The sequence below is a fragment of the Pseudonaja textilis genome, chromosome 1 (assembly GCF_049901715.1).
Source record: "Pseudonaja textilis isolate UNSWEBS1 chromosome 1, rPseTex1.2, whole genome shotgun sequence".
Lineage (NCBI taxonomy): Eukaryota > Metazoa > Chordata > Lepidosauria > Squamata > Elapidae > Pseudonaja > Pseudonaja textilis.
The window spans coordinates 71,526,752-71,663,552 of record NC_141990.1 but is presented as its reverse complement, the minus strand read 5'-3'; the positions used below and the strand labels follow the sequence as shown (position 1 = coordinate 71,663,552).

At 39.1% G+C, this 136,801-nt stretch overlaps 1 protein-coding gene across 1 annotated transcript; it reads left to right on the top strand.

Moving 5' to 3' along the window:
* The first annotated feature begins 36,148 nt into the window (after window positions 1-36,148).
* Window positions 36,149-131,974, top strand: PGBD5 (piggyBac transposable element derived 5). The gene is made up of 7 exons (XM_026705171.2): window positions 36,149-38,052; window positions 94,282-94,709; window positions 102,020-102,154; window positions 109,513-109,693; window positions 117,759-117,956; window positions 118,912-119,017; window positions 123,916-131,974. The coding sequence occupies exons 1-7, from the start codon at window positions 37,362-37,364 to the stop codon at window positions 124,109-124,111; spliced, it is 1,935 nt and encodes a 644-aa protein (XP_026560956.1). The 5' UTR covers window positions 36,149-37,361; the 3' UTR covers window positions 124,112-131,974.
* The last annotated feature ends 4,827 nt before the right edge of the window (window positions 131,975-136,801 follow it).

Genomic DNA, 136,801 nt, shown 5'->3' with positions numbered 1-136,801 from the left:
GATGGGGAGGAACATCCCCCCACCCCAAATGAAATACCAACACCATCCCCCCGGGTGCAAACCAGAACAAAGGCAATTGGGATTGGCAATAAGGAAAGCAGAACCTTTGATCAGTTTTCTGTGGATTTACAGTAAGGAGGACAGCTGTAACTGAGCAGTGTGGAAGAATGCTAAAAAGATATTACAATTTTTCCGAAATAAATAAGCCAGAAGAATTCCTGACCGTTTCCAAAAACAAGTTTAGAATTAGTTTAGATTTTGCCATATAATTAACTCAGAGAGTTGGGCTAACTGTATGAAATGGTGGTGGAATCACATGAGAAAAACAAATCTAAACTGTCACATTATCTTTTTTGCGTATGTGACAAGTACAGCAGTTTTATTTCTTTGGGTGGCTGAATCACCACACACGAATAGAATTTGTTTAGCTTGTTAGTGTTGGGGACAAACCCCCAAGCAGAATGTGCAGCAGCAGTCAAGCCAGGCAGCCAAATGAGAGAGGCTGGGCCCAAGAGTATACACACACTGGAGACAAAAACTGTTTGTTGTTTTAAATAGTTGTTTAATCCATTCAGAGTATAAGCATTGTCAATCAGTCCATATGTCATTCACAAATATATCCAGTCAGTAACTTAGTCCATTTTACTAGTCAGTACTATGTCCTTATCTGCTTGTAAATCTTCTCCTCCCGATACCTTTCTCTCGAAGACAACGCTGAGTATTCACAGGATATCAGCTCACCAAGGTAATAGTCCTTTCATTCAGCAGAAACGGTATCCAGCACAGTAGCCAGCAAACAGTATCAAGCAGACGTCTCAAACAGGAGTAAGCAGCAGGCAGAGCAGAGAGCAGAGCAGACCAGGTACCAGAGCCAGGCTGTTACGTTTCTCTCACTGCCTTTTATTGCTGCTTGTAACCGCACCCTTAATTATCTAATTACATTGCAGTTTGGTGCTTAAAGCTACAAACACTTAAACCTTGGTTCATATATTTATTCACCCAAACCTAGTTGGTGTATCAATATACCCAACATAGCTCATAAAAACATTTTCCCATGCTTTTGATAGAAACTCACATGCAATATTGTTATTTTGTTTGTCATGATTGTTGTATATAGACATTTGCATACTCGTAATACTGCGTTCTGATTGGATGACTACTGCTGTCAAGCGATTGGTAGTTAAACAACTGTTGCGATTGGTCCGCCAAACAGTGGGAGGTTTAAAACAATGCCGTTGGCCGTGAGCCGCGAACAGCCGCTATAAAAGAGGCTGCCGCGGCTTGAGTTTAGTTGAAGTTACTGACATTTAATAAAGAACTGAATTCAACTCCAGTCTCCAGTCCGTCTTTGTTCCACAACAGAACAATGATCATTATAAAGTAATCTATCTTCCCCTCTGAGCCTAACCTCAGGATATGTACTGACTTAGATAGTCATCCAGTTCCAGAGTTTATATAATTCTGTTCACACTGAGAGAATATACATTTCATCATATACTTCATTTTCCACAATGTTCTCCAAGAGACATGCAAAAAAGGACACATAGAAATAAAAAAAAAAACTCATTTGCTTGTTTCTCAAGGGTAGTGTTTATGAAGCTTGGCAGAATTAAGATATGTGGATTTCAATTTCCAGAATTTCCCAGCCATCAGGCATTTCTGGTATTTGAAGTCCACACATCTTAAATCCTACCTAGTATCAAGACTCTTAATATAACATATCTCTTCCAAAGAACTGCTGGTTGACAAAATGCTCACCATTATTCTTCATGATTGGCATTCACATTAATTTCTTTAAAAAAAAACACAGCAAGAACAACTCAGTGTACCTTACTAATATCAGGGAGTTTGTACCTTTCTCTCTTTCCAACAAGATCTCATGACAGTTTGGTGGATGAAACCCATATGCATTACTGATGAAAACAATTCATTAATTTTTAATAAGGTGGTTGAGAAAAGTTCTTGCAATTAAGTTGTATTTATTTTTTAAAATCTCTCCAGGGATTCAATTATTATCTTCCCCAGCAGCATCTTGTCAATACCGTCATATCAAAGACAAACTACTGCATAAAAACAGAGTTTCTCTGTCCCCACCATAGGATACTCGCCAAATGCTGAACTATTGCTATTCTACCATAAGGAAATGATAGTGAAACAAAAGTCCAAAAAGGGAAATGTTAAACATAAACATCTACCATACATTCTTCACTTTGCTTGTTCAAAAGGGAATAAATCAGTTTAGTTGGGAAAAAGATACTTTAAACAATGAGGGACCCAAAGGCTTGCAAAATATGGAATTGTAGCAGATATAAACCTAGTTCTCAAGAAAAGTTAAAACGGGGGGAGGATATGTTCACATGTGAAAACATTGGAAGAAAAAGCCTCCTTGGATCAAATTAATATCACTGAAACAAGTAGAAAAGAACAATCAAGCTTCCTAATATGAACTGAGGGAGTAGATATCTTAACAACTGTTTGTGGAGATTCTCAATCATCCAGATCATGGTTGTTACACAGGTGCTATTTGGCAACTGGACTTTCTTGTTTTTTTCTTTGAAGATGTTTCACTTCTCATCCAAGAAGCTCATCCACCAGCCATGAGTTTGACAGCCTTGTTTTAGACAGCTGTTGAGACCACTTCGTGGTTTGTCTATGTCCTTAGGGTCACTTGAGTAGTGCAAATGGGTGTGGAGCCTTCTTGGAACTGCTGAACGGACTGTGTGTGGAGCATTGTTTTCTGTAGGATGTTTCTGCCTTGTGTTCCTTCTTTCTGTTAGGGACGAGTCTGTGTTGTCTCCATCTCAAACTAAAGTGCAAGTGGCTCCTGCAGTCTGCAAATTTTTTTCTGAAAATCTGTTCATGAAAAACACCTTTGGATTACCCTAACAACAAAATATTAATGCTTATCTACAAAATATATTATGGTGTATCTTCTGAAAAGCCTTTCCAACAATTGTTCCAACAGAACAATTTATGAGATGCAAATCTGTTTGAATAGAGTGACACAGATTATGCCAATGTTGTGCTGAATGGGGATAGAAATGATGATTGGACAAGAGAAAGATGTCAGGAGGATTCAGCCTTGTCATACAGGTCCTATTTTTAAAGATGAGAAACCAGCAAAGAAAAAAGATGAGTCATTAACATCTAGCAATATATTTAGGGGCATAAAAGATTTGGGATTGGAGCCAAACTTCTAATGTGGTGTTTCTTAACCCTTGCAGTTTGAAGATGTGTGGACTTTAATTCCTAGAATTCCTCACTCAGTAAGCTGGTTGGGGTATTCTGGGAATTCAAGTCCATACATTTTCAAGCTGCCAAAGTTGAGAGATGCTGCTCTAATGATTTTAAAAACAGACTGATTTCCATGGGAATGGGAAAGCACCATAATTTTCTATTCCACATGGTAGTTTTTTATGTATTTAAAATATTTATAGGGTTACTTCTCTTAAAACCATGACCCTAGGCAGCTCACAATGGTAGGATGAAACAATACCATAAAAAAAGTAGCAAGAAAATCCTAGACAGAAAAACCTGACAGCACTATCCAACTCCCAAATGTGAATTCACAATACTCTCCTCCAGCCCTGACTTCATCCTAATCCAATATCTGGGTATAATTCATCTTTATATCAGAAAGCGTTTGGTTTTTCATATTTCTTTTAGCTCAGATCAGCTACCAGTCTTCGCACACATAATATCCAGCATTGGTTACAACCATGTGATACTGTGTGTTTAAAAAGCCTCAGTTTTATTTATAGCTCCTCTAAAATGAGCATCAGCTCATCATTTCAGCACAGAATAGAATATTTGATCACCGAAGCTAATTTCAAATTTTCCACTTAGTTTCAATCTTCCTTGGAATTACATTGAACTATCAGACACAGTCACAAACATATACAGATTCCAAACGAAGGGTTTTTAAATCCTCCTTGCCATAATTTAATACAGACTTTTATATTTCACCCTTGGCTTTAAAAAAAAAAAACCAGACAAACAAACCCTTAGATATAAAGTTAAGGAAGTGTTATGTGCGTAGCTTATATCATACTATCAATTCATGAAGTGGAACTAAGTGTTATTTCCAGTGGTGGGATTCCATTTTTTCCCCACTACCGGTTCTGTGGGCGTGGCTTGGTGGGCATGGCAGGAAGGATATTGTAAAATATCCAGTCAGAGGTGGCATTTGCCAGTTCTCTGAACCAATTTCCGCTACCGGTTCTCCAGAACTGGTCAGAGCCTGCTGAACGCTGCTTCTGGTTATTTCCCATATTGTGCCACCTGGTTTAATGCAATGTTTCTCAGTCCTGGCAGTTTTCACTTCCCAGAATTCCCTATTCAGTATACTAGCATTTGAAATCCACGTATTTTAATATTGCTAAGGTTAGGAAACATTGGTTTAATGTAAAGCATTGTTACAATTTGTTGGGTTAGATATTCTGGCTGCATGACTGCAAAACTAATGGATTGAAGGCACAAGGGTCTTGCAGTGGGGAGAAATGGGGTAATGAGTGGTCTTGAATTAATTATACTATTTTATAATTTTATTTATTACTATTTTATAATTTCTTTATAAACACAGACTGATTTATTATGTACCATCAAGTTGCTGTGGACTTTCAGCCACTCCATAATATTTCTTTTTGAGGGTTTGTTCCCTTTACTACTATAATTGTAACTATCCATCTTACTGCTGGTTGCCTTCTTCTTTTCTTGACTTCCAAGATCCAGATGTAGTACTGCATATATTGTACGCTTTTAGTTGTATTTTTCTGTTAGTTCCTTTAAGTATGGAAACTTGCCTGTTGATGATTAGGTAATTTATACCTTGAGTAGATTTAAGAATCTACATTTCTGTGCTTCCTTATCTTTGCTTCATCCCAGGGTTAGTTTATTTCAATAACAGAGTCATTGTAAACAGAGTCAACAGACCCTCTTATATTAAAACTGTTATGTTGTATTCAAAGAATGCATCTGTAATATCTTTATATGATGAATCATATACATTTATTTTAGAATTATCTTGTATTCTTATTGCTTGTAAATCTTTCTCTGTTGAGCTTGCCTAATCCCTATAACCTGTTAGCTTTGGAAAATAAAATGATTGTTTGGATCCTCTCCAAATGTTGGCATGGATTGAGTGAATTTTTTTTTAAAAAATCAAATGGTCTTAAGACAAAGAATTTGCTCCCTGGCAAGGAACCTGACCAGAAGCAGAGCCGTTTCTTTGGGTGAGGGCCCAGTTTAAGGCAATCTCTCATATTAGATGTCCACTTACAGCTTGTTTCAACCTTACCATAACTGCTACTATCTCTATTACTGCCTTGAAAGTCCCCAGTTTTGCAGGATTCCTTCTCTTTCCATCTCTATCTTCAACAATAGCAACAGCATTTAGCCTTATATACTGCTTTAGAGTGCTTTGCAGCCCTCTCTAAGTGGTTTACAGAGTCAGCATATTGCCCCCATTTTACCCACCTCGGAAAGATTGAAGGCTGAGTTAACCTTGAGCCTGGTGAGATTTGAACTGCCAAATTGCAGCCAGCCAGCAGAAGTAGCCTGCAGTACTGCATTCTATCCACTGTGCCACCTCTAAATGTTACAAATCACAAAAGCTATTGCCATTGCCAATAGCTCTCTAATCGTAGACTGTGAGAATTAGTGTCAGAGATGCTGCAACTATCAGGCAATGTTCCAAAACACCACTGATGATGTCACTTATGAAACACCTACAAGAAAACAACCAAGCTCAGAGAGCAACCAAGGACCCCTCTTAGAAGATTTTTCTTCTTAGTCTCTTCGTTCATGAAACATGCTCATGCTGTAGCGTTCAGCTTAGAAAACATGCAAAATCTATCCCTATAAACAATAGCATTAGAAATAAAACTTCTGGCTTTCTAAAGGGGTTAAAAAAACATACCTGCTCTAAAAAAAAAACCCCAATCTGGAATGTTACAAACTAAAAATAAAAGTTTAAACTAAAAGAATTAAAAAATAAATAAAAGGAGCTTTTAAGGCATACAGCCAACTGACTACATTTATTTCCTTGAAATATTGTTATCAGGATACCCGTATATCCAAGGAAACCTGGAACATGAGCTTCTCAAAAAGACATTTCTCATAACAAGGACATTTTTACAATTTTACCACTGGAATGGGGGTGGGGGGGGAGAGAAATAGAGAGAAGAAAATGTAGCTGCTACATAATAATAAGAGCACACACCTTGACTTCCAAAGGAGACTAGAAAGAAATCAAGGAAGGAAGGAAGAATGGAAGGAAAGAAGGAAGGAAAGAAGGAAGGAAAGAAGAAAATTCCTTTGGAAATAACAAGGAAATAATGAGAATAATTGCAGGGCAGGTTTCAATACTGGGAATCCCATCCAAATGGGGAATTAATCCTGCTGGCATCTGGCCCTAATTTAGTCAAAAGGCATTCTGAAGCAGTTTTCCTTCTCAACAGAAATTTTCCAAACTTCTTTTTTCCCATTTATTTATAACCTGCTTTTATTATTTTTAAAAATAACTCAAGGCAATGAATATGCCTAAAATTCCTTCCTCCTCCTATTTTCCCCACAAGAACCACCTTGTGAGGTGGGTGTAGGCTGAGGCAAAATGATTGGCCCCAGGAAGAAACGGTGGGGAAAGAAATGAGAACTTTGCAAGGAGCATATCAGTGTCTGAACCCCTCATACAGTTTAATGCATAAGGCTGGATGACTGGATAATAAAACTCATCCTGGAACCATTCTGTCTCACTAAAGGCATGACTTTAGCTTTATATCGGAGTCAGGAGTTCGGGAGCCCAAAGTTTCCCTTTGCTATTAAGAGAGACATAAATGTTCTTGTCAAGATTCTTTAAAGAGAGTGACACAATATGATAAATGAGAGCTAATTACTTACATCTTTATCCCACCAACCATTTGAACTAAGAATCTGTGTGTATGACCCTGCTCATAAGGCTGTAAGCCATTAAATACAATTGCTGTTTCAAGAAATGAACTTACAGGAAAGTAGCTTCTGCACTTTGGCCACAACATCTGAAAAGTGTCATCCTCTTTTTCTTAATGGAGGGAATTTTAAGAGTAGACTGTATGCTAAATGCCATTTCAAAGATTATGATGTTCAACAAGAAATATGACTGGGGAAAAGAATGTTAGTTCCATGCATTTACTTTTATTCATCTTCTTACGTGCTGAAAGCAAACCAGCCTTTTTTTTTTTTTTTTTTTTAGTGGTCAGGGCACAAATACAATTTATTCAGCTCATAAAAGCTAAAGTGGATTCTTGTGTTGTGTATGGAAGCTAAATCATTGCTCTTATTTCCTTGGCATAAAAGCGTGACACATTTCTGTGCTTTTGCTTAGATGCCTGTCCCCAGAGGCTATTGATGATGACTCAGTTGGTCAACCCATACTGTGGACTTCACACTGCCACTTTCAAACCCTGAGCAAATATATCGAATCTCATGCTTTATCGGCTGTTTCTCCATCAGGTAAAAAGGTCTTGGCGTGAGAGACAGGAGGTATAAAGCCCTCCCAATATCTTCATATTTCAATCTCACAATCTGAGCTTTAGATTTAAGTGGGAATTACTTTGCCAACGTTGACTTCTATTTAGCTAAGGGCAAGCAGGTATATGATTGATTGGAAAAAACACAGTTCAACCTGTGCCAAGTAGCAAGTGACTTTAAAAAACGTGGCTTGTGCCTTAAACCCAAAGAAAGCATTTGAGCAATTAAATATTAAGTGGGTTATTATTAAATATTATAACCCTCAACCCTGAAAGTCTGAAACGCGTACCTGAGTGTTTTGTTATCATTTGTATTGCACTCACATGAAATTCTGAGCAAATTGGGTTTTAATAACACAAAGTTAGATGCTGGGGGAGTTTGCAGAAGGTTCCGACATGCACAGTCTTATGCCTCTTAGATATCTTGTTCACTCAGTGCTTGAGGACAAAATGCATCTATTGAATTAAAGCCATTCTCAAGATTTCAGACTCAGAGGGGGAAAAAACTATACTTACAAAGAGGTATCATCCTAAAATATGTAAAGCATATAAATAATAGTAGTACAAATATTTAATTGCCAAAGATTTTCAGTCATTGAAAAGGAAGTAACACGAGTATACACATTATACAGGAGAACATGTGTTTTGCTAAATCTGCTCAGCTGAATCTATATTGTCTTGCTTTAAAGATCTTTTAGAAGTTAGAACATTCTTCCAAGTTATTATATTAATGCAATGAGTATAAATAAGATATTTAGAGAAGGCAGGGGACAAATATGCAGATGTATCTCAAGATGTTTCACTGTGTGATACAAGAAGCAATATGGCATTCCAGTATATTCCATGCAAAGAAGCAAATGGGTGGTTGAATTTTACTTTGACCCTGATTATGGAGTAGTATCACCCATGCTACTTGAGGGTTGTAAATGAATGTGAGGTTACAGGACAAGCTCTGGAGCTTATCTTGCACCGTCCTTCAACCATGGGAAATTGCCAGGAGATTCAGAATGATTGGAAAGAGAGTTGCCACTCTCTGTGCAGCATATGTTGTCTAACATAGCTGGTAGGCCCAAGCCCATTCGATTATATCTAAAAATGTCACATATCTTTTAGAGGAGAAGCCACTCCTGCTGAATCCAATCACTCCTGCTCTATGCACCGAGATCTCCCAGAGAAGATTTGAACACACGAGCCTGCTAGTGATACAACTGAGCTGCAGGAACCCAGCAAATGCCCATTGACATCAATGTGAATGGGCATCCAAACAACAAGCCCAGTACTACTAAGCGTATTTTATTTATTGATTTGATTTGATTTGTCAATCGCTTACAAGACAATAGGTATAAGTATAAATATAGTTATGAATACATGAAATGGATACATATAAGAAAAATAAAAAGAAACAATAGGACAGGGACGGTAGGCACATTGGTGCGCCTATGCACGCCCCCTACAGACCTCTTAGGAAAGGGGTGAGGTCAATAGTAGACAGTCTAAGGTTAAAGTTTTTGGGGTTTGGGGAAGAAACCACAGAGTTAGGTAGAGTATTCCAGACATTGACCACTCTGTTGCTGAACTCGTATTTCCTGCAATCAAGTTTGGTGCGGTTAACCTTGAGTTTGTATCTATTGTGTGCTCTTGTATTGTTATAGTTGAAGCTGAAGTATTCATTGACAGGTAGGACATTGCAATGTATGATTTTATATACTATACTTAGATCGGACCATAGGCAACGTAGTTCTAGGTATGAGTAGTATGAGTATGGTGTTGTAATAGGACCCTGGCTTCCTCACAATAATGGCTAATGATTGTCTTTTTGATTCAGTAGACTTAAATAGGATGTGAAGGACTGCAGTTGCTTCAACAAGGAGCTCTCCAGCAGAATATAAAGCTATTCTGTTAATTTGCAGCTAATAAAATTGTGAAGCAAAAGAGAAAACAAGACTTGTTTCGCTGAATTCTAAAGGCAATAATCTCATCATCTAGGAAAGGAAATGATCCCGTCTCTCTCCTCATTATAACACCTATTACTACATAAAATAACCCCCCCCAAATATCTTTCTGCAATAGCTGTGAAACATAAACACTATTTCAACCAGCCAGTCCCCGCCCCCAGTTAAAATTTTAAATCCCAGGAAAAGAGAGAAAGGCTTTTGTCTGCCACCAAAACAAATAAAGTGTGAAGCCAATCATACTGCTCATGGAGAAGGACAGCAATTCTGAACTCACACTGAGGTTGTTAAACTTCTCAGTTTAACTTAATCCCTTCAGAATCACCAGAGGCCCCAGTTCTGTCAAACCATTTACACACACAGAAGGCGTTACACAATTTTCCAGCTAGCTTTGTGATTTTCAGTTAGCTGAAAGGTACATTTCATATCCATGGAACAAATTTTTATGTTATTCCAGATGTGAACTTTGAAATATCATAGAGGGATGAAATGCTCAAAGGAACGCATGGCACACCAGGAGTCTCTTAAACCATGAAATTACAGTTGCTTAAACATGGCGCATGCACACTTATATTGCTATCCTGCACTCTAGCCAAGGGACTGAGGAAGACAGGAATGTTTTATATATGACAGTTACATGTACAAGTTGGGTTTCTTCTGACCAGTCCACTAGGAAGTTTTCCTGTTAACCTTTTCCAGCTGCATTTGTCAGTGTTCATCAAATGTCAACTCACCTGTCTTTTCATTGACCTATTAACCAGTTAACATTCCTATCTCAGGTTGCTATTTCAAAATTGGCTTCTTTATTTTTTTTAGGTTGCTTACTCTAATACAGGTATGCATTTTTCTCTAGGGTCATTTTTTTTGTCCATTCTGCTCTCCCAACATTTTAGCTATTGCCACAACATGTTCTTCATAGATCTGAAGGCAGCATCCAGCTAAATTCCTAGATGTAGGCTGTTGAAGAAATTGACTGCTTCACTATTGACCAGTGTCTATTATGAAGTAACATCAGGATAGATAACATCACACAAGGTCAGTTTTGTACCTCAGGGTACTCTATATTCCCTTCCACTATATTAGTCCCCAAAGGGGTAAAGCAAAGATGCATCATGGCCCAAACTTTACTCAAATTTCTACATTTTTCCCTTGGTGATAAAAGGAACATCACCCATTTATGATGGTTAACAGACTTCAAATATTATAAGGGTAGCATTGCCATCTTTTTTCAAATGGGGACAAGGTGATCCTCCAAGAACACACATTGTAATGTAAGTTAATATGATCTTTTAAAAAAATTACATTATTTTCAAGAGATTGCATCATGCCTGGAAAATTGAGGGCACCAGCATCAAACATACCAGGCTAGTTAAACATTTCAGAATCCCTTTCTGAGCCTCAATGGCCTGGTCCAAACAGCTGAGATCTATGTCTCTGCAAGACAACTTTTAATGACTGACATCTGCTTGACTGTTCACAGAGGCAATGGGCACATGCTGAGTGCATTCAAAGTCTTCAGGGTTAATGTATTGTCTGATTTATGATGTGCTGATTTGTGGTTATTGCAATGTGCACCCCATGGAAATTGTTCAAAGTTCCTAAGATCTCTGCTCTTCTCTCTCAGATGTGTCTCCAATTCCTAGAAGCTGGCCTGATGTCATGAGAAGCCTAATTGCATTGGTCTTGCCCAAAATACTGATTTCAAGCAATAAACTAGTTTCTCTAAAGCTTTTTGGGCTCCTAAGCATTGTAGGATAACTTAAGGGCTAATTGAAATAAATTCTGAAGCAAGATTCTGCAGATGTTTTGCACAATATTTGATCTCAGTTCTGTGAGAGGCAAACAGCAGATCTAAGCTCTGTTCAGTTTAGACATGTTAGAACTTTTTTTTTTCTCAGCAGCCTCACTAATACCTTATGCCCAAACCAGAAAGCTTTCTATAAGCCATACTTGATATCTTGCTCTTTTGAAGGAGAGATTTAATAACACATTGAAGCAAGGATGCCTATGTCCATGCCCACGGGAGAAGCAAATCAATGGCATACATTCTCCTTTGTTGCCTATTTTAATTCAATTGGCTCAAAGATTTAATTACATCTTTTTTTTAAAATACCAGGCACAGCTGAAGTGACGGTAATCTCGTTCCTTCTCCTTTTAGTGGAAACCTCAGGCATGATCTCCACTCCAGGGAAGCTTGATTGCAATTACTCTCTGATCTGTAATGCATTTCCTGATAACAATTGCATTAAACTGTAAGTATTTTAAAACCTTCATATTTTACCAACTCGGTTCTCTCTTGCTTAACAGTTCTAGAAAATTAGTAAATTATTTCTGTGTTCTTTAAAGAGCTTTTACAGTAATAACTAATTTTATTTATACAGTATTAATTAAATGTTACACAATATTTTAGCTTATTTTATTCCATTTGGTTTATAATATTATACATAAAGATAATAAATGTAATAAAGATAATGAAAACTAATTTTCCATCAGAATAAAAATGTCTTGTTTGTCTTTTATACATAACAAATGGAAATAAGAGAAAAAAAATAACCTCTCCTGGTGAACTTCATGCATGGCTATGTTGATAATGGAAAAGGTGCGCCTGCAACTCTTAAACTATTGGGAATATAAAAGTAGGAATAAGACTAGATTAGGAAGTTGAAAAAACATACTAGAAAATGGCAATGGCAAACCATTTCTATAGTGTTGCCAAGAAAACAACAGAAGAACAGAGTTGAGAGGGACCTTAGATGTCTTCTAGTCCAGGGGTCTCCAACCTTGGTAACTTTAAGACTTCCAGAGTTCAGCTCTTTTCCAGTCCTCTAATGGTTCCTCAGTGCTCCAGGATCTATGAATTATATGGTTGTGTTCATGTAAAACCAGTAATAAAGCTGACCTCAAGGACACCTTTTACCTTAGAAATGCCTTGAAATTAAAGTTTGTAGCTCCACTGGTTTTGTGCCAGTGGAACTTATTTAATAATGATATGGCTCCACTAGAATTTTGTTATAGTACTGTTGGAAGAAATATCCTTCTGGATTCAGTTCCAATTGGGGAAAAAGACACTGGAAACATGAAGGCTGTTTGGAAAGATGGTTTAATGGTGGACAGGATCACATGGCTTGGAGCTCCAAAGTGAGAAGAATGATCACATGCTTCAAGATGTTGGGTGAAGGAAAAGAAGGGAGGGCTGAGATGCTGAGAGTCCCTTATATGCCCTCTGTTGGGATTTGAATTTGAGCTTGTATTCTGATTGGAGCCATGCAGGGGCAACTCTATAGGCTGTCCTAAGTGCCAGGCTTGGTTGATCCTTGCTGGATGATGATGTAATGAAAGGGTTTTGGGCAATTCCTATTACAGCTCTACCTGGAGATCTTTGTTATGTAAAATATTCTGGCCCAGGCCTTCATGGCCCACCCATTAACAAAGGTGTGGGTGAGCTTCTGCTTCTGAGGTGAGTTTCTGCTTCTGAGTTTCTACTCTTTTTAGGGGAAATATTCTGCCTTTTTAATATTTCCTAGGATATTTCATTTTTCTAGGAGAGGGGTGGGTGATAACTTCCTACAGTGCATACGATGTCTTTCACCATGTACGGAGGGAGACTTCATGCTGGTGAGAGAAAATGATGTCGATATGGCCCAATAGCAGGTAAATGTAATTTAGTTTCAATTTTATATATTCTAACATACATTTTACATGTGCTATACTTCTGTGACCTATGTTATATCTATTTTATTCACTCTGTGTTGAATGTCTGTACTTTGTATGTGTTTCTAACACAAAGAACCAGAATTTTAGCACTAGAATTCTGTAATAATTGGAACTTCTCAACCGTTTTTAAGTCTGGCACCATGTTTATGGCGTGACAGAAATCTGACCAGGAAAGGGGTCAGAAATTGGATCTCTTTGGGAGGTTAACTCTGTTCAGGAAAATAACTAGTATCATTGAATCTGTAATTGCAACTTGGATTCAAGCTGTTCCTCTGCTCCTTTAGGAGGAGTACAATCCCATCTAAACCAGGAGCAAGATGCCATCATATATTAAAGAAGTTGGTGACAAGTTATTGGCACCTTGATAAAGAATGAAAGCCCAAGACATTTGCTGATTATGGGAAAGCAAATTTAGAATTCCCTTCATGTACAGTAATCTACAAGATTCAATAGCATCAGTTATTAAGTTTGAGCTTGGCCTGCTCTCCGCTATATAGTATCCGGATATTTCTTCACTACTGCTGCATCCTTGCAGACAGCCAGGCAAACTCTGTAGTCTCTATGGATGACTGTTCCATTTGTTTCTTGAAGACAGAATTGTGTTTGATTGTAGTGAATGCTTTCCAGAACTAATGTCCACTTATTGGTTTTAATTGTTTCTCTTAGTTCATGAGTTGCATCATGCTCAAGCAAGAGAATTTTCCCCCCATTCTTCTTTGCAGGGCAGCCAAGTGCAAACCTATAATAACAGTGTAGTAAGGTTCCCTAAGGAGGAGACCAGCAGTTACTAAAGGTAGAATACATTTTTCCCTTGAGTTCTCAGATTATATTGTAGGTCTCTTTTTAGCGTTCCCCATGTACTTTTCTTTCCATAAAAGCAGCTGTGTTTGGATTTAACAAAATTAATTCTGCAAAGCTGGTAATCATGCAGTGTCAGTTTGCTCAATTTATGCATGCTACAGAACATAGCTCTTTGTGGAACAGAATTTTTATTACCCAGGGATTATTTTTTTTCTCTTGATAATTTATAAAATGCAGAAAACACTAAGCTCTGCTGACAATTAACCATATTTTTAACAGAAAGTAACCATATTTATAATTAAGAAAATAGATCAATTATAGATACAGTTGTAGCTATAGAGAAATGACTCTTATAGTAAGAGTGGAGAAGCCTTGAATGAATGTCTAGTATGGAAGTAGAAAACAATCAAGTGATCAGTTTTGAGGAGGTAAGCTTCTCCAACCTTAACTTCTCAAATTTTTGCAATAGTGAGAACCGTCTTTTTCAAGAGAATGTCAGGCTCTTTTTCACAGTTTTGTGGAGTTTAAAAGTAGGAATGGGAGAAGTTTGCTCCAAAGGCTTTCCATTCCCATTTTTAATTTCAAAAAATAAAAATACGGCTGAACTTTAATAATGAGAACCCAGTGCCGGGATTCATACAAACAAAAGGCTGGATATAATTCTAAAAAGAAATAAATGAAATTTGGAAAGTTTAAAGGGCCACACAGCTAAGAAATTCTTGGCCTGATTCTTTCTGGGAGTTAAAAGCACTAACATCTGTATTCATATACTTAATTTTCACCAGATTGCAAAAAATACTGGGTGTTTATTCCTAGAAATGACAGCTATATTTGTTATAGCTCATTTCTCCGTTAGTGACTTAGAACAGGGGTCTCCACCCTCTGGTCTGTGGACCAGCACTGGGCCACAGCATGCCAGGAATCAGGCCGCTCAAACAAGCTGTGCCTAAAGTGTAAAGCCTGTCCCCATTCCTGACACAACAACGCTTGGATGACTGTAGAAAAAACAACAACAAACTGCTAGTGGGGAAATAATCACAGGTAATTTCACACTCTGACCTGAATGTCTTTTTCCTTGGGTGGTGGATGGTTGTTTTGATGGTAATTTGTATACTTCAAAATGTGACAAGCCTTTTTGCTGGATGTGGGAACTCTGCTGCTACATAATGTGCAGGATTTCACCCCAACGTCAGGGGCCAAAGCTTTTTAAAACTACTTATCTGCATTTTCCTCAAGTTGAAACAGGAGCTGATAGCAATGCAAAAGTCCTTCTTTCCTCCTCCCTTTCATTCGATATAATTTGCTTCTGTCTTTTGTTATGAAGTCATATGTGTCCTAGCTCCAGCTGCTTCATTCCAGTTTAATAATGCAGCCAGGCAGCATTTTGGCTTATATTCAATTTAATCACTATAATTCCTTCAGCTTCCGATACAGGTCATGTCGTGTCTGATTCAAAGTCTTTATTAATCTGATACGATATTAATCCATTTTGTTTACTTTAATGCACCTCTGCTATTCTGTTTGTTTTAAATACTGGTGCTTATTGAATTGAATTTCTAGTAAACATCAAATGTTTATGTCACAGAGCTGCTTTATGAAAAAGCTCCCTATTGACTTGGCCATAATTGGAGCCAAATAGATGCCTTTTCATATTTGAGCCATTAGTTAGCTGAACAATGGCCCATCCTGGCTGTCTGCTCAGGTGGCCCCGTGGAAGACCTAAGAATTTCAGAGGAAATGCAGAAGGACTGATGTACTTCATTTCCTGTCATTCAGTCCAACCTCCAAAACTATAATATAGAGAGAATACATTGCTATGAATTAGAAGTATCATTCTGGATTGCAAACCTCCCAGCAATTGCATGCTGACAGCAACAATTACCCAGAAGTTTTTGCTACCAACTACTAGCTAACCAGGTTTTAGCATTTAGTATGCATTCGTAAACTGAAGTCAGAAATCTGATGAGGCCTGGTACATATGCATGATTCTGACTTCTATATTTGGTTATTGTCCATATGAGTCCTTTTAGATTCCCCCCCACAAATAAAAAGAAGGTAGGAGAATTATGCCTGCTGCCCCTGTTTTTAATCTTCTACATGTTTATGTGGAGGTTGAAATATAGATATGGATAGATATAGAGATATACAGTATTCAGATGCCATCTGGATATATTGAAGATTTTTCTGATTTTTCAGGATTTCAGATTTTATGAAGAGAACACTACATAATGCACAAATAGTATTGGCAATTCCATGGCTGAATTCAAGGAGGTTAAGATCAAAGATCTTAAGGTTAAGATCTTCTCCTTTCTTCTCCCGACTCTACCCCACCTCCTGAAAATGAAATCATTTTAAAAGTATGAAAGCGGAATGACAATATTGCATTTAACTTAAGTAGCCTTTCATATCACCTGAGCTTGAAATAACTAAGAAAGGAAGACTGTTTACTTTGCTAGCTACATTTTAATCTCAAAGAGGAAACGAAATATAGGATGGGTTTCACTGCTCTCCTTCTTTACAGACTATTGAATCCTTTGCAAAAGATACACGGTCAGCAATCCAATTAGTATAACTATATATGCTGAACATTTCCATTATGAAAGGTCAATCAATAGGAATATTTTAGCAAATGTGGTTTCTACCAGATTTGGATCTTGAAATAACTCTGAGCGACTGTCACATTTAGTGCTAATGGAGGAAAACCAGAATGCATTGTCGATGGAAGTTTATGAAGATGATAAGATAGATGTCAATATTCAGTGTTGAGTCTTTGAATCCCAAAGGTTTTAACCAATGTAACAAATGAGAGATGGCAGTTTGGCCCCAGCCATGTTGGTATTTGAAAAACTGAAGACTAATCAGGCACAAGGATCTGGATGTGTGTGTTGTCAATATTGTTCCTTTGCCAGCCAGCAGATCGCAAAAAGCACGAACATTGTCTCATGCAAATTGCAACAATTCATAATACATACCCCCTCAGTTGGAAAAATCGTGATCATCATCATGATCATTGTGATCATGATCATCGTGATCATGATCATCATCATGATCATCATCATGATGATGATCATGATCATGATCATCATCATCATCATCATCATCATCATCATCATTTTTAGCCATTGTCTATCCACTGCAGGACGAAGACCTCTTCCGCATGTTTCCAACCAATACAGTCCTGAGTTTTCTTTTGCCGACAGAGCCCGGAGTACTTGCTGATGTTGTTGATCCATCTTGTTTTAGGTCTCTTTCATGGATGCTTTTTATCAGATGGCATCCATTCTATGACTGCCTTGGACCACCTACCATCAGTTCTTCTTGCTATGTGACCAGCCCATTTCCATTTCAATTCTTTTTTTTTTCGCTTGCAGGTCTTTCTATCTTGTCTTGTAATGCTGAGCATGTATCTTTCCATGGCTCTTTGCACCATTTGTAGCTTTTGTATTGATTTTGCGAGGTTAGTGTCCATTTTTCACCAGCACATGTTAGAGCAGGTAACGCACACTAATCGAAAACTTTTTTCTTCAGGCATAGGGAGAGGTTGTACATGAAAATTATGCTTAGTTTGCCAAATGCCTGCCTTAGTTTGACAAATGCCTTAACACGCCATTCAATTTCCTTTATTGTATCACCTTCCATTGAGATCTGTTGGCCAAGGTATATGTAGTAGTCTACTATGTCTAGTTCTTCTCTCTCTCTCTCTCTCTCTCTCTCTCCCTCCCTCCCTCCCTCCCTCTCTCTCCCCCCTCTCCATATATACACATACATACATACATACATACATACATACATACATACATATATCTTAAGTTTTCATGGGTATTTATATGTATGGTATTCAGCTTTGTTCAGGTATTTTCCCATGTCATTATAGTGCTTTTAAAGTTGTAGCAACGTTTCGGCAGAATCTCATCTGCCATCTGCCAAAACTGAAACAACTGTAAAAGTCTGACTCACAGACGAACACAATACAGAAGCCTGATGATGGCAGATGAGATTAAGAGAAAACTTAAGAAAACATATATATATATTCGTAGATATATATAGATATATAGATTCATAGATATATAGATTCGTAGATATTCGTAGATAGATAAGAAAACAAATATTGGAAAAATATACTTTATTATACCATAGAGTCAGATGCCCCAATTCTTCCCTTTACTGAAGGAAGGGAAAAAAAAGTAATTTTAATCAAGTAACAAGATTGAGGGAGGCACAGAGCTAACAGTGTTCCCCAGCAGCCTCAGATTAAAGCCTGGCATTTACAGGAAAAAGAGAGGAAGGTCAGAAAGCAGAAAGACTTTGTTTGAAGATTATTCTACTTGAATAAAGTGACATATGCACTTATTAGTTTTATTTCTCTTGCATGTTCAGGAATTATATGTCCTTCAGCCTTTTAATCATATCTCAAACATGTCCATGTAGATATTATTTTTTATTGTAATATTCTGTTTGTTTTAATTTGGAATCTGTTCACCAGACGTCTTCCAGATGTCCAGCTGGGATTGCTCCATTTATAGTAAAGAGTAATCATCTTATGATGTGCCTGGAGCATTTTCTTTTGTAATTTTCTCTTGCCACATGATCATCATGACTATCTCTGCTTCAATATCATTGTGCCCAAAACCTGGCTGACCTAAAGCAACCAAATAACTCTGAAGATGTAATATACTTTTAATTTGCATGAATGTGCTAAGGGGCCCAGTTTCCTGCTTTGTTCTTAAATGGCCAAGTACATAGACTACTGTGTATGTTTATTTTAGATGTTTTTTATGTTTTATATTTTAAAATGTTTTTATTGTTTTAATTGTATCTATTTTTTGTCATATCTATTTTTTTTTAATTACAAGCCACCCAGAGTCATTAATGGATATGGGTGGCTATAGAAATTGAATAAATAAATAAAAATAAAGTGCACACAATACTATTTACAAACATTATTTATACACTATTAACATTTAAAATAAACATTTGAAGTTCAATATTTGGGGTTTTATGTTTTTCTTGTTTTTTAAAAAATACAATTTGATTTTGTTTACCTCTTGTGAGATTACTTTATTTAGCCATAAGCCCATAAACCGTATGCCCATACTGTGGTGCTATTGAAACTATTTAACTTTTTGCACATTTTTTATCCCTTTTATCATCTAAAAGGCGTATTTACTATGCTACGCTAGTCTTCCAATCATCCCTAATGTGTGTGTGAGTGAGTGAAAAAAATAAAATGGATGACTACAACAAGATTGCTGGGTAATGAGTAATCGCTGTGCATCCTATCTTTCCATTGCTATTAGATAGCAGTTGAACAAATAAAAAAGGCAATGTTTCTCATCTAGTTTTTTTAAAAATAAAGATTAAAGTACAGGGGAATGGAATAGAGAGCAATAAGATGAACAAAGTCTCTCTTTTTCTCTTTTGTGTTGTATAACACTAACAAAGTAAGTAGTTTTACCTCAGATTATTTGCATTTATTGATTTGCATTGCACGGCCTTTTCTCAAATGTATCTCTTAGGGTCCCTGTAGAATTTAAAAATAAAACAATGGAACTGTTAGCACTTCACCTGATGGACCATGTGGCCTTTCCCCCCCTGGATATGGAGTGCGACTCTAAACCTGCCAGAGCTGTCTGGGTGCCATGGGAAATTAATGTAACAATTGTCTGAGTGGATGCTTCCCTTTCAGCTGACCCTGATGAACACTCTCTCACTCTATAACAAAGCAACATGCTGATGTAATTTCCTATATGGATGAGTTTCATTTGTTCTGTGATCTGTTGGCTGGATAATACCTTTCCGTGGCATTTGTCTGCTTTCACTGGAAAGCTCATCCATATAAAATACAAAAAGCCTATCCTCTTGTCTCCACTTCCAAATATCAAAATTATGTATTTCTAAAATAGTACTTCCAGGCATCCGTGCAACTTCTAAATTCCACCAGGAAGACATTACTGAAGCAAGCAGTTTAAATAAATTGGTGAGAACTGGGATTCTAACTGCCAGAAAATCAAAAACAAAGATTTTGATTGATGTTTCCTCAGAACATTGATTCTTGGAGCAGAATCACTGAAAGGGGAAGCCTTTGTAAGGCTTAGTTGTTCAGTCACTAAGCCGTGTCTGACTCTTCATGACCCAATGACCATAGCATGCCAGCCCCTCCTATCATCCACTGTTCATGTTCATTGCATTGATGACACTGTCTAACTATCTCATCCTCGGCCGTCCCCTTCTCCTTTTGCCTTCAATCTTTGCCAACATCAGGGCCTTTTCCAATGAGTCTTCCTGGCCAAAGTATTTGAGTTCAAATTTACTGTAAAGGTAGGTCCCCTTAACACCATGTCATCAATCAGAAGAGATCAGAAATAGCTAAATATAAATACTTTACTTAAACTGGTAAAAGCACAAAAATTAGAGTTCTTCAGATAAAGATTTGAAATTGGTGTGAAACGACCCAGAATTTTAGTGCAGGCAAAATCATCTCTAACCTGTATAGAATCTGTGTTGGAAACTCTTTTCATTTCTTCACACAGATTTCAACATTATTAGCACAATAACTTTTTCCTAAGATTTACTGGGTAAAATTCTCCACTATATTCTCTCTCCCTCGCCCCTTCTCCCCCCCGCCCCTCCAAGCATGCACATTTTTAATTCATTCTTAACTCCTGATGACTGCCTGGACAAATCTCTGCAGTTTTCATGGCAAGATTTGGGAAGTGGTTTGCCATTCCCTGCTTCCTAGGGCTGAGAAAGTGTGACTGGCACAAGGTCAGTCAACTGGCTTTTTGCCTAAGTCTCACAATCTCCTGGTTTCTAGCCTGGTATCTTTAACTACTACACCAAATTGACTATGTAGTCTAATGTCAATGTATAATGGAAGATGGAATAAGAGTTTGATCTGTTGATAATGGTTAGATGTGACCATTTGCTATGATTAAACAATTCAATAATGTATGGAAATTGTATCTGGTTAGTACTTGAATTATTCTTCAAAGAGATCTAGAAAAAAACAATACACTGAAGGAGAGGTGCAGTTAAGATCCTAGATTGTGGAGTAGGTATGTTGTATGGATCATGAAATAAATAAGATCCAGCAGTGACAAGATCAGCCTGAATATACATTGGCTGCCATACATATTGGGAAAGAAAGGCTATCATTTGCAGCCAACATAGTCTATCAATGGTTCTCAACCTGTGGTGTGTGGACCCCTGAGGGGCCCACAGCGGGTCTGCAAGGGCTTGAAGAAATGTCATAATTTAAAGCTTGAGTTAAGTCTTAGTGGTTCATCAGCACAAAAGGTATTTAAAAGGAGATCATGGTGAAGAAAAGGTTGAAAACCAATGGTCTACTCTAGACCAAGGGTCACCAACCTTTTGGACCTCAGGGACCACCAAACTCATAATTTTAAATCCCATGGACCAGAGACCCTGGGAAAATCCCCCAAAAAGTCTGCAGGAAAATTCCCCACCTCATTTTCCTATCAATCAATCATTCTTTATTTGGGATTGCAGGATACTGTCTCCAGCTCCGTTCTCGGGGGAGAGAAAAAGAGAGAGAGAGAGAGACTTTTGGCTTCATGCAAGGAAAACAGAAGCAGCAGAAGTCTTTCTTTCTCTCCCCCTCAACTCCACCAGAAATTAATCTTTGTGAGACTTGTCGCACCAGCACAGATTCTTGGAGCAGGATGCCTTGCAGGGTCCCAAAGACTCATTTCTGGCAGAATTTGGGGGAGAGAAAGAAAGACTTTTGCTGCTTTCCTTGCATGCAGCCAAAAGCAGAAGAAATAAGAAGCAGAAAGAAACAGCCCAGTGGCCAGGCCAGGTGCATGGGGCAAATGAGGCAAGTTCCCCCACTCTGCCCTTTTCCCCCTCCCCTCACTACCTCATGTTGTTCATAATGCAAGCAATGCAAATCTTGTGTTCCCACGGGCCGTGTGGGTGGTGTAGCCTTGTGTTCCCGTGTAGCCTGGATTAATTGCTTTGGGGGGTGCTTTGGGGTTGACATTTCTCTGCAGACCACCAAAATTTTCTCATGGTCAACCAGTAGTCCCTGGCCCACTGGTTGGTGACCACTGCTCTTGATTGACCAAAATTGGCATAGAATGTTAGGTTTTGACTGGGGAGATTTAGGTTCTGTAGGTTCCTTCTCTTCAGCAAATTCACACATGGTCAAGAGAGAAACTGTGATAGGACTTTTCTTTCTGTAAATGTATTTATCAACAGTTCTCTAAGGAACTTTTTCCTCCTCAGATAAGTAGGGCAACAAGGTATTTTCATTTATTTGCTGCCTTTAGTTGTCCTTCTCCAGGGTGGAATCAATGACAGTTTGTTTAGAGCTAACGTTCTCTATGCTGCATTGAACAGTTCAAGAAGCTTTGCAAGTTTTTAAATCTTGAAAGAAATACATCTGAGAAGACATTTTGAAGAGTGTCATTTTATAAGAGGATTTTTTTTGCTTTCCACATTTGTGTGTATTTTAAGAAAGAGGAATTATTGGATCTGAATTTTGTGAACTGTCAAAAAAGGGAGGATTATTATTCTAGGCAATATAAAGAAATCTGAATATTATTCATTCTCACATAATAACAATTCTGGGAAGACTTAATTCAGAAATACATTTTAATAAAATGTATTGTATCTGATAATTAAAAAGTGACTGGAAATAAAATAAAATATAATAAGAGGTTCAGAAGGAAGTCAAACAGACTAATTATATCAAATTAATATGTAAGGGGGAAATTAGCTTGCTGTTAATATGCTTAAAAGCTATTTGCAAGCATGTTAACCGTTCCAAGTGAAAGGTAATTCAGACATTATTCTTTTCATAGAGGCAAGTGTGATTAGATCTGGGTATATTTCCCCCTAAAATATCACTGTAATGTTTTTTTTTAAAGGCAATGGATTTAATGATGTTATAGAACCCAAGATTCAGGAAGAGCACAAAAGGGATGCTAAATATAAACTTTCTCCCCAGTGTTTGGAGGAAGCATGAAAGTGTTTAGCGTACACTGCAGCAAACAGTCATTTGCATAATGCAGGGACCTCTAAACCTGCCAACGTTAAGATTTGTGGACTTCAACTCCCAGAATTCCTCAGCCAGCCATGCTGACTGAGGAATTCTGAGAATTGAAGTCCACAAGTCTTAAAGTTGCCAAGTTTGGTGACCGCAGGTGTAATGCATTGAGTGACACTTCCAGATACATTAGGAACCTGCCTATATTAGGTCAAGCTTCCGCCCCACTCTATCAAGCCTAGTGTTTGCTTTCAGCAGCACTCCTAGGACTCATATCTGGCCATAAATGGAATGTGCGCCCCCGTCTTTTAAAATAAATAAATCCAGGGCTCCATTCCTTGGGATAGCCAGTGGTAAAGTGACAAGTAACTGTATGTGGCTTAGTGGTCTGGGTCAGAACTTCTTAATGTTTGGCTGGGAAACTTCCAGGATAAACAGAACAGAAGGACAGTTCTGATCTGAAGGGATGGGACCCAGAAAATGATGGCAAACCACTTCCAAATTGCTGAGATTTTAAAAATGCACCAGCATGCCCATGAATTCATCAGAGAGTTTAATCCAGAGAAGTTGTATATTTCAGCGACAGGTGGAGCTTAGGTTAATAAATCCAATAGTGGAAGAGACTTCCCCATTCTTCCTGCCTTGGCCCTTTTGTTTATTTCCCTCTGGCCTTCTTTTCTCTCTGCTCATATAGCACAGAATGCCAGAACAGAGTATTCATGGGAGACACCTAAGTGGACATGCTGCAATTAAGGATGATTTGCAAGGACAAAATAATATGGGGAGATATAATGAATGGGCTTGATATAAACCAGATTTAGCTACAGTATATTCCCTTTCCCCACTTTTAAAATCTTAGGTCTTTATTTTGCTTACTGTTTCTTACTTCTTTTCTGTACTTTAAGGTAGTGCTTACCCAAAAAGAGAATAGGCTGATGGCTCTCTCTCTGCCTGTGTGCATATATATCCAATAGAAGAAAGGCAAGGGAGTATATAATTCAAGGACATAAAATGTTGCATGATGCAAACAAAGCAGAGAGGACAATTGCTTTCCTTAAAATACTATATGCCCTAAGATTTGTGAGGGAGAAAAAAAAGTACCACTTTATGCAGTGTTTAAGTAATTTTTGGAATTTTACAGCACAAGATTAGTGAGGGCCATCAAACTACATGGCTGTCATAGGAGATTAGTCAAATTCATGGAGAATATGGCTATTAATAGCTATTATTATGCATGATGGTTGCATGTCGTCTTGAGCAGAGGTCTCCAACCTTGGCGACTTTAAGACTTGTGGACTTCAACTCCCAGAATTCTCCAGCCAGCTATGCTGGGAGTTAAAAGTCCACAAGTCTTAAAGTTGCCAAGGTTGGAGCCTCTGAACTTGAGCAAGATAGGCAATATCCAGACCATCCTTCTTTAAACCAGGGATCTCCAACCTTGACAACTTTAAGACTTGTGGATCAAGCAAAGCTGGCTGAGGAACTCTGAGAGTTGAAGTCCACAAATCTTAAAGTTGCCAAGGTTGGAGACACCTACTTTAAACTGGCTTGAGATTCAGCTGCGTTTTTTTTCCTTTCAAAACTGCGTACAGACAACTATCAGCCAATTAGTGCTTGCTTGCCATCCTTTGGCCTGGTCTGTGCCAAAAGAAACACCTCTTTTCTCCTCTTCCCAAAAAGGAAACAAAAGAATCAAAAAATTTTAAAAAATGTCCCACCCCTTCCGCATATCTTCTGTACACCAGTTGCAAATATTTGTCTATTATTTTGCAAATAAAATAAAAAATTGGAAGGAGAAGCTGTAGAACAGTAAAATTGAAATTACTCTTTTGGCTCCCCATAATGGAAGTTGTTGATTTCAGGGAAGTAAGAAGGGACTCACTGGGTTCCTGTCTTTATGGGCAAATAACTATAAAGCTATAAAGACAGAAATCCAGGTAATCCTTGCTCACTTGCTAGCATTTTGTGTACTGACCACTGATGGTATTCTACCAGTTCGGGCCAGTTCTGCCGAGCCAATAGTGGTGATGAGCAGTTGAGACTGAACCGGTTCTCTCCACTGTGGGGCCCCCCATCCGGGCTCCCCTACTCACCTTTATCCTCTGCTTTTGAAGTGCAGCTGCTTTGCGTGGCACAGCAGACTGCCGCATGGCAGCTGCTGAAGCGACCGGGAGAGTGCAGGCTTACAAGAGGTGAGTTGGAATGCGCCTGCGCAAAGTGCACATTTGGCGTGTGTGTGTGTGCACAAAATGTGTGCACGTGCGCAAAGGGTGCCCACCAAGTTACACCCACCGAACCAGTGGTAAAAATTTTTGAATCCGCCACTGGTACTGGCCATGTAATTGCCTTTCCATGTCTCTTTTCTATTCTTCATTTGGTCAGCCTTGTAAGCCAGTTTGGTCTCTCTGATATTCAATAATCCTTCACAGTGTACAAGATTGCATCGTCTTCATTGTCCTTCAGATATTCTTCCAATTCTCTCCCCTCCCCCCCCTCTTTTTTTAAACTCCTAAGTGTACCTGTAACATTTCGTACACACCTGTGCTCCTTAATAAGTAGTTGGTCAATGTGACTGTGTGAATGAAGGCCATGATTCATTGTCATTATTTTTCTCATTTTCCTAGTCAGGGCTTTTAGTTCTGCTTGGGTCCAGTCCATTCTTTCAGCTGTGTATCTAATGACTGAAATCGAATGATATTTACTCCATTAAGTTTGGAGTTTGAGATCTCCTTCACTCCCGCGATGAATTCATTCCTAACCATTTTCTTGGCTTTAGTATGTTTGATCTTGCCAGCTTGAAAAATGTCCAGGTATTTGTACTGATCTTCTTCATCCAGATGTTGTTGTTATTTCCATAGGTCATTTTGATTCCTACAGTTCTTACTGCTTTCCCATGTAGATGGTAAGGTTGCCTGTGTCCAGTCCAATCTCCCTTGTAACATCTTGGCTAGCGCTGATATATGTTTGGCCACTGTTGAAGAGGGATTCTATTTCAGATGTATTTCTCACAGTTTCAGATGTATGTAAAAGGAGGTGGGATAGCAAGTATGCTTTTGATGTGGGGATAGCCATGGCTTGACTTGGACAGTAATGTTGACATAAGAATCAGTGCAATGACATACAGTAATGGTAATAGTGATTTCATTGATATTAACCTCTCCCAGTCTATCACCATTGACTAGCAACTGTTTCTTCCATCGTGCCACTGATGTTCTGATGTTTCTACTGACTGCTGTTATTTCTAGACACTGGATTATTCAATCATGTAGCAGGAAATCAAATGCTTTCTTGTAATCAACTTAAGCTTTTTCAAGTTCATCTTGTTTTTCTTTCGCAGTTTTCCAAAATCATGTTTTCAGTTAGGAGCTGATTTTTTTTTTATGCTTCTGCTGTTTGGGTGGTTTCCGTTCTGCTTAGAAGGAAAGAGTTTGTTTTGAACTAGATGCTGTTGAATTGCATTGGCTACCAGTTGGCAAGTGAAAGATGTTGGTAAGCAGGTAATGGGCTCATAGTTGCATGATGTTGCCCCTTTTGTTGGGTTTTTCATTATCAGGCAAACATTACCAGATTTTTACCAATCTTCAATTTCACCACCCTGCAATATATGGTTAAATTGCTTGGCAATGAGTAGTTGTAGATGGTTCAAACAAAAGCCATGCAATTCATCTTCATCTGGTGCTCAACAATTCTTGATCTTCCTTGTCCTTTTCTCCATCATTTCTGCTTTTACGACAAGTTCTTTCAGTTCAGTTTCTTTTTTAATTTCTTATCCACCTCCTTTATCCAGGCTGCATTCTTGTTGTATTTTGTTGAGTTACCCCATAGCTGCACCTAGAATTGTGCTGTTTTAGATCCCCACAGGTTTATTTCAAAATTGAATTTATTTTATTCCTAAAAATATTTTTTTTAAAAAAAAATTTTTTTAAAAAAGAGAAAGAGCAATTTAGGACAGGGAGCCTGCTAGAAGGTGTCTATGGAATATTGAGGCTTGTCAGCATCACATTCTTTGCCTGGGAATCATGTGATGGACGTGTGAAAGTTCTATGATTAATTATTGTGTGATGAGAGATAATCTGTAGCATAATCAGAGCCAAACCTGGAAGTGACCTAATTTGGCCATCATCACCAAGCTCAGAAAAATGACATGGTAAGTCAAAGTATAAGGAGCCAAGTCTCAGTTCAAAAGAGGAGCTGGCAGTGATAACATTCTGCCTGTTCTCTGAGGTGACCTCCAGATATACTGTTATTACAGCCCCTGGGACTCAGCATAGCCCCCCCTCCCAATTCTCCTGCTTCTTTGAGAAATAATCATTTTGTTTTCCAAATCAACCGTAGTTGATCCTTAAAAGCAATGTCAGCACTGAGTAGTTATTGCTTCAATGAGAGGCACCAGGGATTCCCAAGACTCTAATTTAGGGCTGGGAAATTGAGAAAAAAAACATCTGGTGCCTAATCAACAGTGACTGAGTTCAAAAAGCTAAACAGGGTCAGGTCTAAGAAGGCTCTGAAAACCCTTTCTGTATAGAAGTCAGTGCCCATGTGATCACCAGGAGTCCAACTTAAGGGAGTATTTATATTTACCTGCTTTCCAAATTGTTCTTTAGACCAGGTGTCCCTAAACCCTGGTCTGCAGAAGTGAGTGAAGCTCCTTCCGGGCACATGTGGGATCCAAACAAAATGTGATTCCCCCGCTGCCCCTGCCACCCACAATGATCTGTGGAAAAATCACCCTCCATGGAACTGGTCCCTGGTGCCCATAAGGTTGGAGGCTGCTGCTTTAGATAGCTTCTGAGGTAAATCAGGATGAACCCTATTATCTGGGTTCCCACAAAGCATTACAGATAATGGGGCATTAGGTCGAGGTATATTGATGATCTTAGCATTTCCCAATTACTTTCTTAGCTCAGGTGTGTATGTTAAAATTTAGGTCTCTCAGTTCTAGGTTGAAATCCAAGACTCACCTTCTATTGAATTGATTAAAGTAGCAATTTTCATTATACTGGCTTCCATCTAAATCTTTTTATACCACTCACACACTACATAAAGAGCAATCTGGTGACAGAGTCACTTCCCATTCTTCTAAATGCAGCTGCTCTTACTCAAGTGCTTTTGATTGCTGCCTGTGTAACCCTTCCTCCCTCCCTCTCTTCCTTCCTGAGATGGTAATCTAAAAATGTGAATCTATGTAAACAGGAAGCAGAAGTAGATCCTTCAGATCTGCTGCTAATTCTTTTCAAGAATGAATAGATATTAGAATCCTTGAAAATAGTTTGGTTTGCACCACACTGCATTTTTTTTCCCTACCCAGGGTTTTCAGATAATTTTGGAAAGCATATATGTTATTGACTTGATTATTTAAATTGTATTTTTATCCCTTCTTTCATTGTGGGAGGTTACCAGAGTTACAATGAAAAGAAAGCATAACTTTTAGAGAAGATGTTGAAATTCTAGAAAGAGTGCAGAGAAGAGCAACAAAAATGATTAGGGGACTGGAGGCTAAAACACATAAAGAATAGTTGCTGGAATTAGGTATGTCTAGTTTGATGAAAAGAAGGATTGGGGTGACATGATAGCAGTGTTCCAATATCTCAGGGGCTGCCACAAAGAAGTGGGGGTCAAGCTATTCTCCAAAGCATCTGAGGGTAGGACAAGAAGCAATGGATGGAAACTAATCAAGGAGAGAAGCAACCTAGAACTAAGGAGAAATGTCCTGACAGAACAATTAATCAGTGGAACAATTTGCCTTCAGAAGTTGTAAATGTTCCAACACTGGAAGTTTTAAAGAAGAAATTAGACAGCCAATTATTTGAAGTGTTGTAAGGTCCCTTTCAATTCTGTTATTCTATGTCAGGGGTCTCCAAACCTGACAGCTTTAAGACTTGTGGACTTCAACTCCCAGAATTCCTCCTCCAGTCATGTTAGCTCAGGAATTCTGGGAGTTGAAGTCCACAAGTCTCAAACTTGCTAAGTTTGAAGACTCTTGTTCTACATTCTATATTATAAATAAATAAATAAATAAACAAACAAACAAATTCCATCTCTCTTGTGTAGGCTTCCAATCTCTTCTTGTTTTGATGAGATGAAGTACTAGAACCAGTTTTGCCTGCATATTTTAAGATTGATATTAACAACATTGAGTGTGTTCTGAAAAAGATGTATAATATGGTGAATAATTCATACTAAGCAGGGTTCTAGGCAGGGGTAGGATTCAAAAACCCCAGCTTCCAGTTTGCTGCCCAGTTGCTGGGTGGATATGGCCATGGTGAGTGTGGCCTATCAGAATTTCTGGGTCGTTTTTTGCCTTCCCAAGGGTCCGGAGGCTTCCTTTGGGTCTCTGGGAGGGCGAAAACAGCCTCCACCAGGGTCTGGAGCAGGGGTGGGATTCAAATTTTTTAACAACTGGTTCTGTGGGCATGGCTTAGTTGGTGGGTGTGGCTTGGTGGTCATGTGCCTGAGTGGACGTGGCCAACTCAATATCACTCACATCGAGGCACGCATCTCCTCACCTGGCCTCTCATGACTGTGGGGATGCTGCAACAGTCGTAAGTGTGAAAAATGGTCATAAGTCACTTTTTTCAGTGCCATTGTAACTTTGAATGGTCACTCCACACAAGCAAAGTACCAGCAAAGGAGGAGGAAAAAACTCCAGAGACGTTCCTGAGACAGGAAGTCTAGTCCTACCAAGAGGGTTAACTGAGAGGCAGTTTCTGTAAGCAACACCAGAATGTTTCCTTTCTGCCTTCCTTACAGGATTAGGCCAGTAATTTCTTCTAACAACCGATTCTCTGAACTGCTTAGAATGTTAACACCCGGTTCTAGCGAATAGGTGCAAACTGTTGGAATCCCACCCCTGGTCTGGAGGTCCTCCAGAAGCCAGAAACAGGTCCATTTCTGGACTTCTGGAACTTCCAGGATGGCCATTTTCCACCTTTCCCAGGGACTGGAGGCTTCTCTTGGGCATCTGGGAAGACAAAAACAACCTCCCCCAGGATCTGGAGGCCATCCAGAAGCTGGGAACAGGCCTGTTTCCAGATTTCCAGAAGGCCCATTTTTTGCTCTCCCAGAGCCTCTGCGCAGACCCTACACTTACCTGCATCCAAAACGGGCCACGTGGAGACTCCTGGGGGGGAGGGGTGGGCGGGGCCTGCCAGCCGGTTCAACTACCGGTCCGGCAAACTAGATGTAAATTTAGCATTCGGTTTGCCCAAACCAGTCCAAACTAGCTGAATCTCATCCCTGATTCTAGGGAAAAAACCTGGATAGGATGACTGCATGACTGAAGATCCATATCAGTTATGCATATTTTTAAAAAGGGGAGGCTTCAATCTTAAAGTTGCAGCTGCTAGTTTGATATATATATATATATATATATATATATATATATATATATATATATATATATATATATATATATATATATATATATATATATATATATATTTTGCACCCTCTTGCCCTTGGATAGCCCGGGGCAGAACATGGCTAACAGGCAGAAAAGGGACTTGAGGGAAACTAAAGAAGCTGTCATCAAGGGCTGCTACAGAACAGAAAGTTGTTCTTCCTTGCTTCAAAGTACAGGAATAGAAGAATTGAAAGGGTGCAGATTTCAGTGATGGGGTGGAAGGAGCTCAAAAAGCTAGAAACAATGGTAATACCTGCTAGAATATCAGGGAAGCAGAATAAATCTCTTTGCTTTGACAGGTGAATGAGATGATAGCAAGCCTTTGCCGTCGTTAAATTGTAACGCTTTTCTGGAAAAGTGTTTGGAAGTGTACTTAAAAATGAAAGGTTGCATTTTGGCTGGCAAATGTTATATTGTTAAAATTCAGGGTGTTCCAAACTTTTGACAGGCAATTGTTCAGAGTTCAAACACTTAGTGATTCAAAGAGTTCAATGGCAGTTTTTTTCAGTGAAGGATACAGAGAACCAAAATCATATCCTATAAAATTTAAGTGAAACTTTATTATTGTCTGTTTCTATTGGGTGCCTGCACCGTTATGCTTTTTTTAAACCAAAGTCCTTTTTTGAACATAAATAATAGAAAAACAGCTTAGGAAGAGAATCATAGAGCATCCTTGCCTCCAAATATTCATCCAGAGTTTGAGCAATGAATACACATCATTTGCCCTCTTTACAAACTTGATTGGCTGCATTGTATGGCACATTGTTGCATTCACTATGTTGATGTATTGGAATAAAATAGGAAGAACTAAAAGCTACATGCTGAATCAGCAGGAAAGCTAGCTTGTAAGAAGCATGAAAAAAAGCAATTTGTCACAAAGATAAAGTTAATCCACTAACAGGATTAATAAAACTCTGCAAGAAGGAGCGTGCATGCTCCCACTATCAACCTAGCAGATTACTTAGATTTACACAGGGACGTTTTAGTATCTCTCTATCACATACACACTACTATCTGAATCACTACTATCTTCCATCATCATAGACATGGAAGATCAGAGGACTATTTCTGAAACTTTTGTTGTGTTCTCATCCCATGATTTTAACTGGTGTCATTTAGAATCAACCTTTCTCCAAGCTATCTTGATTGACAGTGAATCAAGGTCTAAGACATCATACTTACTTTTTACACCTTCATCTTTCTTGGGTGAATTATTTCATTCATATTTCGCTTTTCTATTCAATCAACTACTAACAAGGTCTAACAATATAAAATTATAGAATGCAAGGGTGGGACGGAATCTTGGAGATCATCTGATTCAACCCCCTGCCCAGTGCAACAACCCAATTATTCTAGCACAACTGACAGGTGGCCAATCCAGACTCTAAATACTTCTTCCACTACTTCCCAAGGTGTCTGTTTCACTTGAACGGTTCTTGTCATTGCCATTTGTTTTCTTGACGTGGACCTAAAACTTACAATATTCCCTTTTAGTTTAAATCCATTCTTTCTTGTCTTGCTTTCTGAAACAACTCTGAGTAATTCTATCTTCTACAAGACAGCCTTCTAATATATGTTGATAGTTATGTCCCACCATAGTCTTATTTTCTCAAGAATAAGCAAACCTGGTGGTTCCACTCATTGCTCAGATCGTGTTCCTTCCAAGCCCTAATTGCTATACTTTGCACATGCTCCACTAGTGAGATGCTTAGAAGTGGCTGCAGTATTCGAAATGCAATCTAACCGATGTCCAGTAAAGAGGAAAAATGACTCTTGATCCTGAAAACACACTTTGCTCATGCCAGCTGGGATTGTATTTGTTGGTTCACTTGTTTTTATAGGTCTATCTTACTGTTGGTTCCAGAGGTGATATTCAGCAGGTTCTGACCAGTTCTGGAGAACCGGTAGTGGAAATTATGAGTAGTTCAGAGAACCAGCAAATACCACCTCTGACTGGAGATTTTACAGTATCCTTCCCCTGCCACTCCCACCAAGCCACACCCACAGAACCGGTAGTTAAAAAACTTGAATCCCACCACTGGTTGGTTCATGTACAACTTGACCCACCAAGACATCTTGATCCTTTCCACGATTTTGTATTTGTTCTTTTTTAAATGCATCTTACTATTTTGTCCATTGGTTTAGCCTAGCAAGTTCCTCCTGAATCTTCGAAGATGTTCACTCTTTCCTCCTCTTTCTTTGTGTCATTTGCAGATTTGATAATAGTATATTAACCCCTTGTTCAAATGATTTATCAATATGTTGAACTGAACTAGGCCTAGAATGGAAATTTCTGGTACGCCACTCAATATTTCCTTCTTTATGTACAATGATGATTAATGCACACTCAAATTCAAAGATTTTCAAGAAAAATATTATAAAACATACATAAAATCAATACTGAAATTAATAATTAAGCATATATAAATAGGAATTTTCAATATAGGAAGTTTTCTTGTTTTGTTTTAATTTAAGATATGTTTGTTTGCAGAAATGGAAAGTTATAGTTTAACATATCTTTAGTTCCAAAAAAATCAGTCTGAAATTCTGTTCAAAGAAGAGAAAAAATAAAGGGGAGGCAAATGTTTTATATTCTGGGGAAATTAGAGGCTAAGTTTGGATTGTCAAAGATATAATTATGAATTTACTGTTTTAATTTTGTGTAAAAATTATAATTTGATATCACTAAATTGAGATCAGAGTTGGTCATATGCACAAATATTTTACAACTCTCCTCCCTGTTTTTTGTGATAATCTGTAAGTCTTCCATGGATATTCCAATAATCTTTATTCATCCCTCTTATCTTCTTCCTCTTCTTTAATTTCCCCAAGAGTTGCTTGGCATGGTTGTTTTTCTTGTCCGTAATCTGCTTGCATCATATGCCCTGAGTGCATGGGTTTTTTTCTTGTTGATCCACATCCCAAGGGAGCAATCAATGTTTTACTAATTGTGGTTGTGGTTTATCCCTAGTATCATTCAGGCTCTTTTGACCTTTTCAGAAAATGAATAGAATACAATAGAATAACAAAGTTGGAAGGGACCTTGGAGGTCTTCTAGTCCAGCCCCCAGCTTAGGCAGGAAACCCTATACTAGTGGTGGCTAACCTTTTTGGGCTTCTGTGCCAAAAATTGTGTGCGCGCTGGCGCTCACATGCCAGCACCCAGAACGCAATGCACGTCCCCCCATGCCCCCTGCGCATGCGTGCGCAATCCCCCCGCCTCCCACCCACCCCCTTACCTGTACTGCACCTCACAGCTGATTTTTGGCTGTTTTGGGGGCTTTTTGGTCTCCCAGAGGCTTGAAAAAAGCCTCTGCAGGCCAAATAGGCCCGTTTCATCACTTCTGGTATTACAGGAAGTGACAAAATGGGCCTGTTCGGCCTGCAGAGGCTTTTTTCAAGCCTCTGAGAGGCCAAAAAAGGCCTCAATACAGCTGATAATGAGCTGTGAGGTGCGCGCATGCACAGTGAGATAAGTTTGCCTGTGGCTCATAGGTTCGCCATAACGACCCTATACCATTTCAATCAAATGTTTGTCCAATTTCTTCTTAAGAGCTTCCAGTGTTGGATCATTCACAATTTCTGGAGGCATGTTGTTCCACTGATTGCTCTGTCAGGAAATGTCTCCCTAGTTCTAGGTTGCATCTCTCCTTGATTAGTTTCTACCCATTGCTTCTTGCTCTGCCCTCAGGTGCTTTGGAGAATAGCTTGACTCCTCTTCTTTGTGGAAGCCCCTGAGATATTGGAACACTGTCTCATGTCACCCCTAATTCTTCTTTTAATTAAACTAGTCATACCAAATTCCAGCAGTCGTTCTTTATATATGTTTTAGCCTTCAGTCCCCTAATCATTTTTGTTGCTCTTCTCTGCATTCTTTCTAGAATTTTAACATTTTTTTTACATTATGGCAACCAAAACTGAATGCAGTATTCCAAGTATGGCCTATATCAGGAATTCCTGCTACCACCTACATTGCTGTTAGTGTTGCTGAAGGTCTGAGTCTTCCCATTGCATCACAGTTGTAATTAAAATATAGGCATAATTATTAGGGATAATAATGAGGGTGCAATCATCTATTTGTCTGAGAGAGATCTCGATTTAACTCAATTGCACTAAGGAACTTATCTAATTTTCAAGTTATTTAAACTTTAAATTAACTATTTTGCTTATCCATTTTTTTTAATGACTTAAAGTTTAAGTTAATTAAATTTCAATTGTATGTTCTGCAATACGGCTCAACAATAAATTGCATGTGGGAGGTATATACATGTATATATTTCTTACAAAGCAAGAGAAATGCACAGTTGGAAAGCGATAACCAATTTATATATATGTCAGTATATGCCAGTACACACAGACTTGTGCAACCTTAACAAATGAACTCATAATCCAAAACAAATTAGGTTTGTTTCAAACAAATTAACGTACAAATGTTTGTCCTGGTCTGACCAAAAGAATATTCAAATAGTCTTTGATTTGCTTTAAAAATACTGAAGAATTAACACATTAAAAATACTGAAGAGCATCTTTAATTTTATAACAGAGCACTATTAAACATTCTAATCAAATATACAATAAAATAATTAAACTTCTAATATTAAAAGTAAGACATACATAAAATAAATAAGATTGAGTTTGAGAGATCCATAAAAGGTCTGAATTGTTCCTAAACAGTATATAAATGTGGAGCTGCAATAGATGAACCTATCTCTTAGGTTTGTTTCATAACATACTTGGAAAAGATTTTGTCTATGAATATAAAGTACAGACTAACTAATATAAGTAAATATATCAGTCAAGTCTGATATAAAAGTCTGCATGCCCCTTTAAATGAATGGAGATATACCTCCATATCTAGTACCAATATGTTTTAACTTAGGGGTGTCAGATTCAGTTTTATTGAGGGCCGCATCAGGGTTGTGTTTGAGCTTGGGGGGGCTGGGGTGGGTGTGGCCAGCTCAACATCACTTGGGGGGTGGCCAGGGTGGGGGTGGCCAGCTCAACATCACTCATGTTGGGGTGCTCTGCCAGCAAAAACAGGTTCCCGAGTTCCATTTTCGGCTGCGACGGCTTCCTGCAACCTTCTGCCAATAAAAACAGAGTGCAGGAAGGCTGCCCATGGCCCTCCTAAGCTACGTTTTCACTGGCAAAGGCACCTTGGGCCAGTCCTTCACTATTGCCAAGGCAGCCCTACGCGCCAGATCTAAGCACCCTGCAGACCAGATCCGGCCCATGGGCCTTGAGTTTGATACCCCTGGTTTAGGTTGTTCCTATTCCCCTCCCCCACTCATGACTGTATATAGTAAGATCAGATCTTATTTCAGCCTATAATGGCTAGAGACAACACATGTTGTTGTAATTATTAACATGGTTGGTTACACAGGCAGTAAGATGTTTACACTGGATTTGACATTTTCGTCCACCTATCGAGTCCTTCCCAAGGACCTGGGATAGTAAGATGTTGTTGTTTAATGGTGTTAAATGTATTGTCATAGCATGTAAGCTGTTCCAAGTAAAACTGCCTTTTGCAATTGACTGGTGGTGACTTTGTCAATGGCGATGGTGTTCAAGTGGTGCTCCAGATGTTTGGGGATTGCCTATCACTATTGGTACTATTGTTGCTCTCTTTTGCCACAGTCTTCCTATGTGCAAGCCCTTTGTATTTTGTAATTTTCTCCAATTCTTTCTCTTCCATTCTGATGTCACCAGGAGCCACAACATTAACTATCCAGATTTTGCATTGATTTGTAGACCAGATCCGTAGTCTGGACCTTCAGTTATTTCTAAGTAAAAATAAAAATAGAAGTTTGAAAATATTTGAGAATTATTCAGTATCTGTACTACTGAAGCAACTTCAGAAGGAACATAGTCATTCCCTATAAAATGCTTCTTTAACATCCCATATTTTAATTTTATACATTTATTGTGTAGTTACCATGTAGTAACTGAGAGTTGCATGTCATTTTCAGGGAATCTTTAATGCAGAATAATTTTTGTAGGAAAATTCAAAGCAATTTGCAATGGGAGCTCTCTGATTCATTGCAGGCAAATAGCTGTATCTGTTCCAAAGATCTGGGCTGCCTTCATTGTGGCCACTAGCACTGTGTTTCCAAAGTACAGACCAATATATGATACGGTCATTGCCATTCTTGAATATATTGCTACTTTGCAATCTTTTTGTTGTTGCTGCTGCTTTAAAATATGCTCTGCTCTCTTTGTCACGATGGTAAATTAGTGACACTCCTATTTACACCACTACTAAAGTAACTCGAAGAGCCTAAATCATAGCTGAGTGCAGCGTATCTGCTTATAGATGCTTTTTTCCCCCGAGGAAGTGGAGGTGACAGGATGGTTATTATTGCCAGGCACGTGTCTTACGCTGCTGTTTATGCAGAAGAGCATGCCATTTTTCTAATTCCGTTCTGGCTCCAGGCATGCCTCCTGCTGAGTCCTGCTGCTTGCCGTCTTCCTACCTGAACATGTGCCAAATCTTTAATAACCAGTGGTGATCTCAACCTCTCCTTATAATAGTTACTGCAGTTACCGCCTTAATTCGTAATCTCAAGGGTCTTGCGGTGGGACTCCAGGAGTTGTGGTCTTTCAGCACCCGAGCGGAGGACAGCTCCTTCCAGTAGGGTAAAAGAGACACGAGAGACGCGAAGCGATCTTTTTCTTCCCAGGACAGATTCCCACGGAGATCCGGGAAACGGGCTGCGTGGAGAAAGGCATCAAGCAGCTTTAGCGCATGACTCGGAGTTAATTAGCCACTTGCAAACTTCTCGCGTTGGATCCATAGACTTTCGCGCAGCCTCTCGTCTTTTTTCTCAAAACCAACTCTGTGATTTTAAACGGCGGAGATCCTCCCACTTAAAGGCGGGGAATGGGGTGGTCTCAGGACATCGGGAGCGCTCATAAAACCCCACCTCTCGTTTTTAGGACTGCAGCTGTCATTGGCTAGATGAGGAGGTACTGGAAGAGATGTTAAGCTGGCTGCTTCCACCCATGGCTCTGCACACACACAGGGGCGGGTTGTGCCGGGGAGAGCGGGAGGCTGGGCTCCGAGGTGGCGGAGGCGGTGGAGGAGGAGAAAGCGGTGGCGGAACCGATGTTTCCCCAGCCTGCTTGCCTACTTCGGTGACCGAGCCGCTCCTGCTGCTGGGTTGCTGCCTGCGGCCGGAGGATCCGTCCGAGCGAGGGCGGCTGCTGACGCCGCCGGTGGAGATGATGGCGGAGGGCGGCGGCGGCGGCGGCGGCGGGCAGCGGCTCAAGGCGCTGTCCCTGTTAGAGGCAGCCCGCTGCCGCTATGAAAGCCTGCAGATTTCCGACGATGTCTTCGGAGAATCGGGCCAGGACAGCAGCGGCAACCCATTTTACAGCACCACCGCGGAGTCCCGCTCTGCCTCCGAGGAGGACGACGACGAGGCGGAGGAGGGCGAAAGCCCCGAGGGAGGACGCAGCCATCGGGGCAGGACTGGTGGACGCCAAGGCTCCAAGGCGTCGGCAGCGGCAGAGCAGGAGGAAAAGCAGCAGCAAGTGCAGCGTGGCTTGGAGGCGAGTTTCCTGAGTCCCGCGGAGCAGCGGCAGCGGCAGGAGGAGGAAGAGGAAGGCGAGAGGGGCTGGAGCCAGAGCCTGCGGAACACCCCGACCCCTTCCTTCAAGGATAGCAGCGGTAAATCGGCTCGCGTCTCCTGAATGACTTGGCCGGTGACTCAGGATGTGTGGGGTCTCTGTGCGTGCTTGCTGCAGAAGTAGGGCTCCTGTTCTGGAGGAGTGTGGGAGAAAGTGGGGTTGACGAAACGAGGCAGTGAAAGGTCGCCCGACTACCCCCTCCCCCAATTCGAGACTTCAAAAGCATCCCGGAACTCCACCTTGGGGGGAGAATCTTTGGGTTAGGAAAGACGCCCGAATTCAATGCTGGGAGAGACTGTTTCTCCCCGTTGGGTTGTTTAGAAGCAGCCCTTTCCTTAAATCAGTTCCCCTTACTCCCGTGCCTTCCAAATGCTTTGGACTCTAACTACCAGCACTCTTGGCTCGGTGATCAATAGTCATGGTGGCACATGGTAAGAGCTCAGCTCAGCTGGAGGGGGAGGGGGGAATTGGCTGCCTGAAAGGGTTGCATTCACTTTGTTTCCAGAGAAGTGTAGCTAGTTCTGTTGACCCTCTGTTGCATTGGAGCGATTGTGTCGCCTCTGCTCTTTTTCTGCAAGAGGAAAGAGTCAAGACGGGGTTTTGTGGAAAAACACAGGCTCCTCAATTGTAGTCCTTGTCAGACTACATTGTAGGAATCAGGACAAGACTCCTTTGTGGTAGGAAATTGTGCAAATGCAAGGAGGAGGCAGATCTCCAGCCAATGCCAGTCACTGAAATTTTATTATTGAAATTTCAAGTCAAAGTGAATATAATTCAGTGATATAAAATGGGAAAGTAGGAAATTATGCATCCAAATCTATTTGGAGGGCAGATCCTCAAAGTAATTACAAATATATAATGGGTTGCATAGATTCTGAAATGCAAAAATCCTGGACTACTGAGCTTAAAAAGGTGCCTTGGAATGTGACACTCTAGGTAAAGGGACAGTTGTCTACCATAACTCCCCTCAATCTGTTATATACATATGTTGGGGCTGTTGGCAATTCTGCTAGCTGTCCTCCAAAATATATTTCAAATAATCTGCATCTTCCAAGTAATATGAACTGTTGTGGTAGATCACTTTCTTACTGCAAGTACCTGGGTATTCAGCTGCTGAGCCCTGCCAGCTAATTGTAAAGAATTGGGCACTAACTAACCCATAAACATCTGAATATCTTTTGGGCATCTGTAAAGAATTTTGGATCTCCAGGATAATGGTGACAGCCTAGCTCTGAATGCACTCTAGCTTACTGAACAAATTGTTATTAACCCTTTGAGAGCTGGGGTCAGAAAAACAACTGCAAGTGGCTTTTTAGCTTCGGTTTTCTTTGGTTTCATTTTTAATATTGTCAAGAATTTGGAAAGGTTTGCCTTTGGAAAACAATGTCAGAAATTGACAAGTGAATCACTTTTCCTTAATATAGTCAGCCTGCAAGTAAAGCCGAGATATGTTTGAGAGTAAGGAATTCTTGCTCGTTGCTTTTGACAATTAGGGGTTAAATTCTGCAATTCAATGTTCCTTATTTGGTTGCCAGGAAGATACAAGATGGTCATATAATATATAGCACAGAGCCAGCTTTTTAAATCTTCCTATCATGATCTGGTTTTCCTCCAAAACAAGCACATAATGCCAAGAGTCATTGAATAATGAACTATGAGTTATAAACATTCATGCATGAATCAGCCATAAGGATGATTATAAAAAGTAGAACACATGATGCAGGATTCTGGCATTTTGCAATATTGCACAAATTGTAGATCTTAGTTGCTTTCACCTTGGCTGTATGTAAAAAACAAAAAGGCATTGAATTAATGTATGTAGCTTGTTGATTGTCTACATCAGCTGAGACTTCCAAAGATACAAGTTACGAAAGTCAAAGTTAGACCAGAAACCTATGCACAATTCTTAATAGGGTCCAACAAATATGGCATCTTACAATATATGCAAGACCAGATGTCTTTGGAAGGTGATAGTGAGGATGAGCGACATGTTTATTGTTGTGTTTTTCCATTTGCATAATGCAGTATCTCAATTATGTTGAACATTCATTCTGCTTAGTTATAGTGAAGACTTTTGGACCATAGAAGGTGATAAAAACAAGTAAAATAAAGCTTCTTTTGATGATTTCATGGACACATCTGTGGTTTCCTAGCCAACTAAGTGATTCACTACTGCTTTCATTTGAAAGTTTTTCAAAATTATAAATCTAGCCAATATATCTGGAAGACTTTGACAGTCTGTTTTATCCTAGTACTAGCCAGGCTCCAATTTGCTTAGCTTCCATGCCCAGACGAGTTTAACCGGGTACTGCCACCTGCTGAGATACATTAGACCATAGATCTTTAGAAATAAGCCTCTTTAGAACTGGTCTAGCATTTATTAGAATTCTGAAGAGGAATAATGCTTTGTTTTCAGAAAATTATTTTCTAGCCTGTACTATTTTGCTCTGCTATTTTTAGAATAAAATGTACAAGTGTGGGCAATGGCCTCTCCAAATTTGGAGGAAAAAAAAAGCAAAGCTGGCCAACAACACAGAAAACATATACATACACTCCACAAAGGGCTCCAGCTACCCTAGCCCGGGTCTGGGAGAACAGTCAGGTTTTTAAGCATCTAGAACACCATCCAGGTAGAAATCATCAAGATCTCAGAAAAGCTCTAATTCCAGAAGGCAGATATCATGACCTGCTTCCTGGTTCCTGAAAGGTAACTTAATTTAACTGAAAGCATTTGGAATGTGCAACCCTATTGGTTCATACTGACTGCAGTTACATGGTCCCTCAAATAATTGGCCCCTGTGTCATGCAGGGCTTTATAGGTCACAACCAGTTCCTTGAAATCACAACTGGTAGCAAATTTGAAATCAATGCAACTCATGGACCACATTATCACTTGGGCACACTGAAGCATGCCCCTCATTGTCTGTGCTTTTGCATTCTGGACCAGTTGAAGCTTTTGAGGGATCTTCAAGAGCAGCCCCATTGAAGTAATTGAGAAGGAAGAATTACTCCCTGTCTGAAGGGCCTACTGATTCAGGAAAGAGTACAACTGGAAGTGTGCAAAGGCTGTTTTGCCCATAGTTGTCACCGACTTTTCAAGCATGAGCTTTAAGTCTGTGAAGATAATCCTCCTCCAGACTGTGTACCACTCTTGAATAGATAAGTGATACCCTATCCAGGTTTAAAATGGAGTTTCCCTGGATCTAGATGACACTAGCAACAACTACTTTGGTCTTGACTGAGCCGAGTATATTTTTTCCATATCCAAGCATTGGGACAGAGCTTTCTCAGCTTCACTTGGCTGGCCTGGGGTTGAAACATATAATTGGGCCTCTTTAGCATACTGCTTATTGTTGTTGTTAGTTGCGAAGTCATATCCGACCCATTGTGACCCCATGGACAACATTCCTCCAGGCCTTCCTGTCCTCTACCATCCCCCAGAGTCCATTTAAGCTCACACCGACTGCTTCAGTGACTTCCATCCAACTATCTCATTCTCTGCCGTCCCGTTCTTCTTTTTCCCTCAGTCGTTCCCAGCATTAGGCTCTTCTCCAGTCCTTCCTTCTCATTAGGTGGCCAAAGTATTTGAGTTTCATCTTCAGGATCTGGCCTTCTAAAGAGCAGTCAGGGTTGATCTCCTCTAGGACTGACCGGTTTCTCCAGCACCATAGTTCAAAGGCCTCAATTCTTTGGTGCTCAGCCTTCCTTATGGTCCAACTTTCACAGCCATATATTGCAACTGGGAAAACCATACATGCTTTTGTAAGCAGGGTGATGTCTCTGCTTTTTTGTAGGTGGTCTAGATTTGCCATAGCTTTCCTCCCTAGGAGCAAGCGTCTTTTAATTTCTTGGCTGTAGTTCCCATCTGCAGTGATCTTGGAGCCCAGGAAAATAAAATATGTAGCAAACCCCAAATCTCTCCCCCCGCCCCATATCATGTAGATGGTGAATGAGGAGGGAGGGTCAAGTCCTGAAATACCCCCAAAAGAAGAAATCTAAGGAGCAACATCTCCCTATCCCTTTAACTGGAAGTGACTGTGAATAGAGGAAAAGAACTGCAGTAAAGCAATTTCAAGGTCCCTGGAGCTTAGCCAGAAGGACACCATGGTTGATGGAGAGAGAAAGGAGCATAAGGATGGATGTACCACCCCCATCCTGGCTCTGGCACAGATCATCAGCAAGTACACTTTATTTATTAATTTTATTAATTTTATTTTGTCAAGCGATTATAAGATAACAGGTATAAGCATGGTTATGAATACATGAAATGGATACATATAAGAAAAAGAAAGAAACAATAGGACAGGGACGGAAACTGGTCTAGATAAACTGCTTCCTCAGATTTCTTGATGGCTGCAGCCTGACATCCTTTTCAATAACCTTCCCTTTTGCATCTATTTTGTATTAAGAGGCATTGGACAAAAAACCATTTTTTTATGCTTCAAGGAATGTCATATTTATTTCCCCCTAAATGTGGGACATAGCTCAAGAAATATACTGTGAATATTGTTTATCTATGCTTGAGAAGGCTAACTCAGAGAAGATGAAGCTTATGCAGGCTAACCTTATATCTACAAGTTTTCCCTATTGCCGTTAGGATTGGCCGGAGTCCAATCAAAGTATATATCAAGATGGGAATCTGTCTAGACATTTTGGGAAGGTTTCTTTAACTCAGCCAGGCAAAATCAGCAGTTACATAATGTGGCCGTGATTGCAACAAGGCTGTAGATAGAGCAACAGATAAGGAACTGTACAGTCCTATGAAAAGCCAGCCTTTCATTGGAGGTAGTAACTTGAGGCTCTCCGGATGTTTCTGAAGCGTAGCTCCTAGCATTCCTCACAATTAGCCTGCAAGATATTGCTGTTTCAGCAATATCAAAAGTGCCACAAGCTTCCTAGCCCCACAGGTCTTGGAGGGCTTTGTGTGTGTTGTGCTTTCATGTCTTAGAGCATGAATAAGCCAATAGAAACATAACCCAATTTAGTTATAGCCCACCCCTTGTGAAATATTAAAAGTTGCCCTTTGAACCTCAGTATGTTCAGAAAAAAATATAACCTATTGATTTTAATTACGCTTACTTCTATTCTTCCTGAGGTAAAACCATGGAGTTAGTAAAATTGAGAACTGGAAAACATTCCAGATTGTATGAATTTAAGATAAATTTTATATTGCTTTTGTCTGAAAAATACTTTGGAATTGAGTTAGGTACCTCTTGAGTCATACAGTTTTCTTCTCTCTTCAATTGCCTCACTGAATGGCAAAATGGTGTTTATGCTCAACTAATATTTTCCATCTTTATGTTTATTTGTTTATGAAACATATATGGCCAATGTAAGCATTTGTACCTCATGTTGAAAGCCAGTTTGTTGAAAGGGCTAAAGGCCAGAAACTGGGAGTCTTTAAGTCCTACCTTAGGCACAAATGCAGTGAGGTATCCTTGGGCTGGTCTGTCTTTACATTTTTCCCAAACCAGGAAAAATACAGATTTGTTCATGTGGAGGACAGGAGTCAAAACTGATTCAAAGGCAGCTCCACCTGCAACTTTTTGTTAGCTCTCCATGAGCCAGTTAAGCATGCTGTGTAAATTGGCCTATTGACTAAATTCACCTATTATGTTTAACTACAGAAGAGGGGGAAGAGAAAGAGAGAGACCAAGATAGTAGGCGTGAAAACCCAATTGAAACTGCACCCCTTTGTACATGAATGTTATGTGGATGCATAGACAAAGGGGTAGGGGGCTTTGACCATGTGGTCATGTTTGCTGCCCAAGCCTCTTACCCCACCCCAACTATAGTCACCCCTGCTTTATTATGAATTGTTAACTGTAGTTTTATTGAATAAATCAAAATAGGCTTAGATTGCAGAATAGACCAAGTCAAAGCTAAACAAAACATGTTTTGACGTGGTATGGATATAAATCCAGTTTCTGCTCCTTGATAATAAAATGAAAAAGAGCACTCTACTGCTTATTCCAGCTAGTTGAATCTTCAAAAGTGAATAGGAATACATGAAATACAAAGAATTGAGGCCTTGCTGTCTTGTAATGACTAAAAATCTGTGTATACCCTTAAGGAAAGTGAAATCTCGGTAGACCAGAGTTAAAGGAGAAAATGTACTAAGTACCTTCAGACAACTTCACTTTAACACACTTGTTACCATTTGCTTTGTTTTGCATTGTAGCATTTTGTGCATTTAAAAGTATTACATTAGTAATAGACGTATACATTAACAAGCTTCCGCAAAAGATACATTATCATCAAAAAAGTTCATTGAAGCAGTTACCTATGGAGTCATTTATTCCATGATAATGTTATTAGTCATTCTCTCACTAGAAAAATGTTTAAAATGAACTGCTAATTTTATCTTAGAAAGGTCTAAAAGGATTTTAAAACTGAGCCCCATGACTCCAGGTGGCTTCAATGAAGTTTTTTTTCACCCTTTTATACAATTGCAAATTTAATGCTCCTATATTTTAGGAAAGGAAGCAAATGTCTTATTTAAATCAGTATCAATGTATAGTATATACAGTAATAAATATATATGATATGTATACAATAAATAAGGTATGCAGTGTTTTATATCTAACGGTGAATTCATGCTGAAAAAATTGTTTTTTTTATTCAATAGGGAGTAGTGTGAACAAACAAGGAGGACATACATTATGGTTGGTTTTCTTCTCTCATAGGAGTGGTGCAGTGCTCAGTGGTTAAAACACTAGGCTTGTTGGCTGGAAAGCTGGCAGCCTGGGTTCGAGACCTGAGCACTATGCAACAGGGTGAGTTTCCATCCTTGCCTCATCTCCTGCCAACCTAGCAGTTCGAAAGGATGCAAATGAGATCAGATAAATAGGTACCACTTAGGTGGGAAGATAACCTTGATGCCATACTGGACACATGACCATGGCTCAATGGCCTTGAAACAGAGATGAGCACTGATCCTTTATAGTCAGCAGCAATTAGCAGAATAAAATCCACAGGGACTCTTTTGCCTTCTCTCATTAGGCTCCTCCCACTGCATTTCTTCAGATCCACTCCATATAATAGATGACTTTCCAGAAGAGTGCCAGAGGTGGCATAAAGGACTACAGGTGACAGCAGGAAAGGTAGAAGAAGGAATCAGTGAAATTCATCTTCCCCCCCACTTTTTATAACACTTTTGTGGGATTAAACAGCTTTCTGTTTAATCTTTTTAAAGGACAGTTACTATGTAAAACTAGATTGTTCAGACAAATGAAGTTATTGGGATTAGATGGAATGTGAAATGGATAATCTTCAAATTGATATCTACAAATTGTCGCTCAACCAAATCTTGCTAGAAGACTGGAAAAAGCCTATTTTTCAAGAAACAATTCTTTGCAGGCAGGAAGATGTCATGAAACGAAAGAACAAGCTTCCTCTGACAAAAGTTATCTTAACATTTCAAGAAGAATTGGGCTTCTTGTGCAATCCCAACTTCTACCATTTCTTTGAATATTCACAAACCTGTGAAGAAAGATAGTGATAGAATAGACATTAAATATTTGGGGTGTTGTTAAGCCTTCTAGGTTGTCCAGACAAGGACAACAGTGAATACTAGCTCTGTCTAGGGAAGGTTCCTTCTGAATAATTTCCCATGATCCCTCTGGTTCTGTGGACCAAGATACCTTTTGCATGACAATTTTCTAATCTGTAGGCTCTTCCTCCAACTACCCAAGGACATACCCGCATACTGTACCATTACAGGGTCCCAAGATCTGCTCTTACTTAAAGCAACTAGGTAAGAGAATGTGTTCTTTTCGATCCAATAAGTGATTAATAGAAAAGGCCCTAGATAGAAATGATAATTTCCACAAAGAAGTAATGGGAACTAAGTATGAGGCTGCCAGACTGTTTATATGCCAATGGTGAAGACCACAGGAATCACGAGTGTGTTTCACTATTGTTCCAAGGCCTCACTTGGAAGTTCTGCCAACCAAATTTGCATGATTTTGTGCATGCAAATGGATAAAACTTTGGTCAGGCAAGAGGTGAAGTGACATGGCTGGTTTTAGAGGTAAAATGTGTGTGGTGGATGTTCCTTCTCCAAAATGATTCAAAGGTGTACATACCAGAGGTGGTATTCAGCAGGTTCTGACCAGTTCTGGAGAACCGGTAGTGGAAATTTTGTGTAGTTCGGAGAACCAGCAAATACCACCTCTGACTGGCCCCACCCCCATCTATTCTCTGCCTCCCGAGTCCCAGCTGATCGACTGGGTCTTCTTTTGTTGCCCTGCACAGGAGAACAGAGCTGGAAAGCAGGTTAGTGGGGTGGGGGGGAATGGGGATTTTGCAATAACCTTCCCCTGCCACACCCACCAAGCCATGCCTCCAAAACTAGTAGTAAAAAAAAATTGAATCCCACCACAGGTACACACCTTAATTGAAAAGAGGCATCTCCTTTACACATAGCCCTAGCAAAGGCATTGGAGTTTTGGCTGCTGAAAGTCAAGTAAAGGTTCAAAAGGGATGAAAAGATAACAAAGGTGGCAGATAAAATTCAATGTAAGAAGGATACACTTTCCTAATGCAATAACCATTGGACAAAGCATTATCAACAGACTGTATGTAAATATGGTTGAAATAATATGTAAATAATAATATCAGATGTAAATAAAGTCACTGAAGCCAGTAATGTAAAATATTCTGTGGCTTTGTCAGGGCGAGGACTTACGAGATTATTAAACCTAGGTGAATTCTAAAACAAACACTGAAGGGATAACAGTAGAGCTCTGGGCTATGACAAGATTGGAGTCTACCCATCCAGTGAGGACATTAAGTTGAAAGTCCTGTCTCTTTCTCTCTGAAACGAGGAAGGAGAGGAGGAAGTGACAGATGGCTCCCCACCCTCACCCCACCCTGGATTGTAAAGCTGCCTCTTTTATGCATGGAAACATGGACTGTATTTTAAAAACTTTTAAAATTTGCTGCTGGGAGGATACTCATCAAAAAATTATTCCTCATCTTGGTGCCACCCGTGCAAAAGTCCCATCTCTTATTCTACCACTCGCTCTACATTTCCATATTATTCATTTACAAATTCAGTCACAATAAGAAGAACCAGGGAATTAAATTGTTTCATGGGAACCGGTTTGTCTAGTTTGAGAGTGACATTCAATGTTCTTTGGCAACATATGCATAAATACAAAACCACTGCAGTTTAGTCTCATTAAACAGAACGAAAGTGGTATGTAGCACTGGAAAGTAGAAAGTTTAAGTGGACCTTGACAAAGCAACCATCCTTCCATAATGTTGGGATCCCCCCAAAATAATAAATTGATTTAGAAAAGAAAAATACGCTATACATCACAATTAAGGACATTTGGGTTCATTATTTTGACTTCCATCAGCAGAAAGTATGTCGTGAGGAGAAACTGCAGAATATCTAGCCACATTTGTTTCTCTAGTTGTCCTTTTGGTATCTACAGTAGATGTACAATTTTACTGCAAAAATAAGCAAGATTCATTCATTCACTCAATTTTGATGCAGCTTGACTTCAATGACTCTGGGTGACTCATGAAATAAAGAATAATATAAAAACAAGTAAATAGGCATAGATTAAAAATTAATCCAGCATAATAGGCAGTAAGAAAAATCCTGAGAAACAAGAAGAAGAGCTGCAACCGAGAGAATTATCACTTAAGAAGAATTTGAATCTAAGGCAGAAGCAAAGCCACAGGAAATAGATGATGCCCACAGCCCTCGGCCATGTAAGACTTTCTAGGTGATGATCAACTATACTGGGAACTACCCTGGCAACCAGCTCAGATCATGAAGCAAAGTTGTCAAATGTGAACATGCCGAGCTCAGTCCATCGCAACTACTATGCTACATTCTGGATCTATTGGACACCCCCAATAGATCCCAATAGAGAGGTCATTGCAATAGTCAAACTGCAAGATGACAAAGTCATAGAACATAGAATAATAGAGTTGGCAGAGGCCTTGCAAGTTTTCTAGTCTGGCCCCTATGCCATCCCAGACAAATGGCTGTCCAGTCTCTTCTTGAAAACCTCCAGTGATGAAGCATGTGCAACTTCCAGAGGTAAGCCATTCCACTGATTAATTCTCACTGTCAGAAAATTTCTTCTTAGTTCTAGGTTCCAAAAGGCAAGGCAAGAACCAATGGATGAAAAGTAATGAAGGAGAGAAGCAAGCTAGAACTAAGGAGAAATTTTCTGACAGTGAGAACAATTAACCAGTGGGATGGCTTGCCTTCAGAAGTTGTGGGTGCTCTAACACTGAAGACTTTTAAGAAAAGATTGCACAGTCAATTGTCTGAAATGATATAGGGTCTCCTGCTTGAGCAGGGGGTTGGACTAGAAGACCTCCAAGGTTCCTTCTAAAGCTATTATTCTGTTAGGTTAGACCTCTCTTTCGTGATCTTCCACTTGTTGAACTGCTCTTAGGTGCTTTGAAGAATAGGTTGACCCGCTTCTTCTCTGTGACAGCCCCTCAAGTCCTGGAAGATTGCTAACACACCATCCCTAGTTATTCTCTTTGTTATACTAGATATGCCCAGTTCCCTCAATCATTCATTGTATGGTTTAACCTCCATATCCCTTATCACCATCACTTCATTCTTTCTAAGGTCTTAGCATCTTTTTTTTTATATCCTGGTGACCAGAATTGGACACAATATTCCAAATGTGGTCTCACCAGTGCAGTATAAAATGGTACTACCACTTCCTGTGATTTGTCTGCAAGGGTGCCTGATCCAAAAAAAAGGTACTACTGGTATACCAAATGGAGCTCTTTCCATAAGTTACCTGCTCTTCTGAACTTTCTGAGATAGTTGCTTCTAATCTATTCATTTAAAATTATGCTAAATAATACTGAGGATATATAATTATATGCTGAATAATCACAAAATAATCTGTTTATGGTAAAGGGTCTGTCTGCTTATTTAATTCAGGGAATATCTGTCTCCTGTAGTTTCTGCTCATCCTGCAGGATCAGACAGAGTTGGCATGCTTTAGGTCCCATCAATTAAACAATAGCAATAGCAATAGCAACAGCACTTAGACTTATATACTGCTTCACAGTGCTTTCCAGCCTTCTCTAAGCAGCTTACAGAGTCAGCATATTGCCCCCAACAATCTGGCTCCTCATTTTATCAACCTTGGAAGGATGGAAGGCTGAATTAACCTTGAGCTGGTGAGACCCGAACTGCCAAACTGCTGGGAGCGGTTGATCAGCAGAAGTAGCCTGCAGTACTGCATTCTATCCACTGTGCCACCGCGGCTCAATGTCATCTTATAAGGTCCAGAAAGTGGGCTTTCTCTTCTCATGGTTGCCCTCTGGAACAACATACCTCAAGAGGTCTATATATGATCTCTACCCTGACCTTGTTTAGATGGGTCCCAAAAAATGGCTTTTCCACTGGGTCTCTTAAAGGAATGTTTCAAACTCAGGGCTGTATTTTTTTATTGCTGTTTGGGGACTTGTTATTTGTTATATTGTTGTGGATGTATTTTTTTTATGTTGTATGCTGCATGCAGTCATTACAGAGTTGAGCAGCCTTAGAAATGTGACACATTTTGCCCTATAGAGGTATATGAAAAAATTTAAAGGAAGATTATTTGAGAAGATCATCTAAGACTTTGCAACATTCAGAAGTGGTTCAGAGTCAGAAACAAGTCCCCTTCCTCTTGGGACAAGTCTGCAGACAGGTACAGATCAATGTCTTGAAAAATGTGTATTTACATGCAAAGAGTGAAAGAAGTTTCTAACATGGTGGATTTTTATACAGGGTGAGAAATTACATATTTCTAAGCAGAAGTAATGTAGTATATAATAATAATAATAATATAATAATAGGTTTATATAATTAATGAGAGACAGAAACCAAAAACTGAGGACTCATCATAGCCCAAAATCTCTCCTCTGTCTAAATTTATTAACAACTTTTCCCCAAATTTACCTAAGGCAGCCCTAGGTACATACAAGTGGTTGGATTCAAATTTTATGACATCGGTTCTGTGGGCATGTCTTGGTAAGTGTGGCAGGGGAAGGATACTGTAAAATCTTCAGTCAGAGGTGGTATTGGCTGGTTCTCTGAATTACTCAAAATTTCCACTACTGGTTCTCCAGAACTGGTCAGAACCTGCTGAATACCACCTCTGGTACATGCTGTTTTTTATTATTTTTATTGGGAAAATTTGAGTGGTGTCACATGAAGATGAATGAAGGGGATGCATTGTTTGCTGCAACAAATCTTTTGCCAATTACTGGGAGATTATATGCCCAGTCAACATGACTGTGTGATAAATGGGCTTGGCTTACAGGTTCTTCCTTCATATGCAATAGCTCTCAAAAGTGGAGAGAAAAGAAGAAACGTTGGTTCATACTTGACCTTTGGAAATGGAGGTGTCACATTATTTCATCAGTACCGATTAATTTTGTCCTGTTTCACTTTCTGTGTTTAGGATTCCAGCTGAACAGAACTAACAAAGCCAGGATTCTCAGAAAATATTACAAGTCCACAAGGACTCATTTTAACATGCCAATTTCATATATGTATAATGACAGGTAGTCCTTGATTTAGAGGAACATTCATTATTTGACCATTCAAAGTTGCAATGGCATTGAAAAAAGAGACTGATGACCATTTTTTATGCAATTGTTGCAGCCTCCCCATGGCCACATGATGAAAATTCAGCCACTTGGCAACTGGCGTGTATTTATGACAGTTGCAGTGTATCTGGGTCATGGGATCACCTTTTGTGACCTTCTGACAAGCAAAGTCAATAGAGAAGTCAGATTCACTTAACAGTGTTACTAACTTAACAACTGCAATGATTCACTTAATAACTATGGCAAGGAAAGTTGTAAAATGGAGCCAAACTCACTTAACAACAGTCTTGCTTACAATGGCATTTTTGGGTTCAACTGTGGTTGTAAGACGAGGTTTACCCTGTATGTTTCAAAGCAGTTAGCTGAATGCATGGAAAAATTGTATCAGAGACACAATGGTCTTTTTCCAACTTGGAGGAAATAAGAGCAGTTTGCTAAACCTCTGAAGCAAGCAGGGACAGCACCATTTAACTCTGCTGCAGGGAGAAACTGTTCAGCTTGAACATTGCTGGGAGCTTTAACCACATTTTTAGCTCGGGAATACTTAAAAGTTGTTTCCAAAAAAGGCCCTTTGTCCTAGTCTGCCTTGTAAGTTTCAGTAAAGGCAGTAAATCCTTCAGAAAGATTTTGTGCAGAGCCTTCCAACTGACTCTTATTCAGGAGTCCAAGTCCTTATTGATATAAGCCAATTGCTCAAAAAGCAAAATAACTATTTGAGCTTGCTAAACAGTAAGAGGAAGCATTGCCTGCCCATAAAAAGCCTTTCCCACTTTCTCTTTTTGCATAGTCTTAGGAGCCCTGGTGGTGCAGTGGTTAAGTGCAGTACTGCAGGCTACTTCGGCTGCCTGCCAGCTGCCTGCAATTTGGCAGTTCAAATCTCACCAGGCTCCAGGTTGACTCAGCCTTCCATCTTTCCGAGGTGGGTAAAATGAGGGCCCAGATTGTTGGGGGCAATAGGCTGACTCTGTAAACCTCTTAGAGAGGGCCATAAAGCTCAATATCTCTATTGCTATTGCTAATGCTTGCTTCAATAGGTATAAAATAGAAGGTGAAATAGAGAGGTGGCAGAGCAAATGAAGAAACTAGGAGGGAATTAGTTCACTTGCAGTAGGTAGATCATATTTTAAGTAAGCCAGGACCTCTAACAGATGTTGGTTTTCTATTTTGTTTGAAAGGTCCCATTCAAGCACTCCAGTGATAGAAACAGTGGTAGAGGTAGAAATTGGCTTATGTACAGTTTCCTTACAGACCAGGAATTTCTCTAGTTTTGACTGCTTGGTTGAATTAATAGGCCGTTGTCATCCAGACGTTCCTCCATGGCAGTTCTTCCTTTGGCCCATCTTACTCAGACAGATTCCTCAGGCAGGCTACCATTTCCCCCCCTCCTTCGCTCCTTCTTTCCTTCTCTCAACAATCAACCATTATTGCAATTCTGTGATGTTGCCTATATTGCCATTCAAAAAGAAATTAAAACAAAGTTGCTCGTGAGAATGGCTCCTGGCAGTTTCCCATCTTGCTTCGCCCCTCCTCACAATCTGCTGGACAAAAAGCTTGCTGAGGCAATGCAGGATTGCACTGGGGGTGGAGAGATACTGGAATAGGAATAGACAATATTATGTTAACTCACAAACACTTTCCTAAGTTTTATTGTGACTCTGTTAGAAAACCAGGAAGTCACCAACAGTCCCTATTGGCATCAAGGAATACTTTTGGAAATGAATAGTAGAAAGGGTAATTTCTGCCAGGAATCTGACACACCACTTCCAATTTAGATCCATAGTTCACTCTAGCTTCTCTTCATCCACCCCTATGTTTTATTAATTGTTTTAGAGAACTCTTTAAAGAGTTGTGAATAATGTAATATGTAGTTGGGTCCTTTAGAATTCCTAATGTATCTAAACTTGATATAAACATACCAATACAAGAGTTATGACTAAAACAATTATTTTTCTTGGATTAGTGACAATAAAGTAATCTAGATTCTGAATCTAACATTTGGACATAATTAATCTATTATGTAATTTTAAGCAGTTTGGAATTCTGTTCTTTGAATTACAGTGAGCTAGTTTGTTATTGGCATTTGTGATGGGATTGCCAATGGTATGTTGAGTACAGTATCTGTTCAGTAATAACTGCTCCATTTTAGAGCTGTTTATTACTGACTGAAAATAGTTATTTTTTGAGCGTGAAGATATGATTGATGGAAAGGGTTGTTGTCAATTTAACACAATGAAGCTCGTGTGCAGGATACGTATTTGAGTGAACCAAGCCTGCCAGTGGATGGCATTTTTTAGAGGTTTATGGCCAAGAAAACAGCTAATGCAATTTGATTCCACAAAAAGCAGAGTAGAATTTGGAGCAGAGAAATAATTTTGGGTAAAAAAGAAAAATCTCCAGGAAGAGAGATGTGTGATATCCTGTTGTTGTTGTTTCTTCTTCTTCTTCTTCTTCTTCTTCTTCTTCTTCTTCTTCTTCTTCTTCTTCTTCTTCTTCTTCTTCTTCTTCTTCTTCTTCTTCTTCTTCTTCTTCTTCTTCTTCTTCTTCTTCTTCTTCTTCTTCTTCTTCTTCTTCTTCTTCTTCTTCTTCCTCTTCCCCTTCCCCTTCCCCTTCCCCTTCCCCTTCCCCTTCCCCTCCCCTCCCCTCCCCCTCCCCCTCCTCCTCTTCCTCCTCCTCTTCCTCTTCCTCTTCCTCTTCCCCTTCTTGTTAATTGCAAAGTTGTGTCCAACTCATCATGATCCCATGGATAATGTTCCTGCAGGTCCTCCTGTCCTCTACCATCCTCTGGAGTCCATTTAAGCTCACACCTACTGCTTCAGTGGACAGGACAAGAAGTAATGGGTGGATTGTAAAAGAGAGACATTAAGGAGATATTTTCTGACAGTGAGAACAATTGATCAATGAAATAACTTGCCCCCTGGAGTTGTGAGTGCACCATCACTTGAATTTTTTCAAAAAAGGACATGGACAACCATTTAACCAGGTTGGTATAAATTCTCCTGCCTTGAGCAAGGAATTGGACTAGAAGATCTTTGAAGTTCCTTCCAGCCATATGTTGTACATTAATCACGATCTTTCCTCCTTGGTCCCTAAAGAGGCAAGCTTCTAATTCATTGCCAGGCACAAATCACTAGTTAAGGTCCTGACTAGTTCACTACCAGCTTACTTAAGGGATCTTCTATTCTCCAAGTAACAAGCCCATCCTAGTAGGCTTGATCTATGTCTCAGTCCTTAGCAGGCAGCTTCTCCTTCTTTCCCCTTGGCACAGATAACTCTTTCATGGCTTCCTCGGGCAGTTCTTATCCCAAATCATTACAGACTTATGGAGTGTGGATTCACATGAGAAATTATTCACTCTCCCTTGCCTGATGAGAACTCTGGTTGACAGCCCGATTCAAATGGAAGGCAGAGAGATAGATCTATGTTTACATCAGAAAATCCATCTGCTGTTATTTGTCACAAAGCATATAATTTTAAGACTTCAAATAATCAACTTTAATGGGTGGAAACATAACTAAAGGGATGATACCTTGCCAAGGGACCTTGGATCACATCCAAGGTCAAGAAAGCAGGAGGAAAAACCTGTTCATTCAAATTCTTTTATTTACAGTATAAAGGGACTTTAATGGATACCATTAAAAAGGTTTTTGGATGTGTTTCAAATAGATTGCGCTGAATCAATTAAGGTAGTCCTCCAGCAATAGCTGTCATCCAGATAGAGGTCCTCACATTCATTCTAATCCCACTATCATTGAGTTTCTTTGGAGAGCTAATCAAAATTAAAATATGACAAAGAGAACAAATTTGGAATAAGAGGAAAAGAGGGTTATGTTTTTTTTTCCAGATCTTTCTTTCGGTGTGATGTAGATACAAAGAGAATTCTAGTTAACTCATCTAAAACTTACTGCAGTTGGGCAAACAATAAATTTTAAAAACAAACAAACAAACCAATATTCCATATTTGGTTGTCCATGAAAATTCGCAAGAGGAAATTGTATAACTCTAAAAGACTATTAATTATCTCAAGTACCTCAGAAACGTTACTGGTTCGGAGGATCAATGGATCTATCAATCATCATCATTATTGTTGTTGTCATCATCATCATTATCAGGGGTGGGTTTCTACCGGTTCTGTCCACCTCTGTAGAACCGGTAGCTCTGAAGAGCAGCAAACATAGAACCAGTTCTATGTCTGCTGATGTTTTTGCCCAGCCGCCCACCTGGGCTCTTACCTGGCCTTTATTGCCTGCTTTTTCAACTTCAGCTGCCGTGCAAGGCACAGCTGCAGTTTAAAAAGCAGGAAAAAAGTACTTTTTCAAAGGCTGCTTCTCAGCCCGCAGCGCTGCTCAGCTGTCCAGGCACCAGGCTGATGACGATTTACAGGCATGTGCGCAGCATGCAGGGAAGCAAATAGTAAATCACCTAACCTTGTAAATCATTGAGGCGGTAGTTAACCCTCTCGGATCCCACCCCTGATCATTATCATTATCTTTCCTTTATTTTGTCCTTTACTAGTAGATCAGATAATACTTAAATTACTTTAGAAACCATTCAAAAAGAATATGCTTTCCCCCCCGCCCACCCCATCACAGAATTTTACATCTAGGAATTTAATTTTTTAATGGAAATATAGAGCAAACCAAGAGTATAGATGCAATCCTCAAATAGCAATGGTTCAAAGTTATGATAGTACTGAACAAGGGGGGCTCACGATGGGTCCTTGAAATCCTGGCTGTTGCAGCATCCCCAGAGTCACATAATTGTGATATAGGTACTTGGTACATGGCTTGTGAATTACAATGTTGTAGTGAGCCATGGTCACATGATTGAAACTTCCAACATTCCCCACAAGCTTCCCACAAGCCAAGTTCATGGGGAAGACAGAAGGAAGTACAAAGTCATTCCTGCTTCTGTTGCTTTTGTACCCATCCATGCTCTGTAGCATCAGCCTGTGCTTCAGAGCACCTACCCACAGTCCCTCCTTCCCACCCCAACATGCACCCTCCGCCTTGCTTGTCTAGGACTCTTGCCTCACCTGAAATATGCTCAAGACTTATTTATTTTTTACCAGCATGCTCGGTGGTTAATTTAGTGGAGACATTGGAAAATCGCTTCAGTTTTACTTTCTGGTTGCACACAGAAAGTAAACATTACTTTCTTTCAATAAAAATATCCTAGGTATCCCAATTATCTGGGAAATTATATTTTAATAGTTCCTTGCTAGAAGAAACACAACTTGTAGACCAGCATGATGATGATGATGATGATGATGATGATGATGATGATGATGATTTTAATTTATATGAACACTCATACACTATATGACTCTAGGCAATTTACGACATTTAAAATGCAACTGACTAGTAGAGACACACTTGATATACATAGCAGTAGGCTTAGTCATTCACAAAATACACGTTAACATATTCTGTTCATTATGGCCCTGAGCCCTAGGAAAAAGCCAGGTCAACCACTGAAATTTTCCAGAGGGAAATGCTATTCCACAAAACAGGTGCAGCAACATAGAAGCAATACTTCCTGGAACCTTTAAGATGATACTACTTAAGAGACAGGATGTTTAGATAGCAATAGCAATAGCATTTAGCCCTAATATACTACCCACTAGTGCTTTACAGCACTCTCTGGGCAGTTTACAATGTCAGCATTATTTGCATATTGGTCCCAACAATCTAGGTGCTCCTTTTATTGACCTCAGAAGGAGGGAAGGCTGAGTTAACCTCAAACCCCATCAGGATTGGCTGTGGGCAGAGTTTGCCTGTAATACTGCATGTAATCACTGTGCCACCAACTTGGGGGTGGTTATTTTGGGATTTAAAGAATTTATTTATGATAATAGCCTATGCCTCCTGGCAGAAAAAGATATATGAATCACAATTGGGAACCCCTGAAGGGTTGAATGATGCCTCCAATGTTATGTCAGAACAGTTGACAGTACTGTTTAGCAGCTTCTTTCACTTCAATTGGTGGGAAGTTCCTATAAAGTTGGTACTGTTAATGAAATAGTAGCCTGCAATAAATACCTGTCAGCACACATTAAGCAACATGCCACGATTGAATTTTTGATGATGATAGAGTCCCTCCAATTGAAATTCACTTGTGGGGATCTGCAGGTTGTTTATGGTGATAAAATAGAATAACAGGGTTGGAAGGGACCAACCCCCTGCTTAGTCAGGAAACCCTGCACCACTTCAGACAAATGGTTATCCAACATCTTTTTAAAAACTTGCAGTGTTGGAGCATTCACAACTTCTGGAGGCAAGTTGTTCTAACTGTCAGGAAATTTCTCCTTAATTCTTAAGTTGCCTTGATTAGTTTCTACCCATTGCTTCTTGTCCTGCCCTCAGGTGCTTTGGAGAATAGCTTGACTCCCTCCTTTTTGTGGAAGCCTCTGCTATCATGTCTCCCCTAGTCCTTCTTTTCATTAGACTAGACATACCCAGTTCCTGCAACCATTCTTCATATGTTTTAGCCTCCAGTCTCCTAATCATCTTTGTTGCTCTTCTCTGCACTCTTTCTAGAGTCTCAACATCTTTTTTACATTGTGGTGACCAAAACTGGATGCAATATTTCAAGTGTGGCCTTACCAAGGCATTATAAAGTGGTATTAACACTTCACGTGATCTCGATTCTATCCCTCTGTTTATGCAGCCTAGGACTGTGTTGGCTTTTTTGGCAGCTGCTGCACACTGCTGGCTCATATTTAAATGGTTGTCCATTAGGACTCCGAGATCCCTCACACAGTTACTGCTATTGAACAAAGTACCACATATACTGTACCTGTGCATTTGGTTTTTCTTGCCTAAATATAGAATCTTACTTTTTTCACCAATGAATTTCATTGTTTTAGATAGTGCCCAGTGTTCAAGTCTGTCAAGATCCTTCTGGATCTTGACAGACTTGAACATTGACAGACTTGAACATGACGATTGTGTTCAAATGAGTACTGTGTATCGCTGGGCTAAAAAATATGTAAAGATGGTGAAGCAGGAAAGACTGAATTATGTGATCAACAACAAAGTGACTGCAACCAACCTGTGACTGCAACCAATGAGCTTTGCATGAAAACGTTTGGCAAACTGATTCAGGGTAGACCCCCTCAAAAGAAAATGGCTGTCAAACTTGGCATTTCACAAGAATGTGCGGGTCAACTAATATTGATGGTCGTCAATGTCAGGAGATTAGTGCAAGATGGGTTCCTCAGATGCCGATGACAAAGTTGAGAGCTTCAAAGAACTGAAATAAATCAGCAACTCTTGTTACCTTATGACAACAAAGATGATGAATGTCTTCATGGCATTGTGTAGCCATAAAAAACATGGACTCATCATTATGACTCCCAAATGAAATATTCATCCATGGAACAGCATAGAATTAGAACTTCGGCTTTGGCAGGAAAACACATGGATATGGTTTTGGGGTGGGTGGGTGGCACATTTTTTTTCATATAATGTTTCTTAAACATAGCACCACTACCTATTTATTGTACAGGTAGTCCTCAACCTATAGCCACAGTTGAATATTGAAATAAAAACAAAATCTCTTCTATCATAATAGCATCAATCAACTATTATGTAACATCTTGATCAACTATTATGTAATGAGATTTTAAAAGCTTTTGAGACTTTTACAAAAGGAGTGGAATTGACCTGCAAAGATTAAACAGTAAAGCATACAGTTAAATATTTGTTAAAATATTTCCCTGTTCCTTGACACAACTAACAATATAAGTCACGCCCCACTTCTGCCACTTCCACCTCCACAACAATCCAGTGGTTTTCTTTTTCAATTTCCTTCTACCAAGCTATATTTGCTCTTACGTTACTTTTTTTTTTCAATCGGCATGCTGTATGTCAGGTCTGTTTTTCCCAGAGGTCCCGTCCATATCTAACCCATTTTTAAACTCAATGTTTCTTCTTCTACCAAACCAAATTTGGTCCGTTTGGTCCTAACCAGCTCAGGGTTGACTCAGACTTCCATCCTTCGGAGGTGGGTAAAATGAGGACTCAGATTGTTGGGGGAAATATGCTGACTCTGTAAACCACTTTGATAGTGTTTACAACACTCCTATGAAGCGGTATATAAGTCTAAGTGCTATTGCTGTTGCTAAAATACCTATGAAATGACAGCCATTAATAAATCCCATAAATACTATCCCTTTCCCCCCAATATTTGGTTTTCAAACAAAATAATTTCATAATTAGGAGACAATTTTATTGAACCAAATTGCTTCGGCTTTGGCAACCTAAGGCAAAATAATCTGATTATTGAAAGCAAAAGGGGGGGGGGAAGAGGGAAAGAGAGAGAGAGAGAGAAGGAAAAAAAAGAAAAAAGAAAAGAGATTTGTATTACATTTTCTAGGGCTCTTGGCCAGGCAGTACACCATGTAATAAATGAGACAAACAATAGAAGAGACATGGAATCTGAATTTCCAAATGGCTATAATGCATTCCTTTCTATTCTTGAAATAAAAATAGAAACTTAATCATGTGCAGGTGCTTGAAGAACAGTGTAGTCTTTATATACTCCAAATAGAAACATAGATACGATCGAGGATAACTGATTCACTGAAACATAGTGTAGCTCATTAGGAGTAATGTGCTGGGAACAAGCCAAAAGAGGCATCGCTCAGCCTGGCAGAATGGTATTCTGTCAAGCCAGGAAACTCATACCAACAGGTAGGAAGGAAATGGTTGCCCTCTTAGTTTTGCTTCTTGTCTCCTCGTTTTCTTTTCATTCCCTTGATATTCTACCCTCTCAACATTTAGACTGCTGGCTTTGCAAATTAACCCTGCGTTTAGATAGAGAGATCACTCCTTTCAGGCATCAGGGACCGAATGGGACATTATAGTGAGGTTTTCAAATGTAAGCCATAGTACATTTTTCCATGAGGGATGTGCCTCCCCCCCGCAAGATGAAGTTAATTGGAGTGGGTGCTGAATATTATTGTTGTTATTTTTGGATTGGAAATGCTGATGGATCGGTAATGTTTGTAAAAGTGGTGGGATTCAAATTTTTTTACTGGTTTTGTGGGTGTGGCTTGGTGGGTATGGCAGGGGAACGATACTGTAAAATCTCCAATTAGAGGTGGTATTTGCCCATTTTCTGAACTACTCAAAATTTCTACTCCTACTGGTTCTCCAGAACTGTTCAGAACCTGCTGAATACCACCTCTGGTTTGTAACATTTGAACTGTACACTAAGAAAATCATTGCACTTTGAACCGGTTGAAACGTTTGCGATGTCTTCAAAAGGAGCTCCCTGTAGAGCAGTGGTTCCCAAAGTGGCGGTACCACCCCCTGGGGGAGGGGATGCTTTAGGGGGGCACTAAGAGGCAAGGGGGCTGGCAGGGGGTGCTAAGAGGCAACAGGGGGGCATTTAAGGTGCCGGCCCTGCAGGTTCACTCATTGACTGTAGCACCACTCCAGAGCCGGTGCCTCTAATGCAGAAGAGGTGGCACATTACATGCCGCCACGGCCGTGTTTGATGCACTGCCCCCCTGCCACCTCTTAGCGCCCCTCTGTCGGCCCCCATGGGGATGCTAAGAGGAGGTGGGGGGCATTCGAGGCACCGGTCCTGCAGGTTCACCCATTGACTGTAGCATCACTCCGGAGCCGGCGCCTCCATTGCGGAAGTGGTGGACGTTATGTGCCGCTGTGGCAGCGTTTAATGCACCGTCCCCCTGCCACCTCTTAGTGTCCCCAAGGGCACCAGCAGAGGGGCACTAAGAGGTGGCAGGGGGGAGTTTGAGGCACCAGCTGGCCCTGCAGTGTCACCCATTGAGGCGCCAGCTCCGGAGCGGTGCTACAGTCAATGGGTGAACCTGCAGGGGCGGTGCCTCGAATGGCCCCTTGCCACTTCTTAGCATCCCCGAGGAGGCCAGCAGAAGGGCGCTAAGGGGCAGCAGGGGGGTGGCTCATCAAATGCGGCCATGGCGCATGTAACATGCCACTGCTTCCGCATTGGAGGCACCAGCTCCGGAGGAGTGCTAGTCAATGGGTGAAACTGCAGGGCTGGCCAGTGTCTCAAACACCCCCCTGATGCCTCTTAGCTCCCCTCTGCCAGCCCCCTTGGGGATGCTAAGAGGCAGCAGGGGGGCGTTCGAGGAGCCGGCCCTGCAGGTTCACCCATTGACTGTAGTAATGCTCCAGAACCAGTGCCTTGAATGCGGCAGCATGTTGGGAAAAGCCGCTGCCACCACTTTCCCAAAGTGCCACCACTGTCGCATTCTGTCTGTCTGTCCATCCATCCACCCATCCATCCATCCATCCACCCATCCATCCATCCATCCATCCATCCATCCATCCATCCAAAAGGTCTGTCTGTTTGCCTGCCTGCCTGCCTGCCTGCCTGTCTGTCTGTCTCTCTCCATCCATCCATGTTCAAAACGTCGGCCCTGCAGGCACATCGGGAAAGTAGAGCAAAACCAGTCTGGGAGGGAGGGAGGGAAGGAGGGAGGGAGAGAGAGAGAGAAAGAGAGAGAGAGAGAGACCTGATGCATCAGATTGAATGAGGCCCAGTTTAGACTGAGGCCCTTTTCCACATTGAAACATCTTTGCCAGCACATTGAAACCTCTTTGGCTTCTATTAAAGGTTTTGTGGACGAAACATGGTCAAGACTATCAGGAAGCTCTCACATTTTGTTGAGGCTTTAAACAGGATCCATTGGACCAGATCTCCACCCTAAAAATTATTTTTCCCCAATGTATTACAGTGCCAATTCTGAAGAAGGCAAAACTAAAATGTACTGATAAGTTACAAGGAGAACACACACATACACACACTCTCCCTTCTAACCCTGCTGGAGCAGGTGATTGGAGTAGAATAGATATCTCATTATCTTTCTCCTCCCTCCCTCCCTCCTTCTTTATTTCTTTTTCTTTCTGTCCCTTCCTTCCTCCACCACCTTCTTTCTTTGTCCCTTTTTCTTTCTTTTCCTTTTCTCTTTATTTTCTTCCTCTCTTTCTTTTCTCTCTGTCTTTCCCTGTCTCAGGCTCATCCCTTTGGATCAGGGGTCCCCAAGCGTTTGGACCTCAGGGACCACCAAACTCATAATTTTAAATCCCGGAGACCACTAATACGAATTTTGACTGATGGTGGCTTTCTGGCATTGGTGGGAGAGAGAGAGAGATCTGATTCAATCTCTCTCTCTCCCTCTCTCTCACACACACAGGCAGGGGTGGCATTTAGACCCCTGATCTAAAGCTGTCAAAACTCCAAAAACTGGTCAAGTAGCTCTGGGGAGGCCAGTCATAAATTAGAACACTTGCTAAACAACCGGTCCTTAAGTGAGGACCACTTGTATTTGGTTTGCCAGTCACCTGGCCACGCCCACCCTGTCACATGGCCAGCAAGCCACACCCACCCAGTCATGTGACCAGCAAACCACACCCTCAAATTAGGCCACTCCCACAGAAATTTGAATCCCACCCCTGGGTGGAGGGCACCGAGGATGAGTTTGTAGCACCAAGGGGGCTGTGGACCGAAAGAGTTTGGGAACCACTGCCATAGAGTATGGTTCAGATCTACTCTTACTAGGGCATCTTGGCCCAGAAGGATTTGCAAATGGTGCATTAGGAGCTGGGTAACACCCTCCCTGGACACAATTTCCACTTGCTGTTCTAATACAGCCATGAATCCAGAAGAACCCATATCGTAGGCTTGCTCTTTTGGGAGGAATGTGAGTGTTCAGAGACAAAGCTGGAGCAGTCGACAACGAGCAGTAACTTTCCATCTTACAAGGATTTAATTTGACCTCTGTTTTGACCTAAACAGGCTCCTGCAGCTCCAGGCACTGGGCCAAAGATTTCCATACCATCTTTGGTCTAGTCATGTGTGGCAGTGTACAGCTGACTAACAGATAATTTGTGCATTTGTGTACAAGCGGGTATACATGTGCCTTTGAGTCATTGTTGATTCTTGGTGATTGCCTAGAGTAGTTCTTGGTGACTGTTTTTTTTTGGGGGGGGGGTTGCCATTGCCTCCCTGAGAGTGTTACTGGCCCAAGATCACTCAGCTGGCTTTTTTTTAAAGACTTTTTTAAAAAAAATCCTGCCTTTTATTATTTTTATCAAAACTCAAGGCAGTGAATATACTTACTAGTCCTTCCTGTTCCGCCCCCCTCCTAAAAATCTTGTGAAGTGAATTAGGAGAGACTGGGCCAAAGCTACCCAACTGGCTTTCATACCTTAGATTGGACCAGAACTCAGTTTCCCAGTTTTGAGCCTGGTGCTATAACCACTACACCAAACTGACTCTTAATACTTAATAGAGATAAGACATTACCTGAAGCTTATTTCCCCCAAAGGCTTCAAGCAGATGTTAAACAGCCTGTTTAACACAAATGTGGAATCCTGCACTAGAGTAATCTTAGGCACAACCACTTTTTCCCCAACACACTGACTAGAACTATTGCTTAGAAAGAGAGTACAGACTCTGTAATGCGGTGACTCCAAGCCCAAACTCTTGCAGAAAGTCCACAAAGATCCTATGATATTGAATGTAAAAAGTCTAATGGAATCAGAAGGGTGTGCAGCTTCTCCCAACAAGTCATCCAATATGACCACTACTATTTCTGCCCTAAGCCAAGCCTGAGTCATGGCTATATAAGGTCATGTTGTTAGTTGCCAAGTTGGGTCCGACCCATTGCAACCCCATGGACAATGTTCCTCCAGGACTTCCTGTCCTCTATCATCTTCTGGAGTCCATTTAAGCTCATGCCTACTGCTTCAGTGACTCCATCCAGACACCTCATTCTCTGCCGTCATCCCCTTCTTCTTTTTCCCTCAATCGTTCCCAGCATGAGGCTCTTCTCCAGTGAGTCCTTCCTTCTCATTAGGTGGCCAAGATATTTGAGTTTCATCTTCAGGATCTGGCCTTCTAAAGAGAAGTCAGGGTTGATCTCCTCTAAGACCGGTTTGATTGCTTTGCAGTCCAAGGGACTCACAGAAGTCTTCTCCAGCACCATAGTTCAAAGGCCTCAATTCTTTGGCGCCTAGCCTTCCTTATGGTCCAACTTTTCACAGCCATACATTGCAACTGGGAAAACCATAGCCTTGACTATAGGCACTTTTGTTGGCAGGGTGATGTCTCTGCTTTTTAGTATGCTGTCTAGATTTGCCATAGCATATAAGGTCTAAAAACTCTTTTAAGGTCTCCACAGTGAGACCTTCTCCAAAACCTTCTCTGAAAGGCAACATAGGAGATCACCTGATGTTTACTTAAGAGATTATTTCTTCAGAGGAGATCCCCCTCCCACCTTTTTCAAGATAGTCAGTACCTCCCAAAGAAGCATTCATAACTCTAAATGAAAAATTGGATATTTTTTCAAAGTTAAACAAACAAAATGACAACTCTTTAACAAGCCCTCCACAATCCTAGTAATCCTTGCTGTCAACTAAACTTTTCAGGGAGTAAACGTTAGTATTGTCTTTATTTTGACATGCTATTTTATACTGATAGAATTTCAGGGAAGGAAGGATGAGGTAATAATAGCAGAAGTGTTGAAATGCTTGATTTACATGTTCCCTAAGACCAGAGGTCTTCAAACTTGGCAACTTTAAGACTCATGGTCTTCAACTCTTCTGTGCTCTTGTGTTGTTGTGGTTAAAGCTGAAATATTCATTAACTGGTAAGATGTTGTAACATATGATTTTATGTATTATGCTTAAGTCTAATCTTAGCCAGTGTAGTTCAAGGTTGTCTAAGCCTAGAATCTCAAGTCTGGTGGTGTAGGGTATTCTGTTGCGAACAGAGGAATGTGGTACTTATAAATATGTGCATGAGTTTTACACAGGTGAAATCCTGCAGTTGGCATTTCCGGCAGAATTCCTCTCAGATTGTGGTTAGGATTTCTGTAGAGATCTTGGAAGGTAGGCCTGGTCTGTATCCAAAGGCCCGGTGCCTTGCCACTTAAAATGGGTATTCCTGAATTAGATTGATCAGCCACCTGCTTTTGCAACAGATATTTTCTCATGGGAAAAAATAAATTTGGCTCAGCTCTTTGGTTTTCTTTAAATCAATGTATATCTTATTTAATCACTCCATTAGACAAGGGAAAAATATTCAATGTACAATATGAAAAAGAAGAGGAAGAGATGGTCACTGGTTGCATTTGATCGATAGCAATTATGACAATCAGCCAGACCTATTTCTGTTTTATTTATTACATCATCGTCTTCTTTTAACAACCCCATAATCCCTTGCGGAGTGGAGTCTGGACAACTGAATGGAGCGAGCCGAGTGTTTTAATGGCTGGATGCCCTTCCTGTCACCCATGCGGAGGTTTGTTCAGCGGATATATTCTCAGTGTGCCCAGAGAGAGAAATATCTACCTCTACTACCTAGGATCAAACTCACAGCCTCCTGATTGTGAGGCAAGAGCGCCACCTCTAGGCCACCACACCACTCTGTATTTATTTATTACACATCTCTATTATATTAAATATACCCGTTATTGGTTTACCATACTTATTAATAAGGTGCAAAAAGACTGAGACTGAAGCCCAGATTCTGGCAGCATGGGCAGAGGCAGGGAAATTGTGGGCAAATGGATGCAGCTAACAACAGATGGGTGAGTTTCATCCTGAACTCCTTGTGTGAAGCAAAATCATTGAGTTTGAATAGATTGGACAACCATTTATCTGAAAAGGTATAGGGTGTCTTATTTGAGCAGGGGGGTTGGACTAGAAGATCTCCAAGTCCCTTCCAATGCTATTATTCTATGTTTTATGATCCTGCAAACAGCCAGCATTATTAGGGTTCCAAATACAAGGAGCAGCCAACTCTTTTGCTATCAGGCAGTCAGAGATGGAGCAGAGAGAGTTGCACACGGGAGCTCTGCCTATGGTTTGGATGAGATTCTATAAGTAGCAAGCCTGTTCTTTGTTTTTAAATGTAGAAGTAAATAGGAATTCCATTGATGGAGCAAAGGATAATAGGACAATGTTGTTCCTTCACTGAATTGTAATGATTGGGTTCATGAACACAACACTCGGTAAGGGGAAAAGAATATTAGCTTCATCAGAATTTGTTCTGTTCTTTATATTTGTGTTGATTACATTCTATTTTAACTTAGGGCGATAGAAGTTATCTTAGTCTCTTTTTAAAAAGCACAGTTCCATTAAATGAAAAGAGTTTAATTATCATTAGAGTGCCACATGGAGTTAATTTTTTTAAAGAAAACCAGCAAATTGTTGTTACACTATTGTTGTTTCTAAAGACAATGTACGTCATATGTCATAAAACAAATTGTACAAATCATGTTCCTAAATTTTCTTGATCAATCCCATAAAGCATCCATTACGTTGCACACTTTAATTCACTTGGAAGTGACCCTAATTGCCAACTGTGTCCCAAACGATTATGTTCAGAACTGGTACTGTAGAAAAAAAGAAATAACAAAGCACATACTGAGAAAGGATACGCAGGTGATGACAGAAAAAGGATAACAGATCCATTATGTTCACAGAAAAGGTTTTATGGTCTATGTTCTTTTCTTAGTTGAGCAAAGAATTATCTCTCATAATTTCAAAGCTTTAAGTGGAAACTGAAGTTGGGAGCAGTGGTGAAAGGGAGGAATTTTTCTAAATGACTTAAAGAATGAAAATTTCCATCTGGCTTGGTATTTAAGTCCTGCAGCTATAAATAACAGCTTGGACTGAGAAACTGTGGCCCTTTTATTATGGAATAAAACTACTCCCACTTCCTCCCTTGATGGATAAAGGGAAGCATTGAACTAAGAGAGCAAAGATTTGTGGATAAGCCCTTTGTTTCCTTCAATAGTATTAAAATAACATTAAATACTAAGAAAATGTGTTTATAGGAAAAGAAATGGCAGGGCATTTTGATGAACATTTGCAAAACTGTATTTCAATGCTAGCTCTAGCCAGATGCCACTTTAAGTGTTTGGAAGAGGAAGAATGCTGTGTGTACATGCATGAGGCTGCCTCTCTGGGAATTTAATCCGAGCAAGTTTGAATGAAGTAAGTTATAACAATAACCAAAAGGAGATCTACTTTTAGGATATATAGTATATGGATAGGCAAAGCATACACGTTACTACATCTTACCTAAGAGAAGAGTTATAAGCATGTGTTTTGTGTATGAATGATTTGGAAATAAAGGCAGAAGGAAGAGACCTGAGATAAATAAACTCTGAAAGCAATATTTCTCACCCTTGGCAACTTTAAGATAGGTGGAGTTCAATTCCCAGAATTCTCCAGCCAGCTGTACTCATTTATTGAGATGAGCAGTTATATACTGTAAACGGACTAAATAAATACTTTTACCAGTTTAGAGAAAACTTGCTTAAAGGCAGTGGTGGGATTCAAATAATTTAACAACCAGTTCTCTACCCTAATGATTTCTTCCAACAACCAGTTCATCAAACTGCTCAGAAAGTTAAGAACCAGTTCTCTCGAACTGGTGCAAACTGGCTGAATCCCATCACTGCTTAAAGGCTCCAATCTACAGGTAGTCCTCGACTTACAACCCCAACTGAACCTAAAATTTCCATTACTAAGCAGGACAGTTGGTTAAGTGAGTTTTGCCTCATTTTATGTATTTCTTACCACAGTTGTTAAATGAATCACCACAGTTGTTAAATTAGTAACACAGTTGTTAAAAGAATCTGGCTTCCCATGGACGTAGCTTGTTGCAAAAGATGATCACATGATCCTGGGACATTGCAACCATCATAAATAGAAGCCAGTTGTCAAGCATCTGAATTTTGATGACCGTGGATGTTATGTCTTTAGGACTGGTTGGAGTTCCCAACCAGGTCCGCTGTTTGAGCAGGAGCATCAGCAGCTCCCATTGGTTGGCTCCGTTTGACAGTCGGCTATAAAAGCCGGCTGTCGAGCAGAGCCAGCCGTTGTTCGCTTGCAGTCTGCCTTGTTAACTAGCAGGCGCGACAACCCTTTATTCCCTGAATAAAGACTGTTAGTTGTATGCTCTGGTCTAAGCCTCGTCTGTTCCTTCGCTCCACAACACTGGCGACGAGGATGGGATGTGAACGCAGGCTAGCCAGAAGCACTCAAATTCAAAAAAGCTGAAAATCACGCCAGCGAAGCCTCGGAGCTGAACCGCAGCCGCTTCGCACTGAAAGCTCAAGCTCATCCGCTGCGAAAGAGCTGAAGTCACGGCGCTGAAATCTCAGCCGCCCACGCCCCCGAGAGGGCGCGAAATTCAAACCGCTGTCGTTTGAATTAGTTACTCAAGCGAAGTACGGCACTGTAGCCACAGTCGCCAACGCTCCCCAGAGAGCGCGAAATTCAAACTGTTATCACTAAGCTGAAGTCAGTTAAGGCGCTGTTAGCTGCCACCGCCAATGAGCACAGAGAGCGCAATGCAGGCTGCTCTTGCAAGGGCCGAGTCACGGAGCGAGTCGAGGGCATTGTAGCCACAACCGCCAGCACTCCCAATAGCGCAGCCCCAGGGCCATGACCAACCTGACAGATAGCCCGGTCTACTGACGACACCGAGGGGCCCAAGATGAACGCCAATCCGGCGTTTCAACCATTCAAACCCAACGAGGAGACGTGGGACTCCTATAAAAATCGCTTTAGCCATTACATCGATGCCATTGGGTTAGCCGACGCTGCGGAGCATAGGAAGAAATCGTACTTCCTTAGCTACTGCGGGGCTGCAGTTTTCGACACTGCCACGGCACTTTTTGCACCACGTGACATCAAGAACGTTCCATGGAGTGAGCTACAAGAAACACTCTCGAACCACTACTCCCCTAAACCTTCCCAGTTTGCAAGACGCTACGCATTCAGGATGAGGAAGCAAGCCGAGGGAGAATCCATCAACCAGTACATGGCCGCCCTGAGGACAGCCGCTCTTCAATGCGAATTCAAGAATTACTTAGACGACATGCTTCTCGACCAACTCGTCTGCGGGGTAAGAGATCAGAGGCTCCAACGACGTCTGCTGGCCAGGAAAGATCTAAATCTTTCCCAAGCGATGGATGAAGCCCTAGCTGCTGAACTATCCATCCAGTCAGCAGCTGAGATTCAGGGCACCGCACCAAAGCCTGGTACTTCCACCGTCCACTCAGAGGAGGTAATGAGCGAAGCTGACCCCTCTGAAATTTCAGATGTCCATCGCCTCAAGCAACTGAAACAGCCACAGGTAGGAGCGAGGCAGAGAAACAGCAGTGGCCCACAACAGATCCCTTTGTGCCTAACCTGCGGGGTTCCCATTCCCGGGCATCTTGCAGGTTTAGAAACGCCAGTTGCCTAAACTGCCACAAGAAAGGTCACCTTGCAAGAGTCTGCCAGGCAGCACGCGCTCCTCCCCAGAAGTTTCCTTCATCTCCTAGCCTCCAAAGGCAAGTAGAAGACTGTTACACGTGTTACCACGCCAACCACACTTCCCAAACTCCAAATAAAATTAAGCTCTCTCTTTCCCTAGAAGGTAAACCTTGCACCATGGAGGTGGACACCAGCTCAGCGCTCTCAATCATCTCCTGGGATACGCTGAAAAAGATTCAACCCAGACTGACCAGGAAGCAGCTGCAAAAGTGCCACCTCACCCTGAGAGACTATCAAGGCAAGAACATCCCTGTCCTTGGGAAAGGCAAGTTCCTTGTTAAATTCCAAACCTTCAAAGGCCATTTGCCTTTAGTGGTGGTTAATGGTACCCTCCCTAGTCTTTTGGGGTTAGATTGGTTCCCCTCTCTTGGCCTTAGCATAACAGGGATTCATGCTGTCTCAACTTCTGATGTAGACACATTGTTCTCTGACTATTCCGATGCTTTCAGTAGCGAGCTGGGTTGCTACAATGGCACACCCATCTCCTTCTCCGTAGACCCCCAGGCAGTTCCTGTCTGCCTGAAATTCCGTAGAGTACCTTTCGCTATCCACCCCAAATTAGACGCGGAATTGGACAAACTTCTCAAACAAGGGGTAATTGAACCCACAGATTTTGCCAAGTGGGAGCCCCCATAGTCACCCCACTCAAAAAGGACGGTAGTTTGAGAATTTGTGCTGATTACAAGACGACCCTTAACCGTTATCTCCAGGTTAGCGCATACCCCGTTCCAGTCATCCAGCACCTGTTGCACACTTTCGAACCCGGCACCATTTTTGCCAAGCTAGACATGTCACAGGCATATCAGCAGTTCCCTGTCGACAGCCACACAGCAGACTTACAAACCATAGTAACTCATAGAGGGGCATTCAGGTGTAAATGCCTCCAATTCGGGTTAGCGTAGCCCCAGGTATTTTTCAGTCACTAATGGAGAGAATTCTCCAAGGTCTTCCAGGAGTAGTCCCATACTTTGATGATATTTTGGTCTCAGCTATGGACAGGCCCCAGCTCCTCCAGAGGGTTAGGGCAGTATTGGAGAAGTTTAGACAGCATGGTCTCAAACTCAAACGGGAGAAGTGCACCATCGCCACTAGACAAGTGGACTTTTTAGGATATAGACTAGACGCCTCAGGCATCCACCCGGTGGAGTCAAAAGTAAAAGCCATCCACGAGGCACCCACACCTACCAATAAAACGGAACTACAAGCCTTCCTGGGTTTATTAAATTTCTACGCTTCATTCTTACCACACAAAGCTTCAGTCGCTGAACCTTTACACAGGTTATTAGATAAAGATACTCCGTGGCACTGGGGCCCCAAAGAATCCCATGCATTTAAAGCGATCAAATCTCTGCTCACTTCTGACGCCGTTCTAATTCAGTTCAACCAACGCCTTCCCTTGATCTTGGCCGCTGACGCATCCCCTTTCAGGATAGGAGCTGTCCTAAGTCACAGACTCCCCAATGGCACCGAGGCGCCAATTGCTTTTTTCTCCAGGACCCTTTCCATGACTGAAAGAAACTACAGCCAGATTGATAAAGAGGCTCTGGCTGCAGTAGCAGCAGTCAAAAAATTCCACAAATTCCTTTTTGGCCACCATTTCGAACTCATTACCGATCACAAGCCACTTTTGGGACTTTTATCGGGGGACAGGCAAACTCCACAAGTGCTGTCCCCCAGGATGACTAGATGGACATTGTTCCTGGCGGCCTATTCGTTCAAGCTGGTCTATCGCCCCGGTAAGACTTTAAGCCACGCAGATGCTCTCAGCCGCTGCCCCTTACCGACCCCAGTTGAGGACCCAGCTCCGGTGCACGCAATCTTCGAAGTCAACGAACTTAAGCTACCTGTGACTGCAGATGACATCGCGGCACACTCCAAGAAAGATAAAATAATCACCCAGGTTCTGGACTGGGTGGGGAGGGGGTGGCCGGATACAAAGTGTTCAGTTGACTTTGTCCCATTTAAAACGCGTCAACAGGAATTATCAAAACTCCAGGGATGCCTGCTGTGGGGTACCAGAGTCGTTATCCCAACCACTCTTCGCGTGCCCATATTGAAGGTGCTGCACGAGGGCCATCCGGGTATCGTGCGAATGAAGGCATTGGCTCGCAGTTACGTATGGTGGCCGGGGATGGACGATCAGATCGCAGAGTGGGTAAGCTCCTGTAAACCCTGTCAAGAATCTAGGGCAGCCCCACCAGCAGCCTCACCCACTAAGTGGGAAAGCGCCAATGCCCCATGGTCACGGTTACACATCGACCTGGCCGGGCCTGTGCATGGCAAAACTTTCTTGGTGGTCGTGGATTCGTATTCTAAATGGATAGACGTTGCCTTGCTTCCCATGACCACCACACAGGCAGTTGTTAAAGCCCTGACCCGACTTTTTGTAACTCATGGGCTTCCAGACACGATAGTCTCTGACAACGGGCCGCAGTTCACGTCCTGTGAATTTAGCATGTATGTCACGAATCTGGGCATCAGACACGTCCTCACGGCCCCCTTTCACCCTGCTAGTAATGGGTTGGCGGAGAGAGCAGTCAGGTCGGCTAAGGAGGCACTAGCCAGATTCGGTCAGGAAAACTGGCATTCCAAGTTGTCCCGTTTTTCTCCTCAGCCAGCATACAACTCCATGCACAAGCACTAACAAATCCCCGGCTGAACTCTTAATGGGGAGACGTTTAAGGACTACTCTTGACAGGCTGCACCCTCATTACTGCCCGGATACCCCCTTGGGATCGGACAGCCAGGTACGAGACTTTGCCTTGCAGGACCCAGTTTTTGCAAGGAACTACGCAGGGGATCCATTGTGGGTGCCAGGACAGATCATGGCTATCACCGGTCCAAGATCCTACCGGGTCCAATTAGAGGACGGTTGCGTGTGGCGGAGGCACCTGGACCAACTTCGCAGGCGGCGGAACGACCTGACCAGAGGTGAGCCGAATCCATCAGCCAGCCCTCAAGTCCTCGCCCAGGTTCCAGAAGGGAGTTTCCTGAGGGACCAGACATCCCCATTCGAACAGAGTGAGCTGAGAACGGACCCGGACTGCCGACCCGAACCTCCATCACATCCACCCAGCAGGAACACCAACCATCCAGACCGAGCCGTTCTGCCGAGCCAGCCCGAACGAGGGGAGACATCTCATTCCCAGGATCCAACGCCAAACCAAGATGACACCCCGGCGACCTCGGAGTCTTGCTCCATGGACTCGATGCCCACCAGCAGTCTCCCTGAGCTACGACGTTCCGGTCGCCAGCGAAGTCCACCCTCATACCTCAAAGACTATGCATGTGCCCAGCTAGGGGGGAGGAGTGTTATGTCTTTAGGACTGGTTGGAGTTCCCAACCAGGTCCGCTGTTTGAGCGGGAGCATCAGCAGCTCCCATTGGTTGGCTCCGTTTGACAGTCGGCTATAAAAGCCAGCTGTCGAGCAGAGCCAGCCGTTGTTCGCTTGCAGTCTGCCTTGTTAGCTAGCAGGCATGACAACCCTTTATTCCCTGAATAAAGACTGTTAGTTGTATGCTCTGGTCTAAGCCTCGTCTGTTCCTTCGCTCCACAACAGTGGAGATCAGAGGCGGTATTCAGCAGGTTCTGACCAGTTCTGGAGGACCGGTAGCAGAAATTTTGAGTAGTTTGGAGAACTGGCAAATACCACCTCTGACTGGAGATTTTACAGTATCATTCCCCGCCACACCCACCAAGCCATGCTCACAGAACCGGTAGTACAAAAAAATTGAATCCTACCACTGGTTGTAAATGTGAAAAATGGTCATAAGTCCCTTTTTTCACTGCCCTTTTAACTTCAAATAGACACAAACAAATTGTTGTAAGTTAAGGATTACCTGTGAAATGAGGATTTTTTCAATCATTTCATGAGCATTGCCATTTTAGGTCATGCAAAATATAAAGTGAGATCGATAGGTGTGGGGTTTTTTTTTTTTTTTCATTTGCTTATCCAACAAAAATGATTTGAACATCTGATTGAGAAGCTCAAAGAAAAAAAAAACATTTTCCCCAAAAGCGGTAGCACAGAAATTTCAGAAACATAGAAGGTAGTATAAAAAGCTTCTGCAGAGTTTTGTCTCTCCTTTGGTTAGCACAATTTCCTTGTGATGCTTTTTTATATAAAGGTTTCCTTTAGTTCTAGAAAGACCAGCATACAGCGTCTTGAATCTGTATGAAATCTGATTGAAAAGCTCCTTTGTTCAACTTGCTGAAGAGAAGAAAAACCAAAAGAAAGGATGTTGTGAAGCAAAGTTTGAACTGGGGCAACTCTCAGCACAAGCTGCTTATAACTGAAATTCCAGAAACAGATTTTCGCTCAAGCAGATTTGCAAGATATTTTTATTTCTTTTCTGATCCTTTTCCCCATGTGCTTAACGATAGCAGCCAATATTTTTTGATGTACCTTAAAATTGCTGTATAAACCACTATTATATATTTCCTATTATTATTTCCGAGCTCCTTTTATATTTGCTTTTAAAGACTTGGGTTGCATTTTTAATTTCTATTTTCCTAACATTTTCATTGTAGATTTCAATATACTTAGCTTTAGATCTTTCTTTATCTGCTAAGTGTTTTGCTTTCTTCTGTTCAATCCTGTCCAATTCTCAGAGTCTTCCTGGAGAAATCCCTGCAGTTTTCTGGGCAAGGTTTTTCAGAAGTGATTTGCCATTGCCTCCTTCCTAGGGCTAAAAGAAAGTGACTGGCCCAAGGTGAACCAGTTGGCTTCGTGCCCAAAGCAGGACTAGAATTCATGTTCTCCTATTTCTAGCCTGACATTTAATCACTACACTAAACTGGCTCTCATCTGCCTATATACTTCATTTTTCTGACCTAAATAGTTTGCTTTAATGCTACCCTCTCATAATTTCATTATTGGTCATATTTTAGAATCCACTAAGATTGGAGAGAGACTTCACAGCCAACAGAGGTGAGGGAACTGCTAGGGAAAAATGAACAAATCTTACTCACTTATTTTATTAGCCAAAGAACATCTTATCTGGAGTTTTCATAAAGCAATTATCAAGGCAGGCAGCCCATATGTAAGGAGAGTTGGCTTCCACATATTTCTATGTAATTTTAGCATGTTGTTGTCTACACATATCATAAAGTGAGAAAGACAATTGTGAGGTGATAAATTGGTCAGAAATAATATAGGTAGGTAGGTAGGTAGGTAGGTAGGTAGGAAGGAAGGAAGGAAGGAAGGAAGGAAGGAAGGAAGGAAGGAAGGAAGGAAGGGGATGGAAGGCTTATAGGTCTGTCAGATTAATAATAATGAAGATAGTAAATTAACAGGTATGTACATCTTTTTCCCCTACTCCCCCTTGCATAAGTTGGGTGCATCTTCTCCAAAATGTTTAAACATTATCAGACCATTAATACATCATCCCCAGCAATGTAAAAGCCATCCAAGATATACTGGAGATATTATCATAATGAGATCAAGGACCTCAGTCAACTCCTACACAAATCATGAATTATATTGACCTGACAGATGAAATGTTATCTTCCATCTAAAATCTAGTTGACAGGATGCTTTATGAATAGTAAATCTCTGACTCAGCTGGAATATGCATTGAACCAGTTTTATGAGTAAATGTAAAGGCTTCCCCATTCCCCATGCTTTGTTTTATTCCTAAAAGGCTATTTAAAGAAGTCTCCGTCTCAGTCTGAAAGAAAGGAGTGACACTAGAATCCTTTTAGTGCTTTTAATATGGAATAGTTCTTTTCCACTGTGTTCAAGAGGTTCCCTTTGACCTTAATGGAATACAAGGAGCTTCAGAGGAAGGGAAGAGAAAGATCTGTTGTGTGAGCTTGCCTTCTGCCTGCAACATCCTGGATATCTCCCAGCATTTCAGTAAATAGGGCAAGCAAGAAAAGACAGATGGGCAAGAGAGAAGTGGAAGGAAGGCAATAAAAATAGAACAGAATCCAATGAGGGTGCAGATGAAATAAGGAGGTAAGAGAACAGGGACATAAGGAAAGTGGGTGGTGGGTGAAAAAGAATAAGAAACTGAATGGGATACATTCACTATCTCCCCTTCCTCTTTATTTTCCCCCCACTTCTGCTAGAGCAATGGACTTGGCTCTCTGGTTATTCTCATCATCCAATTAATGTTCATGCCATGTTCATACATGGCAAAAAAAGGATCCTGAGAGTTTATAAGAAGGATGGCATAAGGAACAAAACTGTTACAGAATCTAGTATAGATACTTCGAAACCTTCTCCCAGAGGGGAGAGAAACAGACTGTGACTGAGATCTAACAATGCTTCAAGTTCTAAGCACATAGTGCTTATAAGCAGTATTCTGAATAAGGGGAATTAAGCTTCCTATAATCTTCTCAGCTGTCTTCACCACTCTCTATGTGGACTTTCTATCTGAGGCACTGCTGCCACCAAACAAAACAGTGATGCAGTTTGTTAAAACACTCTCAATTGTGCCTCTGTAAAAAAAAGTGGCCAGGACAGAAGGAGAAAGATATAAAATGCTATTATCTGTCTTCTGAATCCACACATATAGAACTGAGCTGAGGTCAGCACTGCAGACAAATGGTGTTTAAATCTGGATTCCAATTCATTATTAAAATACATTACACTATTCCACTGTGCTGTAAGTATGAATTGGACTGCTGGATATTTCTGTGGAGGCAAACCCTATTCAACTGTCCAAACATGTGATCAGTAAAATATTTAGCAGAGAATAGTTATGTTTGACATACATATTTCAAAGTAAAACAAAATCTCAGTAACTATTTTTGAAGATATTGAACCTATAACTTTTTTGGACACTTGCATAGTGAGGAAGATCTTTAAACTCCTTATTTTATTATCTGCTTCCCAAAATAAAGAGTTATTTAGTGATGGAAGGAGCTGAAAGTAAGGAGGTTCTTTATTAAAAGGATAAGCTGTTGAATAAGCATGAACATCACTTTAAGACAATACTGAATGTAAGTACTTAAGATGATAGGAACCTCACTAATTTTTCGAGTAAAGACATCATGAGTGTTAAGCCTTCTGTAAGATTTATTACGAAACCAGTCTAAAATCAATAACTTCAGAGAATCCCAATAGTGAATCCCAATAGTGTAATAAAGTTTCTGTACAAACGAGGCCATGTCTTTCTACATCTGGAACAATGGCATCTTAACTGGTATTCAATTAATCAGAAACTAATTATAATCTTGTATGTTAACTTCTTTGTTTTTCATTTACATGATTCATATTGCTAGGCTAAGGAATGTACTATAGAAGGAAGATATAGCTTTCAGCTTTAAAAGGCATTTCACTATTCATTGAATTGAATTTATTTGCAGCTTCCATGCATATAATGTGGCTCTGTAGCTGGATGTGGAGAGATTGCGCAGGCAAGAGGCCTGTTTTCCTCTGAGCAAGGAGAGACAGAGGAGGTCAGTTGTGGCAATTGGAAGAAGAGCAGTCCCAAGGTTGAAAAGAACTAAGGGTCATAAGCAGGCCCCCTTCATAAGCATGCACCTTGGCAAGCGGTCAAAATACTGGTCTTTTATGCTATCATTTCAGAACAATATAATAGCACTTAGACTTATATAGCACTTCACGGTGCTTTACAGCCCTCTCTAAGTGGTTTACAGAGTCAGCATATTGCCCCCAACAATCTGGGTCCTCATTTTACCGACTTTGGAAGGATGGAAGGCTGAGTCAACCATGAGCCGCTCAGAATTGAACTCTAGTGAGTGAGCAGTAAGTGAGCCTGCAATACTGCATTCTAACCACTGAGCCGCCATGCCTCTTACCTGATTTACACAATAATGACTTACCTCATAAATTATTTTACTCACATGATTATCCAGTAATACAGTATTGATTTTCTCACAATTATTGTGTGTGTGAGATATGTTTCCTTGTATGCCTCCTGAACAGTGCAGGCATCAGAGAGGAGTTTGCAGAGATGGTGTTCTATCACCAAAGAAGTCTTATACCATTTCTAAACAAACTTCCTCAATGCTGCTGGCCTGTAGCAGCTAGCTAATTACAGCTAATTTTGAAAATACTAAGTCAGACTGGATTTAGTTATAATTTAAGTGGGCAATCATGAGGAAATCACAGGACTGTAGGCCAGACTTGCGAACTGAAAATGAATTTCTCTACAATTTTTGTGATTGTTTTCTGCATACATCATCAGTTCAATCCAAAACTAAGGAGCAAAACAAAATTTATCACGTCCACCCATTTTATAATTGGCTACTATGGCCAGCACAAGTAAGACCTGTAGTCCTTATCTGTAAGTTCAGATATTTGGTAGAAATATGTTTTGCCTACCATCATATCTAACTCTATGTAAATGTGAATACAAGTGATGCTTCCCAGGTGCCATTTATACAAATGCTGTAATTGCAAAATGTTTTGTTTGGGTCAGATCAGAGCTGGTAACTCTGAGGCAGCATGAACAGCATGCCAACTGAACACATTTATTGTACTTTAGAAAATAGGAAGACAGCCAGCACTGAACTTTGAAAATTACCTTCTGTGATAGGCATCTCTAGAAATCAGATAAGCTCAGTGGATATGCCAATGGCTTAAACTTGAAACTGAGAAATTCCAGCTATGATCTTTTTGAAAATAATCACATATAGTAAATGACAGTAATAAGGTTATTCCTCTGGGGACTTATTCTGGAATATGGGTTCTTCACCTGGGGTCCCCTGATCCCTGCGGTCTTTGGATAGGATACATTTCAGGGGATGCATGAACTTGGATGGGAAAAAAAACATTATTTTCACTAACCTGTAACCGAAATTTAGCTTTTCATTAAATATTGTAAATAGACATCAAAGTAATTTAGTCCCTATTCAGTAAATTTCTTTCTTAAATAGATTTTATTAAATTTACAATTTAAAAACACATTGACAATACATTTACAAAGTAGAAAGAAAAACGGGTAGGGGGAAAGAAGGAAAACACCCGGCCTAGCACACCGGATAAAGGCTGGTTGGGGGAAAGAGAAAGGATATAGAGGGAGAGAAGGGAAGGGAAGGGGAGGGGGAATAGGGTAGAAATACAGTTAAAAACGAATGATATCTTTTTGTGACAGTCTGTAAGGATCATTTCTCTTCATCATATCCAATCTACTCCTCTTTTCCATTATGTTTAAGTTACTTTTTATCATCTACATAATTTGTCTCTGTGTAAGCCAATTATACCATGAGTCCCAGTTGTCGTAAAATGTTGAGGACTCTTTGTTTTTTAATGCTATCGTTAGTTTATCCATTTCAGCACACTCACAAATTTTCTGAATAACCATTTGCTCTGAAGGTGTATGAGGTAATTTCCAACATTGAGCAAACGCTAATCTAGCTGCGGTTAGAATATGGATTATTACATATTTTGTCTTTTGGATAAATATCTATCAGAGATCCCTAACAGGAAGAACTCTGGTTTATAGTCTATTTGTTCTTTAGTTATCTCCTCCAACCATTTTCTGATTTTTTGCCAAAATTTTTGGGTAGTTTTACAAGACCACCACGTGTGGAAAAATGTTCCTTCAGTGCATTTGCATTTCCAACACCTTGAGCTCATGTTAGGGTTCATCTTCGCCAACCTCGAAGGGGGTAAGTGCCATCTATATAACATTTTATACATATTTTCTTTGTACGCCGTCGATTTCGTAATCTTGATGTTTCTATTCCAGATCTTTTCCCATTCTGTTAATGTAATGCTTCTTCCAATATTCCTACTCCATATTATCATGTTCCCTTTCACTATCTCTTGCTCTAATTCTACCTCCAATAAATATTTATAAAATTTGGAGATATTCTTTTTATTTGATCCTAATAAGATTTTATCTAAATATTGTAATTTGCTATAGATTCCAAACTCTTTGATATCTTGTTTGTGTCTGCTATGGATTTGTATATATAACCACTGGTCAATTTTAAATCCCTGTTCCTGTAAGTCCTGTCGAGTTCTTAATTTTCCTAGAGGGTCTAATAAATCTTTATATTTAGTCGTTTTTGTTATATCCAAATTGTTGGGATGAACCATTGCCTCCATTGTTGAAAGCCAAATCGGAATATTTAAATAATGTTTTTTGCATATTTTTTTCCAATTAGTTAATAATGAATCTCTAATAAAGTGTCTATGAAAATATGACTGTTTAGTTTTCCCCACATCCCATAGAAATGCGTGCCACCCTCTCTGAAGATCGTGCCCTTCCAAGGCTAAAGTTCTTTTGTTGAGTAAATTGACCCAGTCTTTTAACCATAATAAGTTGGCTGCCCAATAATATAATTCCCAATTTGGGAGCGCTAGCCCCCCTCTACTTTTTGCATCTTGTAAAGCCTTAATATTGATTCTAGCTTTTTTCCCTTGCCAAATAAATTTAAGTGTTACCTTATTTATATCTTCAAAAAAAATTTTTGGTAATTTAATTGGGATTGTCTGGAATAAGTAAAGGAGTTTTGGTAAGATGTTTATTTTGATCATGGCAATCCTGCCCAGTAGAGAAAGCTGCAGCTTATTCCAAGATTCTAGGTCTTTCTTAATTTGCTGTAATAGTTTATCATAATTATTCTCTTTGAGCGATTTACTATGTGGTGTTAACCATATGCCTAAATATTTGACCTTTTTTGTTGCCTGTATCCCCATGGTTTTTTCTAATTCTTTCCTCTGATTCTCTGTTAGATTTTTAGTCATTAATTTTGTCTTATTTCTATTAATCTTTAATCCTGCTACTGAACCAAATTGTTCTAGTTCTTTTATTATGTTATGTCCTTTTTCCATGGGTTCCTCTAGGAAGAAAACCATATCGTCTGCAAATGCCTGTAGTTCATATTCCTCTGCTTTGATCCTAACTCCTTGGATTTCAGAGTTTTGTCTTATCTGTGTTAACGGTGATTCTAAAGCAAGTATAAATAGGAGGGGTGAGAGGGGGCAACCCTGTCTAACGCCCTTTTCAATGTTTAATGGGCCTGTTTGTTCACCATTAATTAGTATTTTGGCCTGTTGGGTATTGTAAATTGTTGTGATAATGTTCTCAAATTTAGTGCCCAGACTCATGTTATAGATTTTTTGTATTAAAAAGTGCCAGTGTAGATTATCAAATGCTTTCTCCGCATCTAAAAACATGAGTGCAAATTGTTTCTCTGGATGAACTTCATAATATTCTAAGACATCAATAACGGTTCTTAGATTATTTTTGATTTGGCGGGATGGAAGGAAACCATTTTGGTCTTCATGAATGTATAAATTTAAAACTTGTTTTACTCTATTCGCTATAATTGAGGTAAATAATTTATAATCAGCGTTTAAAAGTGAGATTGGTCTATAATTGTTGATATATCTGGGATCTACATTCTCCTTCGGAATTAACGAAATCAACGCCCCCCTCCATGAGTCTGGCATTTTGGCTGCCAAAAGTACTTCGTTAAACACTTCCAGCATCAGTGGCCCTACTAACTCTATTGTGGCTTTGTACAATTCTACTGGAATCCCATCTGGACCAGGGGATTTATTATTACTTTGATTCTCCATTGCAGATTTCAACTCAGACCATGTAATATCCTTATTTAATAATTCTTTCTCTCCTTCCCCTATTGTTTTATCATTCGTATTCTCCAGATAAGTTCTTATTTTGTCTTCATTGATTTCTTCTTTTTTATATAATCTTTGAAAATAGTTTAATATAATATCTTTTTTTCTTCTCAATCTCATGTTGTGGTATGCCTTTCTCGTCTATTAGTTGGTGTATCAGTCTCTTTTCTTTTTCTTTTTTAAGTTTATAAGATAGCCATCTTCCTGGTTTATTGGCGTGTTCAAAATAATTTTGTTTGGACCTTCTCAAGCTAACTTCTCCTATAATGCTATGAGAAACAAGAGAACTTATGCCCGACAAAACGTATTACAACAACAAATCAAAGACTTAGAAATACAATTACAAAAAACCCCTAAGAACCAAGGAATACAAAATCAGTTAATATTAGCCAAACATAAGCTGAATTTAATTAAATTCAGTAAATTTCACTATCTAAAATTGATTGGAAGGAGGTGTAATGATTCAGCTCCTGCCCACCTAGCAGTTTGAAAGCATGCAAATGACATAGATAAATAGGTATCACTTTGGTGGAAAGGTAACAGCATTCTATGCATTCTGCCTTGGTACATAGTTATGCTGGCCACACCACCATAGAAATGTCTTCAGACAAAAGAAATGGAGATGAGTTGGATACAAATGGACAGGAGAAATCTTTATCTTTAAATTTGATTGACTGATTATGTAGTTGATGTTGATTCTTAGCAACTAGATAGATAGATTTTCTCCATAATGATCTATTCCTAACCTGGTCCTTTGGGTTTCACCACTGCAGTTGAGTCCATCCTTCTTGTTACCGATTGTCCTCTTTTTCTGTTTATTTCCACCATTCCCAACATTATAGTCTTCTCCAGAGAGTTAGGTGTTCAAACAATATGTCCAAAATAGCATAATTTTGAGCCTGATTATTTATACCTCAAGTAAATGCTCTGGATTGATTTTTTTTGATGATCAACTTGGTTGTTTCTTTGGCCGCTCATGGAATTCTCAGTAATTTTCTCTACACCAAATTTCTAAAGCATCAATACTTTTTCTATTCAGTGTTATCAAAATCCAACTTTTGATTCAGTAGAATGTCACAGGGAACAAGCTCCCTTTTTATGATCCTGTAATCTCTTAATTCAGAGTAGAGGCAAAAGTGACTGGATGAAGCTGAGCACTTACTGGCCAAATGCCCTTGCACCATGAAGTTCTTAGCAGTTATTTTTTCTTAATGAGTGTCACAGAAGATGCCATTAGCTAAATACTAATTACCCTGAAATCTGCATATATATTATTATATTACAGATGTGTTATATTTAAGTCCTTTGATAACTATATTTAAACATAACTGATTTCCAACATAATGCAATCTGTACCTATGTTCAGATAAGAGATCTATGACACGGAAAGCTTAAGAACTTCTGAAACCTCCAGAGAAACCTTCGATATTTCCACTGTTTAAGGAAATGGACCATGAAGGTAAGATTTTATGGGAAGGTGTCCTTCTTTTCCTTTAGGTCATTGGAAGAGGAGCAGGATAAAAATCTGGCTAATATGAATAATTTGAGAAAAACTGGTTACTTTCTCCAGAAAGTAGGTCATGCTAGGAGTTCTTTACCATAAAGTAGATGGCAAACATTTGCTTCCACCCAACATTTTCTGAAAATAGTGAATGGAGATAGAAGACCTCTTCCTATAATATTTTTAGCTGGCTCTGATTAAGCAGACTTAATCTTGAGGGATTACTGAGGAAGATTTAATAAAAATTTAATAAAGAGATTAGGTTAGGCTAATCCCTTCCATTTTCTTGAAAAGTTAGGGACACTGACTTGTAAGCATCTAGCTTTCCTCCTTCTACCCAATTATTATTATTATTATTTTCTTTTGATTTATTTTGCACTAAGTTAAAGATCAATTGATAAACAATGCACCTTGAGCAATGTTGTCTTCAAACACATCCAGCTGATGAAGCAAAGGGCCATTTCCCTGAAGAATGTCCCTGTCAAGTGTGTGTGTGGGGAGAGAGAGAGAGGGAGGGAGGGGGGAGAAGGAGGGGGAGGGAGGGAGGGAGGGAGAGAGAGAGAGAGAGAGAGAGAGAGAGAGAGAGAACCTTGTGAGTAGCACTATGGTGGCACAGTGATTAGAATGCAGTATAGTAGCCTAATTTTGCTGACTGCCAGCAGTTTGATCCTGACCAGGTAGACTCAAGGTATACTCAGCCTTCCATCCTTCTGAGATCAGTAAAAAGGGGATCCAAATTGTTGGGGGCAATATGCTGACTCTGTAAACTGCTTAGAGAGGGCTGCAAAGCACCGTGAAGTGGTATATAACTCTAAGTGCTATTGCTATATGACTCTCATCACTTTTTGAATAGCAATGGCCAAGGACAGACAGGATTTTAAAAATAAAATACTTGAAGGCAACAGGAATATTAATCCATTAATTCAGATTTTGTCATTCAGCCTTTCCAAAAGGACTTTATCTAGAGTGATGGAAGTGATACTTTCATAGATGGAGATCAGGACATTGGAAGAAGACCCATTGTAATGATATTTCTTCTGTTCACTTCTCTTCTTTTAGTTTCAATTCCCTCATTTTCTCCAGAGAGCCATGTAGACTAACTACTGATTCACTTTACTCCAGAGAGCCGTATTTGACAATTACTGATTCACTTTACTGTGATTTATACTATAATTCCTAGTGGAAACCTGCTTGTTCAATGGTGATTTAAAGCTGGCTTATTTTTATAAATCACAGATTATAAAAAGCAATTGTACAACTGTAAATCTGATTGTGTTATATAATTCAGATTCATTATCTGTTAGAATCAGGTGACATGAAGCATGACAGCTTGCCTCAAATGGAAGAAAAAAGCATATTAACCTTTCATTGCAATAACATAAGACAGGTGGGCAAACTTTCTCAAAGTTGGAAAGGTTGCATTTAACATTTGAATGACACAATTTTCTGCTTTTTAAAAGGGATTTCTGTGGTATTTTCATACATTTTTATCATGTTTGTGTTGTCCAGACAGTTTATAGTTAATTGGGAATGGGGATAGTTAGTTAGGAATTGGGAGCTGTTCCCTTAAGGGAATGCGTCATGTAAATGTAGTTAAGGCATCCTGGGAAATGTAGTTCATGTCATGTGGTCACATCTTTAATCCTGATTGGTCACTGAATTGACCCTATAAGCCTCTTTCAGAACCTATAGTTTCTTCAAGTTTACTAGTAGAAGGGTAGGAAAGTGCACCTCAAATTATAGGGCCCCAGAAGGGAATTTAAGGGACACAGATAACTAATGAGTTATAAATTGCCAGTCCCTAATGTAAAAGAGGAGGAGCAAGCCTATGAATCTGAGATTTTTCATTTTCCTAATGCTAAACCAGGTCCACTTAATAATTTCTGGATGTTTTAGACCAGGGGGCCCCAACCCCTGGGTCACGGCCACTACCGGGATCGTCGCCTAGTCAGAACTGGGCCACAGAAGTGGCAGTCAAGTGCACATGTGCAGCTCTGTTTGTGCAAGCGGCTTATGCAGAACCATGCCTTCTTCCCCCACCTCCCCACAAAGCTGGAAAGTTGTTGTTTTAGACTGCAGCTCCCATCTCTCCTAATCAATAAAGTTGCAGAACAAGGTTGTAACCCCCCAAAATATGGCAGGTATCAAGTTGCCTGTCCTTCTATTAAACTGCAGTTCAACTTTCTGACTAAAATAGTTTTGTTTATTATTGTTTGGAGTTCTATACACGGCTTCACAGCATGTACATCATGCTAACCATAAGGCACTAGTACAAAATGTGGGAGGTGTCAGTAACAGCGGTTGACACACAGCTCCTATTAGAAGCCAGTTATACTTAAAATCAGAGGTGGCATTCAGCAGATTCTGACCAGTTCTGGAGAACCGGTAGCAGAAATTTTGAGTAGTTTGGAGAACCAGCAAATACTACCTCTGATTGGAGATTTTACAGTATCCTTCCCCTGCCAAGCCCATCAAGCCATGCCCACAGAACCGGTAGTTAAAAAAAAAAATTGAATCACACCACTGCTTACAATCAACCCTGCAAATAAGTGTGGGGTTATTTCTTCCCCTAAAATTCACCGGTCGCAGGGTAAAGATTTGATCTGTGATGTGGAAAAATATAAATCAAAGCCTGTATATGTTGGTAGGACAATAACTTTAGTTTCTTGTGTCTCTTTTTCCATATTTCCGTTTTTTAAAAAGGTGGTTAAGATGGTAACATTATCAGTATGTTGTATCTCTGGTCAACTATTGGTTTCAACTAGCATATTTATTCAGTGTTCCTTTTGGGTGAATAGTTGAATCGTGACTGCATACACAAAAATATTGCCTGGAACATATTCCCTGAAAAATGTATTATTACCCTTTCCTATCTTCCATTAAACTCTTTTGTTTATAGAACTAGAAATTCCCTGCTAGACTGTTAGGTGAATCACAGCTTTTAGCCTCTCTTCTTCTATTTGGATATCTCTGTTGCTCTGTTGAGCTTTTGCCGATTTGGAAAAAATAGTAGAACCTGAAATTGATGTGGTTTTAAGTACATTTTAGAATCTTTTTTTCCAATGGTATATTGCTTGTAGGACAACTTCAATTAGATAATTATGTTCTTAATTCTACTGTACTATATTGCCCACTTAGCTTTAAGGATCTTGAGGGTTTATCTTCTATGATTATAATCACATCATCTGCCTGTTTATTTTAGGAATATTCTGTATTTATCTTAAAATTCAATGTGAAATGATGTTTTTAATTATTAGTGAATGAAGTGGTAGCCAAAAAGAACAATCTAATGGACTATCAAATGCCCATTGACCACGATGAAGGTTTTCCTACTACCACCCATCAGTTTTAATGGGGCAAAAACTACAGTCGCTATGGGAAGATTAGAATATGGCTAAGCATATCCTTAGCATATCATGCATACGTCCAACTGATACCCCCAACCTCACATTTAAGGATACACTATTTCAATTGCTGAAATTTCTATAAATAAGAGAGATAATCACTTTGAAGAACTCATTAGACTGTAGATCCCAGAAAAGCTAAAATGGGCTTTTGTCTTCTTAAGCTTCTTGTATTTAACCCATTAGTATTCTGTGACACAAGAGAAAGAAGAGATTAAAAATACCTCTAGGAGTAATATTCATAGATGCTCAGCTTTTTTGAAGAGAGTTAAAAGGAATGTAGATCTGGTGGATGAATATATGTGCTCTGAATGCTGTGAATGGAAAACTTTCTGTAAGTCTGGATACAATCCAAGAAAAATGGTTTTCTTCCTTTTTTTTCCCTGAAATCTTGAATACGATCCAAGAAAAGATGGTTTTATTCTCATTTTGGAGACTCAGTGTAAACATTGATTTAGGTATTGACTGTAAAAATGGACTACACGTTTGCAGTAGTATTGCAGTAATTGGTGTTCAATTCCAATCCAGAAATTGTGAACTGTGTCTAAATCCCACTGAAACTGATGAGAATTTAACTCACTTCTCTTTTTAATCTTGAATGGAAGCTAAAGGTGGACGACTTTTCCTTTTACCAGATTAGGTTTCTGTTACTCTTTTGGATCTGAGAGTCTTTATTGTCCTTTTCAGTGGTATGTTAGGGATTTTCTTCTAAAAAGAAGAAGGCAACAATGCAACCAAAAATGAAAGACAGGAAAAGAAAGCTAAATTTCAGTTGATTTACATCTTTTATTTGAAGTTATCATCAACTCTTAGAAGTTTCACAGTCAAGTCCATATGAGGTTTTTGTGGCAGTAAAATGGAAGCAATTTGCCACAAGCTTCTCAGATATTTCTTCTTCCCAGGCTAACCTGAAGCCCTTGTGATCTAGGAAACTATGAACCAGGTGTATTATTGTGTTAATGCTGACCATCTCTGTGATTTTTTCCCCCTTCCATCATATCAAAAATTACATTTTTGATCAAGTTTGGAAAGGGCCTTCACTACTTTCCTTCAATAGTTTTGCCTCTGTTAAATAGGGAGTCTAAAATAGTGTTGAATCATTTCATTTTCTTTTTTCTTTTCAAATTAGTTTCATCCACAGGAGGTAAAAAATGTGTCTGTCTGTCTTTTTGGATATTGGGTGGATTTTCATTGTTATTTCTAGGATTATCACTGAAAAATGAGCGTAGTTTTTATTCATATATTTTAAAACCTAGGACTCCTGGGTACTTTTGTAATCTACAAATCGATGTTTTTATTAGCATGGCAAAGACGATAAATTTATGTAAATGGAAAGGGTTAGATCAAGGGGAAAAAGATGAGACTCGAGACCAGTGTGACTTTCAGCTCTTTATTTCATTGTTAAGTTCTGTGCTGGACCTCGGAGCCGCGGCAACCCTTCTTATAGAGATCGCTCGCGGCTCGCAGCCAATGACGGCTCTTTGAATCTCCTGCGATCGGCCGGGCCAATCGCGGGTGATTCCTAGTGAACCAATCCCAACAGGTTATTTTAACCAATCACGGCACAGTGTCTCTGGACCAATCAGAAGAGGGTATTCCAAGTATGTTAATATGGAACAGAAAGAAATTTATCATCCTGATATTAAGGAATAGATTCAAAATATGAGACTATTATCTATTTTTTGAAAAGTCTTTGTGCTCTTTAAATGAGATATTGAAGCAATATGGTCTGGATTTAATAAAAGAAAAGTTAAGGACTGAATTAATTTTACATGTCACCAATTTTACAATGAAGGTGATTTGGATATTTTTTCTTCTAATCAAGAGTTTCCTCCTCCTCCTCCTCCTCCTCCTCCTCCTCCTCCTCCTCCTTTCTTTAATTTCAATCATAATATATTTGCCCCCCCTTTTTTTAAACTGTATATAACACACACACCCCAATCCCCAACGGTGTTGTGATTTTCTATATTTTACCCTAGGAAAAAAATTAAAAGGCTGCGGATTTGTTTTTCATAAACATAGATTGGCTAAGTAAGCAGCCAGGAATCTGTGAAATAATCTATGGTTTGGAAGACTCACATTTGCAAAACTAGGCAGTGTAGCATTGGATTGATTGTTTTGCTATGTGAGTGTGTAGCTTTCTAAGCTGCCTATAATGCATTGCATTCAGTGCAGTTCAGTTGGCAAACCAAATGCGCCAATTGCTCCCCCCCTCCCCCCATCAATTTGCCTCTGCAGACTGGAACTACTAGCAAGACTACAGCGGCGAGACTCTTGTTTATCAGATCTAGAATGCAGCATTAAAAATACATTCATATTAAAATCTTGTCATGTCCCTTCCTGAATTCTGCTATTGACTTTACAGTGAGTAGTGTGTGTGTGTGTGTGTGTGTGTGTGTGTGTGCATGCACGCACGTATGCATTCAAGGTTTTTTTTAAAAAAATAAGAAATATGATTTTCTTTCAGTGTCTTGTTTCCTTGTTCAGTGGTTTGAACACAAAGCCTTTTTGCATGATTTTTTTTTTTTGTCCAAGTTCGGCCAAAAGAAATTTGACAATTGAAATTGCAACAGAGAGGAGGACATGAGGGTTTCTAGTCTTAGAGATATTTCATAGAACCAAGATGTTTGATCTGACAATACTATCAAAAGTATTCTTTAGGAAATAAAGTGCTTAATTCCAAAGTGCTCAGGTTTGTTCGTTTCTTCTTTTTTGTCACACTAATCTGGAACTTTACTGAATCACTGTGGAGGGATGTCAAATAACTGAGATCAACAATGGAAACAGCAAATCCCATGCTGGTAGAGTTTTTCTGCCAATTCAGAGATGGGTAATGGGTGCTTCAACTTAGTGAGGAAGGTGGCTCAAGAGTTTGTGGCTTCCATGACATCTATGGACGTATCCCAGGTTATTGTTGGCCAACATTTATATATTAGGAGCTGGATATCAGATTAGTTTTGTTTCAGAGCAAACATGATCTGATTTTGGAAAACATTGTCCAATCTATTGCTGTGGTTAAGTCATTATCTAATTGCCTTTTGGCTGGCTGGGTCACTCCACCTGTTATATTCAGCCTGCCTCAAGCACCTGATGGGGCTTTAGATTGTATTGTGTTGTATTGCCCCTTTATGGCTTCTCCTCTTGTCAATCTTGGGCTGTTCCTTGGTAGGAGCAGCTCTGGGAGATGAGATGCTAGAGCACTGGAGAAAGATGAACAGCAAACATTGGTAAGAATCCCTATTAAGAATCCCTATTAAGATTTGGGTGACAAAACTATGTTAATTTTTCACTCTTATTGCATTTGCTGATACCCCCTGTATGCTCTGCTTAAGGACACCCAGTCTCTGCTGAGAAGGACAGTTCATTGGATTACTGCATGACCACTGTGATGAATATTCTCACTATTTGGCAGAAAAAGTCACTTGAGTTCGCTCAGAGTTGGATTCTGACCTTAATATTAGCCTGGAAAAAAGGTTGATTTGACTATTTATGGTTTAGGCCAGTGGTCGCCAACCAGTGGGCTGGGGAACACTGGTGGTCTGCGAGAAAATTTTGATGGTCTGCAGAGAAATGTCACCTCCAAAGCACCCCTCAAAAAAATTAATCCAGGCTGTGTGGGAACACAAGACTGCGCCGCCCACATGGCCCATGGGAACACAAAGCTTGTGTTGCTTGCATTATGAACAACATGAGGTAGTGAGGGGAGGGGGGAAAGGGCAGAGGGGGGACTTGCTCCACTCACCCCACGTGCCTGGCCTGGCCACTGGACTGCTTCTTTCCGTTTCTTTCTTCTTCTGCTTTTGGCTGCATGCAAGGAAAGCAGCAAAAGTCTTTCTTTGTCTCCCCCAAACTCCACCAGAAATGATTCGTTGGGGCCTTGCAAGGCACCTTGCTCCAAGAGACTGCGCTGGCGCAACAAGTCTCACAAAGACTCATTTCTGGCAGAGTTTGGGGGAGAGAAAGAAAGACTTCTGCTGCTTCTGCTGCTTTCCTTCCATGAAGCCAAAAGTCTCTCTCTCTCTCTCCCCCACCCCCGAGAACAGAGCTGGAGACGGTATCCTGCGACCCCAAATAAAGAATGATCAATCGATAGGAAAACAGGGTGGGGAATTTTCCTGCAGACTTTTTCTCAGGGTCTCTAGTCCATGGGATTTTAAATTATGAGTTTGGTGGTCCAGGTTGGTGACCCCTGGTTTAGGCTGTGTGGACGTGCAAATCTGCAATAGCTGTCCTCTTATTTTTCCACAAATAATCACAATCCGGTATCAGCTGTGCTTGTCCTTTCAGATGGGCAGAGACAAACCACTAGGGCAGACAAATGAGAAGGCACCACTGTTACTGGCCTGTTTGTCAGTGCTGTGGCAAAACAGAGAAAATGAAAGATGCTACAACATTGTGAATTGGAATTTCAAACCAAATCCCCCAATTCAAAGCTTCATCCAGACCTGATGCCTGGCTTGGTAATAAATGCGAAAAGGATTTTAGAATTAGAGTTGATCACAAGCTGACTATGAGTCAGCATTTTGATAGTGCTGCTAAGAAGACAAATGTCATTTTGTGCTGCATCAATCAAACCATTGTTAAAATTCTACTCTATTCTGTATTGGTCGGACATCCAGGAGAAACAGTCCTCACTGTTTCCTCCTAAGTGATGCTCCATGTACATAGGCAACCTTCTGGATTTGAACTCAGAGAGAGCACATAGTGCAGTGGTCACCAACTTGTGGGCTGTGGCCCACTAGTGGGCCGTGAGAAAATTTTGGTGGGCCACAGAGAAATCTCACCCCCAGAGCACCCCCCAAAACAATTAATCCAGGCTGCGCAGAAACATGGCTGCACCGCCCACGTGGCCCACAGGAACCCTCCCCGCCCACTAACTCCTTACCTGGCAAACTTGCCTGCTAAATTGCTATTTTTCCTTTTTCTGACCATCTTCTGTTCTGCTGTGCCGAGAGATTTAGATTAGCTAGGAAGCAGGAAATGGTTGGATTTCTTGCTTTCTAGCTAGTCTTTAGATCTTCAGCTCTGCTTTTAAGCACAGCCAAACTCCCTTAGGACTGAAGGTTCTATTATTCAGTGCAGACTCATGGCAAGCAAATATGAGAGACTAAGCTAGCCGATGGCAGATAGATAGATCACTGAATGATTCTGTGAGCAACTCAATCTGCCTGATTGCTTTGCCTGATTTTGGGTAAAAGTTGCTCTTTTTCTTAAAATAAAAAATTCAATATTTATATACATGGTGTGTTGTCAGTTAATTTTGTGAGTTTGCTTGCTAGCAAATTTTATAAATTTGCTTGCAAGCAAATTTTATGTGACAGACTGAGCTAGTCGATGGCAGATAGATAGATCTCTGAACGAATTTGTGATTCTGTGAGCAACTCAATCTGCCTGCCTGCTTTGCTTGATTTTGAGTAAAAATTGCTCTTTTTTAATAAAAAAATTCAATATTTATATAAATATTTATAATATTTGCATACAAGCCATGCCCAGCCAGTCACATGACCACCAAGCCACACCAACAAATTAGGCCACACCCACAGAACTGGTTAGTGGTCCCTGGGATTTGAAATTATGAGTTTGGTGTCCCTGAGGTCCAAAAGGTTGGCGACCCCTGATCTAGTGGGTACTTTCCAAAAATTCCTACTATGGAATTCAGTACTTGCCTATTCATAAAGTTATAACAGTTATAACAGTGATCTTGGCTAGGTATAAAATGTCAACTTACTAAGAGTTAACTTGCTTCCCACTCTGTCCCCAATGCAGAAATATGGGATCTTTCTGGGATTCAAAGCTGTGGTGGGTTTCAATTTTTTTTTTAATCACCGGTTCTGTGGGCGTGGCTTGGTGGGCACACTTTGCACACACGCATGGGGTTTGCTACTCACCTTCTCCTGCAATCTTGCACTCTCCCTGTGTCTTCAAGAACTGACACATGGCAATCTGCTGTGCCGCGCGAAGCAGCTGAGCTTCAAAACCAGGAAATAAAGGTCAGTATAGAGTCGGGACGGGCAGGAGGGCCCAGCAGCTGATTGTCGGAGTAAACCAGCTACCTCAACAGACGATCCTCGGAGCTACCGGTTCAGCCGAACCAGGCCGAAGCGGTAGAATACCACCCCTGATTCAAAGGCATTTCAGGAGAGCAGTCTAAAACAGAGAAGCCTGGAATTTGCTTTGCATAATAATATCAATTTAACTGCATTGTACCAAATGATGGATGACGATGATACTAAAAGAAGGTTTTTTTTAAAAAAAAAAAGTCAGATGGGGCAAGGAACCTGGTGGACATCAAAGGTAGCATTTTGGAGATATATTTTTGCTCCACGGTATCAGGTTACCTTTCCATGAGCTTTGGGACAGGGAAGAGGAAGTCTTCCTTGGCATTAGATTGGTTTTCTCCCATGAATTTTGTGGCATCCATGGTTGGATGGATCATTCATATTCACATTTTATTACACAAGAGAAACATGTTTTGCAAATAAATTGAAAATGCTTGTATGCAGAAAACATATCTGTGATGCAAATAAGAACCACCATCATAATCATTTCTCAGAAAAGAATGGCATTTCATTGAGCTATTAAAAAGACATTTAAACAAAAATGGGGGGAGTTATTTTATGTTTCCCATTACCAAATGGTGTTTTTGTGTTTTAATAAATATTAGCTTTTTTTCAACGTACAGAACTTGTGTAACTTATGGCCCTTCAGATATTGTTGAGCTACAGATCCCGGTAACACAATTCATTGATTAGTGGTAGTGATAACGACTGTTAAAGTCTGTAGTTCAGCAACATTTGCAGGGCCAATTCTCCCACCCACATACTTCTATTTAGAAGTAAAGAAACTGAATCTTATTTCATAACAAGTAAGCTAAATTGTAAGTGATACAAATATTTCAAGTACATACAAAAAATAGAACAGAGTTCTCTGGAGATTGTCTAGTCCAATACCCTACTCAGGCAGGAAACCCTATATCAGTGGTGGCTAACCTTTTAGGGCTCCTGTGCCAAAAATTGTGCATGTGCTTGTATGCTTGCACTCATGTGCCAGCACCCAGAAGGCAATGCGCGTCCGCTCCATATCCCCTACGCATGCGCGCGCAACCCCCCACCCCCCCGCTGCCCCCTTACCTGCACTGCACCTCAGAGCTTTTTTCTGAAAAAACTGGAAGTGATGAAACGGGTCTAGATTTCAGTCTTCAAAGCTTGTAGAAGCCTGCAGAAGCCTTCCTCATGCCTTTGGGAGGCCGAAAAAGGCCTCAAATGGGCCGAAAATCAGCTGTGAGGTGTGCACATGCACAGTGAGGTAAGTTTGCCTGCAGCTTGTGTGCTGGCACAAATGGCTCTGCGTGTGGCATGTGTGCCATAGGTTTGCCATCACGGCCCTATTCATTTCAGACAAATAGTGTCCAATCTAATCAATAGAAAGTTTTAAGAAGAGACTGTTTCTCCCTTGAAAGAAAAAGGACCATGTCGCTTCATGAGACAGCTTATGGGATTGTTTCATTTGCAATTTCTTCAACGTTTCTTATGGACCTTAGAAAAATAATGTGGAAATGATCAAATACAAAGCCACTGGTATTAGGAAGAAAGATAATGAGTCTAGAAGTCTTTGAAACTCAGACAGTGTATTGCTTTGCTTAAAGTAAAATGTGTAAAAATTCACTGATGCCTAAATAAGCCAGTTTAATGCCTTATGACCAGATTATAGTTGCCTAGAAAAATGTATAATTATTAAGAAAACTGAGTGAACATTTTCACTCTCATATTAAGTTTGATTCCACTAAGGTGATCTCTTGACACTGCTTTTTTCACCTTTTTTAAATCAGGCTTCTCTTACTTCAAGATTTACTAATCTGTGCAAAACTGATTAGAGATGCTTATCTACTTATCTCTTACAATCCTTTCTCTCAAAGTATGAAGGAAGTCTATGAAAAGAGTTCCTTAAGATATCTTTATTAACATCTCATGCCTATCTTTCCAATAATGCAAACCTACTTTTTTAAAAAACAAGGCAGCCATATTGGGTAATAAAAGTATGAAACTCAGCCCATATTTTAGCGTGAACCCTGTTGGAAATAATGAAGAGATGTGGCATTAGATAATAATTTTCAAGTTATAAATTAAAATTTAAATAATTCATTGTTTGGAAATGAGACTTAAGGGCACTTTCTCATTGGGGAACTTCAACAGGCAAGCAGCATTTCAGCTAAATATAGAAAAAAGTCAAAGAGCAGGAAAGTTCTTTCACCAGGAACTTTTAATTAAAAAAATATCTCTATTGTCCCCTTGATTTCTTTCCTTCTTCAAATCTGTTCAAAAATATACAGTTGGATAAGAAATTCTGGTTACTTTTACTCAAAAAAACCTACATTAAGTACAAGTACATTAGCAATTTATAGAACCGATAATATTATTTTGTGAAATATTATCTTATGCATGTCAATAAGCTATTTCCAATTTAATAAAGATATTCTTTTATATTTTAATCATTCTTATTTATAATCCATAGAAATACCTGTTAGATCACAGCTAAGTCAGAGGTGGTATTCAGCAGTTCCAGTTCTGGAGAACCGGTAGTGGAAATTTTGAGTAGTTCAGAGAACCAGCAAATACCACCTGTGACATAGCTTTGACTCTGCTTTCAAGCCTTCCCAGACACAGGTGAGATTTGATTTCAGTAGAAGTGCCTTATCCTCTTAACAATGGGTATAATATATTTCTGAGTGCCAATTAAGAAACAAACTATAGAAACAGTGCTTCCTTGAGTGAGATGGACTAAGTAGCTTAATTACACTGTTTCAGGGTTCTGCTTCATTGCAAATATTCTGAATGTTTGGAAAAATGAGCTTCATTTCTACATTTTTCCCTTTTAGGTCCAACTCGCAAAATGCCACCCACTTCCAGTGCCATGGACTTCTTCCAACTCTTTGTTCCTGACAATGTGCTAAAGAACATGGTGATTCAAACCAACTTGTATGCCAAGAAATACCAGGAACGGTTTGGCAGCGATGAGGCTTGGATGGATGTCACCCTGATAGAAATCAAGGCCTTCCTTGCGTATATGATATCTACAAGCACTCACCATTGTGAGTCCGTCCTCAGCATCTGGAGTAGTGGTTTCTATAGCAACAAGAGCATCGCATTAATCATGACTCAGGCAAGATTTGAGAAGATTCTTAAATACTTCCATATTGTGGCCTTTCGTTCGAGTCAGACGACACATGGCCTCTATAAAATCCAGCCCTTTCTGGACTCTCTGCAACATAGCTTTGACACTGCTTTCAAGCCTTCCCAGACACAGGTGAGATTTGATTTCTGTGTTGTGGGAAATCTTATTCCTTTCTTGCACTAAAACTCTAAAACATTCAATGAATAAGCAAGAAAACCTAATTTGTAAAGGAAGAGCATGGAATGCTCAATTAAAACAGAGCATGTGTCAGGGTTCCGGCGAATTGAAAGCATTTGCATGTTTGGTTTCTCAAGAGCACATCTAAAATTTTTCAGGGCAAACAAACCCAGGCTTTAAGGTTCTACTTCTCAGTGGTGTACAAATAGTGAAGGTGGGCTTGATGGTGGCCTTATGGGGATCCACCTTCCCTTGAGCCATGTTCAGTGGTGGAATGGTGTGGGAGACAAGGAGATGTTTCCATTGTGGAGAAATATCTCAGCAACACACAAACACCTCCTGAGTCTTTCCAGGGAACCTACAGTGTGGGGTGAGTGATGTGGTTATATTAAAAAAAGAGGCCCCTGAGTTCCTGGCATCTGCTAAAACAAAGCCAGTGGCCTGAAAAACTCACAGTGGCTCTTTCTGTTCTTTGAATTTTCTGAAACAGAACTGAGGAAAGAATTTGACAACAGTGCATCCCTTAGAGATACATCACTCACTGGTTCAGTTGACATGATGAGACTGCTTAGTTTTCCTTCTGCATTTATGAAATCCAGGCTGGGCATAAGGTGATTTCACACTTCACTCTTCACATACCTTACGTTTATGAAGTTCCTCAGCTTCATAAATATAAGCGGCAGAGAGTATGGATATAGAAGTGAGACAGAATATCTGAAAAGGTTAAATCATGGCAACTGGACCAAAGGTTATTAAAACCAAGACATTTCATTATTCATCCAAGTAACTCCTTCAGTCAAAATTTGGGTAGGCAGAGTGACTGGAGAAGTTACTTTTGACTGAAGTACATCTACATACTTCAAAAATGAAATGCAACATCTCCATGGCTTCCCTTATAGAGCAAACAAGGTGATGTATATCAGCGGTGGGATTCAAATAATTTAACAACTGGTTCTCTGCCCTAATGATTTCTTCCAACAACCAGTTCACCAAACTGCTCAGAAAGTTAACAACCAGTTCTCCCAAACTGGTGCGAACTGGCTGAATCCCACCACTGATGTGTATCCTTCTTCAGCATCATGGTCTTGATTCCTATAGTCCTTCAGTGAAGGAGATCCATATTTGAGCATGCCATATGTCTCAATTGAAATTAAATACTTCTTGAGTCATTCTTTATGCCTGTACACACATGCATACACTTCTGATCACTGTCTTTTTCTACATGTCCCCTGTTGCCAGCTTTTGGGGCTTTGAGAAGCCCACAAGAAATGTGCTTGTGTGAGTACATTTGTACAAATGTGCTTATATGATAGAAAAGAACTAAGAAAGCCACCTATCCTGCCTGATGGTTATTGGGAAAGATATAAATAAGCCAAGCACCTTAGGTAGAAGTATAAGGTGATATAGTAAGAAAAAAAATTATTAGGCCATTTTAATCTTCTCAACCTGTTTCCCCATTGTCCTCCCGCTTGATTGGATTTCAGTTGTTATTTGGATGACAACAAGTGAAGGAGCTGATATTTGAGCCTAATATTTTCCTGCTAATATTATTTGAAAGGATTCTCTAATACACTTAAAATGGATTTGAGATATGAATCCTGCCTCATGCTTCCATTTTCATGCTTCAAATGGAAATAATTCTGGCAGATTGGAGGCCTTGTGAATAACACATCATCATGAAGCATATGCAAATCCATCCTGAGTTTAGACAGATACATAATTTGATTACTAATGTGCCTCCCCTCTTAAGGTTTAAAATTCTTATGTTTATTTTTTGTAAGATGGTTGACTCCCAGTAATGTAATTAAGATGAAGCCAGAATAAACAGGATAACCCTACACCAAAATAATTAGTTGGTGGGAGCTACAGATTTTAATTTTGATAGCCATACATCACAAGAATACCTAATTCAGCATCGGTCTTCTAACTATACTATTTCTTTTTATAACTAGCTGTTAAACTAATTTGAAGTTATGAAATCCCTAATATCCCATCATACCCTTTTTTTCTAGTACAACCACATATCAATTTGAAAATATTATTTGCTATTTGCTGTCTCCCAATTTATGGACTTCAATTATCATCATCTCTATCCTGGATAGCCACCGACTCTGAGATGATGGAATTGAAGCCCAACACACTAGAATGCAACTACTGTTCTCAAATGATTGCTCTGAAAGTTAGTGGTAAGACTTGGTAGTTATTACGTTGATACAAGAAGAGTCATACACATCCTCTTGCACTCAGGGGTAGCATAAGAAAAATATGGTTTTCATTTAAAAAGTCATTTGTATCATTGAAGAGAATATAGGGGGAAATATATGTTTGTCAATGGAGGCAACAAATTAGAAACATAGTAGAGTCCTGTTCTGGTTTCAAGTACTGACTCACACATAATTTCTATGGTAGTTCATGGTTTACTCAATGCCAAAGAGATGACAGTTAAAGCATGCAAAACAAAACAGAGTTTCTATCAGACATTTGTCTGAAGTTTTGTTTTAACACGTAGAAGAATAGCCCCCAAATCAGTCAAAGATTCCAAGAGCAGAGTCAGGGTTGTCAGCCAGACCAGAAGTCAGAATTTCACATGCATAAACCACACAAATGTCATGCAATAGCCAGAAGTTGCTTCCAGCAATGGAACAGGGTTCAGAACTGCCTCCTGAATCAGTTTGCAGCCATTTGTCATTACTCAATGAGATTTACTCCCTTACTTTGCAAAAGCCTCAACAAACTTCTCTGATCTGCTCTCCATTCTATTCACTGGTCTGGAAGCTGGGTGGACTTACAATACATCCTCACTTGACTAATCCAGCTGTTCAGGTAATGTCTATTTTTGATCAGCCTCGTGTGATTCTTCACTTTATGTCTCCTGAGGTTGATGTTCCATTGGTCAGCTGGAACAGCTTCTTAAGAATCAGATTCAAAGTCTAAGGCCTGGGCCATGACACATAGCACTTTTCCTAATTAACAAAATTTATTACAGAAAAATCTATATTAAATAATATTTTGCTAATGTAATGATCATGAACGGCCTCATCCCTGACTCTGTTATTTTCAGTATGATACGATCAATGTACCTGATAATTCTATAAAAGGTTTCTTTAAAATGCAGAACTGAAAGGTCCTCCCCTATTCCCAATATAAAAAAATACAAATTCCTTCAGAAGCAAAGTCTTTTTAGTATCACAGAGCTACTTCAAATAGCTACTACAGGATGATGGTAGTCCCAATAGAAATTATGGTAACAGCAGCTCTTCCTTCTGTGCACTTTGCCTGGATATTTACATAAACATAACCCATACATAGGATTACCAGATTTGGACTGTAAAAATCTGGATGATCACTAGACACTGTAACCCTTTACTGCCAACATTACTTTGCTATGATCCTTTACTGCAAATGTTTCAATTTCTCCAACTCATATTTGAAAGTCTCAATAATTTCTGCTTTGATTCTGAGACTGATAAAAAGCAATCGATGGAATTAAGTCATAACCTAGATCATTGTAGTAAGATACCGCACAACAAATTTGCTGAATTAAGTCAACATTTTTCACTGGTATCAATCCAGCATTTGGATTCTTCTACATCAGGAATGGGGAATTATGGCCCCTTTGTGACCTGTGGACTTCAACTCCCAGAATTCCTAAGCTAGCATAGTTCCCATTCAGTTCCCCACCCGTGTTCTAGATGATGGCAACTAGGTGCTGAGACTTCAAGTAACACATGTCAATGCATTGTATGAGACACTCAAAAGTTTGAGCCTCTAATCTCTAATTATCCTTTTGGATAATCTAAATGAATATCCTTTTAGTTCATTTTCTTTTGCTATGAATATTCTTTTGTCTATGGCCACAATTTGAATAAGAACTGTACAACATTAAACAACTTTTATAAAATCTGATACTTTCTATGAATCTGTAATTGACCGTACCTGGAAAACAGCTGCAGCTTTTCAACTGGTGCTGCCTCTTGGCAAGTCTCTCATTCAGACTAAAGGAAGGATACAGACAAGCAGGTTTAATGCTGATTTTGAATGAATTATTCAGAACTCTTTAGGTTTGGCACCTCATTCTGTTGACAGTGTTTTTGGTTATTGAATTTATTTCCTAATGTACCAAGTGTGACTATTATTTTACAGTGGTGCATAAAACGCTGAAGAGAGCCAAAATAAACAGGATGGCATTTAGTGCTCTTCCTAACAACCAAAGGCAGTTGCTGGAATAAATATTGTGTTATGTGTAGCATGTTGGAATGTGGGAATTAAATAGTCAGTATTTATTTAATTTATATGATAGCCTGTATCTTTTTTGCAGGGGAAGGGAGGCTTGGATCTTGTGAGAGGGAGTTCCAAGATTCCAATTCAGAATATGGAAAAGTAGGACGCAGAATGGATATATTATTCACTGCCTGTGGTATCATCTCTTTCTACCTATGGACCCTACCCTGGTAGATGGGGAAGGAGTCTTCATTTGCCTGTTGTTAGCTAAATATGTCTCTGTCTTTAGGGGGCAAAAAGGAACTTCCTAATAATTTCTGTCTCTCTTCTATTCAAGACACTTTAGGTAGAAATGAAGCTTTCCTATCCCATATCTTTCTTTTTAAAAATCCAACTTTTACTTCAAATCCTAACGAATGTCTTAAGGCAGGGGTCTCCAACCTTGGCAACTTTAAGGCTTGTGGACTTCAGCTCCCAGAATTCCTCAGCCAGCTTTGCAAAGCTGGCTGAGGAATTCTGGGAGCTGAAGTCCACAAGCCTTAAAGTTGCCAAGGTTGGAGACCCCTGTCTTAAGGCATGCAGTTGTCTGTATCCAGGGCAACTATATTGTGAGCTTTTATTTATTCTTTTTCAGTGAGACTTGTTGCTACTTAATTATCAAGTATTATTTTAGTATTCTGCATTTACTTCTACTTGGGAGCACATAATCTAATAATGACTGGCGTTGAGTTGAAGTGTCCGACATTATTTTAAATATAAATTTTGGTTTGTTATTCCATTATTTTTATTGTTTTATGGCTGTTTTATTTATTGTTGTTGTGGTTGCTTATGATGGGCAGCCATATAAATCTTCAAAATAAATACATAAATCTATCCTTACTAAATGGCTGCCATGATCTCTTTTAACTTACTTACTCGGATACCTGGGTTTGTTGGTTGAAATATTCTTAAATGAATAAATGGTTAGATGATGATCTATAGCTTTTGGGGGGAGGGAATATACAGGTCATCTATAGACTCAGTCAAGTTTTATTTAAAACAAGGACTACTGTCACTTTTTAGGTGCTCAGATGGCATACATGTTGCTCCATTTATCCATCTCTAAATCCTTCCACCCTAATTAATTTTTCCCCATGGCCAACATCAGTCTGAAAAAAAAACTTCCTAGATACAGATTATTCCAAAACTTTATAAAAGTCAGCTACTGAAAGTGGAAAAAATCAGAAACTCACAGTGCCCTTTTCCACTTAAAAATCAGATTGTAATTCATGGTACCCGCTTCCATGAGACCAGGGGAGACATGATAATGATCTTCAAATATTTGAGGCGCTGCCACAGAGAGGAAGGGGTCAAGCTATTTTCTAAAGCGCCTGTAGGCCAGACAAGGAATAATGGATGGAAACTGAACAAGGAGAGATTTAACCTGGAAATAAGGAGAAACTTTCTGACAGGGAGAACAATCAACAATGGAACAACTTGCACTCGGAAGTTGAGGGAGCGCCATCACTTGAGACTTTCAAGAAGAGATTGGATTGCCATTTGTCAGAAATGGCGTAGGGTCTCTCGCTTGGGTGGGGGGTTGGACTAGATGACCTATAAGGTCCCTTCCAACTCTGATTATCTTTATCTGTTCCATCCTCAACTCAAAATATTCTTCAAAAATGAAAAAACAAAAAACAAAAACAGGACAAATGGCAGTGTGGATTTGCATAATGGGATTAAAGGGATGTGCTAAAACACTGACATACGTTATGCCTAATTACCTAATGTAAATGGAACCACAATAACATTACCTCAGGAAAGAACTCTTAACTTCTGATATCTGCATCCTCCATCCCCAATTCCTTTTACCATCCCATATGCATAAAAAAGCTAAGAAGGAAACAAAAAGACCAACACCCAGATAAGCAAGGATTAACATCAGGCAAACAAGCAGAAAACAATACCCTAATTGAGAAACTACCAAGGATAAAAAAAACCACCTTCATCAACACTGGAAGGCCAAGTTAATGTAGATAAAACCCCACACACCTCTTGCACTGATAATGTTACCTAGTTGGGTAATGAAATGTCTGCAAACAACCAAGAGAGCACTAAGGACTCCACAATTCATCCTGTGCTACATATATTCTCTTTTGTCAAGACAGTCCTTTGTTTGACTGGATAACCTTTTGTTTCCTTTTTTTAAATGCTTACTTGATAGTTTTGATGCTGTTGGTATCATCTGGAGAAGTAGAACACAATTGGCAAAATCCAACATGCACTTGGGCAAAGTTTAACATTCTGATGGGAATTGCAATTACCAAGATGAGTCTTCTGGAGGAATCAAGTTCATTATAAGCATTGATGAGCCACGGTGGCGCAGTGGTTAGAGAGCAGTACTGTAGACTACTTCTGCTGCCTGCCGGCTGCCTGCAGTTTGGCAGACCAAATCTCATCAGGCTCAAGGTTGACTCAGCCTTCCATCCTTCTGAGGTGGGTAAAATGAGGACCCAAATTGTTGGGGGCAATATGCTGACTCTGTAAACTTCTTAGAGAGGGCTGTAAAGCTCTGTGAAGTAGTATATAAGTCTAAGTGCTATTGCTATTTGAAAATTTGTCAGTGCCAAAGAAAACACCGCAATTTATGATAGTGAATTTTTTGTTCGTAAGATGACCTGGACAAATACCACAACTGAATGTTCGGATCTACATAATTAGAATACGTATTCAGCAATCGGAGATACACTTCAACAAGATTTATGATTTAGATAATTTATAATACCTGGTTCATGTTTTTCTAGACATTGTTCACTAGCTTCTTTGTTTCATGGAATATTTAGTATGAGAATTGAGGTCCATTGTTACAGTATATATTTGAGGGGTGAAAAATAAAGGAGGAATTTTTTTTTAAAAAAATTAATATATCTGGGCGACTTTCTAATCCATTAAGTTGGGTAGACCACTTGTATAAGAGATTGATTTGATTTTGGCATGCTTAAGGGGGTTTCTAAAAATGGTTTCCTAGCCTAAGACCAAATAACATTAGCATATTATGACTTTAGGTCCTCCATGAGCCTCTGATTGATGAAGATCCAGTTTTCATTGCCACCTGCACAGAGCGAGAATTACGTAAGAGAAAAAAACGGAAATTCAGTCTCTGGGTACGGCAGTGCTCATCAACCGGTTTTATATGCCAGGTAAGTGCCAGAAGAATGGACTGCTAAGTTCCAAGCCACCATTTAAAGAAGCTGTGTAGTCTGCCGTAACTTTTAGTAGACTTTTATCCTATACACACAAATAGATAGATCCAAGTTTATAAACATGTGATTCATACCCAGTTGAAGTTTCCCTAAGATATTGAATAGGAAGGTTTTTTTTAGTGAAACTTCCCTAGCAACAGATGATTTTATATAGAAAGTATTGAAGCAAGAATAGTTCTAAGGGATTTCATTTTCATGGGAATGCATAAGCCACTGTTCCAAAATGTATGTTTTAGGGACTAATCTCTGAGTACAAAATGATGGATGGTATTAAATTCCACTCAGCAGTGTTAGTTCATGCTATGGCTACATCAGTTTGATGGAGTGTAGCAATTTACTTCCACTGAGATCCTGGCAATTTTCTTTGGTATCCATTCCTTCTGTTGGGTTTTCTCCCAAGTGAACATTACGTTATTTATGGGAAGTTGTAACTTCCCATCTTTTTTTTTTAATTAACTGGAATATTTCTCTTAATATTTCTCTTAATCTCATTAAGGGGTTTTTGTGCACTCAAAGAGCAGGATATTTTTTTAAAACTATAAATAAATGTAAATAAAATTATCCTAAACTCAAGAGATAGGCCAACAAGTCCTGTTAGTTCTCCAGGAAGCTCATCCTACTGTTAATTTTGTCCATTGCTACATACATGTTTGGACTCAATTACCAGTGATGATGAGTGTACTTTTGGAAGTTCTGAAAGAACAGTTTGGGATAGATTGTCAAAAGAAATTATCTACTTTATTGTATAAAACTGAAAACAAATTGATGACATGTCTATCAATTAACCAACCAACCAACCAATCAATTAATCAACCAACCAACCAACCAACCAATCAATCAATCAATCAATATGTTTGTTTGACATGGAGAGCTAAAATTCATACTGTAGGAAAGTTTGGACTCAACTTATGGGCCATGAAATTCTGGACTGGTATTTGAAATTCCCAGCTTTCACCTTCTGAAATCTGTCATGATCACCAGTTCACTTGTTTATTGCATTTATATGTTTCCTTCTTTCTGTGAGCTACAATAAACTGGTTTCCAAAGGTTATTCCTATCATTTTATTCTCAAAAGAATTTGGTTATTCATAGAAAGCATAGAATCATAGGACAGGAAGGGAGCTTAGAGGTCTTTTGGTTCAAAACTCTGCTCAAGGCAAGACCAGAACTGGAAGCAATATTCCAAGATGGGTCTCACTAGTGCAGTAGAAAGCGGTACTATTGCTTCTTGTGATCTTGATGCTATCCCTCTGTTGATGCAGCCTAGGACTGCATTGGCTTTTTTGGCAGTTGCAACACATTGCTGGTTTATATTTAAAGGACTATCCACTAGGGCACCTCGATCCCTCTCACAGTGACTACTGTTGAGCCAAGCATTGCCTATTCTATACCTGTGCATTTGGGCTTTCCTACCTAATTGCTGGACCTTACTTTTCTCACCATAGAACTGCATTTTATTGGATAGGACCCAATGTTTAAGGTTACTTTAGTTAGCTTAGGCTAAGAGAAAATGATGGGAGAACCGAGTCCAAGTTCTCCAGTTTCAGTCCAGGATTTCCGTCATGACATTGCACTGTTAAGTCGTTTCCTACCCAGCCATTGATCCCAACTATTTATAGAGTAGCTTCATACCCTTCATTGTAAGATTACGTAATATTAGGTTTTGGCCATGATAAAAAAAGGCGTAATAAAGCAGTGCCCATGCCTACCTGGGCAAAAGAGGCAAATGAAATTACATGTATTACAATGTTATGGCACACATTATTCAAACTAATAATGTAATCTGTTATGTTGCTGCTGATGCCATTGCCATAAGTTGTGCTATTTGCATGACGAAAGCTTAAAGCATGTGACTTCATGGTGGCTTGTACCAAATGTGCTTATGAGAGTTGAGTGTCCCGAGAGATGGGAAGCTGCCTAGTGAGTAACAGAAAGCAAACTCTGGACTCCCCAATGAAGCTTATTTCATCCAATCCCTTGACCATGCAGGGACAGGGTTCGACAATAAAAACAGACCTTTTGGAATCTTAGCAATGCAAATAAAGAAATCGAAGTAACCCTCAAAATCAAATATCTAACCAAGGGGAGTAAATAGGTCTGGTTGCAGTCGTTTATTTATTTTACTTATTAAGAAAATGTCCAACTCACTTATGGTGACTCCAGGCAGCTTACAGAAATAAGAGCCCAATACAAAAATCCAATAAATCCTCACTCCATTGCTGAGAGTAATCAAACCAACTATTTGATGGGTTCCATGTCACCCTGAGGTCCTGCTAGGTTTGTTGGCCAGGCCTGAGGCTTGTTCTCCTGTATTCACATAATCTCAATAAGCCTGCTAGCCTCAGCATATCAGCACCTCCTTACCTGAGTAGTCTCTGGTCTCGTCCTTTTCTCTAAGTAAGGCTTCGTAGCATGAGGAACCAGCTCTCTTTCCTGCCTGGGCAATGAGCTCAGTCCTGGCCAGCCAACAGGGAAGGGTGGGAAAATTTACTTATACAGGCCTGGTCAGGCTTATCGAGCAGAACACTTTCTCTGTAAGCTTCTCTTTGTCCTCCTCTGGCATCTGCCACCTCCTTCCAGCTTCTTCTCCAACCCTCACATCTGCCTTTCCTTTGGAGCAGCCTTTATGCCTAGCGAGCACTGAGTTTGCAGGCACCCATTGTCATACTCACAAGGAAGCCGGTGTTTTCCCTTCCCCATGCTAAGTTATTATGAAAGCATGTTTTTTTTATTTAAGCAATGTGCTGTTTTGCTTTGCATGGTAACAGGCACAGGCTATCGATGATAAAGCAAATCTGACAAGAATGTAGCCCTTTCAAATATACCAGGATGTAACAGTAAATTATGTTCTGTCCATCCTCATTAATATATATCATCCAACTGTTAGGTCAATGAATGTGAATAGTATTCAGCACATCAACCTCAACAGTGTGGAGAAAGGAAGGCAATTGACACTTATGTTGGCTTCCAAATAACATTCACAATAATCTCAAGAGCTTTTGTTTATCAGCATCTTGAGAGCACTTTCTTAATATTAGAAAAGGATTTTTATGAAGTTTTGAAACAAACACATCATTGGTTGCAATGACAGATGTGGGATATTTTTCCCTCAGTGACTATATACTTAAATGCATATTTGACTTTATGTTGATGATCTCCTGGGTGCATTTACACAAAGGCCAAGTTGAAGTCAACCATTTATTTGGAGACTGCCTGCTGTTCTGTGCAGGAGGAAAACAATAATTTGCTCAGTATTGTGAAAAAAGCTTTAGTTGTGGGGAAAATGATTAGTCTTAGCCAGAGATATAATTGAATTAAATGAGAAGAAATTGCATTCTCTCTCTCTATCTCTCTCTCCCTCCCTCCCTCTCTCTCCCTCCCTCCCTCCATATATAAATGGATGGATAATTTGTAGTTAAGTATATTGGAGCTATCAAGCCATTGCATTAAACCATAATGTCCTCTTTTGGACATGGTATGTTACTTGAACATAGCAGCTGTGATTTATTAATTAGGATTTGTGTATCACATGAAACTAATTCCTCTGTGCCCTGGGCTATCATCACCCACAGAGGAATACTTGCCTTATTTTTAATAGCAGTCCCATCCCCATTGATCAAAGGATAGAACCTTCAAACTGATCTTCTGACATGAAACTGGCATTTGTTAACCTCCTGTTAGACATTCACATCCTTCTGATCTAGTAGCTTTCAGTTGCCTGTTTTGGATTCGAAGAGAATTTAATTATATGACTGTGTAATGACCAAGACTTAGCTTGTCTGCATAGGAAGATTAAAGTTCGGAATTTGGAGTTTAGAACCCTCTTGTATATCCTTGAAGCTGCAAAAATGGCGGTCCTTGAGAATTTGGGATACAGTCCCAGATGTTCCCACTGAATTGTACATATTGAAGTTGCAATGGGCCAAATTATTAAATACAAAGGAATAATAAGCTTGCTGCATTTAAATTACTAAATAAATAAATAAATAAATGGCAAATGACAAATAGAATAAAATCTCATTTTGGTCCTTTTGTGCCCATCTTATTCTCCTTTTTGGCATGTTGCACTTCAGTGTATAAATCAAAGCCAAGGGCACTTTTCAAGCTATAAAACACTGACCATCTGTGCTTTCAACATCAAATAAGAGGAACAGTGCAGGATAATAGGTAAAAGTCAATTTGATCTGCTTTTGAAAGTGAACTGGCCTGATTTTGATGGAATATATGAATTTAGTTAACTCTCTAAGAAAGAGGACAAACTTTCTGGCAGACATCAAGCTTGGAATCCCCAAATGGACATCTTCTAGCTGAGTCCACTGTTTCTGTGGTCATTAGCTGTAAATTAATGTTGGGACAATTTTTATTCTTTTCCATTCATGAAATCCTTTACTCCCTGTTTTATTCCTGATTTTTTTTTTTTCACAAGGAGTGAAAGAAATGTTTAATTTTGGAAGAGGTGACCAGGGGGATTCTGTTTAGTTCGCCTTTCTTCTCATTTGATTCATGTTCTTACAAGCATACAATTGTCTGGGTTCCAAGTAGTACATCCATAGCAAATAGAACAGTAGTTTTATTGGATATATCATATTGGCACAGGCTGGTGAAAACTGACTCTGAAAGTTCCCACATTTTCACTTAATTAAAAGTAAAAGTTTTTTTCTCTTCCCCAAACAATCAGTCCCATAGTCTAATCAAGGTGTGGTCTGGTTGCCTGGTAACTTCATTCTTCCTCTCTCCGACCACCTGTGGGAATGTCCTTGGTTCCCAGGAGGAAGTATTTTGTTTTTGCTACAAAACCCCAGCTACCTCTATTCTCCCCTCTCTATCCCCCAGCTCCAGTGTGGCAACACTGAAGCCTCAAAATGGCTTTGGCCAGGTTAGCTTCAAGGTTGACAACGATTGCTTCCTCTGGAAAGTTGCTCTTTCCCTTCCTATAGTTAAATTTACTCTCCGATAAAAAGGAGAGTTTGATGTTTTCATATATATGCACAAAGGCCTTTTTAAAATGAACAAAGGAAAACAAAAGATTAAAAGATGCCTTAAGCTATTTCCACTGGATGTAATAAAGTCATGCAACCTTTTGTTTCTCCTGACCCATGCAACCTTTTATTTCTCCTCTCTCCCTGTTGAGCCTGTCTAAATAAGTGCTCAGTTCTTTGCATTTGTTTTGCTCTCCTGTTGATTTTGTCCCTTCCTTGTCTCAATGGAGGAGAAAAAATAAAGAAAAACAGTGGACACATTGGCTATTGTAACCTGCTGAAGGGAGAGGATTTTATAGTTTTGTCCTCTACAGCTTTAAATGATTTGTTGCTATCCTATCTGTGTTGGACAAGAATAAACAAATTTTCTTGTTTATGCTTTTACAGTTTGGTTATTGTTTTGGAACCTTTAGGTCCATTGGAACTCCCGAAGAAGCCCCTGAAATTTTCTTGTGTGTGTGAGAGAGGGGGGGGAGAGGGAGGGAGGGAGAGAGACCTCCTGGTTTCTAATTTGATGCCTTCACCCCTACACCATTACTCTTTTTAGTCTGAGGTAGGCTCAAATATTTAACAATATTTCTTCTCTGAATCTTTTTAGTTTCATGGCTCTGCTTCTCAGATGCATGGAAGTGAGACCTATGAGCCAATTTAGACTTTCCTTTTAAATTTTCTTTGATAGTTGTACATGTTTCTTGGCTTGCATTTTTACATTTGCTCCTGTTGATATGCATGATCAACAACTACATTTTACTATGTATTTTATGAATGTATCTGGTCCTCCCTCCTTCCTTCCTTCCTTCCTTCCTTCCTTCCTTCCTTCCTTCCTTCCTTCCTTCCTTCCTTCCTTCCTTCCTTTCACCTATTTGTAAACCTATGGACATTTTAAGTAGAAATCTACCAGTGCAGGTTAATGGATGATGTTGCCTGCCCTAATTTTGAATAGGTCTGACTCCCAAACCTTAATTGATTTACTAGCTCTGCACTGAGAGTGAAAAATATAAGCCTGGGGTGAATTTCCTTTTCAAGGGCAGAACTGTAGGAGAATTAGCCATCTGTCTTTTTTTTTTAATCAAGCAGCAGTGAAAAACTAAACAATCCCTGTTATATAAACCCAGATTCAACAGTTATGTCTGTCTGAAGAAAAAAACCCAATAAAAATACAACAAATTAAAGCTAAACATTTGTATCATCTATGCTTCTTCACTTCTTTCCATAGTGGTATATTTTGATATAACATATGCAATTTTACTTTTTAATGTATTTTTTAAAACAAATGTAAACATAAAGGTTTTGTGTACTATAAAGACCTGTGCTGGTGCAGTGGTTAGTGTGCAGAGTTGCAAGCTAACTCTGCCCACAGCTAGGAATTTGATCCTGACGGGGCTCAAGATTGACTCAGCCTTCCATCCTTCCAAAGTCATTAAAATGAGGGCCCATTTGTTGGGGGCCATATGCTGACTTTGTAAACCACTTACAGAAGGCTGCGTAGCACTTTGAAGTGGTATGTAAGTCTATTGCTATTGCTACTGCTACTTGGGCATAATGGTAAACTACATTATGAGGGAAATAAATATGAGTTTTTCTTTTTAATTCTCAAATTTCCCTCTGCTTCAGAAAAGTTATCAGGATAGGTTGGGTTTCATTTAATCAACCTCTAAGGTCACCTGGACAGTGATTAATTTTAGAGCTGTTTTGCTCAAACAAGTCAGATTAATAAATCACAATTTAAACTGGTGTAGCCACAGTGTGAAATTGAGCTCACTGTTTTTAAGCTAAACATCCTTAACTCAGCCAACATGGCAACCTGCAGTTAGACTACAATACAAGCAAACCTTCCTGGATGATTATGGCTATATAGTTTGTTTCATTGCTTGAGTGGAATCTTTGATCATTTGTTGACACCTCTCCAGGTCTGAGATGGCATCAGCTATTGACTTTGTGGGTGGATTCTAGAGTAAAGTTTAAAGTAAAGATAAGTTTAAATTCTTGCTTCTTGTTTGGGATCTTGAGGAGTGAAATTGTGACCTTTCCTCTAATGAAATCGGGAATATTGTTTCTTTTGTGGCATTGAGAGAAGAAGACTGACAAAATATTGGGGAAAGGACCATGCAGTTAAAATCTCATCTTGCCCCACTACCAGCAGACATAGTCAACTGGGAAATAAACAAGATTGGAAATTGCAAAAGTTTGAGTCCAATTCTGGAAGGTGCCAGGAGGGAAAGGGTTGGTCAATAGCATGTCATAAATCTCTTTGTACATTAACTTTTTTTCCCCCTTGCTATTCTCTGTCCATCCACCCACCCTGTTTCTTGTTAGATCTATGCCCATCTGAAAGAAAGCAGTGGGACTGAGGGTCTGGATGCTTTGAAGAACAAAGCTCAGCTTCACAGCATAGTGGCCAAGAGTCTTTGTCAGAATGTCACAGGGAAAAACTGTATCATCTTCACTGGCCCCAGCATTACCAGCCTGAACCTCTTTGAAGAATTTGAAAAACAAGGTTAGTTGCCAGGCAATGCATGGATCTTAGATCAGTCCTTTGTGGGGCGCCTGGAACCATCATGAATGTTACTCTTATTACACTGCTAAATATAAATATGGCTATCCCAGTGAAACATAATAACAGGTTTCCTTTGTTATTATGATAAATTGGAGATCATTCGTGTCTCATTGTTGAGTTTTGGGGCAGGGGACAATAGTAGAATCATGGATAATATAGCATTTCTGGACCAATGAAATCAATGAAAGATGGTTTGTGCATGTTCTATGTTTGGACTTCTGCTAGCCTTCATGCTGTATAATCTCTAGGAATCCATATTATTTATCCTTCTTTTAGGTTGTGTTGAAAGTTAAACTCCCAACTTTTTTTATGTTTAAATTTCATTTTAAAGCAAATGGCTGGCTTTTCTCTTTTGGTTGGCTACAAGACTGACATGGAAAATGAAGTCTTATTGGACATACAAAAAAAAATGGTTGATGTTTTCAAATCAAAAGAGAATTACAAATAGTAAACCACTGAATATTTTTTTAATCATTTGATATAGAAAGCTTGGATGAATCTTGTGAGAAGGGACAAAAAAGAATCAACATCAAGTTTTATAATATTATTTGAATGGACTAATGATTAAGATTGTTAGAAGTGAAAGAAATGTATATAAAGTTGGTTTATTTAATCAAGATTAAAGTAGATATGGTATTATTTCTGGCAATCCTAAATGGACTTTTGCCGACTGATGATGCTTTAGAAATTTATTGATAGATAAGAGATGAGTCAAATACACACACACACATTTACTATATACTTAACTTTCTTTTCTCTACATTTATGTCGCTTCCTTTGCAATTTTTACTCTTTCTACTTTTCTTTTTTTTAGTTTGTGCTAGTTTTACTATAGAAATTATAATCTTTAATAAAATTATTTTTAAAAAAAGTTTAAACATTGGAATTTGTAGCTAATGTTTGGATTATGAACCTGTCCTGCCTTCTCCCTCCCTCCCTCCCTCCCTTCTCTCTCAACACCTACATACCAGACATCTATCTAAATATGTTCAGAACAATTTTATGGTTCTCATCCAAAAGTCAGTTCCACTGGCATCAACAGGGCTTTTTTCCCTTTGTAACTCTGGAGAGAATTGCAGCCTCATTTGTCTACTTTTGTCATCACTTTTTCCAAAACAACTCCCTTGGCTTCTCTGAGAAAGATCATTAGAAGTTGCCATCAATAAATCTTCACACAAACTCAGTCTCTCTCTCTCTTTCTCTCTCTCTCTTTCTCTCTCTCTCTTTCTCTCTCTCTCTCTTTCTCTCTCTCTCCCTCCCTCCCTCCTCTCTCTCTCTCTGTCTCTCTGTCTCTGTCTCTCAGTCTCTCTCTCTTTCTTTCTGTCTCTCTCCCTTCCTCCCCCCTCTCTTTGTCTGTCTCTGTCTCTGTCTCTGTCTGTCTCTGTCTCTCTCTCTGTCTGTCTCTCTCTCTCTCTCTCTCTCTCTCTCTCTCTCTCTCTCTCTCACACACACACACACACACACACACACAGAGGAAGAGGGAGAGAAAGGGGGATGGAAAGACACCCTTAGTCTTTATTGTCTGTTTTGAAAAAAAGCCATTTGCTGTTTGCTTCAGCAGCAAGGTCACTCAAAGTGACAAGTGGTATGAACATAGCTACTCAAAAGCTATTGAAGAAGGAACCAGTTAATGTGTAGAGGGTATCACCATGGTGGCTGCCTTGTTTTTTTCTTTCTTAGACTGAGGGTGAGATGAAGGGTTTGATTCTGCGCATGGAGACATTCAGTGAACCACATTAAATGAAGAACCAGCATATGATCAGACTGTGATCATCTGGATTGCCTTCATGCAGTCCAGTTGTGTTGTGGCACAATATTTTTTTGGATGAAACATATGGTTTAGACTTAAAAATAAAGGACAAGACAATTGATTCAGTTAAATTTTATTGCATGTTCTCATAGTCACTGTCAGTTGTTTTACATTTTGCACATCTCATTTATTAATGTGGCCCATTGAAGAGCTTCTTCAGAGGATTTTAAGCTTTAATTTCTCTTTTAATTTTAATAAACAACCAGAAATTTGTAGCACAGATCAGGGTTGTTGGAAGCCATTAGCTTCAAAATGATGACTGTGACGGGTGAAGTTCTGATTATCCAATTCTACCCACCATTTTGGAACCATTGACCATTGATGCAGTTGTTTCTTAGTAAGATTAGGTGTCTCTCTTTCACATATGTGTACACCAATAATTTCTTGTGATCAAATAATATCTACTAGATTTTATCTACTAGATTTTCTTTTTTTTAAATTTTTATTGGTTTTTAAGACAAACATAGAAAAACAAAACATAAAAACATTAAGCCATCTTCCATATATATACATACAGTGTGTCGGTTGGTTTACAAATAGTCTTCAATCACGGTTACATTGTATACATTCTCATATTTTCAATCAAATATTAAATACATTAATATCATTCTTAATCAATCATTTGACTACACTTTTATTCATTCATATTTTACTTAATTTGTTTTATGACAGTTCATATTATCATCTCAAATCTATCGTACAATCATTTTGTAGATACAATAAGAAAAGAATACATCTTTATATATTTATTATTTTCTAAGAATCTACATATTTCATTACTGTACTTTATTGTCTAACCATTGATAGAAAAGATCCCAAATTTCATAAAATTGTTTATCATCTCGTTCTCCGATTTCAAATGTCAATCTGCTCATCTCAGCACCTTCCAATATTTTCTTAATGATTTCCTCCTGTAATGGTATTTTCTCATTTTTCCAGTTTTTGGCAAATACAATCCTAGCCTCTGTTAATACATTTACAATCAGGTACTTCAATTCTCTATAATATATTTCAGGCAAAATTCCCAATAAAAATATCTCTGGTTTCACATTGCCAATTCACATTATCAAATGCCTTCTGTGCATTTAGAAATATCAGAGCCATTTGTTTTTCAGGATGTGCCTCATAGTATTCCAAGGTGTCCAAGATTACTCTCATATTGTCTTTAATTTGTCTCTTTGGCAGAAATCCATTTTGATCAGGATGGATAAAATTATTTAAATTAAAAATTATTTAAATATTTTTTAAGTCTTTCTGCCAATATTGAAGCAAAGATTTTATAAACTGCATTTAGTAGAGAAATGGGTCTATAGTTCTTAATTTGTAATGGGTCAGCCTCCTCTTTTGGAATAAGTATAATATAGGCTTCTGACTGTGATTTAGGTATCTTCTTCTTTAACATAACTTCATTTATAACTTCTAGCAATGGAAGATTCAACGATTCTTGTAATGTTTTGTAAAATTCTGCCGGAAGTCCATCTGGGCCTGGTGCCTTTCCATTATTTTGCTTCTTGAGTGTTTCAGTTAACTCCATCATCGTTATATTGCTTTCTAACATTTTTTCAGTCTCTTTAGGTATCTGGGGTAAATTAGCATTCTGTAAGTACTGCTTAACTCTTTCCTCATCAATATTCTCTTGCTTATATAATTTCCCATAGAAGTCTCAAATGATTCCTTCTTCTCTTTGCTACCATGGCAAACTTGGCCTTGGTCATCTATTAATTGCAATATTTTCCTTGATTCTTTCTCCTTTCTCAATTTGTATGCTAACCATCTACCTGGTTTGTTTGCGTCTTCAAAGTAGTTCTGTTTAGCACCTCTAATTTTCTGTGCTAATTCTTCTTTTTCTATTTGACCCATTTTATGTTTAATTATATCCATTTTTAGCTTGATGTCCTTTTTTTGTGGCATTTTCTGTAGCTCTTTTTCAAGTCTTTTATGCTCATCCTCTAGGGCCTTAGAGGCTAGCCTTTTCATAGTATTCCTTTTCATTGTATAATGTATTATCAAGCCTCTAACATAAGCCTTCATTGTATCCCATACATTCTGAATTGATGTATCTTCTTTTTTGTTTTCTCTAAAGAAAAAAGCCAGTTCTTTCTCCATCCACTGTGTGAAGTCTTTTTCCTTTAAAATAGTATTATTTAACGTCCATCTAGATCTTCTTTTTTGTCCTTTCCATTTAATTGTCATTGGACTGTGATCTGCCCAAGTACTTGTTTCAATATTTATTTCTTGAATGCTAGATATTAATTCTGTCAACATCCATATCATATCTATTCTGGACCATGATAAGTGTCTATTTGAATAGAAGGTGTATTGTTTAGTTTTAGCATTTCTTTCTCTCCTTGTATCTTTTAAATTTATTTCATCTACCATTTTAAAAAAAGATTTGGGGAGAGTCTTTCTGTTTTGCTTTGTTGTTTTCTGTGCTGTATAGTCCAATTTATTGTCTACAATTCCATTAAAATCTCCCATCATAACTATATTAGCATAGTCCAGTTCAATTATTTTCATATGTAATTTTTTTTTAGAATACTTCTTGTTTGTCATTTGGAGCATAAATTGCAATCAGGAGTGTTTTCGTATTATTGTCCATTATTTCCACCATTAGTATTCTTCCATTATCATCGGTATAGATCAATTTTGCTGGGGTGGTCTCTTTAATATATAAAACCACTTCTCTTTTCTTACATTGGGTCAAGGAAGTAAATATTTTCCCTAATTTTGGCTGTACCAACAATTGTTCATATTGTTTTTTAATATGTGCTTCTTGTAGACAAATTATATCAAATTTTAATTTCTCTAGTTTATGAAAGGTTTTCCTTCTTTTAACCGGCTGAGTTAAGTCCATTTATATTAATTGTAATCAATTTTTCTTTTCCATGGTTATATTTTATAGTTAGGTTTAGCAGCTCTCATAGATCTTAGTTTACATTGTTCTTTGGCTTCCACCTTTCCATCTACTGCGCCTTCTTTTTCAGTCACCATTTGGCAGTCCTCTTGGAATTCAATTAGTGAGATCTCTTTTTCTGCCTCTTCCTCTTTCCTTCCAAAAAATTCTGTATAAAATAATTCCACTTTCTCAATTGAGTCAATTCTATGTCTCTGTTCTTGGCATGTGAACATTAAACCTTCTGGAATCAGCCATCTATAATTCACCTCTTTTTTAAGTAGCATTTTAGTCAGAAATCGGTATTCTCTTCTCATCTATCTCACTCTTCTGGGTATTTGTTTCAAGACCACAATCTCCTTGTCTTTGTATGTCAATGTTTTCTCTTTTGCCACTTGCAATATTTGCGTTTTAATGGCTTTCTTTGTAAATCTAATGTGAACTTCACTTGGTAAGCTATTTCTCATCACATATCTTGTGAAAACTCGATAAACCTCATCTATTCCATCCTTCATCTTCTTGAGTTATTTCCAAAGCTTCAGCCAGTATTTCTATCACTATCTCAACTAGGTTTTGTCCTTTTTCTTCCTCTATGTTTTGGAATCTGAGGTAGAATTCTGATCTTTCCAACTCCCATCTCAACATCCCACTTTTATCTTGTTCAACCACAGTTAATCTGCTATCAATATCTCCAATCTTCTTATCTCTTTGTTTATCTTCTTCTTCAATTTTTTGGAATCTCTCATCATACTTCATCATCATTTGTTGAATGTTCTCCACCTTTTCATCAGTTTTTCCTGTTTTTTTGTTCAATGTTCTCTGTTCTCTTTTCAATATTCTCTGTTCTTATATTTGTATATTTTGAATTTCTTGCATAATCACCTGCAGCATCACTTTTTCCTGTTCTTTTTCTTGCTGTAACATCGTCTCTATAGAGCGTTGTCCTCCAGATGGTGAAGAGGAAGAAGTAGAAGTTGAGGAACCGGAGCTGTTAGTTTCCTACTCATTTTGGTCAATTCAAGATCTTCAGGTTCTTCTAGACCTTAATCCACTTGTGAAATAACCAATTGTAATTCCAAGTAAAAATAGTGGGGAAAAAGAAGCCAAATAATAATAACAGGTTCTTGTATACCTTACTCTAATTGATTGGTTAGATAGCAGTAAAAACTCAAAAATGGAAGAAAAGACCATGAACACACACACAAAAAAGAAAAAAAATTAAATCCTTTGAAAAGGCAGAAAAATAGAAAATAAAAAACTAAAGAAGAGAAAAGAAAAGTTCTTCAGGTTCTTCAACACCTTAATCTAATTAAAAAGTCTCAGGTATAAAAAGATGCATAAGAAAAAAAAGAAAGCCAACCAATATGGAAGCTAAATAGAAAAAATAATACAAGGGAGGGAGAGAGAAAAAAGAAAAGAGACTACTTCCTTTTTTAAAAAAGGGAAGGAAATCATTAATACTAAAGCTCTTCGTTTAAAATAAAATGCAAATGTAAAAATTAGACTTCAAAAACAAAAAGAAAGACAAAAACATGTTCCAAAAGACCAAAAATCCAAATAGCTATTACAAAAAATAAGCTAGTAAGGAGTGGGTTTGTTAAAGTAAGAAATAGCCCAGCTTAAAAAAAGTAAAAAGAGCACACTGCACCTTGTTTGGTTATCCAAGGCTTTTGTTAAAATTTATAACTCTCTTCTCCAGAGTCTTATCACCTTTTTTTTTCTATAAATTTCAACACCAGACTCCAGCTATTGATAGAAACCCAGAAGAGCACCTGCAATAATACTCTCCCATGCTCTTCCCTCTATCTTATCAAACAGGCAATGTCCTTGAAAAGAAGTCTCAGTTCTTTCTCAGCTTTTTCTGGTCAAGAAAAAAAAGAGATATAATATTTCCAAGCCTCTAGTTGGCAGTGTTACAAAGTTTCTTCTGTTTTTACTTTCCCCCTCCTTTTCCAAACAAGATACAATAAAAATTAATTAAAAAGGGAAAAGGATATTTTAAAAGATGACTAGAAGGGAGTCTCTAGCCTAGAATATTATACAGTCAAAAAGGAGAGAAAGGATAGGTGGGGGAAAAAAAAACAGTCCAGTTTGAAAATATAAAATCATGTGTAGAAAATCCAGCAATGAGAAATTTTTTTAAAAAAATATTACTTTGACTTCCTGTTTAAAATCGCCACTTAATCACTTCTGTCAAAACTTTTACAGATTCTTTCTTTTCCTTAGGGTGTCCTTTCAAATCTTAAAAGTAAAGAAAAACTTCTCACAAAACCGGCACACTTTCTCTTTCCGTTCTCTTTTGTTTTGGAGCGGTCCCAACTTCAGCAACTTTAATGGCTGCCTCTTTGCCGCTGGCAAAATAAAAGCTTCTCCTGGATCTACCAGGGACTTTGCGGTGTCCCTGGGATCAACAGGATGCGCTCTTTACATTCACTGTCTCTTCGGGATGGTTTAGATCCGTTTGGACTGTCCAGGAGCAAAGATATCGGCAACGATCTCAGACCTCCAAGATCGCATGCCATAATGTCATGATGCCAGCTCTGCCCTCTACTAGATTTTCTGACCTCATCCTTTAATGTCATTAAACAATTTCAAAACAGTTTCATGAGAGATGTGACTTTTGTACAGATGATACTTTTTTTTACAACAAATCAGAATAAAGGAAAAGTGTTGTTTTAATTACCTCTGGATTTTATTGTCCCAGTGGGGAATGGAATGGAAGGATTTATATTCATTGGAGGTCTCCAGGTGCTTCAAAAGGATGCAAATGACCAGCTGTCTGCAAGGAATATAAGTCCTTCCATTCCCCACTGTCCTGTCAGAGCTGAAAAAGCTTCTTGGATGAGAAGCGAAACATTTTTCAAAGAAAAAAACAAGAAAGTCCAGTTGCCTCCTGATAAAAAGCACCTTTGGGACAACCAGGACCTGGATGACTGAGAATCTCTACAGACTTCTGGTTTTTATTGTAATTGCACTTTTTAGTTTGAAGATTGATAATGTACATATGGTTGTGTAGCATTCCTAGGGATAATAAGTAAATAAATGATGAAATTAGTTATGTCATCTTATCCTGGGCATGTCATATTCCCTTCTGAAATGAATAAACTACATATCAAGTCTTTCAGATTTTAATGCTTGAAAGTGTGGAGGAGAATAGGACAACAACTAGTGTTTGACTGAGGTGGAGTATTTGTTTGGAATCAATTTTGCTAAATAAAAATATGACTTAGTTCATGTTTTTATGCTAGAACCAAAAGGTGATAGTATTCTAATGCAAACATTTTATTGTCTTCCAACTACAGACATTTATTGCTGTGGATTGCTAAGTACAAGAAAAAGTGACTGCACAGGGCTGCCTTCCTCAATGCTAAACAACCCAGAGACCCCCCAATCTCGAGGACATTACAGGATAAAAATGAAAGGAAATATGTCTTTGATCTGCTGGTACAACAAAGGCTACTTTAGATTTTTGACCAATGCTTATTCTCCGACTCAACAAGGTGAGCGGTTTGTTCTAAAGATGACTTCTTTCTATGACAAGGGGATTATGTAAGGTCTGAACTGTAGGAAAATTGAACAATCTAGGTTAGAATTTAGAGCAGAATAAAGTTAACTGCATCTTTCAATGCCATGCATATACTTTATAAATTTAAACCACACCATCTTGGAGCAGTAGCTTGAGAGATTGGGGAAAAAAATTTCTGCTGTTACTTAAGACACTAGTAGAGGAAGGGTTAATCATTCTCTGTTTCTGTTATTCATGTGGACTTACACATTTGCTATTGTTACTTCATATACATACAGTGAAACTCGAAAAATTAGAATATCGTGCAAAAAGTTCATTTATTTCAGTAATGCAACTTAAAAGGTGAAACTAATATATGAGATAGACTCATTACATGCAAAGCAAGATAGTTCAAGCCGTGATGTGTCGTAACTGTGATGATTGCGTCTTACAGCTCATGAAAACCCCAAATCCACAATCTCAGAAAATTAGAATATTGTGAAAAGGTTCATTGTTCTAGGCTCAAAGTGTCCCACTCTAATCAGCTAATTAAGCCATAACACCTGCAAAGGGTTCCTGAGCCTTTAAATGGTCTGGTTCAGTAGGAATCACAATCATGGGAAAGACTGCTGACCTAGAGATTTTCTAAATATTGGGAAACTAATGCTGTATAGGAGGAATGTCCAACTTTAAGACTGTAAGACTTCAACTCCCAGAATCCAACTTTCCTTGCTGTCTGGGGAATTCTGGGAGTTGAAGTCCACAGGTCTTAAAGTTGTCAAGGTTGGATATCCCTGCTGTACATATCCTACTTCCCGTGTGTTCTTTGAATATTGAACCAGTTTAAAATCAGGATGGGATGCCCTGCTGCCCATTGAGTCAACAAATCCAGTAGTATTTTCAATCAGCAGTATGACATGATGATATTTTATGCATTTTGGTTGCAACAGGAGTTATCATCAAGAGGAAGAGTGGAGAGATCCCATGCCCTCTGGCAGTGGAAGCCTTTGCTGCTCATCTTAGTTATATTTGCAAATATGATGACAAATATAGCAAGTAAGTAAACAACAATTTATGTGGTTGGAAGTGCGAAACATTTATTAATTATTTAAACAAAATTCAGGACCTTATATGACTCTGTGTAGCAGCAGAGTGAAATAAGAAATTACCTGCCAACTTTTCATTCTCGGCAGAATATTTCTTTTTAAAAATGTAATTGTTTAAGTAAGTAGTTTAGCAACTTTTAAGTATTTGGACATAATCTATGTACAGTTGTTTATTTCCAAAGCGCACTTGTCAAATCTTCAGTTCTGCAGTACTTCAAAAGATTCAAAGGAAATACAGCTAGTTTAAATAAGATCACTGAGGACATTACAGGAATGGAAATTTAAGTTCTAAGAAAAGCTTGGGGAAACTGAACATTATTAGCCTTAAGAAGAGAACCTAAGGGAATATGGTAGGACTCCTGAAATATTTGAAAAACTGTTACATACAAAATAAGACTACAATATGCTTCCTTTCATTTCAGAGGGCATATAATAGCACAGGAAAGGAGATTCCAACTCTTTCCAACAGTAAGAGTAGCTTAATAGTGGAATCACTTTACCAAATAAAGTGATAGCTACCTCTTTGTTCTGTGCATCCATAGACTTCTGGGTCCTCTATCATGGATGCTTTATTTTGGATTCCTGAGCTGAATTTAGACAGGGATTGGTGGTGAATTTAGACTCAATGAACAAGCAGACATCTTCCAGTTGTATGATTCTGTGGATTTATGCTAGTGAATAACTGTAAGAAAGATTGAACTGATTTGATTCTGTAAACTGCTATAGATTTGTATCCAATAATTAAAATCATATCCTTACATTTACAAATACAGGAAAAGTAGTAGCTAGACAGTCCAATACTGCAAGTATATTTCAGTGTTCCAGAAAATCCCAACTCCTATTAAAAACTCTGAGACAGGCATTTTCTCAGAGTTTCCTTTTATTAGAGTAGTTATACTACTCTAAGCACATCTGGGAAAACCCGAATCTGAAAGTTCCGGGTTTTCCTCCAATAAGTACAAAATTACAAATCCACCCCCTGCACCCATCATTCCATTACATGCCCCAATCACCATCCGTTCCAACTTGAGACATCCCTTCTACTCCTCCTAAGCCAGGTGCAGGAATAACATGACCTTGACTTTAAAGAAGAATGCTATTATGTCTAACCACATACACTCCATGAAATCCCTCCTCACAACTTCCCACGCTCAAGAATATGGCAGTGTGGAAGCTTCTGGTGCTACTATGGCTTCCAAAGCTGACATAGGGAACTACACATTTTAATGTTCTGCCACATGAAAAGAGAACCACTTTGGTCTTCCTTTAAGCCTATTTCAAAATTATTTCAACTAGATGAAATAGCTTCAGTTCAACTTTGTATCCTAAAGATGGCATATCCAATGAAGGTATGGAATTCACAAGGGGAGAAATAGAGGGTATCTATTTGGCATATCTTTGGAGGGGGAGGGGGAGAAAGCTCTCATTTTCTCCCTGTTCCCCAAATCCAGTGGCTTAAGCAAATTTTCCTTGACCTGGCCACTTGTGATATGACCAAATCACTTTCCCCTTAAAAAGAACTTTTGTTGTTAGTTACAAAGTCATGTCTGACCCATCACGAGCCCATGGACAATGTTGCTCCAGATTTTCCTGCCCTCTACCATCTTCTGGAGTCCATTTAAGCTCACGCCAACTACTTCAGTGACTCCATCCAACCACCTCATTCTCTGTCGACCCCTTCTTCTTTTGCCCTCAATTGTTCCCAGCATTAGGCTCTTCTCCAGCGAGTCCTTCCTTCTCATTAAATATTTGAGTTTCATCTTCAGGAATTGGCCTTCTAAAGAGCAGTCAGGGTTGATCTCCTCTAGGACTGACTGGTTTGATCGCCTTGCAGTCCAAGGGATTCTTTGGTGCTCAGCCTTCCTTATGGTCCAACTTTCAGGAAGAACTAAGGCCTGCAAAACACCAGTGACAGCCATTCAACACATGAATCACATCAAGTCACAGAACTGAGCAAACAAGAATTTCCTGCCTGACTACAGACTTGGGACATTTCCCAAACATTTCAGGAAGGGAAAGGCAGAACCTGGCCATAGATTCAAGCTTGCTCCCTGGCAGGCTTGAAAAATTACTGGTATTGCCAGCTTTTCAAAGATCATTGACTCTCCAAATAAATGTTGGAACTGTAAAATGGCAGCAGGCACGTCCAGAAAATTCAGGCTTGTGGCAGAGAAGTTTCATTTATTAATAGATTTTTCAGCTGCCCTTCAACTTCTGTCTCAAGGACAGTTTTTAAGCAGACCATTAGTAGTCTCAATTCTTATGCAGTAAAATAAGTGGAGAGATTTGTGGCAACCTACTGCAATAAGCTAACTTTTCATAGATCGACAATGTTGTGGGCTGGGGAACATGGAAAAAAACTTCTTCCAAGGTAGATGGGCAATTCAGAAATTTGGAAAATAAATAAATATAAATAATGTCCCCCACACTTTTGATATAATGTGGCAGTTTTCCCTAGTCTGGACTACCAAGAGTCTCAATCAGTGTGACCCATAACTTACCAACTAGATTCTGGAAGTTTGGGTTCCAATGTATCAGAAGAATATCCATTTGTGAAGGTTCAGTTGTGGGAACATTGGCTCAACAAATGTGATAAAATGTATATAGTACATGCCGTTCAATTAATCCCTTTAGAGAACAAGATATTGTCCATCTGAGCTGATAATGTTTGATCATAATGGCTTAATGGGACTCTATTTCCAAATTGTTTTTTTCTTAAGCTAAAGAAAAACTGAAATAGCTACATTTTCAGTATACAGATGTATTTTTGCCAAAAAAAAAAAAAAAAAAGGGAGAAGGGAAGAATATTGGTATTTAGTCTAACTGCAGATAGAATAGATTGTCCGACCCAAGGTCATTGAACACTCTTATTGAATGGTTTTTTTCCCCCTAAATTATCTATAGTTTTTAGGTGGTTTTAGAAATAATGATGGATCGATAGGAGCCACTTATATCACAGTGTCAGAAAACCATATCCGTTTCTGAGTGGCATAATAAAAAATAAATAATAGCATGTGTGATTATAAATATATTTATAGTTGATGTTACACCTGGTGGGCTTTTTAATGGGCTATTTTAATGGGCATGGCTTGTCAATTGTCATAATCTTCTGGAATAATAAATTCCAAGATGACAATCACACTTCTGTGATTAGGCCATTTATGTTCAAGGTACATTTTGAGCAATTTAATCCATTGTTTTAATGAAACAAAACATGGAATAAATAAAATGAGACTCTACCACTGTCATGTGCCAAGGAAAAACAAAAGTTAAAGACATTGTACTTGTAGTGCTCTAAAATAGTAAAGCTGGCAAGGCAGGAATCTGGATTGCTTAGATTAGACAGAACTGCTATGTTAAAATTCAGCAGTTATCTACCATTCTGAAGGTGCATAAAGGAATGACCAAGAATCTGCTACCCAAAAAGGACAGCAGGAAAAGATTTAAGATTTAAACGACTGAGATATATGTACATATTTTGGTTTCTGTGTTGGCATCAGACAAATCTTCTGAGTGTATGTAACTTTTTGCAAGCCATAAACTAACTGCGTCTATGAAAATTTCTGTGGCTATCTAGATTGTAGAACTGAATTTCTGGAGGAGGAGAGACTTATAGCTATTCCTATCCTGAATACCCCCCAAAAGTTGTAAGCAGAGTGTACCATAGACTGGAAAGTGGAGCAGTGGGATGGGACTCATTGTTCTGGCAGCTTCCTGATCCTCTACAGAAAAAGGAAAGAACTTGGCAAAACCAAGCTGAGGCATTACTTATTCAGGCTCTTGTACAAGAGTTCACTGAAATTTATTAGGTGGAATTCTTAGAAGCTGCAACTGAATTCAGTTTCTAAGGTAATATCTGCGTGACCTGCTTTTGCAAAATTCACAGGAGTAGTTGTAGCATCACACTAATCTGGCCTGTGCAAGCAGTAAAGTTGCCGAATTGGATGGTGGATTGTTGTGCACTAGTCAACAACCAAGAAAAGAGCAAAAAGTGAAGTATTACCTACTTTAAAAACAGGAAATCAGAGCTTTCAAAAGTCTCTATTGTGGCTGTTCAAAGGCTACATCAAAAAAAAAATAAAGGCTTGGTTCATTGGTTTATTTTAGGACTTCTAGAGGTCATGACTGGTTCTTACTTATTTAGTTTGATGTGACTTTGCTCCCATCTCTAGGGTATTGACACATAAAGGCACTTAACCTATGCTTTAGAGAGCAATGGAAAACTAATGTGAATCTGGGACACAGTGATTCCTGAAAAGAAAAGAAAAAAACCAACTATGAAATTATATGAAATACATTATATAAATCCACTAAGAATAAATCAATCACTGATTTTAAGGTTGTAGTAGTAAATATAACATACAACTTGAGATCTTCATTTAAATGCAAAAGACGGGCCGGGCTGCTTCTTCACAGGCCATCTTATTTCCCTTATTCCTTGAAGTTTGAAAGGCCTGAAGCATTCAACTTAGGAAAATCTCAATATTGCAATATGAGAAAACCTAGTGAAATCAGTAATCAACTTTCTGCATCCCCACCACCTCTGAGTTAGATTGCCTACTGGTTTACAAAGCATTGGGACCAGGTGAATTGACAGAACAGATACACAGCTGAAAGAACCTTGGATACTGAAGTGCTAACAGATTCTGGAAGGTGACAGGTGGGGTATCATGCTGTGTCATTCACAAGTATCTTGGAAAATTATGCATATTTAGAGCACCTTGCATTTGGATTCTACTATTTTTTGAACATATCCCTTCCTTTTTGACTTAAGACATATTTTAAAAAATCATTTCATAACCTCATGGTTTTCTCTCTCTCTCTCTCTCTCTCTTTGGTGCTTTCTAGGTATTTCATTTCTCATAAACCAAACAAGACCTGGCAACAAGTCTTCTGGTTTTCCATCAGCATTGCCATAAACAATGCTTACATCCTGTACAAAATGTCTGACGCCTATCCTGTGAAAAAGTACAGCCGAGTACAGTTTGGTGAGAGACTCGTAAAGGAGCTGCTTGGATTGGAGGATCCCTCACCAGGCCATTGATGGATCCTTCTTCATAGTTTAGGCTAGGAGTGGGGGAGATGGAGGAAAGAAAAGGGAACAAACTCTGGGATGCCATAGGTAACTTACTATTCCATGTGACAAAATCACTAGGGAAGCCCTTAAGTAGGTTGGTGTCTTCCCAATGGCCTTATTGATGTTCAAAGGGCCCTCAAGAGAGCACTGTATGAAAGCTGCACGTGTGAGTGCAACACAGGCACCGATGTATCAGAAATGAATTTATGTTAGCTATTCCTCAAAATGATTTTTCAAACAGGATGTTAGTTGTTACACAAATCCTCTTTCCTATCCCTTTTCAAGCTAGAAAGGCTCAGCAGTTCCAGTTGGGCATGTTGTTGGGTGGTTGTTGTTTTTTTAAATCAGTGCACAATGTGTAAAATTATGCACTGCTGTGTGGCTGAGAAGAGGTTGCTAGAAGAGAAATATATATATATATATAATATATATTAAAAATGTAAAAATCTATTTTGACAGCCAGTGATTAGGCAATGGCAGATGAAGACAGTAGACTGAAGATTTTATTTTGTTGCAATGCTTTTAGATTGTAAAAGGGGGTATAATTTTGACAGAAAATGCTTTTTTTAATATAAAGGAACAGTGAGAATCTGAAAAGTTTACTAAGTTCATTGTGCTATCTGAAGTCAATTAAACTCCAAGATTAATTTCAGTTATGCCATAACAAAAGCATAAGATTTAATTGCAAACTTCTTATATCGGGGTGTCAAACTCAAGGCCCAGGGGCCAGATTCGGCCCACGGGGTGCTTAAATCCAGCTCATGTGGCTGGCCTGGAAATATAAAATGACTGGCCTGCGGTGCCTCTGGCGGCCAAAACGGGCTACGTGCAGGGCCCCTGCGCCTCGTTTCACACTCTGTGGCCTCTTGCAGCATGCTGACAGCCGAAAATGGGCTGAAAAGTGGTTCCAAAACAGGCCCAAAATGTCTGAAAAACAGCCCCCAAAGGGGGTTTCAGTATACATCTGTATACTGAAAACTTCCTTAAAAACAGCCCAAAAAATGGGCCGAAATGGGCCAAAAACAGCCTCCCAAAAGGCCACCCGAATGCTGCAGGAGGCCATGGAGGGTGAAAATGAGGTTCAGGGGGCCGCGCACGGACTCCAGTGCCACGTTTGGCCAGCAGGGTACCTCAGAAGGCATCTGTCCAGCCCCCAACAGCCCACAAAGGAGAACTACAATGCTGATCCGGCCCTCAAAGAAATCCAGTTTCACACCCCTGTCCCATATTATTCTTCAGGCACTGAATTTTTCTACACAATCTGAGAAACATAAAATATTCTCTGAAGAACTAGTTCTTCCTTAGCTGTATCTGGATCTGTGCTCCCCTCCCCCCATAGTGCTGCATAAACATACATGCCAAATCCAGAAATAGTTAAAGGTAAAATTGGAGTTCCAAACCTAATGATATATACCGGTAACTCTAAAACCAAATAACATAAACAGTTTTTTGAGGGTTGATGAGTCATTTGTGAAATTGCTGAGCAAGGCAAAATATATTTCCAAGTGTTATTTCCATTTGTCCTTTAAAAAAACCCTTACACAAAGCAATTTAACATTTCTAGATGCTGAAAAATATCTAAGTACCCTTTTATTTGAGGATTACCTAAACTGAATGGACTTCAGCTTCCAGAATACCTCAACCAGCAGATGTGGCTGAAGAATTCTGGGAGTTGAAGTCCACAAGTCATAAAGTTGCCAAAGTTGGAGACCCCTGACCTAAACTATACATCTCAATACTGCTGAATGAATACTGTTCATGAAGTGACTTCCCAAAAGTTATGACAATGTTTTCTTATTTTGCTCAGTTAACATCAGTCTTGTCAGCTAGCTTTTTCCCAAAGCGTTTATTTCATTATGGTTCCATTGTATTGGCCATCTTGCTGCCTTGTCATTTATGACGAACTAGACACTTTTCTTGGGGGGGAATCATTGCAACACTAGACAATCAGAAACATTTGCATGTTAAACTTTGTGATGAACCAGTTCCAAAGCTTTCAAAAAAAAATGGTTATGCCTCCACTTCAGCACAAAAGGTGCTGAGAATCACATGGCTGCCAGCCGCATGTGGGCATGAAAAAAATTGCACAGATTGAAATTATAGACTTTGACTGTAGCATTGGTTTGTGTGATAACAAGTTAAATATTCAGAGATGACATTCCCTTTGAAAGCAAGTTATTACACATGTGAAGATGTGTTTAAGTACCTTGGTAATTAAGTAATACTTTTATGATTGTTTAATAGTTAAAAGCCGTATCTGGAAGGAAAGATTTGGGAAGGCCACCACAGAGATTATATCAATATATCTTTATGTCCTCTGTAGGTTTTGGTGGGCTCAGTGTTAGGTGCTCCCAATGCAGGAGCTGGTAAGTATGTGAGGTGGTGCAGTTTGAATCAATTGCATTTTCTGAGTATTTTTAAGGGCAATACCCAATAGAGAGTGTTACAGTAGCCTAGCCATATGGTGACAGGGGCATGAATTATTGTAGCTAGCTCTTCTGCCTCAAGCCAAATTGCAAATTATATGCTAACTGAAGCTGGGCATAGACAGCATCCACCTTCTATTCCAGCGGAAGCTGTGAGTCCAGAAGGATCCCATGTTACAAACCTACTGCTTGTCCATCAGGAAACTCTTAGTGATGACCGGCAATCCTGATGTATCCACAACTGTTCAGACTTAGCGGTTTGGCAATCAGAATTTACAATCCTCCAATAAAAAAAGCCATCCTATTTCCCCTGGGCTTGAGTTCTATTGCTTTGGTGTTGGAAGTTAAGGAAAGGTAAGGCATTGGTTTGTACCCATGTTTCTGCATTTATTAATGGGGAATCCAAAATTTGAACCTCACCTTGTGATGTGTCCACTGTCATATCCTGCACTATTGAATTGGTAGTCATGATGCTTATAAAAAAGGAAGTGACATAACATTTTAATGCAAAAATTAATCAAGAACAAAGAACTTTAACAAGGAGTCTACAAAACTGAATATTAGAAAGACAAAGCTGACTTTGTGACCCGTCTGTCCTTGTATGCAATTCAGCTTAAAATTCATCAAGTCAATTCTATCAAAACTCTGAAATAGAGTGGCTTTATACAATTCTATGACAGCTCATTTTTGTATCAGAAGCTGTAGTCCATGAGAAAAGACTAAGGCAGCTGAGATTGTACAGTCAGATGTGAAGCTTACAGCAAATTTACCGTTTGGAATTTTGTGCTGTTACCTCTTGCATCCAATTGGAAAAAATAGGGCTAAAGAATTCAATGAATCTTTATTTACACCAGAGGTGATATTTGGTGGGTGCACTTTTTTTAAAAAAGGAAAATATAGTAGCTTCTGAACGCTAAGGAGACAAGGGGCCAGTGACATCATCACGAGGAAGGCAGAATTTAAGGGCACTTTCTTGTATTTTTTTTTATGTCAGCTTATTGTAATAACGTACTTATTTTAGTACTTTTTTTGTACTACTACTATGCTTTATCGCCAAATTGAAATAGGAGTTTCAAGGTTACAAATATAGGGAAGAGGTTTGAATCTACTGTAGTATGCAATCCATTTACCCACCCACCCATTCCTGACCTACCTATTCCTTAAAAAAAAGGAATTATGAGTTTTAGGTCAGCTTCCAATGAAGAATCTTATGCTCTCCATCTATGATAGATTTCAGTTCCTACATCTTTTAACTAGCATGACTATTAGCCCCCAAATTGAGGAAGATTGCCCTGGTTACTGAGGCACTGACTATATATTGGATCCTGAGCTTGCCCTCTTCTGATAGCCATTAGCCAATGGCAACTGCCAATAAGCAAGGTAATATTCAACAGTTAATTAGAAAATGTCCATTGAGATATAGTCACATCTTAATCAGTTACACTTAAGTTAGTTATTTACTATGTTTATGTTCAGCTTTGAAGGCTTTTTTTTTTTACTTTGAAACAAGTAAAATTTTAAACCTCTTAAAGATCTTTCCCCATTTAAGCCAGGTTTAGACTTTTGTGTCACTGCATATCACAGAACATATGCGTCTGTCATTCAAAGACAACTGCATGTTATATGTCTATAAATGTTACATTCTGGCTAGGGGGCATTCAAACCTCAAAGCACAGAAAACATAGATGGATAAACCAATCAGCATGCAGGATGCACATCTCCATACAATATTTAGTGGAGATTTGGGAATTGTACGCGTTGGGCAGTCTGCAACCATCTGCAACCTACACTTACCCATCAATCCCTTCACAGCATAGATATATCTACACACAGTTGTGGATAAGTCTAAATCGAGCTTTACACTTAACCCTGGCACAAACACACTGTCAACCTTTTTATTTCTGCCATGCTGTCATTTCACCTACAGACTATCTACTGAGTGTTATTTCCCCTCCCCTTTTTTTTCTGGAACTGTCCAAAAATAGCCATCAGGTATGTAAAATCTGTTAGGCTTCGTTACCCATTTCTTTGGAAGGATGTTAGAGGACTGCAGTGACTGGAAATAGAGGCAGGATAGGAGTCAGCCATACACCCTGGTAGAGTCTTCTGCCAACTCAAGTATGGTGGATAGAACCAACCCCGCAGAGTAAGGGGGAACAACACAATTTTGCTTCAATATAATTAACATTTGCAATGTAGAATGAAGCTTTTTTATTCAAACTTTCATTTGTTGTATAATGCCTGTTTATCTAAAGCTTAGTTTAAGGAGGTTCCCCCCCCCCCCAAGAAGGGTAAGCAGGATTTCAGCCAGGTTGGTTGATCATTAAAATCTTCCTATTCACCTCAGATAGACTTCAATTAAGTAGAAGGACACTCCTTAGCAAGCAACTCCATTCCATTTAACACAACATGCTTCTTATAGAATCAGCTAGTCTTAGTACAGGGGTGTCAAATCTGTGTTGTCACAGCGTTGTCACGTGACATATCAGGATTCCCCTCCCTTCACTAAACCGGGCGGGGGCAGAGCCAGCACGTAACGCATCTGGCCCATGGGCCATGAGTTTGACACCCCTATCTTAGTGACTTATTTATTGTGGTGAAAAATTCTTTCCATAGATAAAGAGCTGATTGATTTGTTTGAATTAACATAGGCTAGCTTTCCTCAACTTTAACATAGTTGAAGGGCATGGACAAGTATTCTTCTTGAGAAAGACTGATCTAGATGTGTTTCAACATTCTAAACTCTTTAGAGTTTACTTTGTTTTATCAATTTCCTTAAACATTTTTTGTTGGGACTAGCAATATTCAGCAGGAGGACTTGTCTGCCATGTCGAGTTGGGTATATAATACTGATAATATTTCATTCTTTAAAATGTGAACTTGTATTGTAGTCTTCCTTGTACTTTTCTTGAAATTTAGAATTTCTATACAAGGATCACTAAGCATACCAATTTCCTCTCAATCTCTCTCTGATTCTTGACAGCAATGTTCCTCTTATAGATTTGTAGACTGCTCCTGAGTTCTCCTGTCAGTGCTTAAATTAGGATATAACCCTGATATAACAGAAGAGTATAAAAGTATTCAAGTTAAGGATGTAGTTATATATTCAACACTGAACTTGGGGTATTGAGTTATGCATACATTTTTGTAAAGACCATCCAGATCAAGATGGGTATAGTGGTGGAAATCACTGTGACAGTAAGCGTTTAAAAGATGCTTTTTTTCAAAGGGCAATTTGGACTTTTTTTTCCTTGAGGAAAATGTTTCACTTCTCATCTAAGAAACTTCTTCAGTTCTGACTGAATGATGGTGGTGGCGGAGGGAAGGTTTATATTCCTTTGACACACACACACACACACACACACACACACACCATTTAGCCAAATCTGAAGTAGCTTCTTGGATAAGAAGCAAAATGACTTCCTCAAGGAAGAAACAAAGTTCAGTTGCCTTTTGAAAAAGCACCTTTAAGAAATCATGACCTGGATGACCAAGAATCTTCAAAGATACTGTATGTGACAGTGAGCCTTCCCTAAGAGCTATCCAAGGGGCACATAAACCCACACTGTACCTTCCATGGCACACTAACACATTTATTGTCATTCTGTGAGATCGTGGCACATAACCAACAATTCACTCAGTGACACTAAATATCACCGTTTTTGTTTTAAAAAGTGTAAATTATCATACCATGGTTTAAGAAGTAGAAAAAAAAGCATTAAACCAGGTCATGTAACATTTTTTTTAAAGTGTGAAAACACTACTCTTTAAACTCTTCTTATGACTGGATTTTAGTATCATTTTGTACCCACTAGATTGGCACTGAGGTACAGAGCTCAGGCAGCATATTAACTGGACAAAATGAAAATAGCTCTTTTCTGGGTGGTAACGTGAAACTTAGGAAACTGAATAGGTGTGGATGTTCAAAATACCAACTTGTTTCAGGACATGACAAGATCTGAGATTTTTTTTTAAAAAAAAATGATTTTCCCTTGAAAAATTTCATGCCACAAAATTTAGTGTAGGAGAAATGCAGAGTAGAAAGTAACATTCCTAAACAACAGATGAAAGGACACCTGCCTTTATGATCATGGATCATAAACATTTTGCAATCATTTTGGTAAGCAGAAAGACCAATGGAAAGTGTCACTTTCCTATTCTTCTAGCAGCTCTTAACTCCTATCATTCTCAAAATAATTTTGTAATGGCATTTGCAAATTAATCTGCATTAACATGTACAATTAACAAAGATCCTGCATTCCACCACAAAGTGGAGTGAGATGGGGGAAGAGGAAAATAATTGTTGCAATTTAGCTTATTTTTTCATATTTTTGGCCTTTTTTCCTTTCTTTTAATCTGACATAGTACCAAAAAGACATTCAACTCAGAAAATAGAAAATTTAGAGATAAAAATAATCAGCCTTGGTAAAGCATTACTATTAAAATAGCATTACTATTGGTTAGGGAAAGTGAAGGACAACATGAACTAGACGGGTGCAGAAGTCCAAAACGATTGATGTAGAGTTCACAGCTTTGTAAAAAGTAGTATGAATGTCTTATATTGGTTTAGGAAATGCTGTACTTTTCTGGTTATTGAGACCTCATTCTTTTCCTCTTCAAAAATAAAAGCAATCAATATAGGAGGTCCTTGATAAACAAAGCCAGAAATGATCCAGGTCTGTTCCATCTATGCATACTACAATGTTACAGCTGCTGCACTATCGGTCAACACACAACAGCAAGAGCTCAGGGGCTGATTTCAGTAAAACAGGCCAAGCCATCATATAGGAAATAAATGGGATATTTGGAAGGGAAGCCCTATGAGCTATAACTTTTTCCTTTCCACTTTTGCAACATACGTGTCATTAAATGAAGTAATACCCAGTACACTAGTGTAGTGCTGTTATTGTGAAAAGTGTGTTCAGCAATTGTGTGTGATCAACTCTGCTCACCCATCAGCGGCTGAAGTTCAGTCATAAGCTTTCTTCCCAAAGTGTGTTGAACAAGAGGTTTTTGTTAAACCATGTCAATGCCGGATTAAACGTGCAGTGCTGTTTTCTTATTTGGGTTGAAACAAAATATTGATTTTATACATATGCATCTATTCAAGAAATGCTTGTGTGGAAGCCCCTACACATGAGTACGGTTCCCATCTGTATTTCTGGCTCTTTGGTTCAAGCGAGGACCTAAATTTTTGTGACTGTTTTTTGTTCTACACAAAAGCACGCTTGCAATAAATTTTTAGAGGTTTTCTATGCCATGAGTTAAATTCTAAAATGTGAAATGTGGTAACAACACAACTCAATGGATTTATATCACTCTGATGTCATGTGATTTTTCCTTCCACAAAGTTTGTCTTACAGTCAACAACTTTGAAATACAGTCAAATATAGATTATAAATTAGTTTTCCTTGTCTCATTTTTCCTGGGGTGAGGAAGAAATTTGGGTCAAAGATATCAAAGCCACAAGGTTATGGGTTGGGCACTGGGTAAAATGAAATGGGAATGCTGCAATATTCATATTAAATTTAAAAATTAAAATAGTGGTTAATGTCAATATGATATCAATCTGAGTAACAAGCTATCAGTAAGTGCCATTTACTCTTTGAGGCTAACTTTCATACTGATCATGCTATTATCTCTCAGGATAAACAATGTTGTGTAAATTGCAAAACAAGAGTAAGAAGTTGTGAAAGAAGGAAATGAAAGGTAGGTAATAAGAGTAAGGGAAATCTAACTGAATGTACTTTACACCGACATCATTTGTTATATCTGCCTTGTAAAACACTGAATTAAATTTAGAAAAAATTGCCAAATAGCAGAATCATCCAAAACCTCAGGCATTGAATGAGGTGCAAATTTTAAGTCAGAACCTGGAATTTCATTAATGTCTAAGTTGGGAACAAAATTTCATTCGTCCCTGGAATAAGTTACATTTGTACCTTTACTACTAAAATAATAAGTCCATAGCTTTAACTTGGAAATAACTCAACAGCTGTGCTAAATGGTGTCTTTTTGAATCCAAAAAGTGGTTGCTTGAAGTGCTACAATGTTGTGATGCATGCCAGCCAGCCAAAAATATTTTTATTTTGGGAAGTAGCTGAAAATATAATTCATAATGAACCTCTAATGATGCCAAAGGCAATAGCAGTCATGTGTCAGATCTGAGAGTGTAATATAGATGTTTCACTAGCAAATGCCAACAAGGCATGATTTTCCCTTCTCCACTTGTTAAATAAGCATCATTTGTGATAATCACAAATAGAATGACCAATTTAAATACACTGAATTGGAAGTGTGGGTTTTGTCCTGTGGAATGCATTTTTGTTACACCATGTGGGGAAATTAATTATCTTTTATCCCAGCTGCAGCATTTCATCATCATCCTAATTCCAGATATTTGGATATAAATCAACCTTGCCTGGCATATTAATTTACCTTTATGATTCTATCACAACTAAATAACCACAATGGATAGTTATAGGAACAATTTTTTTTTTCAAAGTTAAACACAGAAACATGCGTTGTTATAGAAATGAAAAGGAGCATTTTAGGAAATCAAATTATTGAATCTTCAAAAGCAAAAAAATAAAATACCATAATCATGCTATTTCAATAAGATTAGACACAATAAACCTATAGGATAAATCCCTCCAATACTTTAAGCAGTATTTCATGCCTATAATTTGTTGCAGTCTTAAATACTGTACAGCACGTAGACATTGTATGAGAGCCAGCCTAGTATGGTAGCCAAAAATCAGAAGGAGAGAGAGATTACTTTTCCAGACTAACAAATTAAAGTTGGCAGATGACTGCATATATTACATTAGAGGATGTGCCGGCAATGCACTTCTTGATTCTATGTTGGACTAACAGGTGATATGTTATGCAGAAGAAATAAGACTCAAGATTTGACATCTGACAAGGACTAAATATCATAGTATTTCAATTTTCCAGTTACTCCTTGACAAATCTCAAAGTAGCCATCTTGGAAGTAGGAACAATTGAAAAAGAGATTGCTAAACTCACATGCATCAAAAGGTTTTAGGCTATCTCAGAAGGTCTCAACAAACAATGGATTTTTAACACAACTATTAATCGATAAGGTACTTATAATTTGTCTTCCATCATCTGATGCAACCACCGTTTTCTTTCTCTGCTTCCCACAACCATGCTTCCACCTTATCCCAGTCTAGCGGCCACTCCAATGCATCCGATGAAGTCTGTTGTGGCCCACCATATCTTGTCTTTTAATAAAATATATTGATCTGGAAAGATGCTACTTGAATCCTTCTGATACAAACAACAGATGGAAATCCTTTGATTACCATTTCAAGAAAGCATAAAATAGAGCTACAAAGAGTACCTCCCCTGATACTCTGTGAAGTCAGTTTAGAGCTCTTGGCATGAACTGTTTCATGTTGATTCTGGATAGAAAAAAGCACAACACTATCTAAACATGATACATCCAGTAGCAAAACCTATTAGCATATCTAAGGATATATCATAATGAATATGGGGGTGGGAAGCATCTAATCATTATTTAACATTTCAAAATATCTTTAGAAAAATTTGTTTCATTTACGTGTCATTGCAATCTGGTACAGAGATCTTTGAGGATACTGGATTTCACTGAAAGTGACACTTTTAGGAACAAAAAAAAAGTGGATTTCCTCTTTGTTGCAGTCAGGTCAAAGTTTACTTCAAAATTATAATTCAAAATTATTATATCTTATATGCCAATACATGAATTCCTTATGCCTGCAGTTTTTGGTTTAGGAGCTTCATTGCAAAACAGTAATGAAGAGACCTCAATTCTGGCTTAGGTGAAAAGAAGTACAATTATTCTTTGTTCAACCACACAATTTTTAGAACAGGAAGGCTAAGCGCTGTACTCTTTGTGCCTGACACATTAATTTCCTGCTCGCTGGATGAAGCACTACTAACAGGTTACCCAAGGACAATGGCTTTTCAATGAAGGCTCATGAACTGGACACAGTTGCATAAGTTGGGTGGCAACAGGAAAATCCAAAAAGAAATCAATTGTTATCTATGAGGACTTACTGTTTAGAAGATTAGCCTAATATTACACCATGGTCCCCTTATTTTGCTGCATTCCAATTATGGTTTTCAATTCTACTTCCATGAATTAAGGTTTTTTAAAAATAAAGTTAACATGTTCATTTATAAAAGTAGTTCAGGTGCACCAATTTTCTAGGTGTAGAATTCAACTGCTGAAATCTACCAGCTTTCAACAAAAAATGGAAATTTATATATTTGCATTCACGTAGTAAGGTGAACAAGTTAGTAACACTCACAATGAAATAAAATGAGCACATTTTGCTTTATGCTTTGCAGTGTGAAACAGAATTCAATTGCATAAACAAGCCCTTGTCTTAAGATAAATTTGTCTAGGAAAAGGAAGTTCTCCAAATGTTGCTTTTGAAAAATCAAATAATTATGACAAGTAAGCAACTATGATAGTGTGCAGAGACTGTAAGGCCCAGCATGTTTAATCGAATACCTATATTAATATGAGGATGTTAAATTAAAGCTTATTTCCAATTTTAGTTTTTCCCATTTGTTTTCAAAATTAAAACACTAAGATCAAACTTGCCTAAAGTTGTATTGGCATAAGTGATTGATGAGAATACCGCATTTCACTGAACATTCTAATCTTTAAAGAAATACAAATTATGTTTGGCTATATTTTCCATGCCATTTAAATGTAGGCAGATTGTGAAGTGCTCCTTAACTCCAACAAAATTAAGGTAAAATAGCTGTATTAAGAAAGGCTTGTGCCCACTGTTTTAGATTTTTGTTTACAATATAGCAATTGCATTCAGCAGTAAAATGCTCACTTGAATCAGTTCTCAACTAGGAAAATTGGTGAAAATCAATCACAGGTGACCTGAATATAGCCAAAGGTTGGGTTTTTAAAGTCCCCATCCTCACAAGACAACTTTCTAACTATTTGTGAAGCACATGCCAAAATTGTCCCGAGTTCATTGTTAACTGTGGACATTGTGGCAGATAAAGGCAATAGGTAAAAGTTGACCAACTGGGTAGATCAAGAGCTGTTCACTAAAGTTCATGTACACTGATCAGGGGGGTCTTCAGCACACGCAGACAGAATGACAGCAAACTTTGTTATCTTATCTATAAAGTATTTATTTTCTTAAGTTAAACAAACAGTTTTTTTCAAGGATGGTTTCCATCTATAAAATGAACAAAGTACAAGCTCTGTACAGCAGATTTTAAAGAACCAACAGAAATAATTTTCTAAACCACATTTAATTCGTAAAAGGAAATGTACATGTACCACCATTATTTTTGCTTTAAAGTAGCTTAAGATTAGGACAGAGATGACATGGTAACTGGTTATTAAATTTCCTGGTAGTTTATAATAAAAAAGATCGAGGAAAGATTTAACTATTTCCTGCATCTAACTTCAAAACCTACCACTGACTGCTTCTGCGTATCTTCAATTTGCTTGAAAATCTTTTCCAACAAGGTATTTAGTATTTTTGCACTGATAAGGAGGGGTGCAAAAGCAGTGCTTGGTACAATACACATGAAGTTCATAGTTGTGTAAAAAAAAAAAAAGAATGTAGTCACAGTAAATAACTTTGGCACACTGTGTCATGTAAACATAGCTAGCATCACATTACTGCATTTTCTGATCCAGCATCCATGCCTAATGATCACTTTCATCCCTAGAACTTGAATACAACACACAGATAACATTTAAGACTTTTTGGAAATCCTGCTAACACACCTGCTTAAATATTAATCGAGCTAGTAGCTTTTCAGAATTCAAAACCAGCTATTTATGGATAGCTTCTACCTCCACCTCTCAAAAAAACCCTTTACAATTTAGCTTCATCTTCAAAAGTTCTTTCTCCAAAGTCCTGGTTTATAATTAGTTGCCTACTTAATAAGCACTTCAGTGCTCTCCCCCAATGTCCCAGTTTTATAAATGAATGTTACCTTCATCTCATGACTTGGGCAGCCTTAAAAAGAATGAATTTCAAAAAAAAAAAAAAAGACTGCATTTATTATTTTTTCCTGTCAGGGACATAATTACACGAGAGGTTTTAATCACAGGGAGGCAAATTTAGTTCAGAAAAGAATAATATTCACATTGAGCCCATCAATGGAATCATCATTCTTAATTAAAACAATGTAGTATCTCAATATAGTATCAACAGACACCACAAGCAGGCCATAT

Bases quoted from the DNA above. Each gene is read 5' to 3' on its own strand.
- PGBD5 (XM_026705171.2), top strand. From the start codon at position 37,362: ATGTTAAGCTGGCTGCTTCCACCCATGGCTCTGCACACACACAGGGGC. The intron at 94,710-102,019 runs GTGAGATTTGAT...TTATGACTTTAG, and splicing joins TCAAGCCTTCCCAGACACAG to GTCCTCCATGAGCCTCTGAT. The intron at 117,957-118,911 runs GTGAGCGGTTTG...TGGTTGCAACAG, and splicing joins TTATTCTCCGACTCAACAAG to GAGTTATCATCAAGAGGAAG.